The sequence below is a fragment of the Prorops nasuta genome, unplaced genomic scaffold (assembly GCF_024137725.1).
Source record: "Prorops nasuta isolate Cenicafe-Biocafe unplaced genomic scaffold, Cenicafe_Pnas_1.2 PNAS00005, whole genome shotgun sequence".
In the NCBI taxonomy this organism is placed as follows: Eukaryota; Metazoa; Arthropoda; class Insecta; order Hymenoptera; family Bethylidae; genus Prorops; species Prorops nasuta.
In genome coordinates this window covers 6,420,398-6,564,576 of record NW_027116802.1, presented here as the reverse complement: position 1 = coordinate 6,564,576, position 144,179 = coordinate 6,420,398, and the positions used below count along the sequence as shown (strand labels likewise).

General features: G+C 37.0%; 2 protein-coding genes across 6 annotated transcripts; one reads left to right on the top strand and one right to left on the bottom strand.

The window, feature by feature from the left end:
• Positions 1-45,976: 45,976 nt before the first annotated feature.
• Tip60 (Histone acetyltransferase Tip60) lies at positions 45,977-48,498 on the top strand. The gene is made up of 5 exons (XM_066726665.1): positions 45,977-46,136; positions 46,237-46,294; positions 46,662-46,730; positions 46,813-47,896; positions 47,998-48,498. The coding sequence occupies exons 1-5, from the start codon at positions 46,038-46,040 to the stop codon at positions 48,104-48,106; spliced, it is 1,419 nt and encodes a 472-aa protein (XP_066582762.1). The 5' UTR covers positions 45,977-46,037; the 3' UTR covers positions 48,107-48,498.
• A 133-nt stretch (positions 48,499-48,631) lies between these two features.
• rsh (radish) lies at positions 48,632-143,969 on the bottom strand. Of its 5 annotated transcripts, none has more exons than XM_066726659.1 (21): positions 143,958-143,969; positions 80,149-80,206; positions 78,734-78,870; positions 77,933-78,605; positions 77,343-77,805; positions 77,054-77,192; positions 76,764-76,941; positions 76,340-76,544; positions 75,420-75,531; positions 61,718-61,820; positions 60,650-60,822; positions 58,282-58,768; positions 57,444-57,840; positions 56,904-57,138; positions 56,547-56,718; positions 55,860-56,114; positions 55,591-55,746; positions 54,447-54,604; positions 54,206-54,315; positions 53,577-54,098; positions 48,632-53,158 (listed from the first exon to the last, which is right to left on the bottom strand). In XM_066726659.1, exons 2-21 carry the CDS (start codon positions 80,181-80,183, stop codon positions 53,006-53,008), a joined length of 4,863 nt encoding a protein of 1,620 aa, XP_066582756.1. In that variant the 5' UTR covers positions 80,184-80,206; positions 143,958-143,969; the 3' UTR covers positions 48,632-53,005. The 5 variants fall into 5 exon arrangements, with proteins under 5 accessions (XP_066582756.1, XP_066582757.1, XP_066582759.1 ...); XM_066726660.1 differs by having other exon boundaries at positions 54,447-54,595; XM_066726662.1 differs by having other exon boundaries at positions 55,860-56,099.
• Between the last annotated feature and the right edge of the window lie 210 nt (positions 143,970-144,179).

Here is a 144,179-nt window from a genome sequence, read left to right as displayed (position 1 = left end):
CGCAAGTGGCAGGCAGGCAGGACTCGCAGGACTCGACTCGCAAGTCGCAGGCGAGCTCGTGGCTCGTGGCTCGTACCGCTCGTTCGTCTATACGGGAGGAGGGGTCGCTGCATCGTGCGGCCTCCGCTTCCGAACGAGCCTATATGCTGCGCTATATATATATAGTCGAAACACCTAGAGCGCCTGCTTAGTCCTAGCCTAGCCCAGCGCCCAGGACCCAAAACTGTAACATCTAGCGCTTCCGTGTGCGTACGCGCGCGCGCGCGCGCGCTGTGTGTGTATGTGTGTGTGTGTGCTGGCTGCTGTGGCTAGGCGACTCAACTTATACGAGATTACGACGAGCCAATAGCGTGGCTGGCGCGCCCGTCAAAGACATATCTCAATATATGGCATGAGTCGAGTCTCTCTAAAAGGGGATTAGATCTTCTCGTATTCCAGGATACACTCGCACACCACACACAAATCCTCTCCACTTTCCTGTCTGCCAACTATATACACACACCCACCAGCAGTCTTTCCTCGCGGAAGGGAGATCCGGGATTCTCTCCTAGCACGATCAAAGACACCCACGACTCGTCGGTCCCGGGGAAAGGTATGCGTTTTCCCTCGCATAAAACCTCTTTCAACCCCTACTACCACCCCCGCTGCTGCTGCACAACCCTCTACGCATTCCTCGCACGCGGATAGCCCTCGTGCTGAAAATCCAACTTTTATTCTCTCTTCCTTTCCATCTCCGCGAGATATCCTGGCTATCATATATTTTTTCCCAGTCCCTTTCCCTATTATTTAACACGAATCGTCGAGTCGTGTATGGATATGGGTAAAACCGATGCTGAGCGTGTGCTGCGGTTAGCTTTCGAATATTTCTGCTGGTTGACGACTCGTGTTCGCGACAGCGCGCGCCAACTTTTCGAAGGTTGTCGAACGAAACTTGGCGGGGAAATGGAAGCGGGGGTGGGCTCGTGAAAGTCGACTTTCACCCTCGGCAATTATATAGCGGAAGCTTTCGATTTTTCTGCCGGCTGCACGTGTACTTTGCTGGTTTAATTTAAATAAATTTCTAAACGAAGGATTCTCTCTCTCTCTCTCTCACTCGTAGGAAGCCTATGCTCTTGCATCCTATAGATTGCGCTTACCCCTCCACTCCTTCTTTCCCTCTCCCACTCCATCCCGTTACTCATCCTTCAGACAACCTCTTTTTTCAGGTCTCGCGACGAACTGCCGTAAATCGCGAGTTCACTTTCCATACTTTTCACCTAGTTGGCGCCCCGCCAGAGCGCGACCAGCGAGAGGAAAGGTGAAAAAAAGTGGTGGAAGGAGTACCCAGTCGAGAAACTTTACTTTCCATGCCTGGAAAACTTCCCCTTTAAGGCGAACTCGTTGCCAGTCTGGAATGTCCATCCGAATATTCACAACAGATTTATATCATAAAGATCGATCTCCTACTAAAAATACCAGCAGAAAAAGGCTCTTGATAAAATGACTGTTTACGTCCGCTCGTGGAGGAATCCTCTGCGTTGATGTATTAGGAGGAACTCGGTTGAGATTGCACATTAGACGATGCTCATTCGAGCTTATTTATTGGAGAAGACAATGGCTAGGATGGAAAGGCAGAGAAGTGGAACTTGAGGAGGAAAATCATTGCAGGGGTGAGTGGATGGAGTATTATTGCAGAGAAAAGGATTAAGGAGAGTAGAATATCGGAGGGGGGAAGAGAAACGTGTTAGGGGGTGGGTCATCGAGTGTCCAGCCGAGTCAAAGCGTTACGTGTGTTGGGCGAGTGGGCCAAGAGGGGTTGCGAGAGATGGCCAGGGATAGCAGAGGGGTGTACGAGGTATAGAGGGTGGTGAGGGGTGGAGGGGACGATCGGTCTGGGATTGGAGAAACGTGGAAGGTCGGGGCGGTTCTAAGCTGGCTTAGGGGCAGTTTACACGGGGCGGTGAGACGAATGACCGAGGTCAGGTGGCCCTGCAGGGGCAAACCGCCAGGCAGCCGAGGCTTCACTCGCGACACACGAGCCATCTCCACGAATGGCCGAGCTAGCCCGGCCGCCAAACAATCGATATATGCGTTCAAAATGGCCGCCGCACCACCAACCACCCTCGCGGTTCGAACCCCCTGCTGAGCTGGGCTTCTACATCCCTCTCACGTATGCCCCCGAGAAGCTCTTTAACTTCGGCTCCCAGCCACCGACTACCAACCAGCCAATACTCCCTCCCCTCCCCTATCCACCCCTATCCCTCCATCCCTCACCTCACCCTCCCTCTCGACCCACCCTACCGCACCTTACCAATACACATTCCGCCTGCTACCTAACACGCAGCCCAGTCACGCTTCTGTCTTTTGCTCTTCGCCCGACACCCCCTCCCCCACATTCCCTACTCCCTTTACCTCTCCTACCAAAGATTCCAAATTTATCGACTGGTCTATCCGCCACTCTCCTCTCATTCTTCCACTTTTTCTTTGAACTAACAAGAGAGGAAATATCTATCCATCCCTAAGCTCAATCAACGTGTATCTTTTCCGAATTTTTCTCCCCCAAATACATCCTTTTACTATACTACTTATTTTCAGCATAGAATTTCGAAGATTGTCTCTATGCTCGATCAGTCATAGATATACTGTATTCTGCTCCCATTCTCCTTCAGTATCCTCAAATCCATCGAATTTACCTAATTTATCGAGTGCATCGTCTTATCTTAGAATATACTTCTCAATCTCATTCTTCTACTTAGTTTGTAACTTGATCTATTAAAATATGGAGAGACCATTTATTCATTACTGAAAAAGCTTAGTACGTAGGGTATAATAATAGAAATATCCGAGATTAAGAGAAGATTGTAGTAACAGTTGGAATTGTGATTTCACCAAGGTCATGGACAAATGTATAATATTTGGTACGAGTACTATTCACCAGCATAGAAAGGAGTATAAATCTCACGATTCACAGCAGAGCATTTTTGGCGCGATCGTGAAAGTGGAAGCTAATCACGATAATGGCCGCTGTAGTTGATGAAAAAAGATCAGATCTAGGCCAGTTGCCAACGTAGTCTGGTAAAGACAAGACATTCCCTCTTTTTTCCGTGGAGTCGCGGTTTTGATGGAGGGAGCAGGAGCACTGATCTGTATGCGAGAGAGATAGAGAGTGAGCGGGAAGGGAGGAGGAAAGGGGTGAAAGAGTGGAAAGGGATGCAGGCAAAAAATGAAAAAAGAGGAACCTTGGGGAAAAAGGGGTAGAGTTAGGAAGGGAGTGTATGAGAGGTACGAGGGGGTGGAAGGAAGACAGAGAGAGGGTTTATTAAAATATAATAGCGTTATCAGACGAGGCGAGAACGCGAAGGGAGAGGCGTCAGCTTTAAGAGGGAAGTTTTCTTAAGTGTTCTTAATTAGAAGAAACCTGTTGCTTCGGAAAAAACCAGGTCACGGCCGTAGACGCGCCGATGAGGCGCCCACCCCCTTCAACCCTCTCACTTCTCGCCAGGAAACTCGCTTACCACCCTAGACTCGTAAGAGTCATTATTTTCTTCTTATTCTTATTCTTCCTCCTCTTCAACTTTTCCTTTTGCAACTTTTACTCCCCCTGCCACTCGATTCTTCTTCCACCCTTCGTTACTCCGTGGTATTCTCTCTCTCTCTCTCTCTCTCTACCTCTCTCCGCTCCATGAAATATTTAGCGAGTCACACCTCGCGTTTAAAGAGCGTGCTCTAAGAACCTCAATCCAGAAGTGAACAATCCTCATAAATTGATAATACATTTAAACTTCTTACTTTGACGTTTTCCACGATATCGTCTTAACTTTTATGGATCGTTAATAAACCTTATTGCCTCCCTTCTCAATTTCTAAATCTTTAACGTAACAATGCAATTAACTTGTGTAATGAATTACTCGAAGCAAAATATTTAATTGAATAATCACCAGTGTACTTTGCTTTATCTATTAATTATTATGCTATATCGATTATTTCATTATTCGTTATAAAACAGACGATTTAAAATTGAGAAAAGTTTCTGTCCATGCAGATTGAGCTCTATAGTTCGGTTAATAACGAAGAAATTCGATTCCAGGGAAGAAAACTGTTACACGGTTGGCACAGCTGCCACCAAAACTTCCGCTCCAGATTCGTCAGGCACAATGAAAAAAAGATGCAAATTCTTTTTTCCTCCTGGAGGACCCGAGCTAACTTGACGTTTCGGCGTAACGGTTTTTTTGTCGGATCGGTAGGATGCTGTTGCGTGAAGAGCGTAAGAGAAAGAGAAGGAGAAATATAGTAAAGTGGGGAGAGGGGAGGGGGGGGGGGGAGAGGTATCCGTCAAATAAATTTGAATATCGATGCCTATTGAATCCAATCGAAGGGTTCGACAGAAGTCTTCTTTCAGAAGCAGAAGGGTTGCAATTTGAATATTCCGGGGTAACTAGGTGGTATCTCTCGGGGTGAGAGGGGTATACGGGGTCGACCCTTTGCTTTTTTTCTATTTGTATACTTCGCGAGTTGCATTGTGCTTACGAAGAAAACCCAACACCCAGCCACCAGCCCCGGGCCATTCTGCCTATTATTAAAGTAATCAGTGTTATTGTGACGGGTGTTCGGTTTTGACTAATACATTATATAACACTACTATATTCGATTGCCCGACAAATATTTCAAGAAATTCCCTTAATTCCTCAAATCCCATTCTCCTACTATCCTTACTATTCCCTCATGTGTGAAGGTACTCTTACGCAATTTCTCCAATCTTAGCACACAACGTCCTCTCAACGAGTAGGGATGCGAGAAAAACGCTAAGTTTAACATGGTCAGAAATTTTTGCTCGTTTTGAAAATAATTCTGCTTGGAATAAAATTATAAATATTGCCAATTCTTTTTTTTAGAAACGACGATTGAAAGTTTGAGAAAAAGAGAGGTTTGCGAGTGTTGTTATTGAAGCAGAGTTATATATGTATGAAATATGTAAAACGCTGGCTTGTTTGGGCAAAAATAATTGGGACGAGGGTAGGAGGAGGTGAGAATTGAGTGGGAAATGTGCATTTGAGAGCCAAAGCGAGCGTCGGCCGTCGGGTAAAAGAGTCGACTGGAAGAGCCCTTGACGCGATGCAGGCTATCTAGAAATCGCGGCCCTCATTGAGTGCTCTCCAAGATAAAAATCAAATTCCATAGAGGCAAAGGTGCGAAGCCCGGTATGCATGGCTGACCTCATTGTTGCGTATAGTGACGTCTTAACTAAGTCCTACTAGCTTGGGAAAGGGTTCCTATCCCGATTTTCCGCATCTGTCCCCAATATATGTCCATGGCCTACCAAAGTGAACGCTTCCACTTCTCAAACCCACTGATCGCTAGCACTGATATCGATACTGGTACTACTTCAATTATCTCCGGGCTCCGGTCAACGAGCTCTTCAAGTTGACTCAATGAAAAATCAGGGAAATCTTTGCTCACTTTTAAACACAGACATAAGTAACGTTTTCTATCAAATTTTATTTTATTTAATAATCCCTATGTGCAATTACATTTAATTATAATACTTTGATACTAAGACTAACCAAGGTAGGAGGGAACAAGGAGAACGTTCATCGAATATTAAACTATGCCATACTTATATACTTGTGCTATAATAAAAGTCCAATGTCGATTTTGAGCTGCATCGTAAGAGGTATGATTGATGATTAACCAATGACAGTCCTTTCAGGCTGGAAATCCTGAAATAGGCTATGGCAAATCGGATTCTTTCCACTGGATAATAAGCATGGGGTTTCAGCAATCATTAATTACGATGCATCGGTGAAAAGCGGATATAGCCATATGAAAATCACATTAAAACGCGTATACAATACACATTGCATTACTTCAGATATCGTAGCCCCCTCATCCGTGCTACTCATAGAAACTCATACTGGAAATGATACAGGGTTTTAGATAGAATTAACTAATGCCTGATTTTTTGTACGAATTTCAGATAGCTCGATACACATTGACTTCAACTTTGCTCTCATTATAACACAGATCAATTAATTCAATTATTTTTTTGACACTGTAACCAATGTTATCAGTTTTTGATTTTTTTGTTTAATTGTAAATTGTTACGTATCACTATACTGTAGTTTGATATTGGCTCTTTGATCGGTGTCCGACGAAGGCATTTTTATGTTAACGCATATAAAAGTCATATTACGATAAGTGACAATTCTCCAAGCGACTGCTTCTAGCAGGATGGTCCCCTCCACCATTGCTGAAGTGAAAAAAAGATTTCAGGTAGCGGTGTCGCACGCTCGTTTTCCATACGCGGATTCGGGGGACCCACCTGGGGCCATATACACGCACAGGCAAATAGGTTGAATAAGTGTGAGTGAATCGTTTCCTACCAGAGCACATGGGACCCCATGGAATATGCATGTGTTTTGTATTCAGGAATATGTTAACCCTTTCGTTTAGTCTTTCGATTGGCACAGTCGAGGCAACACCTCGCACAGCATCTCTGTCGGTTCGAGAATCAGGTGAGAAAAATCCTCTCACTTTCCACGACGCTCAACGTTATTTCAAATTTCTCATCGATAGTTGCTTCCTTTTCAAATGGATACTTTTATATTCTACCTACAGGTGAGTTCTTATACTATATTTCATGTATTTATATTTTAACTGGCTATATCTGTTTGATTGAAAGAATCATTGAATCAAAATTTTTACGAATACAAAATCTACATGACAAATTCATTTTTTAATCAACCGCGTAAAATTGGATTGGCATTTTTATATTATGCTCTGGTAATTCCTGCATATTCACTGTATAAACATTTTGGATACAGTCTTTTAGTTTGCCCTATAATAGAAATATTTTTCATGCCACAGTGAATTTCTTCGTACGCTTTCTGACATCTTGTAACGTGAATATTTCTCCCCTTTCTTCCATTTATTCCATTACTGTATTTTCATGCAGATTTAACACACCATTCCCGACCTGTTTAGTTATAAAGACCTTTAATAAAATTTATTTTATGGCATCTTACATTTTTGAAATTTAAGAAAAGTTATCATGAATAATTAAAGATTGCGAAAATATTTATAAAGAATCATGAAAAATAATGTAAATATATAACTGTTTTAATAATAGGAAAGGAGAAAAGCTCTTTTTCTCTGTATAAAAACAATTATTTCTAATTCTAAAATAATTAGAGAGAATAAAACCTAAATTTGTATGCTTTTTCTTATTTTTACTGGGGGAAACAATTTTTCTTCTCTAACTGCAAAATTTCATGTGTCTATCTCTATTAAAAAAAATACGAAGAAATGCATACTCGGATGCGTATTTGTATCATGTAATATGTCACTTTTGAATTTCAACACAATGGTAAAGTAATATCGAAGTCTCGAAGCTTGTGTAATAAGTGTCTTTTAAGATGTTCTTAGATGAAAATGGAAGGATAAAGCTTTGGTTGCAATTACTATGTTGAAATGCATTCGCAAACTCGTACTACAAATAGGTAAAACATTTCATTGTCACAGAAATTTGCTTCTTGCGAAAGTATTTAAAAGCGACAAATATACCATTATGGACTGAAATGAAATATATATAACGAACATAATATACGTATATGCTACACTTTTATCACATAACAACATCCATTGATTAATAACTGCAATAATTGATTAAAAAATGTTTGTTCGATGATTCAATTAAAGTGTATAATGTTTGGACTTGAACAGTTAAATTTATTCTATCACTGAACATTTTTATGGTTATTATGCCTTATTCCTTTTCATTGAGTATGGATATTGGTGGATTAATTGAAATAGTCGATTGAACCGGAGAATTTGGAAAAGGGCCATAAATCAGATTGTTGGAGCAGAGTGGGTTGTCTCTGAAGAGAGGTTGTTTGGGCTGACCCAACGACCCGGGTGTCACGGGTCAGGCTGACCTTGGGCCGAGAGTGGCCACAGGCCAAAAACCGGAAATGCTACAAAACCGGATATCCCCTGTGACCCAGGCTCTGAACCGGTGCAAACGTTGGTCACTCCTTCCGATGGCACGCGCCTAGAAGAAATGATTTATCACGGGGTCAGCCCTACTCTCTCGATTATTAATCGTTTATTTGCCTCTGCACTCGTAACACGTCGCAAATTTATGTCTTCTCGGCGGTGTTTCCTTTAAACGCGGTGCCATTATGTTTGCTCACGCAATTACTTCCATCTTTTATCGTCGTCCATTCCTCCGTACTCTGCGATTCAATTCCACTTAACGTAAAATATTCCATTTTCTCCAAATTACCATGAAAATGTTCTTGTGATTTTTCTCCATAATTGCCAGGATTTTATCTCCTCGAAAAAATAAGACAGTAAAAGAATAATATACTTGTTATATAATACATATCATAATTTGTTTTACCCTTCAAATTCTTATTTAGTTCCGAACTTGTGTATTTTTGTCGATAGAATAACTCCGACAAATATTGTTCATGATATTGATTAAAAATTCGATTTAATATAAATATTTTATTGAAAATAAGTGTAAAATAGGAGCGTAAGTTAATTATAGAAGACAAAAAAATTATCGCAATATTCATTTAATGAAATTTATCAACCTTTTTCCTATCACGAACGATCAATTTTTGGAGTAGGTGCTTATATTGTTAAAAAATTATACGACAGACGTTTGTTCGTTGCTTCCATAAAATCGATTATGTGTTGAATTTTAAATAGAATAAGATCATACGTCTCAATAAACATTTTTATGGTTATTGCGTCCTTTTCTCTGGTTGAACGTACAGCGGGATTTGTGCCAAAAACTTGTTTAAGCCCTGATTAAAATGTTCTCAGTTCCTCGCCTCCATTCTTCGCAGATCTCATTTTACTGTTGGGAATCGAATTACTTACGGTCAAGTGAGAACTGACCAGCGGTCAACTGGCTAGCAGCGGGATATCGTAGGAAAAACCTAGCTTCTTTCGGGTAATTGAACCGATTCAGTTGTATACCGAATCGCCATCTACGGGGGTGCGGAATTCATAGGGTTGGCTGGCCAGAATCAGCATGACAAAATGGCCGACGCCATTTCAACATCCCATGCAGAATGTAGCTGAAGCAGCAATTAATGTCGCCCCATGAATATAATAAGAGAAGGGGAAATATTAGAAAATTAAACATATAAATATAAAGGAATACTTTGTCTCAAGAATAAATCAATCGTTGGAATAATTAAATATTTTTTGACTTTAACGATGAATATAAAATCAATGAAAAAATATATATACTCGTGCGAAGCTTGAAGATGCTTGGTTAAGTCTAGGTGTACAGGGGATTTTCGGGTCTAAAATGTTATACAGGAACTATTCCCATAAGAACGATCCTGAAATGTTTTAAGTGTCCTCGGTGAGGCCAATTCCTCGGAACAACGCAGGGGATTTCTAAAGAGCAATGTCAAACGCAAATTGGCGCAAATTGGCGGCAGCTTCCGCGCAGGACGCAACGAGCTAGCAAACCTGCATAGGACGCTAAGCCACTGGCAAGCAATTCAAAGGCCTGGCAATGTCGAGCCAGCCAAAATCTTAAGGGAGAACGAGAGAAGACGTTGGCGGAATGGGGGATCTGGGGGTTGTGGGAGGAGGGGTTGGGAGGGGAGGAGGGTGGACGAAGGTGGAAGATGTTGGAACAAGATGGGAGGAGGGAGTTAGGGTGGTGAAGTATGGAGGAAAGGGGGGAGTTTCCATGGGGCTGAAGGAGCCAAGGGGGTGAAGTCGGGGGTAGGGGGTAAAAGATCCTTAGGCATCTTACGTCTTGCATCCTGCCAGGACGAGAAAGACCTATATAGGAGCTACCTCTCCTGTGTACTGCTTTGCTCTGCGTGTATACCTACCCTCCTCCACCCCCTCCCCTCCTTCTCTTCCTCACCATCCTCCTATCCCATGTCCTCCTACCCCGAATCACCCTTCCCCTACACCTACGCTATATGTACCGCGCGAAGATGTACGGTAGGGTGGTTTTGGCAAGCCCATCCCTCTCCAAAACCATCTCCATCCCTCCCCGACCAACCCCTGCTTAGCGAAGTCCACAAACCGCTTGCGCAATCGTTCAAGAACCTTGTTTGTTACCCGATCCTACAAATTCTTCGAAACGCTATATCGTCGTTCTATACCAACTAATTTAATTCTTGACAAGCTTCATCTAGGTCTCGATGGTGTCAACGAAGAAAAAAGGTTTTTAAAATGCAACATATATTAGAAATGCCGAAGTAGCCGAAGAAAGCTTGGTACAGTTCAGTTTTTCTCGGTTATTCACTCGTTTAAAGCCTCTACTATTGATTCAGTGTTCGAAAAGCACTTATTTCGAAGAGAAGAATATAGTGGTTATTGATTTCGGCAGCATGTATGATAAAAAAGTTGAGAGTCTCAGCTGTTGAGCGAAAAGTTTCCGTGTTGGGATGTCACGGAACATCTGATGATATTAAGATACTCATAGCAGATGAGAATTCCGTACATTTACCTCTGAATGTTGCCTGGTGTTAGGAAACTTGGAACAAGCGGAAGACTAAAAGCTACACGATCGAGTACTTTCCTAGGGATGCAGGCAACTTGGAAACTACTTCGCGCTGGGTATTCCTTATTGACTGCCAAGCCAGAAATGGTCGCCCGGCAGCAACGCTGCTGGATCTCTTAAGCAACTTGGAATTAATTTCAGACATAGGGAGAAACAATACTAGCTTAAACCGTCGGATACTCTCCCACGAGCTAAAAGCATTGTGCAATAATTATTTTCCAATACGAAACGCTGAAATATGTCCCACGGGCTATCTCGAATAACGAGGTAAACTTTAGATGTGAAACGTTTGTTAAAAGTCCTGTCCCAAAAAGCACAAAGTTACAAAATTACTTGTGGAATAATTATAAACCGATGATCGTTAAAGAAATATTTCCTGAAATTTGATTGGAGAAAATGGTTAAGAGAATTTCACTCATAAAACAGTATAATGACGGGCGTTATAAACTGATCTTGTTTGACCTAAAACAAGGGCAGTGTGGTATAATTATCAAAATGCCAGTAAAATTCCAGCCCCCGGCATGCTCCTTAAACTGGATGAACTTTTGGAGGGAACGTCTGTCAAAGATGACGCTATATCGCTGCAAAACTTTCTGGATATCTCAGAGTTGGCTGAATAATGAACGATAATAATTGGGAGAGGACTATACACACGTCAAAGTGAAAGCAGTGACAATAGAAAAAGAAAAGTTGGCTTTTATTAAATCCCAAGAGACACACCTTCCACAAATACATTGTTATTACGATAAGTATATCGCACTTGTGGATATACCCCACCCATTCGAAAGTGCTCCAAAGGATACCTACTTAATTCTAACCAATATCATCCAAAGTTAACAAATATTCGAACCTCCCTATTGACTCTCGTAAATGGCACTTGTGCGTAAATCCCTCTCGTGCTAGTCGGTAGAGCCGAAAATTCATTCGCAAATGTGGAATGGCGCGCTCGATTGGATACCTCCAACAAATATGAGAGTGAGAAGTGGGAAGAGAGAGAGGGAAAAACTTTGATGTTGAATCGAGAATCCAATAACGTTCGTATAAGGTGTCTAGGATTACTCAAAGGTGTTTGCCATCAATCGGAGCCTCAAATAAAATTTTTCAGTGAAACTGAAAGCAGCAGCAGCAGCAGGCCCGAGGTGATTCTCCAGGAGCACGAAGCCTTGGATTAATTCCACGTAGCAGGGATTTTCAAGTAATGCTTCGCTGTCCCGAAATATCCTCCCGAGGCAGCCGGATATGGGGCACAGGATTGCTACGCTATGTACACTTAATCGCTGCGACACGAGGAAACTCGCAAGATAATGGCAATGCTGCCAGATCGTATTTACATTTCGCTATTTGTGCTAAGAAGGTGAAAAAGTATTCAAGCTTGTCTGGAGCCAGGACAAAATCTGCATCTCAATGAGAAATTAGCCATGTTCTCAATTTTCATTGTCTACTGGTATCACCATGACTTATATATACCTATATCTATATATAAATACGTCATTGAATATCAAGAGATCTTCCACGTGCTAAAATAACAGCAACAATATGACTTGCATCAGTGCTGCTTAAAGAATGTCCAAAACCATCAATATTTACGGTTGAATTTGCATGCGAGTAAATCAAATAAATTTGGTGATTCGGTGTAGTTTTATCAGGATTGGCTGGGTCTGCGCGTTCTCTCTGCGAGGATCATTAAGCATGATTATGGACATTGACGGTTTGACAAACGTGAATTGGGGGGGAAGATGAAAGCGAAGGAACAGATGACTTCCGTCGACGGGGTGACCTGGAGTGGAAATCCGTGTGGGATATCCTGCAGGAGATCGTGCAGCATCAGGATCCTGGACGTCTTAGCCAGTAACACGTTAAAGCCCCTCTTGGCAAACCCAGAGGGTTACCATGGCGACCAACACGTGACGTAACCACCCACCGGCATGCCCGTTGAAACAAATGAAGGCACGTCCTCCCCTGGCCACCACTCTCGCTACCCCCCCGACCACACTACTGACAAACCTTTTCTTCCAACTCACCATATATATGGATTGTCCGCAAAACTCCCAGTGGTCTCTCTGGAGAATATCCTTTCTAGCAACACAGTTGTACAACAAATTATTATTCGAGACCCAATAAGTCGCTAAAAAGATGTATGTCGTAAAAATACAAACTATAAAGATCATCTAATACTTACTATCAGTATTCTTTAATATTTTTTTTAAATAATCTAGATAATACTTCTGCAGTAATGTGAGAATTGTCGAGACACGAATATGGCTGCTCGGGAAATATAGAAGAAGACGATTTGAAATCCTGAAGCTGGGATAAAAATTCTGAATTGTCTGGGAATAGAAAATTCAGGCTTGATTATTTCTGGAGAAGAATTAGCTACTATAAGTGTATTGGGCTAATTCTCAATGAAAATGTTGTCATCTGCAATGGAAATTTGCGAAGAAGATCTTAGCCTAATTCATTCTTCTGTTGTGCTCCCACCGAGATTATTCGAATTGATGACCTCGCACAGGACATAATCCGGAGAGAGATAATAACGAGACTAAATCAAACGTGTAAGTCATAGTGCAACGGAGCTGTTCTACTTTTCTTGATCTTGGAAAAGAATGGTATGAGAAGAAAGAGGCGAAGGTGAGTGAGCGAGTGTACGTGTGTGCGAGAGAGAAAGAGAGAGAGAGAGAGAGAGAGTTGGAATTTTCTTGATGGAAAGAGTCCTTTTGATTCGTCCTTCGCCTTATGCTCGAACGTCTTACCATCTTTTCCGTGCCCTCTAGAGGGATTCAATTCCACGCTCACGCCACCCCTCGATTCTCACGATTTCTTCCCAGCCTTTGTTACCCCGAACCCCCTCAGCCTCCTCATCCTCATCCTCATCCTCATCCTCATCCTCATCGTCCTACTCCTCTCCTAAGCGATGAAGGTCCTTTCCCTTCGACAAGAATACGTAACGAGAGAACGCGTGGACGAGAATCACAGGCCCTGAAGAGGAACTTTTGCAAAAGCTCCTCTAGAAACGACGACGCCGACGAGAGCTTTTTCTGTTTCCTTTTCTTTTCCCTTACCTTTCCTACTTCCGATTCGCCCACCTTTTATGGATTCTGTCTTTCACGTTTTCCTCTCTCCCTCTCTCTCGGAACACTCTTGTTGTGCTACATCTATAAACTCGACTCTCTTAAATATGTATTATTTTCCAATTTTTCTCGTAGTTGTCAACGAGCTCGAAATAAAAACTTGGACGTAGCAGATCATTAAAAAACAGGAGATTTGTTTTCTTATATGAATCTTAGAAGTTCTTGATTTATAAATTATCCTAGCTGCTATTAATCAAACATCTCGAGCAAATGCACGAGATTATTTCATGATTGAGAAAAACTCTGCTTTCGCGTTTAATAGTCTTTTAAGAAACCCGGAATTCCTTTTACTTTTGCTTTGTTGCTTATATCAATCTTCTTTCGTTCTCTTATTGAACAAATAAGTTTATTCGATGACGACGATAACAAGATAGTTTTCGTCAAAAGAGACTTCTCACATTTCTTGAAAAGAATACATTGCATGAGTTTATTCAACGCATCTTTAATAAGCATATAATTAAATTAGTTTCAATCCTTAATAAACTTACATTCTATAAAGCTTTTGTCAGGAGAATAATGTTAGATATAAAAGGATCATAAATTAAAAATGATAAAATAGGTTATTAATAAGGTAAATTATAAAAGAAGCGAAAGCTGAAAACTCAAATTTCTTCTATCGATACATTTCAGTTGAAGATTATCTAGCTCATTGATAAAAATTTGTATGCAATAATTTCAAAATGAACAAGAACTACTAGCTGTTGTTGAATCTTCCTGATAAAATTTTGCCCTTCGATTTCAAATCAGAAATATTACGCGTGCATGCACGCTCGATTTCGCATGATTCTCCCTGGAAATTCTTTCCCCACGAACTATAAAGCTTGCCAAGTGAGCAAACAAAGATTTCCAAAGAAATGGTTCCCCTCATTTGATATGCGGGAATTTTTACCGTTAATCTAAATACTTTTCCAAGTTACTACGAGTTCTCGTAAAATGTAGTAATAGGATCGAGTTTGCAACAATAAAAGACCAAAAGTTTAGCTCGTTATCCGAAACTTTTGTGACATTATTAATTAATTGATATGCTGTAGAGAAACATATAAAATACAGGAATAAACCAAATGAAGTGCTATGAATAACTAAAATTCTAACGTAATATTAAGCTGTAGTAGTAAATAAAATTTGAAAGAAACCACATCGATCGATCCCAATTAATCAAACAATAATTACAGGACCACCTACCGAGGCTAATAGGGTGGACAAAAAAAGCTGGGTGTTGCACAAATAACGTTTGTCCCTGTGCCACCAGTCGAACCATTATCCCTTCAGATTGGTTATTTTCCGTAAATACCGTTTTGAAAAGCCAATAATGTTGTTCCCTATTGTGCTGTTTGGCCTGAGCTTTCATCCTTTTCCAACGAACGAACGAAGTGTTTTTTTCCGCGCGTTATTAGACTTTTCGTCTCTTTCTCAACCCTGTAGTAACCCTACAAACCAACGAACGTAATCCCAAAAACGGCACAGGTGACGTTGCTTTCAGTGGGAAAAAAAATCCGAAGGGCGCCAGGTAGTACGCTGGGGTTTGCCAAGATCAGACAGTGAAAAGAAGGGGGGGAGGGGGGGTTTGGGGATAGGGAAGGAACCAATATCCAATATACGTATACCTGTGTGATGGTTTATTGGCACGTATTCGGAGAGGACGCAAACAAGTAACAAGTCGAAAGAGCACAGAAGCCAATTTTCGAGTACCATTAGCAGTCTTGAAGAGAACATCGTCACTATAAATTAATCAAGAGTATTCAATTGTTGCTTCATTAAAATTATCAAGAATAAAACATAATACAATTATATTATACGAGGTTCGTTTATACAGCAAACTATTTAACGAATCTAAAAAGTACGTAGACTTTGAAGAAGAAAGTGAAACTTGAGGCAGAGAGTTGTTGAGAGGGTAAAAAAGATGGTTAAAGTTGAGTTTGGAAAGTCACGCTAGACCCGAGTCGGTGTGACAGTTAAAGGGCTAAAAGCAGGTGGATGAGGAGGTTGGTTGGAAAAATGAAACGAGTTGAGGTAAATGAAAGGGAAGCGAGAGTAGTGGAAGGGAGGGGTGGGGGGGGGGGGGGTGCAGGTGGCGAGGCGACGCGACGCGATGGGGAGGCTATAAAGTAAAGAAAGAAAAGAGAAGAGGAAAGGTAAATGAAGGAAGAAAGATGAAGGAAAAGACTCCGAGGTAAAGCTTCCTCCAGGCGTTAGCCTTGAACTACATTTTTAATTGCAACTTTCTCGCCGGCTTCACCAGACGATAAAAACAAAAGAGAAACAGTTTTCCGGCGGCGTAGCTTTCTACCCACCCCAACCCTTCGCGGTACCGGGACCACCGACCCCTTCCACCTTCACGGAATCCGCGCCCTCTTTTCCTCGAGCAACAAGTAGCGCGTTCATTTAAGACGTGTCGTCGTTCTTTTGTTCCTTTTTAAAAGGCAAAGCACCCGCAAAGTTCCGCTTTAAGAGGGAAAAACACTGCTCCCACCCCGGAAAAGTGAAACCCAAATAAGTTTCTAATCCCTTTAAGCTAGCAATTACAGCGAAAACGTGATAAAACTTGAACAGCCTGCGCGATACCAGCCAGGAATTCATCATCGTTGTCGCATTAATCGTGAATGATTCTCAAATAATTTATTACGCATCTATACCCAGATTTAATCTAATCAAATTCAACATGTCACTTTGTCCAGCCTTTTATTATTTTCCGAAGAAATAAAACTGACTCGATTTGAGTATCAAGATGTGCCTGCCATACGATAATGCTGCTCCCCTTTTCACGGTTGAGTTTGAAAATTTGTAGAAGAGGCATGGATTTGTATGTATGGTGTGTACGACACGATACTTGGTAAATTATCGTCATTCGACCGTTGTATATTATGACTTGGGTTACTTTGCAAAAAGAAACAATGTAGTGCCCTGTATTATGAAATTTTCGAGAAAGCAGGAAACTATAAACTACTCCCATTGGAGCAACAAGTAGCGCATTTATTTCACATGTTGTATTGTTTCGTTCCTTTTAAGGCAAACTAGTGCGGTGTTAGGAGAGACCGTATATCAAACCTGGATGCAGATATCTCAAGACACTGTTAGACAGTCCTACGCAAGCTACATTCAATTCTTCTTTTTTGCTTTTTCCTCGTTTCAACAATAATTGCACACCTCTCTTTGCTAAATTTTATTTTAATCCAGCATTAATAATTAACTTTATCCATGGCGAGCTCTAAAATTTGCTCGTATCCACTGAACATTTCGCACAAGGCTGCGTTACTTTTCTCGCGTCTAGGACGGATTTCTTTATATTAAAAAATATGGCAAAAATTCGAAACGCCATTCGACTGTGCGCATTTGAAAGCGATAGATACGTGAGAGAGGGGTGTGCTCATTGTGAGGTTTACGGGGGTCGTCGATCTATGGGGTTAGCGAAATGCAAAGGATCCTAGGTTCTCGCGCGTATCGGGACATGAATTTATAATTTCCACGCATCCCGCGGAACCCTCGGTGATCGAGCTGTCGGTCGCGTCATATAAATCAAAATCAGTTGCATTGTATCGTTGCTGGAGGGGAGGCCAAAAAAGGGAAGAAAGGAAGAAAAACTCGGTCAAGCTACAACAAAACCCCCCGTGGGGTTATCCAGGTAGAAGCTGCGATATGGGGAAGTTCGGGACGAAGACGGAAGCGTGCTAGGACGAGGATGGATGGAAAGGGAGAGGGGGGGGGGGGGGGAAGTATTGGTCGGATATACATATGTATGTCGGGAGCGGGTACAATGTATTCAAATTGCGAGGAAAAGGGTTGGAAAAGGTGATGGGTAAAAAATGCGACAGACTGGTTAACGAAGCGAGATGGTCCATTGAATAAGCTGAATGGGAAGCTGAGTTCTGCGTTCCGGCAGTTTTATACGTCACGTATTTGCCTGGAGACTCGCGTGAGCGCTAACTAGGCGGATATCTATGTGTTATGCCATATGCTCCGACTCTTCCTGTATATAAAAAAGAATCTAATTCATCAACACGTAGACCTTTTCCCATTCTAGCTCTTCTAGACGTCTTCTCAAATTCCTCCAATGTCTTTTCTCAATTTTATTCCTTCGACTCAGTCATATGGATATGTAGTTACAAATATTCAAGGATCGATATTTCAGAATCCAGTTTATTCTCAATCATATTTGAATTGGGAAAAAAAGTCACGATTGGAGGATTATAAGATTATAATTGCAAATGCAAGAAATAAGTGGTTTTGATGAATATTATTAAATCGATAAAAATAAAGGGGGAGAATTTTTGGGTAAACAGAGGAGAGTACGAAAATGGCTCTAATTTTGATTGGATGGTTGGTTTATCTATGGATTTAGCGGAAAGTGGAGATAATGAGTCCTCTGGCTGCGACAAGCTGCTCTCGCTTACGGAGTTCCATCAATAACTGATATCAATAGACGTTGAAATTCTGCCTGAAGACCCCGCGAGCCTGAAGCCCTCCTGACACACATCTATTCTCGCGACCCATGCACACGTACGAATAAACAGGCACACACGCTCAAAGGCCTCTTTCGTCGATGGCTTTGCGCGTCAATCCGCCTGTCTCCCGTGTGCACACGCATATTTGCCTGCCGGGATTATATCCTCCGTCGATAGAAAATAAATCTCACACCAATCCTCAATCTCCCTGCACCTCCTACACTCTGGCACTACCAGTACACGCCTCTATCAGGAGAAACGCACACTCCAAAAATTTATCCACTATACCAGACTCTAATCTGAACATTATTACTGTATATAAAATTATAATTATTGTACGAAATAATAATATTTCATCGATAGAAAATTTCATTTCATTAACCGTTATCTTTATTTTCAGGCAGAATGGTTCACGATAGTGGAGAACGTCAATTGGAGGAAGAGAAATGGGAAAAGAGCATGGAAATTTGAGATTAAATCCGAGTATCGACTCTCGACACGTAAAATTCTTTGAGAGATACGAGAGAAGACCGTGCGACTATCTAGACCCTTCTGAAAGAGGAGACACCGTTTCTTAATAGGCCCTCCTCGCTCGATCTACCCGACATGTAAGTTCAAAACGAAAGGGTTACCCTTAATCTTTTATTATCCGAATTCTAACGTCGCGCGGGGAAGAATCAGCTTTTCCCATACCGAACTATTAAAGGTTCGTCCATGGCCTGCTAGCTCAAATACACAAACCATTATTCCCCTTTGCTTATTCGGATGGCCATATGGTTTAAATGACAATTATATAAAGAGAAAAGTTTGCAGATAATATTACTAATAAAACCACAGATCGCACGGTAGGATGCGTTGGGGATGATATACACATATGTGGAGAGTGAGTGTCTTTTGTTCGAGAAGCAATAATCGATCCCGATTGAAACGGGTTAGATCGTACATAGTGGTTGCTCGCGAGTAAAAGTGTGAGATAAGAACGTGGCCGGGTCGTAATAGCACAAGTTGCTTAAATAAGCAGCGTTATATTTCTCGCTTTTCTTCTTGGCTTTCTTATAACATCGAATGGAGCAAAGTAGTTAGGAAAATGTCTTACTTAAGGGAAAGTTCGTCGACCGTGGTAACATAGCGACCCTGGCCCAGAAACAAAAGCGAGAAGGAGCTTGTGAATAATTCAACTAGGCGAGAAATGAGGAAAGAGTTGGTTGAAAAGTTCTTCCGAGGAATTTTATGCGCTATCCCCTTTCTGCACTTGGCGTATAATCACGTTCCTGCCCTTCCTGCTGTCCTTGAACGGCGAGTTCTCGCCAAGACTTTTAATTACTTCGTTAGGTTGAAGGGAGTGGCGATTTAATTTTGAGGACCCTTATCACATCGTGCCATTTAATTAGTCTTGTCCATGCTGAATTAATTAAGGCTGACCGAAGCTCTATTGTAGAGGAGTACAAATTTCTCAATTGTTCAAACAAATGATTAATTAACTTTACCTGTGGAATAAAAGTCTAACAACGAAGAGAGTAGGTGAATAGGAAAATAGAAATATATAGTATTATTGTTTGAATTCGATACAATTCTAATTTGCACGTGAAAATCGCGTCGAGTTTCCGTTTCTATATTTATATACATGTATAAAGATTGCTGGAATATATTTGTCGGGATATGGAAAAACAAAGGTAGGTACCTATACTGTCTTAAAAGGGTCTAAAGCTGTAAATTGCTAGTGAAAGGGAAAAGGAAAAGATTTCTTTTGGCGGGTGGTATGCATGAAATTTGCGTCATCCCTCGAGGTCCTATAGTGGAAGGGGTCAGGTAACGGAAGAAATAGTGGGCAAGGGGAAGGAGAATGGCGCAGGAAGGGTAGCGGAGAGAGCAACGTATAAAACAAAAGGGAGGAAGGAGGAAGGAGAAGGGGGAGCAAATTACGAATTCAAACGGGCTGCTTTTGTGCCGGTTTGTTTATTCCTTTGTTTTTGGAGCTGCTCTCATTGTTTTTGCAGACACGTGGACCGTCGGGGGAGGTTTCAGCTTTGTGGGAAGCTGCCAGAGTCGTTGTTCTACGCTTTTTTCCCTTTTTTCTCTTCGCTATTTTCTTCCTCTCCCTTCGCGACTTTCGGTGAGCCCCGGCATCGCTGATTTCTCGCTTTGTTCTAACTTGAGGCGATTCAGCCGGTTGACAGGCACGAAACGCTGGCCGCGGGAGGTCGAACGACAACAATCTGTAGACCCCCTCCCCCCTCCCCAACGCCGCTACTACCCCCGGATGAATCACAACACACTTTCTTTAACTCTAAATACAGGCTACGTGCAAAAACATCTCTTGTTTTTTTTATACGATGCTTTTTAATCTTCCCCACTTTTCATCTAGAATCAACCTCAAAAGATTTTTTACGAATTGATTCTAATAAAAAATTTACCTTAGTTTCGGTACTTTATTCTTAGAAGCGATTCAAATGGATCATCTGCGAAATTAGAAGGAAGTATGATGCATTAGTATCTCACTGATTTTTCTACGAAGAGATAAAGAAGAGAACGATTTAATAGCTATTAGTAATAGGAACCTCGACAAATCCGACAGCAGCTTTCGAATAAAACAGCGGTAAACTATTTTCATTAAGGAGATGAGACGATAATTCTATTTGTTAGTCTAAAGGTGATGATTCTTTTAGAGAGCAGAGATAAAAGGTGGGTCGATAGAAGAACGAATGCCCAATTTAAACGTGCAAACGCGCAACTACTCGCTAAGCTGACAAGGAACGTGACGTTGTTCAAAAATTTACGAAATTCGCATTCGGAATTCTAAACAGTTTCTGTTATGGCTCTTTCCAGCCACCAAAATGTAAAACTGGAACCTTAACCGTTATTGATACAAAAACACTGGCTAATTTTAGTGAATTTTAGCTCTATCTATATTAATATAATCAAACCGTTTTATCCTAATATATTTGTAGAGCCATTTCGTGCAAGCTTTATCCAGTAACTTATTTACCTAAAAATGTATAAGTAATTTAACTTGAAAAAAAATAACATTTTAATAACAGCAAACTCTCCAGCTTCTTTTTATTTCGATATAATAAAATCAGTCGTGCAATGTAAGATGCAAATACAATTGTTGAAACGAAATTATACTCCTTACATCAAAATATAGGTTGTATGATAGTGAATCGTTGTTGATTTATCAAAAAATTGTTTTCTTCTGAAGTTTGAAATTATTCGCATATGCAGAATATTTTGAAGAGGACAAATGGTAGACTCGCATGGAAATTGTTTGGAAAAACTCGTGGAATTCAAGAAGGAATGGATTTGAAATGGGGAAGTAGCATTGCTGGAATAGAAAGAATTCCTGTAGCTGGTAAGAAAGGAATTTTGCTGGTCAGACTCGACCTTCTGGAAGCTGCTATGGGAGCTATATATATATATATATATATATAGGCTGTTGTAATCGGTCGCAGTGTGGCAAAGGGTGAGAGAGGGACGAAAGAAGAGAGAGAAAGAGCGATGAGAGAGGTAGAGGGTTGGTGGAAGGAGAGGTGGGGAAGGGTGGAGGGTGGTGCGGGGAAAATCGAGGGTGAAGGGCTGGCAGCTTAGGGTGGTAGCCGGAGGGGGTGCGACGGTCGAGGACCACGAGATCAATATGTATGTTGGGGGATATGGACCACGTGGGTTGGGGGTGGCCAGCCAGTCCTTGCAGCTGATTGGCCAGCGGCCACCCTATGGCCACGCCCACTCCCACACACGCTGTCTTAGCCCCCTTCGAACCAACCGCTACCCCCCCCCTCCCCCTTCCATCCCCGACAAACCCCAATGTGGGGTAGGACGGACTATCCCCTAACACTCTTACCGAATTCGGCGGAATCATCGAAAATTGAAAACCGCCTTGTGCGCTACCCTCTTCTTCTTCGTCGTCTTCTTCATCTTCTGCTTCTTCATTTTCATCCTCTTCTTCCTTTACTACTACTATCACTGCCTCTGTTGTTACTACATCCTTCTCCTCTGCTTCATCTTCTTCTTCTCGTATTCTCCCCCAACCATCAACTGATAATCCGATTAAATGTCGCCGTGACTTTCCCAAGAAAACTTTCCAAGTGCTTGAATATTATTCCACGATATCCCTTCGATCTATTTTCACCACAAGCATTATACGTGCTTTTGCCCTCATCGACTGCAATCCTATATACCTAAGCGTCTTTAGTTATTGTAGATTTTTGTATTTAAATAAACAGTACAATTTTGTTTAATTACAAAAACGTGTCTATATCGTCAGCTTTACACTTGCGTAGTTTAATTTTCCTCGTGAAAATAATAGTATTATTTGAATAGTATGATCAACTAGCTGTCTATCTAACCAACGAAATAAATCGATGGTTTGTTCGAAGGTTAAGAACGAACAATAATAACAATTAGGTGTATTATCTGTGAATGTATGATAAACGAAGAGATATAAACAATTAATTTTCCGGGGACATCTCCAATCTATATCTGGAGCTAATCCAACAATTTATTTAGTCATTCACATCGGGACGCGGAAGCAGGGCTAGAACGACTAATGACGTTATCCAACCCCTCGACGATTCTCGATAAACGCGAATCACTTGGTTGTGACGCTTCCCCTCTCACGGCTAAATTCAAGAACAAATCGGAAATTATGCATCCTATATATTGACGGAAAATATGGAGGCTAGAAGCTATTAGTCACGCAGAGTTCGATAACTGGTTTCCTCAATCCATTTATATGTAACAAACGCTTATTAGCCTCGAATAAAATTAAAATAAATACTTGACAAGCTATGTTAAAACGATCGCATCTAATGGAACGAAGATCTAATAAAAACAGAGTGCCCAATCCTAACCTATAATAAGTTAATTCTGATCTAGTATTTATTTTAATGGATTTTTAAATTCATCTACCTGTCAAACTTGAAAAGGTTAAATCTGAAACTTTAGAGCCTATAGCCTTAAAACTGAAAAGTTCATGCTCGGCAAATCGTAGGTACTCATTAACTTTTGACTATCACTCATATTAGGGTAGTTCGCGTGTTTACTCTGGAGATTCGTCAAATAGCTAATGGAAACAAATCCCCATAGGTACACTATAGCTAACCTGCATAATAGGAAATGGCACTCTGGTGAGTCTCGCGTGGTTAAAGACGGAAAATGATGGTCGCTTCATAATTAAGACGGGACATCAAGTGTCTTGCTGCAATATATACACCATCCCTTAAAGGCTAAACTTAAATCATATATCCCAAAGAAGATTTCATAAATTTTACAACAACTTCCTATTACATATCTTAAAAAAAAATGAAATTGCGCATTTCCATCGCGCAGATGAATTATTTTGAAAGGGGTAGAAAAGAATTTTTATGAAAATAAAGAAAGAGAGGTAAGTTGGTTGAAATAGCGAGGAGGGAAAGTTTGGGAATAGAAGAAACGCGATAAGGCATGAGTTTTGGCGCGATAAACGAATTTTGTAGGTGGGTAAGAGTGGTGGCGATGATGAGAAAAGATGTAGGGGCGGATGGTGAGTACGAGGGGGTTGAGGGGGGAGGGGGAGGAGGGGTGGATGGCGCTAGGAAAACTTAAAGTGCTACTAGCCGACTCGGCGTGTTCCTCGTTGCGAAAGAGGTGGAGGACCAAGCAGGTTGAAAATGTGGGAGAAGAAGAGGGGATTTCGGGGGGAAGGGGGGGGGGATTGTTCTCAGGGTCGCTAGTTCGGCGTTTTCATTCATAATTAGAGAAAAAACAGAGAAGGCACGGGCCTCGTGCAACGACTGCAGCCAAGGAGTAAAGTAAGACGGAGGTAGCTAGATAGCAGGCGTGATGAGAGAGCGAGAGAGCGAGCGAACGAGCGAGCGAGGAAAGTCAGAGTCAGGGAAAAAGATAGAGCGAGGGAGATGAAAACGTAGTACGCTCGCGTAGTGGAAAGAAAGAGTCAATGAAGAAAGTGCCGTCTGGTGGTGGGGGTAGTTTGCTCAATGAATAAGAGAGTAAGAGAGGTTAGGATGACTCTAGCGGGGTTGAAGGGGGTAAGGGGTCGAAAGGGGCACGGGGGTAGAGGAGACTGAAAGAGTGGAATGGGCTCCGCTGAGTTGCGGGGAATCTTAAAGACTTTCCCCATTCTGTTAATTTTCTTCTTAAAGTGGGTTAAATCATTTTATGACTTTCGTCTCTCTCTCTTTCGTATGCCGCCGTTTAATCTACTTTGCGTTTCCCGCGGCCTCCAGCTTAATGCACCCTCAACACTTTCCCCTATTTTTCACGTTTTTCCAACTTTTACTTTTCGCATACTTTCAATCCCTTTTCGCACTTTCTCTTCCAGCATTCTTTGTCTATTTATCAACTATTTTCTGCTTAGCATATTCGATGCTTCGCTTCTCCATTTTCTTTAATCAGTTATTATGGCGTGCAACAATTTATTATCCCATGGTATTTGAATTTTTACTTCATTTTTGCGATAAGAAAATATTATCGATGAATAAAATAGTGGTATATCGTTAATTTTTAATTAAGGATTAGAAATTATTTCTCTTCTCTTATCAGGCTTCCTGCTTTGTATACTATATATTTAAACAGAATGCATACTAAATCATAAAGTTTTCAAACTTCCTTTATCCATAGCGTAGCAAAAAGGATTTAACTAGTAAAAGCATGCAAAATCGTGGTCTAAAATCGTAACCCTGGTTTTAACACCTGTTTGCGTTTAAGCTGCCTGTACTCGAAGCGTTTAAAATATGTAAATGGCTTTTACTTCCTCCCTTATACCACTATAATGATTTTTATTTATTTATTTTTTTTTTTACATCAAACTATTAAACTAAGATAATTCATCGTTAGACTTCTGTAAAAAAAATATTCTTTAAGCTGATAGTGTATAAACGAAATCAGTGTTTTTCTCCCAAGCTGTATGAATTTCATTAAAACATTAATTGCAATTGGACAAACTGTAGTACGCCGAAATTTCATCACTCACAGAATTAAACGGTATAGTTGGAAAATTATGCAAACTTGAAAAGCACGTATGAAAAGAGGTTGATTGTAGAAACTGGAGAACGCATACCATCAAGGTATGAATATCAAAATTTTGTTTCGCCTCTGGTGATCTTTTCCGCACGAGGGTTAAATAATATATATATAGAAGTCGCGTGAGAAATAAAAATAATGACGAGATTGCTTGTCCGTCGATGCTAGAAAAAACCTTGGGGAGAAGTCGCTTGGACAGTTTATTAAAAAATCTTTTCACTGCGAAAAACGAGAGCGAAGAGGAATTGAAATTACGAAGGAAGAGGCTAGAATTCTAAAAGTAGAGGGAAAAGTGTGAGTAATGTAACGAATAGGTGTGAGAATTACGTTATAGCTGTACAGCACATAGCAGTACTATACACACAGGACAGTATAGATTTGGACAGTGGTACAAGCGTCGGTGGACGAAAGTAGTACAAAGATGCAGAGACACACGCTCACACGTGCACACGTAAAAAATACAGATGGCTATAGAAGAAGCAAAAGCACACATGGATAGGAGAATGTAATCGAAGTGCACACACAGGGATGGGCCAGGATCCGTGGAGGCCCCTTACCGGCCAATGGCGTTTCACCCCCGCGGCGAGGGTGCGTTGCCAGGGCAACCTTCGTCAGGACGGTTTATACATACGTGTCTCAGGAAGCGCACATGTACACGTATACACGTAGCCATAACCAAAGCAAGTTGCTCACGCGCGCTTGGATGGTACGTGCACATGGCGCTCTTTTGGGGGGTGAAAAGCGGTGGGCGGCGGAGGGTGCATGGTATGCTTGTAGCTAGAGAGGGAGTGTGTGCATGATAAAATGAGAGAGAGAGAGAGGGAAGGTGTGTAGGGGAAATGGAAGGGGGTCTCTCTCCCCCTCTTCCACCCTCCTCCATCCTCCACCCCTTGGACAAGCCCAATCGATCGAGGTGTGCTTCGGCCGGACTAAACTCACCCTTCCCCAGGCCCACACCACCCTCTACTTCCACCAACCACCGAACCAGGACTGCCTGTTATTTGAATGGGGGCTGCTGTCGGTGGTTGGGGGCTTTGAATGTGACAGAGTGCCACCCCCGAGGGCTCCCGCCCGTCGAAAGTGCGGCGAGCTGGTCCTCTCATCCCCACACCTGCCACCGAGGGTGGTCTGGGAATGGCGCACGGGGGGTGGAACGGGGCTGGCGTGGACAGAAATCAATATAAGACGGGCCTCTGTGCCTCCTGCCTTCCTTCTCCATCTTGGTCTCCCTCAGGAGCTATTCCTTGTTTCGCCCCAGACACACAGAACCTCTTACCCTTCCAGTCCATCCTTCCTTATTCTATAGCTCGAGTTCCCATCGTGCCCTCTTTCTCTCCTCCATGCGATCTCCCTCCTCGCCAGCTTTCCCTCTTCATCCCCTAACGTTTGAATCGGACTATTCTTGTCTTATCTCAACCCTCCTCCGTTACCTAGTGTATATTTCTCTCTCGCCCTCTCGCTCGGTCCTCCAGCTCCTAGTCCATTTCTCTTCAGCATCCCTCATCCTTCCAGCCTTCGTTGTGCTCTCTCGAGGGTGGACTAGCACATACACATATATATATTCTGCGCACTTGTACACCTATAGTTCTAAGTACTCGCGCGTCAGCAAACCAAGCATTTCTGTACAGGGTGTGTTTCGCCATATAACGGGTGGTTTGATCGTAACAGAAACTATTAAAATTTACATATTTATATATAATCTATAGAATTATTTATGGCTGATTGTATTCCTATATTAATAATAATCAACGACTATTGCTACCTTTGTAGAAAGAGACTTAATGGGCTACTCGTGTCTATATTTAACTGTTCACTATAATCTTTTTAATTAAAACTTAATTGTTTAAACATTTAAAAGTAGATAGCAATTACTCGACTAATAAATTCTTTCCAAAAATGAGTAACCAGGTAATTGAATCAGTTTAAATACTCTCGTTTTAAAATCAGATACAGATTCATAAGAATAGCTTATCCCAGTATGATCACAAGCTTGTTCAGCAATTTGCTTAGAGAGCTCTAAGCTGGAGAAATAGGTTAATAAATTAAGTTTGCAAATCAGAATAATCAAGATTGTTAATATCAAATATTTAATTGTCTTCGATGTTAAGATTTGTTTATTGGTAGGTACAGAATTTTTGCAAGATATTAGAACGTTAACAATATTGTAAAATAGTTGGAAAAAGCGATACTTATGAGACACCCGTTGCAGTGTGGTGTATAGGATCGATAGAGGGACAGCAAACGTGTGGGTAGAGTAGAGTTCGTATCCTGCGGATAAGGGAACGGCATCCATAAATTACGACGTAGCTCTGCAGAGTAAAAGTCCTGTACAAGGACCTCCTATGTACGGTCGAGGTCCTACCTACCCCCTCGCCCCCGTCAGTTTCCACCCCCAGGAGGGCTAAGGGTAGGCGTGCTACGGAACTATAAATTTTATCGTTAAGTTGTTTAGACTCGTGGCCCGCAAACTTCTCCCTCTTCGATTTCATTCTCTTTCTCTCTTTATCCTTCGACATTTATCTTTTACTTCTGTACATTCATTCTAAAATAAGCAAGATGACTTTTACAAGCGATTCTTGAAATTTTATCAATATTTTTACACTTTTCTAAACTTTAATTTCATCAGGAAGATTGCAAAAGCTTTCATGGTAGAGAGAAAGAGAATTTGATTTATAAATGGCAATATATGATTTTACGCTTTTCTATCCTCGCTGTTCTTCAGTTTCCGGACTTACCGGGGTTGGTCTCGAGGACTTATTTTCTACCAATTTCAGTTCGTTTCGTTTTGCCCTCTCCATCCAGCAGCTCTACATCGAAATCGTATCTCCCCTGTCATTCTATCGCAGGAAACTCCTCGCTCCACCGACGATGATCGAATTCCTTTTTGGAGAGACGAAGGTTTGTCCCTCCCTCGGCCATTGGTTCTTGCAGAATGCTTTCATCAGGGCTCCCAATTTTTCGCATGGTATTCATACCCAAATTCCGAAACTCAATCTCGCATTTATTTCAAATCCAATCATATTATTTCATTACCAACGCTTTTTAATACTAAATTTAATATTATTTTGTTTAACAGAGATTTTAAGTTATATTTCCAATAACCTCATTAATCAATATGTCTATATGCAGGAAGTATTAACGTTCTAATCATTTTATACCTCATCATTTCGTCAATATACGTATAAATCATGAAATTAATACTCGTAGCAGTCCGCGTATGAGAAATCCGATCAACTGACTCGGTATCGTCACTGATTGACTTGAACTACTCGAATAGCTCGTGCTTGACTCGAACGAACAACGAATACCTAAAAACAAAGCTATTATACGATGATAAAGGTCGACATTTTCCTTGTTATATTGTTATCATTCGTTGACCAGATCTTTCACGAAGAATTTTTGTAAATATGGAAGAGTCAAGGGTCGATGAAAAAATTCTCACTTCGTCTTCGGATTACTTAGGGAAGCTGGTTGGTATCCGACGAGCTTCAGGAAGCGCAAATATTCGAAATGGAATTCTCGGCAAAGATGCATAAAATACGTGAGGAGATGGTAACTCCATGGCGTTTTCGAGGCTGGAAATATTCCGTGTTCAGGTCGGGCAGGCAGAAAGAAACAAAGAAACTTGAGAGTCGTCGCAGGAGAGAATCGGAGAGAGTAGGGGTATGGAAAGAAAGTTGAGGGGACTACCGACGGCCGAGGAGGGTGGTTAAGGGTAAGGGTAATGTGGGGGAGGAGGGCTGGGATGAAGTGGGCGGGAAGGGAGTAAAAGGGATTCGATTCCGTGAAAAACTGTACGTTTTTCTCGCCGATAGAATGGCCGGGACGTCACCTGAATACATTATGTGTTTTCCACCCCTGGGGCTAGGATATTGAAATTTTTAATATCGAGGGAGGCTTCCGTGAAGGAGGGAGAGGAGAGGGGTGTTGGGTGACTGGATGGATGGAGAGCCGAACGTCTATGGCTTCACGATGTATCCCCCCCCCTCCCTCCCTCCCATCCAACTCTACTACCACTCTCACCATCGCCATCCACCACACCACACCACCCAACTGGATGGCGTGGCGGTACCTTATTTTGCCGTCGATATACTCGCTATTCGATATACCTACGTCTTTCTTGCAGATATTATTACGCCGCCTTTCAATTATACTCGTCTGTCTCCAAGTTGGATTCATGCTTGACAAATCTTCAATTACTAACACTGATAAATAATCGAGCCCTCTAATCTAGAATAACTTAAATTTCACAGCTTTAGGAGCACAAACGTGCCATGGTATATCGCTAAAACTTCAAATTTTATCCAACAATTGAGGGGAAAGAATTTTCTCGTTATCTCTGGCCGTTAATTTCGAATAAAATTGTCATTTCCAGTGAAACCGGAAGGTCTAAACTACAGAATTTGAATAAATCGTGCAGATTCAGATTTTTATCATTCCAGCGATGTTGAAAGCGTAAGTATAGAAGGTCGAGTGCTATCGGCTCGATTTATTCGACGAAACCAGTTCAACGAACGTGGCCAGTACCAGGTACCAGTTTGCCGAAGAGCAGCAGGCCGATGGTGACACTCGAGGGCGCTTCAGGTTTCTACAAGACTGACGAAATGGTCAAAAATGGTTCATATACCTGCAGGAAACTAACGCCCCGATAATTTAGAGCATAGGTCACGTGCTTGTTGTACCGGCTCGTGGCGAAATTTAAGGCACGATTGGTTTTGAATAAAGAACTAGATTACCGTGGCGTCCATTCACTCCCTCTCTCTTATAATTATTTATTACAAATTAATATACAACGTATATTCGAGTACAAGAAAAGCACGAGCAAAATAACTTTTACAATTTGATAAATTTTTGAAAATATTTGAAAATTTAATGAAAGTCGAGAAAGAAGAAAATTTATACGTTCCTATGGTAAATTGTAAAAGTGAAGTATGATAGTGGTGGAGAGAGAAGAGTCGAGCTTTGGTATTATAGAAGGTCGTTGAGAGAACCGGTCGAAGATGTGGCTGTATATATATATATACATATATATACCTGTAGAGAAGTGACGCTCCGATAATATGAAAGTTGGGTCGCGTGCTGGCCACGGCCGATGGCCTCATGGCCCGTGGCCGATTTCAGGGCACGACCGGGATGGCCCGGATGGGTCATCCAAGGTGACCCGGGGCGTGCGGCCCGCCTCAACCCCCTCGGTGGTCAAAACAGGCGGAAACATGGCCTGACCCTCGTAGATCAACTCTCCTTGCCCGCCACACATCTCCTTTTCCTACCACACCTTGGTCCCCGTTTCCAACGCTAACAAATTCGTTCCAGCAACCGTTCCTGCTTGTTCGTTTTATTTATTGACCCTATAACTTACTGCTAATCGGAAACCCATGTATTTTCCAGTGTTTGGCAAACCTATTCAAGTATTCACCGCTTTTTATTTCCAATCATTTTACAGTGTTAATTTGATTATCAAGTGTTAAATATGACTTACCAGAGATATAGATATTTTACCGTACAGAAAGTAATAATTAATTAGCTTCGCGGTGTATGGAACTTTTGGCAGCTGCTGTACACGCAGAATGTCGAGTCCGTCAAGCAAGCCCGTTGGAGCCCGTGTGTGGACTACGAGTTTACCGTCGTCGTTGTCGTCTTCGTCTTCGTCTTCGTCGACGAACACGACGGCCTGGAAAGTTTCGACCGAGCTCTCTCTCTCTCTCTCCTCTTTACCTATCTATCTATCTATCTATCTTCCCCCTCTCCACACTCTCCTCCTCTACCTCACTCAGCCTCTGTCGTGAATCTTGCCGCGGCTGCACGCTTGGAAAGTTTTGCCCTCACCCCCGTAGCCCCGGGGATTTTGGTTAGAATATTGAATCTCGCGGAGTGGAGCCGCTGTAACGAGCAACCCGGCCAACGTCGTTCTCGCGCGAAGCCCCAGCTGCCTACCAAATCATCCATGCAACCTCGAAAAAAACAACCCTCCTCCTCCACTTTTACTCTTTTAATGACCTTGAACGTGAAAAAATCTTCAATTTTCGTTGAAAAAAATACCATCTAGTACCTCATATACTTATGTTTTATCCTTGAACTTGGAAGATTCTGAAAATCCTCTAATACCAATTACCTTGACAATCCTTATTTATATAAGATTCCAATTCCCTGTAAAATAATTACATTAAAAATTCCTCGTTTCTTATTTTCTCTTCAAAGCAAAATGTAGAAAGATAATAGGATGCTGTGTTAATGTAGAAAATCATGTTTTCTTGGATATATATGATTTAGTAGATCGGAAGTTTGAGATATTGGTGAATGTGACAGAAACGGGTAATGAAAGTAACATTAAAAAGGGCTTAATACTATATATTATAGAGGGTATGTTGGATATTTAAATTTGAAGGAAAATTTATAGGTGATTGGTGGAAGGTTAAGTGGGTATTTGGATGATGAGTGTCGATTATTTTGGAAGGTTATTGTGAAGACTGCGAAATAAGGGAGAAGGTATAGTGCGTTATTTGGGAGCTGAAGGCGGAAACGGGTGACACGCCGTGGGTCGTCACTGTCGAGGACTAAGTCAAAGTTTAGTGCAGACTGTAAAGGCGAGCTCGTACCGTTCCCGGATGCATTTTCCTATCCGCGTGCACATGTGAGCGGATACAAGCAGCGAGCACGGAGGTGGAAAACGGAGGTGGATTGGAAGGGGTTGCCGAGGAGCGAGGGGATTCAAAGGGGGTTGAAAGGGGGTTGTCGAGGATAAGATGGGAAGCCATAGCCCGCGGTCTTTCCTTCTGTATGGAAGCTTTTATATATATAGTATGTATAACCTAGCTGTACAGTCAAAGTCACCCTTCAGCAGAAAACACCCCCTATTTTCCCCGATAAAACCTTTGCCTTCGATTGGTCCAGCGACCACCCACTCCCTCAGGCCTTTGGATAAAAGATATAAGAGGCTTGTTATACCCGTGCACTGGGCAAAAAAGTAAAATCCTCGCTGTACTGGCTTCCTCTGAAGCAGAAATATTTCTCCCGAAGATGACTTTTATCGTGGCCCCTTTGCGTTCCTTTCAGATATATACTGCGCCAAAATTCTTTCATCGATCTCCACTTACCAAGCACCCTGGAACATTAATATATAGTTAAAAGAACATTTAAATCAATTTCAAACTCTCCCTTTATCTAAATTGATCAACATTCTTTTTACCTGATTATTTTCACAATCTCCGTGATTTTTCTATTATATGGAGAAAAGCAGCCGTTTGCAAATGTAAAGAAAACTTTTTTGGTCAATCGTTAGTTAAGTTTGGTCTGTTCAAACTGAAATTAGGTTCGCAGTTCTGCATTCTTGAATACGCTTTGGCAGTAGCCCAACTAAATGCTATTCCATGATTTTTCGACATTGAATTATAGAAGAGAAATCTTTTTATTGGTTCAGTACCTACAACGAAATGAAAAGAAAAGACTAGACTAGGCCGATAAAAGATTTAATACTGCTTTTATATTTATAACTATTGAATAATTTTAAGTGATCTAACATATGGAAGAACCACGTAGTTACGTCATTATTGTATAAATCGATAGAGCATATTAGGAGATTGATATTTTCAGTTCACGAATCTAGCATTATTCTTGTCGTTAACGTACATATATATATATATATATATCATTTATTTAGTTTTTAATCAGAATATAAACATTTCTTGAACAAAGGAATTCCACACTTTTGCCAATATTTTATTCGTTCGAGAGACAATTTCTATCGACATCTAGTCCGTTTTGTTTGTAAAATAGAGATTCGAGCGGAGCAGCAATGGCAGCGATGGTAGCAACGGCAGGAGCCGGTAAGCTTGGCTTAGGTAGAGAGTGGAGATTTGAATTCGATTCTCAATTGTTGCGGATCGAGCAAGGAAAGGCATGGATGAATCGTCGCTTGGTATGTATGTACATACGTAGTTGTGCTACATAATATACTATATATATATATATATTATATAAGGGGGGGTAAGGAGATGGTAGTGTAGGGAAGGGGAGGGGTGGGGGGGCAAAAGAAAAGATGTATATAATTTGGGACCCAACTGGCAGCTGCGTGGGTCCCAATATGCAAAAAAGGGGTTGCCACTCGGAATTAGAATATCCTCGCGGTCTCATTTGAATTTCAATCTTGCAATGCGGACAATTTTCGCCCTCGGGATCCTGCCTACCTGCGATATCCTCAGGTATGCGCGTAGAAAGAAAGGGTTGGGCGCGCGCACCTCGCGCGATCCAGCCTAAAAAGCAGAGCACTGGAGGATTGCCCTATTAAAAATTGGCTACCTGGGCACGGAGACCGTGAATCCTCATTAGAGACGCGTTAAACAGCAAATCCAGTGCGGAGCTAGGGTTTAGTCGGATAACCAGGATGGATTCGTGGAGAAAGGCTTCCACCAATTTTAATCTCAATTCAATCCCAACGGTCCTTCCTCGATGATATAAGTAATAATTGTTCATTTCTTTTGGCTAGCTGCATATATATCTATTTGCCAGATCCTAGTTGGTGGATAATAAGAAATGACATCGTTGAACTATAACTGCAATTGATCCTTCTGATTCTTTTAGCCCAGACGGTTAACGAACCTTGTATACAAAAAGTCCATCAAAATGTAAGCTTTAAGCTGATTGAGTTATTTGTCATGGATAGAGCTTAAAAATGAATTTGCCAGAGGCGAAACCTAATTAATGTTATGAAGGGTAGAAATAGACGATGAAAGGATTCGAATTTTAGACAGGAATCTGTAAAGTTTCTAGTCATTCGAGGAAAAAAGTATCAAGTTGCAGTTTAAAAGATGAAGCACTTCATCAGGCGCGCGCGCTCTCTTTGAACGCATAAATCTTTTCGGTCTTTCCGACCTTGCAACGAACCGCGAAACAAAGTGTTCGCGAAGCGTGATGCGATTCAGAAATAACAGCCTGGGCTTTGAAGTATTTTCACCAAACTGTGCAAGTAAATTTAACATTTCTTGGCCTCGGCTATGCCCGTTTCAATCATTATTGACAGTCTTGTCAATTATTCATTTGGATCCACCAAGACTTCCCATTTCTCTTCTCGTCGCGTAACAAAATACCATACACTAGTTTACCTGTTTAAACATGAAAAATCCTCTAGAATGTTTACATTTTGAAGGTTCCTTGTTTCTGGTTATCTGGATTCAAGATTGACAATAGAAAATATGGTGACAGTGCTGTTGAGTTTGTTTATCTGCGTTACGTCGATGTTATGTTTAAAGGCATGTGAGAGGAAGGAAGAAAAGGGAGTAAATAAAATGGAGGGATAAAGAGAATGGGAATAGAAAAAAGATTATAAAAGAAGGGATGGGGAAATAGAGGTGAGATGAGAGGTAGAAGGAGGTGCTGGTAACGGCTACCATCGGCAAAGCCACCCTCGGGAAGGGTATTCGTTGATATATTGCCTCGCCCGTAACCCTTGGGCGCCCTAAACCATCCCTTATAGCAGCCATCTTGAAGGACTCCCACCCACGCTGCGACCTGCAGCCACCCCGTCTCCACCTCCACCTCCACCTTCACCCCCGTTTCTATCTCTATCTCCGTCTGCGTCTCCGTTCTCCATGCCCCGCAACCCTCCCTTCACCATCTCCACCATCGCCACCCCCACCCACGATCGAAAATCCCGTTAGACTTATACGGGCTTAGTCCGTCCATTTTGACGAGGGCTCTGCCATCCACCACCCCTAAACTTCCCTCGTCCACCTACTTCCTTTACCAACCCCCTCCAGACCCTCCATCACTAAATTCCACCGGGGACGTACACGCCCGCTGTTTTCCAAATACCACCGTCTCTCCTGGGCCTTTGCTTTCCGATACCTCTTCTAAGCCTCCCCTACTAGCTGATCTTTCATTCCCACTCATCAATTTTCCAGCAACACATTATCTTTCTCTCTCTCTCCCTCCCACACCATTACATTTATCAATATTTATACTTTTAATTTTACCCCTATTTAGGTAATGGCATCTATTATTCGAATTTCATCCTAATCCTTAGGATAAATCATTAAATAATACCATTTAGCTTTCGAGCCAATTTTGTAATAATACTATACGAAATTTCCATATCTTTCGAGCAGGGATTCTCTAATCCGTGGGGAATCTTTAAATTTATAAATCTGTGACTAAAATATTTTTATGAGCTTTTTACGTAAAAAAAAGTTATTGGGCAAGACACGATAAATTTTCTGCGTGCTATAAACGTGAATTTTTCAAAGTTCACGCATGCCAGTGGGCAACGGAACCCCCGCTGTTTCGCATTCTAGTGTACTGTTGGGGGATTTGATTATGCAAAGTAGTATTCCCCTGTTTCTTCCTCTATCCCCTACTCATCTCCCAACTTTCTTTCTCGCCCTCTGCACACTCTTCCACATATCTATACCGAAGCCCCTTTTCCTAACTAGGTGACGACTCTCGACGATACTCTTGGGCCCTCCACGTGTGGTTTCTTGCTTTCTTTACACTATTACGATCTACGAATTTAACTTTAAAATATATCAATTTTTTTTTCGTCTTATTATCGATATCCTCCTCTCCTCCTCTCTATCTCTTTATCTCTCCATAGCATACCCGACTACTTCCTCCAAATCGTTTTCAAAAGTATAAATGTCAAGACAAACTGATGGAAACGGACGTACGGGAAACGTTGAAAAATCAAATGGCTGGGGTGAACCGATCAAAGACAAAGAGGCCGAAGGGTAGCTGCTTTGCGATCGATGTTTCCCTTTCCATTCATACAATATTTCTCTGCTAGTAGACGCCCCCTTAAAGACTTGGAATTATTTAAACATCCACCATTTTCCTATTGCCTAAATTTGTCAAGTCCAAAGAATATACTATAATTTCTACTCACAAATTCTAGATTCTTTATCTTTTAATAGCGAAGCTCGAGCATATTCAATCTATACCAAACTCTACGTGAAACTTATTTATCTTAATTATTAAACTAAATTTGACCACCATCATTCGGAAGAGAGAAAGGTGTCTGCGAGTAAAAATTGAAAAAAAAGATGCAATAGAGGTGGAGAACGCGAGAAATTGGTGAGTGTCTTTTGTGGTTGAATTACCGCATTAGCGAGGCTCTTGAGCAAATTCCCCGGTACAAGGTACAAGAAGGGACAAGAAGAGTAGGACAAGGCTGGGCAGAGAGAGAGAGAGAGAGAGGGGGGGGGGGGGTGAAGGTGAGTGAGAAAAAAAAACCGAGAGAAAAGCCGGCGAAAGAAAAAGGATTGGAGCGAGCAGGTAAAACCAACGTAACAACATGGCTACCTCCTCTTGAGGATGGAAAACGCAGAGGGAAATATTCATCGGAGGGGAAAAGAGGGGGGAATGAAAGGTTTTGCGGTAAACATCGAGCGTGTAATTCGCTCTTTAAAGAACACTTGGGCGATAATTAAGCCAGCATGGGGTTGTAGGGGGTGCAAGAAACTGAAGAGGAAGAAGAGGCCACGCGCTGCGATGCGGAGGTAGAAACGTAGGTTGGGTGGTAGTGGGAGAAGGTGAAAAGAGGGTGGATGAGGTTATGCCAAGAGGGCTGGGCTGAAAAGATCTTTTTATATTTCGCAACCATGGCATGGAAAGACACGTGGTGCGGGTTCTAATTAGCACCGCTGCTGCACTTCCGTACCAGTCACGGATGGAGAATCTCGGGCTTAGAATTTATACTCCATTACTACCCCTACCACCACCACCTCCTTCAACAACGATCGTTCTTACTCACAGATTTTTCTCGACTTTTATCCTCTTTAATCAGATGAAAATTAATCACGTCTCGCGCTTCGAATTACGTGTCCTCTGATTGACTAATTTCTGATTCGTCTATTATTATATACTAATATTCTTGGATTTATCCATAACATTCCTAATAAGCTAAAGGAAAATGTATTAAGTAAGAATTAGACGCTAGATCTTTATGTGAAAAACACTAGTTTTTTGTTTATTAATTTATTACCTCGAAATGAACTATAAAATTCTAGCATATTCAATATTGCAATTTAACTGCATCAGCATTCATATTAATGAACCTAATTTAGAAAAATTAAAAGTTCTATATTATCCAAAAAAGATCCGGAGCCTGTATAGTAATAACGATAAATAATATTCTGGTTTGTTTTCAAGCTTATTCATCTTATGAATAATTCACATGTTTTGTTAGCTAATGTACAATATAGGTGTAGGAGATTTATATATAACTTTTCAAAGTTCTTTCTAAACTAGAGGCTTAGCAGACTTGGCAATCTTGCACGAGAAGCTGCAGCAAGGGAGAAAAAGTTCAAATATTGAACTTACCACTACCTCTGGCTTTCAATTGTCCTCCAAGTGCTTCGTTTGCTCGGTTAATTGACGTTGAAATTAAATTGCCCCAAGTGTCAGAAATCTGGTACTTTTGACCCTTTCGACCAAAGAGAAATTTATTTCTTGATAACATTTTCGTACATTTACAATTATTCTTCTTATCGATAAATATAACATCTATTCAGAAATTTCGTGTGAGTGATTAATCTATACATTTTATGTTTCAGATTTTTTCCTTCCGAGGTAAACATGTGATATGCAACATGGTGTACAGCACACACACACCGAGGCTTAAATAATCGGTGAATATATTACCGTAGCAAATGTGACGTGTCGGTGTTGATTGAATTTATAATTAATTTTGGAATATTGAAGTACTAGTAGCAGTATAACTAATTGTTAATTAATTATTAAGTGAACTTTGTACATTTGTTACAAATGTTAAAACAATAAAATATGTACGTATTACAAATAATATACAAGTCGTGTAGATAATAACAATTATAGCATTATGAGTTGGTAATTTATTTTAACAGCTTAAATAAAAAGTACTTGAGAGATGAAGGAAAGTGGAGTATTGTTGAGTGACAGGTGAAAGAAAAAGTCAAAAACTTAATGCCGTAAGAGGTCCGGATCTGGAATAGGCGTAAGGAGGTAGTGGGGTGGTCGCAGCTTAGAAAAGCGTAAAGGGTGATAAACTCGTTTATACGTGCACGCGCCATTCATTATAACGAGTTGTGAAAGCATATGCAAGTCGACTGCTAATATTCTTCCGGTTGACGTGGCGTTTATTAAGGGGCGTTCCGAGATTAGCGACACGAGAAGCCGAGATAGAAAGTTAATTAAGACAGCGAGCCTTAAATCTTTTCCACCGCAATGCGTTTAACAAATTTATCCGACTTTATTTACAAGGTAAGGAGATTATTCCATGTATTAGTAAAGATAGGTTAATTTTGTGAAAATGGTATAATTTTCAAACGGACCGTACGTTTCGTGGAATGGATCGAGGCCTTATATAATTTATAGATCAGATAATCTGTCTTATGAATCCTGAGTCAAAATCGGGTTATATTTCGATAAGAGCAAGAATGGAGGGTCCTGACGATTAGAGTATGGCGAGATAAAAGCATCGTTTTTCAGAATGATCCTGATGTGAAACTGATCGATGCTCGTTGAGATCGACGTATCATTGTTAAGGAATCGGAGAGGCAGAAGCCAATCCCCTATAGCCAGCAGAGGCAGGCAGGGTACATTAATGCAAAAGAAGCCAAGCCCTCCCCCCAATCACCGACATAAATAAATCGACCACCCTGTCTATTTTTCCCCGTCACTGTAGAATCCCCGCATTCGATCAGCCACCGAAATACGTACACTGATGTGACTAGCAGGAAACTCGCTACGACTGGCGTTTACTCCTGGGGACCAGATCTTTTTCTCCATTGGAAAATGGCCTCTATCCAACTCTAACTCCATTTTCACCACTAATACCGTGTACACTTTTCTCCACTCTAAACTCTGCAATCCTATATCGAAAAGAAATTTGCTAAAATATAGCAACATTTCGAGGAATTCAGCCTTAAGTACGAACATTAGCCATTACATCATGAGTCGCGAGCTGAATTATGAAATTTCATCAATTTCGAAGGAGTACTATCCTGCGAGATGTAACTTATGAATAGATAACAAGACTGGTTCCAGGATGGGGTAGAGCTATCGTGTAATGAACGTGGAACGAAGCATTAATCGTTATTGAATTTCAAGGAGAGACTAATATTAATTATTCGTTGACCCTGAAAATGACGTTAACTATATATATATATATATATATATGTAAGAATATATACGAGTATAAGAGGGAGTCAAAGTTGAATGGCTGCAAATAAGGGAGCAGTAATAATAAAGAGTGAATTTTCCTGCCCGAGGTGACTAATAATCTCACTTGGAGGCTCGATTATCGTTTCCTCAGCAAAATTACTTTCCGAACGATAGACGCGTCGCGTCGTCGTTGTAACGTACGGGACTATGTATCCTCTACTGGTTCCTCTCTCTCTCTCTCACTTGAGAAATAATCTGGTTGCTGGGGGCGACGCTGAATAAAGTAACAAGACGCCGGCAATGCGAGGCAACAACTATTAACTCATTAGTCGAAGTTCTTCGTATTATCGCATTCTCTTTGAGGCTGCCTGCAAGAAGATGGAACGTTGGTAGTTGGCAGGAGTTGGAGTGCACGCATATATATATATATATATATAGTATACACCAGGGGAACGGAGAAGACGAGAGGAGCGTCGGACGTGGTTGCGAAGGTGGTTTTCAGCGTGGAAAGGGAACCGGGTGATGGGTGGATGAGGGTGGTGGAGGGGGAGGAAGAGGAAGAGAGAGGAGGAGGTGGCGGCGGAGGAGTGAATGCATTGTTTCGAACAGGCATGCACACGTATATATACATCTATTTGGCACATGGAAGCGTCTTAGCCCCCGCAGTCGGAGAGCATCGTGAAGCGTCGAGGAAAGCGTAGACAAGGATAGGTCCTACGTGCATGCGTTTGTGTGTACAACACACGTTCGCCAGGACGCTGGAAAAGCTCGCGGTAGACGAGGACGGAGAAGGCGCTTGTGTGTTGTCGTGGGTGTGGTTTCGGTATGTGTGCGCGTGTGTGATTCCGGAGGGTGCGAGAGGGTGAAACGTGAGCGAGCAGCCAGCCATCTTGCCACAAACTTGACTCGACCAATCAGCGTTGAGGCTGTGGTCACCGTTGTGCACTCTAACCCCTCCTCGCACTTTCCACCCCCGCACCACCACCTGCCAACGGACCCTTTAATTCTAATCAATTTACTCTCGCGCAACCCTGCATCCTCCAGTCTCTCTCTCTCTCTCTCTCTCCCTCTCTCTCTCTCTCTCTCTCTCTCTCTCTCTCTCTCTACCCATTTCCTCCCTCTTCTCCTCCTCATCCACCCTGCCTTTACGTTTTGCTGTAATCCACCCCCTCCCTCCTTCCCTCCCCCACCATCCACATAACGCGCGAGCTTCCCTTCTGGACCAGCAAGCAAACTCCCCCCAAATAATTAGCGAGCTAGATTAATTACTGCGAGTTAAGTCGAGCGTCACGGTAACGAGCCTGTTCCGAAGCCTCACTTCTCCCCGACAGCTAGTTCCTTGACCAAAAATAAATACTCCCTCGCAACTCGTTCATTTTCATTTACGAAGAATTTTATTCTCGTCCACCGACGCACAATGCTTTTCGTTCCTGTCGTTGTTGTTCCATCGAAGCATCCGATGGAGAAAAAAAACTGACCCGCGCACTAAATTTTGCTACATAAATTTTCTCTCGATGCTGAAGAAACTTTACGACTTCCGTCATGAGCATTTAACACGCCATAATTCTTATCAGCTCGCGGTTATAGCGTTGCTGGAAAGATACACGGCGGTGGGAACGACTTTGCATAAATCGAGCAAAGAAAGGCAAAAGTGAGAGCACTTTATGTTACTAACTTGACTTTAACCCGATCAAGCTCCTCGATGAGTTTTTTTGCATGGTGATACCAATTCCGGCCTGCATTTCAACCATGAGTCGATTGGAACGATCAACGTAATTTTAATATCGGTGCATTGATTGAAATTTTTGATGGACGAAAGGAAAATTATTCGTTTGACTAATCCGAATTTTAAGCTGCAGGGCTCGGCTCGTTAAAATAGTGGGAGCTGGGGTGGAGGGGCGTGGAGAGAGAAATTGTCCGAGAATTAGGCGCAAATGTCTCGCTAGACGCTCGAGGTAAAAGGGAGAGAAAATGAGAAGGGTGAGAGAAAAAGCGGCAAAGCGCGACGCGAGAAGAAAAGTACAACCAATAATTTTATTTTCCATGATAAAGCACGGTCTCTCGTGCCGACGTGGGTTTCAAGGCTGAGAAGGGGGTCAAAGGGGGCCGGAAGTAGGAGAGCTGCAACCCGCGTATCTTTAGTAAGTAAACAGAGCGCCTTATGAATTTTAAGTAGCACGACGAGCATCTAGAATTTTTCCTATTTTCCACAATCTTTCCCTTCTTCCCGCAAAGAGTCCCCTCTCTACTCTCCTTTTCAAAATTTCCCCTCTACTCATTTCTCAAGCAAATATCTCTATTTTCTATAACATTCTACAAAACCTCATTTTCTTTCTTCAATATTTCCATTTTTTTTTGCTAAAAAAATCTCATCTTTCTGCTTCATTTACTTTAAAAGTCTTTTTCTTTCCGAAGATTTTCATGCTCTGCTTTTTCTTTTCATCGTCATATCATATCTCCCGTAGCGTTTTCGAGAATTACTTCTTACTCCTTGCGAGCACTTCTCTTTTTAACCCCTTTCTTCTTTTCTTCCTTCCTTTCCAAAACCCTTCATTCACTTTTCTAAAATTATTTTACTCCATTCTTGAAACTCTTGAAACTTGATTTTTCTTATTCTTTCTATCGTAAAATTTAGCTGCTGCTTTTTTTCGCCACAAAGGTCCTAAGTAACAGATCATAAAAAGGATGAGTGAAAAGCCGGATTCGAATAAGTGAATTAAGTATATGTATATTAGCCTGAGAAACGATGCTAGTGTGGCACATAACAAAATTATTGGATATAGAAGAAGAGCAATTGTAAGGTTGTGTGTTGAAACGAATGATAACTATAAATTCTTTTTGATAATGTGCCAGTGCAATAAAAAAGTGTTACAAGACATATATTTATTGCCTTTTTCATGGTGCATCGCTTTTTTCCATTTTATTTTGTTTTCTCTTTGGCAAAGGAGCCTCTTTACGCGCAAGCCATATTCCTAAAGAGGTCAACGTAATTTTGGAAAGTAGATGCTTCAAGATTGTGTGTAAGCGTTGTTCTTTTCTCATGGTCCATCAACCGTACCTGCTGTAAATCACTGATAAAGAGCAGAGAAAACTGTTTCACGCCACTATATTAGAATTTTCCTATATTGCTATACCCTTACAAACAAATCGACCATAACTATATAAACACTGCATATACAAAAGATTTATGGTAAAAATGCTGTAACGAATATCCTGCAATTGTGTATAAAGTGTAATAAAAAGCTGCTGATTACTGCCAATCGACATCAATTGACAATTTAGGGGAAAGGTGCCTACCATATCAGACATATGTAGTACCTCAGTATAAATAATTAAAAACAAAACAACGTGTACTACATAATGAGAGTAAAGGAAGAGAATAATAATAGTATACCTTCCTGTTGCTTTTGCTTTGCATTATTGACAAGGGCACTTATTATTGACTATAATACTAATGATCGTGTTGCATGGCATAATTTTCATCTCCTCGAATAATTACGTATATATATACACACAATAAAGAATATTAACCGTTGCTGTTTTAAGAAGTAAATTTTATTTAAACTTAAAATTATTTTCCTTTAATTTTGTAGTAATTATATGGATGCATATCTCCTACAATCGGATAAAAATATTGCAGATTTATTGAAGCATAAGAAGAGAAAGCGAATAAGGATGAGAATTAATGCTAAAAAATATTTCTCTTATCGCAAAGAAGTTCAAACGTACTAATAAATCAAAAAGTACCAAAGAAAGTATGTTTGTTAGAACTACGAACCACAAATAATGAGGCATCTTGCATAGTGTATCTAGAGACGAACGGCAAAGAGTAGATTCAGTGCTCAAATTCCAAAGGTTGGACCCATGAAGAGTTTGTTCTGATATTTCCTAGTCTTTTATTATTTATATTTGTGTAACAAATGTAATTTTATTAAGCTTGTTTAAATAAAGGAAACTTGTTTTAATGTATCCGGAACAAACTATCATAGATTATTTTTATTAAATTTTAAAATTTATCGCTGTTGTTATTAATTTATTCCAACAAGAATAATTGTTTCATATAAATGCGTTTGAAGGTTCTCTGACTAATAGTTAATAAAACAAACAAAAATTTATTTTATAATTAATTTCTGAGTTATCATGAAAAGTATTTAAGTGTGCGATGCCAGGTCACTTCCGGCAATATAAAAATTCCTTGGATGAGAGAAGTTTAAAGAGAGTTTTCCAAGATTTTCATGATTTTAGAATAAAATTGGGGAATTTCTGGGATAGCTCGAAGGGATATTGTAAGACGTTGTTTTGATATCGATCCCAGGATAGCATCTAAGCATTCTAATAGTGAAATAAAGGGAGAAGGATAGATGGTTCTAGGAATAGAAGCATAGAGATAGGAGAGATGGTGATAAGGGGTGAGAAGAGAGAAGAGAAATAGAGGATTCTGCGCGTTGCTAGGCGCACGTGTTTCTAATGATTTTAGTGTACCGAAGTACCTTGGCGATGTATAGTTATAAGCACGAACGCGTATTACATTCACGCTAGCAGGGCACAGTGTAATATGTCGGTAGAATAGAAGACGGAGGGTTGAAAGAGGAGTTGGTGGGGGGTGGAGGTTGGGAGAGAGAGAAAGAGAAAGAGAGAGAGAGAGAGAGAGAGAGAGAGAGAGAGGAGGACTGTGCATGGAGAAGGTCTTGCGGGATTCTTAATGGCAAAAGGCCTCGAAGGTAACACTATGGCTATTAAACGCAGCAAACGCAGCCCTTCCACCCCCTCCCCTGCAACCCCTCTTCATCCACCTCTCCCCAGGCCTTCACGCGGGACTCCTGCAAAATCGCTAATATTATTTACGAAAATTCCATCTGAAATTCTTCTGTTAATCCTAATCCTTCTAGCAAATCTCAAATTTTAATCTTTCAATACACAAAAGAAACACTATTATACATTTACCAAGGATTAAATATTCTATTTGCATAATTCAAGTTCCTCGTAAGAAACTCGAATAAAGGTCAGGTTTATCTCTACAAAGACTCGGAGCATCGTTTGATCGACGTTCGCGCTTGAAAAAAGTAAAATCAATGCGAATTTGCAAATTTCTTGAGGAATGGAATGAGAGATCGCGTTAATAAGCGTGCGAAGCTTCTTGGCGGGATTCCCGGAGCAGGGAAGATGTAAGCGGATAGCGGGTAATTGACAGCGATACGGGTGAAAAAAGGTATTTCCTTAGGTTGAAAAAATCCGTAAGTTTCAGCGGCGAATAAATAAGAAAAATATAAGCCAGGATCAAGTATGCTTATCCTCTTTTGGCAGTAGTGTTTGACGCGACCACTGAAATTTTTACTCCCTTCGATTTGGGCTTTGGAGAATTGCCCGCTTTCTGATTGGTGGACCCTGGCCACGCCCTGCATATAAGGATGGTTCGGTCGCCCCGTGCACTATCAACCCTTATGTATACTGGATGTGAGTACACTCTCGTGCGCTCTCTTACACATTTAATACATGCACACATACATGGGCTTCATATACCGCATACACATATATAAGTATAGCACAGTAAATCCTGCCTGTGCTATCTACCATCAGGACCCTGCTTGCACATGCTGCTTGGAACGGGCTAGTATAGAGTTGGACAGGGTGAAGCACCCCCTTACCTACCCCTGCGTATATATATATATATATGTACAAGAATGTTTTCGATACGACGCGCTTCATTTCTTCGCCCTTTTTCTTACTTTGCCAAATCATCCTTATTTCCGAACGTTCGCAGATTTCCTTTAATGTTAGATATATACCCTTATAGCGCTATAATACATATACTGTTGATAAACAATAACTAGAAACATTCCTCTAATTCTTTCTTCCATCTATAGAATTTTACCAAATATTTATATATGTGTCGTGTGAAACAGTAAAGCAGTTTCGTATAGTTATGTTTATCCTCAACTTATTCGCTCAATTGTTATCATTACGTAATTGTGGAAGAGGGGCTTAAATGCAATAATTCGAATATTCTATTTTTTAATTTCATGTAGATGTATTCAAAAAAATTATAAGTCAAATTGCTCTCGATATTGATATCGATTAGTTTTGCGAGATTTCGAGATGCGATAATCGAGCTTTTAATTGAGGTAGTTATCCATATAATCATATGATATCAAGGAATATATTATATATATATATATGTAATATATGTACGGTTGTGGGAAAGCGAGGAGAACATAACGATATTTCGGTTCAATGTGATGTTTTTTTGAGCATTTAGTGCTACGAATGCTATAAAGGAAGATTGTGCTCGGTAATAATTTTTATGTATCAATGATAGCCATGTATTTATAGCCGCTGGCCGCCACTTCAACTTAACATGTCCAGTAGAAAAACCTTCAAGTAAATGAATATGACTAATCACGGTCCTTTCTACTATTGAAGGAGATGAAGAACTCGTTAAAAAAGAGTCTAACGTATAGAACCATCTCAAACTCAATTATTAATTATGAGTCTGCCGGACATGTCCACTGCTATGCTTTATACTTCGCGGGCTTCAACTCGATAGCTCGACTCAGCAAGAAATATTTCCGCGTATGAGCCACCTAGCGGCGGCGTTAACAACGAGTTTGCTCCGCGCGTTAGCCATCTGGTGTCGATGGGTAAAAGTAGAGAGCGAGGAAAGGAGACGGGAAAATGCCGAAAGCGCCGGAGTGAGCTCGACTGAAGCGACATGAAATGAAAGTGACTAGTCACACGCAGTCACACGCTAGGGGTATTTCCGAGTATTTCGTTGTGTGCCGATTATGCCTGCCCCCTCTGCTCATGCTTAATTGTTTCTGTGGAAAAAGTAGTCATTTCTGGCATCACTGCCGAGAAATGGTCGAAGAACACGACGATCGTGAAACAATATGCGATTCGGTGGTAAGCTACTGTAAATTAATAAGATAGTTTTAGTATTACTACGCTAAAATAGCTTAAAAAGGGAGGAATACATGTTTTTATATTCTAACCTCACTTTCAGAACTCTCTAGTGGAAGGATGCCGTTTACCGGTCAAAATGCACGGGACAGATGACTGGCGTAAGTTGATAATTACTCAAATTTTTCTTTTTTATAAGTATACTCAACCTTTCACATATAAGCCTGCATGGGTGCTCTCGAATTTGATATTATTTATCAAATGGTTGATAAGTTAACCCAAGACAACAATGGACGTGACAGAAACACGTGTGAAACAATTTTGTCTCAGTGTGTTTGTTTTATTAACATTGGAGCATGTTTTTAGAGGTCTATACACCTTTGTGTAGTCAATCTTTTATTCCACATCGATTAAGGGTTGTTTCGTCATCCAACTTCTGAAGTGCTTGCTTAATATAACACTATATATATAAATAACTTGATGCAATTTATCTTAATTTATTATACACTTATCTGCTTTTATCTGCAGCATTGGCTGAGATCATCAGCGTTAAAGATGTACAGAGTGCCAAGTATTATTATGTACATTACGTAGATTGTAAGTATAAAATATTATATTATAATATATACGTATGATTCCTTATTAATTATAATTAATAAAAAAAAACACAAATTTTTAGTTAATAAGCGACTAGATGAATGGGTTACAGAGGATTCATTGGATACAAGAAAAGTTCAGTATCCACGTAAAGATGGCACTGCACCTGGAACTGGTGCTGCAACGCCAAAAAAGCAAGCACCTAGTAGACCTCCTAGTCCTAATAGTAGTATTAATAGTGAACCTGTCAATGGTTCTGCTGTATTACAAGCAGCGTTACAAAAGAAAATGTCTAGAAAAAGAAAAGGTACATTTATAGAAAATGATGATTCTCAGGATGGCCTATCGCAAACACAAGGGCCAAGACCTACTGGCTCATTAGTTGCTCATCACCACGATGATGTTGTTATGAGAATGAAAAATATAGAATTAATTGAACTTGGTCGACATCGAATAAAACCATGGTATTTTAGTCCATACCCACAAGAAATGGTTAATCTTCCATGTATATACATATGTGAATTTTGTTTAAAGTACAGAAGAAGTAGAAAATGTTTAGAAAGGCATCTAGTAAAGTGTAATTTACGTCATCCACCTGGAAATGAGATTTATAGAAAAGGCTCTATATCTTTTTTTGAGATAGATGGAAGGAAAAACAAAAATTATGCGCAAAATCTTTGCCTACTAGCAAAATTATTTCTAGATCATAAAACTCTTTATTATGACACAGATCCATTTTTATTTTATGTAATGACTGAATTTGATACACGAGGATTCCACATAGTAGGATACTTTTCCAAAGAAAAAGAATCAACAGAGGATCATAATGTTGCCTGCATTCTCACATTACCCCCATACCAAAGAAAAGGATATGGAAAGTTATTAATTGAGTTTTCTTATGAACTCTCCAAGTTTGAGGGAAAAACTGGTTCTCCAGAAAAGCCACTCTCAGATTTAGGACTACTGTCCTATAGAAGTTACTGGGCGCACACTATACTTGATATTTTGCTTAATATCAAACCACAATTGGACAATGAAAAACCACAAATAACAATAAATGAAATCAGTGAATTAACTTCGATCAAAAAAGAGGATGTGATATCAACATTGCAAAATTTGAATCTCATCAATTACTACAAAAGCCAATATATAGTAACATTAAATAGGTAATTGTTTTGTTGACTTAAGATGAAATTTTATCTAAGTTCCAGAATTATGGCTCTGTATTTGGAGTTTACTTGATAGTGATACGTATCTTTACTCACAGGGGAATAATCGAGCAGCACACAACAGCAATGAAAAAGAGATCGATTAGAATAGATCCTAAGTGTCTGCATTGGACACCAAAAGACTGGAGTGTTAGGGCAAAGTGGTGAAGAGATCCTATTGTTTAAAACCATGCTAACCAATCTTGAAGTTTTTTCAGAAATCCTCTTGAGCAACATCGTATGTATTTTACGAATGTACCTAATTGTACATAATTTTCTGACCTCTGGTCTAACGTTTTAATAAGACTGCATCTAGCTTTGCATACAAATGCAATGATTTAAAATTTACTAAATACACACGAGTTATGGTTATCGCACATTTTTAATGAACCGTGATTACTGTTTTGCATACAGATATACTCTGGCTTATTCTATAGCCAGTAGCAATGTTTTAATATAGTGACCAGAATTTTCTAAAAATATCAATCGTTTTACGATTACCAACCTGTACGAGATCTCCTCGTTCTGTAGAATTGTAAATAAATGTGATTTTATAAGAACTGTCTACTTAAAAATATTTGCTAATATGTAGCAAAACTACTACTATTGAAAGATTAGAAAAGGATAATATGAAGGTGTTCTGTATGGGGCAACATAGACAGGATTGTAGTATACACATATATATTAGTATATATATTCATATATATACACATATATGTATATATATTTTTATATTCAACAGTAACATCACAGTAGCTTCATGTACAATAAATTTTTGTTATAACTTCATCTTTTATTATATTGATTTTCACACGAGCGTCGTGCGGCGAGTTAAAAGACTCTTGTTATGTTGAATCAAGGAACAAGAGCCTAGTCATCAATGAAAATGGATTAAGAAAATTCATCAAGGTTACAGAAAAATAATTAGAGCATAACAAATATTTCAGGTACATATTGGTAGATATATACATTCATCGTTTTCAAAAACTTTATATAGTTTTTTACTGTCTATCAAAAGATGACAGGAATGATCGATAGCGAAAATTGAAAGAAGAACATGTAAGGTGCATGAGGAAAATATGTAAGATATCTTAGCATGTAATGATAGTATCCATTTCCTTAGCTCTAACCTTAAAAACGACAACGTTAGATACTGACCATAATCACGAATTTTCACGATTATTACATTATTTACGACAGTCTGCTGACTCTTTACAATAATAATGAAGGATTTATTAATGATAAACGGACGTATATAAGATATCGCGATAGTTAACAACAACAACAACAACAACAATGACGATGAAAGTTTAATGGCAGCGATAATGTGAAAAAGGACAGCGAATATTAATAGTGAGCACGAACGATAATTATGACGGCATATAAACTGTTTAGAAATATTTAAACTATATAATGTTCGTCGCTGAGTTCAACCTAATACGTAGAAATTGTCTGCACACAATGAATAAACAGATTTTGAGGTTATATTTACAAAGATTCATGGTGAACTGTCAAGTGTCAAGTCAACACTGTTGTATACATATCAATTAAGAGTTTTCGTTTCTCGCCGCACGTGGCGCATAATGTTGTTATGTTTTAATACTATTTTCAAGTCGACGTCGCTCTTTTTTATGATGCTTGTAGATTTCTTTTACATTATATTTTCCTTTATCATACATAAACATATATATATTTTCATTCATTCTGTCTCAGATAGATTTGTCAATTTTCCAGAAGAACTTGTACAATCACCGGTGTCATTTTATTGATAGAATTACTATTAATTTATATTTATCAAGCATCATCAATCATTTTCGACGGGATTATTTCGGATCGACCAGTTTCATAATTACAATATTTTTTAAATGTGAGTGAATATTTTCTTTGGTTGAACGAATCCTTAAATCATGTTTAATAATTTATATTTGAATATGCGTTTGCCGATCACTGTACAGTCGAACAAACAATAGGCGGCAATGGCTGGACCAGGGAGGAAGGATATTTTTCATCAAATAGTGTGTTTACTGTAGATACAAATTTTATCCATTCTCTTTACTGTAACAATTTTCATTTTTATGAACCAAATTCATTTTAATCATAATTTTTTAAACAAGCCACATTATAAAATGTAAATTTATAATATTATATTGAATTACTTGAAACATTTTAGCACTGTTAACTTCACATACGAAACAGTAACCAATTTCTTGATAAAACAAGCATTAATAGCGTTAGAGACTCATCATACGATATTCAAATCTGAACAACTATACTTCCATCATACATTAAACATTTATGCTTCTAACTGGTAAAGTAGAGTTTCGAGTATTTCTTATTTCAGGAAAGTTTTTCGTAAGTTTACTAAATTTATATTAAAAAATAAGAGTTTGTTTAAGACTTGGATATTTTCGATAACAAACCAAACCAATTGCAAGTGGAAAGAGACGAATTGTATAAAAGTTTTGGACGATATCGCTGCGGTTTACGCTGATTTTAAATTGGAAAATTTCGAAAATCTACTTTCGTCCAGCCGTTGGCCTGAACAATAAGACACTTAACAGTTTGGCCACTTCCTACGGAGAGTAGAAAGTGCACCGATGTATTATTCAATTTTAAATATGTGTATTATATCGCATTCTTAGTTTATGTATAACAACATAATATGTAGATTGTAGAAGGACTTGGCGTTGGAAGATATCCATGATTTCGTATTCTACAACGAACGAATAGATCTTGTAAGAAAAATATTTCTTTCTTTAGGGAGGGTGGGCGGAGAGAGGGAGGGAGAGGGACTGTAGCAAAGAAATTTTGAAAAGAAGGAATAAATTAAATTAAATTAACCATTCTTTTCTCCTCTCTCTCTACAACAGGTCTCGAGAAGAAGCTAGAGGGAACGAGCATAGCAGATAGAGCCAACTTTTTCCTAGCAGTAAACTCGGTTGGACTTATAGATATACTTTAAAGAAATTCTAGATCGGATTGAGAGTCGTTTATACCTCAAATTTGTGCTATTTTTGTCCGCACGAATTTTAAAATTACGCATAATACTCGGAATAATTTTCGGTGTTTGAATCGATCCACCCAGTAAACACAGTGTTTCCTTCAACTAATACATAAATCTCGTAATTTCTTACTCAGTCACTCGCTACAAAGAAGGATAAGTACTTTTGTTGTTTTCTTTTCTCAAAATATGTATTGGATTAAAAAGCGATAAATTGTCATTAATTTATATATATATATATATATACGCATCCAACACACACTGTGCATTTACTGGGGAAGAGTATTAGTTTTTAATAAATTTGTATCTTACAAGGTCTCCTTATTAGACTAAATATGCGATATGTTTCTTCGTTAAAGGGGGAGAAGCAATGAAAACCTGGTAAGTGTCGAGTAGGGCAATAAAATTGAGTGACAAAAAGAAAATGTGAAAGAGAGGGGGAAGATGTAAGGATTACAGGAGGGAGAGAGTGAAGAACGAGAGATAAAGGGAAAATATTCATTCTCCCGGATCTGCAATCTTTTTCTAAGGAGAAAATATGTTTTTTATGAAAACCCTTTCTTCAATCTCTCCATGTGGATTTTAGAATCTCTGTCTTAGAGTATTGAAGATACGAAATCTACAATAGAAAACAGAACAGACCTCAATGTTTTTTATCTCACGTTAAACATCGACGCTTTCCGTTGTCATAGCTATCGTTATTGTAATTTTCATTATTATTTAAATATCGATATTATTTCTTTACTATCGCGCATACATATATATTTAGTATATATGTATTATATGTACGTAGCTGCCTGCGCACACGTGCACATACACACCAGGTGTATGGATATTTATGCATGTGTACACTTACGTTATAGTAATAATTATGTTCTTTTACGTTCATGGAATAGTAAACTTTACGATATATGTATATTATTAATATAGTTTCTTCTTTATAGTACAGATTGTCATTTTCGGCATTTGCCATAGCTTTCTGGCCAAAAATTTTCTGGGGTAAATAAATGGAGAAAGTTCTCAGCGCATATTATAGTTAACGAAGTGTACGCATAGTTTGTCGAACCCCTTTTTTTTCTTTTCATTCATACTTTCTCAACACTGATAACACTTTTTTTTACCGATATGCTGTTTATTTATTCGTAGTAAATTACATTTCGCTATTTGTTGGATTTCGATATTTGCTCAACTAAACGCATTTCACTAACGAGCTGCAATGGAGCGGTTACCACCGTCCAAAACAATCTTTATATATATATATATATTTATTATTTTCCATTTAATATATAATATATATTTATACTTCAACTCCTAACTAAGGACATTATTTCGCAACTCGTTTCAACCTTTATAATATACTACAAAAATTGTGCTTTCTTTGTTGTTTAAAATTTCAATAATCATTTCATGCGCCAATCCTTTCATCGATTATTCAAACCAACTGCAATAGAGACAAGTCTCGAATTCATAGCGAATATAGAAAGGAAAAACATTATCTAATGAGTAAGAAACATAATCGGCTTTTGCTCTTCACTCTTCTTCCAGTATAAAAAGAAGCGACGCGACTTAGAGGCAAAACACTTTCTTTGTTTTATGTTTCCAAGTGTCAGTTGGTTATTCGCCAATTATCACCTAATCTCACTTCACTGAAAGCCATCGGAATATATTTCATCGATCGAGTGTAATTAACCAAACTGATCACGTGAAATCTCGTTTAGCAACAAAAACCTCGCATCTTCTATAATGAAATATTTAGAAAATTTAACAGTAGGTAATCTACGTCAGTATTACGGTACATAGAGGTAGTAAGAAAAAAGTATTGTATAGCTCTATAATAAATGTGTGAAATTAGGTGATCGATCGTGTTTCAGACCAATAGCTGTAATTACTAACTCTCTCGTTAACGTCGCAGTATCAGCTACATAGGGATTAAAGGTCTGAACGAATCCCAATGAAAAGTCACGAATCGAACTGGGAAAGTATTATCCACTTGTTTCAGGTACCTCCACTGCCCCTTGAGAAAAACTTGAGTATGTCTTTTTCTGTGGAAATGTATATATATAAGTCTATAAACCGCAGTCGAAGCTATCCTGATTCTGAATCTTTCTCTGACAGACTTCCAGGTAGCTGTCGATGTTCCTGTAGATGCCGGAATTTGCTTGGAACATCAGAGTTTCCAGGATTCTCTCATTTCTAATTGCCTTGGTCGGTAGAACAATCTGAAAATATTTAATAAATTATTGATCTCGCTTTATTCTGTATAATTGGCAATTTTTCCATCAATCTCGTAAATTCACTCTACGTATAAAGAAACACAGTGTTCACTACGTGCATTTGAATACAAATATATACAGTGAGAATGTATAGTGTAGTGCTTATGCATACACTTAGACAAATATTTATTAATATAAAGAATTTTTTTAGTTTATTATCGATGCGGTCTATATACAGCTTTATCCTTTCGATTGAACTTTTTTCGTATATCTATACAGTCATACATTCTCACTTCAATATATTTGTGGTAAAAAGCACGAAACGAACAGACGACATATATACAAGACTAGCCTTGAGATGTTTTCCCCTCTCCCTCCCTCTCTCTCTCTCTCTCTCTCTCTCTCTCTTGTTTTATCAACTTACCCTGATAAGTTCATGGGGAGGAATCCTATAAAGTTTGAGATCCCTACTGAGCCTTTCCATTATGCAATCAAACTCAACTTTCTCATCAGTTTTATTTGCCTTGCTTCTACTGCGATTATTAGCCCAACTCAGCATAGCTTCGAATTTCTTAATTTCTCCAACTTCAAGGCCACGACACATGATCATCTGAACCATCGACTCGCTCAAGGTCAAAAAGTCTGGACGCTGAAAGAGCTGGTACGCTCTGGTCTCCACGAACGCCAAGATCATGTTGACCAATTCCGATGCCGAGGTGTAGCGCCAATAATAGTTCTCCAAGGCGCACAACATCACGCAAACTATTTCAATTCGTAGGAATTGTTTGGCATGATGGAAACAGGCTTGAAGAAGCTCCGGCAGATCGTAATGTTCCGCGGCACAAATTAATCCAGGAATGTTGCTGCACGTTAACGCACAGGAGCCGGTGTGAAGATAATCCAGCAAGATCCTGAAGGTTTCCGGGTCAAACTCGATGATGTCGAACTGTCCCGAAAGAATTTTTTCATCAGTCAAACCTTTCTCCCTTGCTTTTAAATATCTCTAATATATTTACTGATAATTCTGACGAGATAAATGAGCGATAGACTTACTTCGGTTTGCGCCAATTTCGCTCGATCCACTTTTTGAGAATCCGCGCAAACGCTCAGCCTTGGAACGGCCAGGGATTGAGCCGCTTTGTCCTTATCTTTCATTTCCTTATCTGTAATCAAAGCAGCATAGTGTTGTAAATATTCCATTGAATTTGTCGTGCCAATCTCTGTCGCATTATTGATATATATATATATATATATATATATATATATATATGTATATGTATATAGCGGTCCTTACTACTGCAGTCTTGAGAACTCGACCAGCGTTTCCGGTCCTCCGTTTGAAGAGTATTTCCACCGCCGTGTTTCCGAATACTGCGACCCCAACCAGCAGTGATGGTGCCAATTCGCGAAATGGCCCTTTTTACGATTGGTGAAGACGGCACGCTTTTGGGCCTAAACAAATGAAAACCAGTATCTCACAGAAACCGCAAAGCGGCACCTTCGGGTACGGACAAACGATTCTTTTAAGGATTTTCAAGGATCTAGGATGGACCAGGTCTTTTCCACGTAAAAAACACGCAAAGAACCAAAACAGCAGTGTCGAAGATTCACCAATTTTTTTGTGTTTTTTCATAATAATCAACAGTAACATATCTCTTGATGATAAATAATCGTTGGGAAAATCTGAAATTCTTGAAAATTCAATTAGAGATGAAAACACGTGAAAAGTTGAATAATAATAATAAGACAGAGAGATATAGAGAAGAAAGAGTGTAATACTCATTCGGCGTCGTATTGTTTGGCAAAGATTTAGCAATGATTGTAATGTTGAGAACACTCGTGTAAAGACTCGATGTTTCTGAGAAATAAATACTGAGGAATTTCGAAACAATCTTTTGCAACGTGCTGATGATATTAATCGAAGAAGATATTCATGCTACATCTGACGTTACGATACACTCAATTGTAAATTTGTCCAGACTCAAGTTAATAATAAAGTAAAGAAAACAGAATTTACGAAACTAAAACATGCGGTGCTTTCAGGATAGGAGACATGGATGTGCCGTAAAAAATTACACAGTTATTATGCAGAATAGACAACAATCGACATTAAATCGCAAAAAAGATCTCACCGCAGGAGTTTGCTCCAATTAAATTATGTTTTGATTCATCCCACAATTATTATATTTACTTTGAATGTTGCGTGTACGTGTGCATGTATGTGTGTACTTGCTTGTCACAATATTTTCTTAACATTATATTCCCTGAATGCATAACTTGAATCGATTGTTTTTATCGTTAAACAATGAAAACTACGCTACTAATTGATCAGAATAGAGCAAACATTATTATTGCGTATTTACTGTATACAGTGTATAAATATTTGTAATCTGAAAAATATGCTCTGCGGTAAAGTCTATTAATGCGACGAAACGTACCTAGGACTTTCGACGTCTGGAACTTGAAGGAAATTCGAGCTTTTCGGCTTTTGCGGACTCATCAAGGTTGGGGCTGGCCTAGCCAGTAACTCCGCTACTGGAATTTGAGGACTACCGAAACCTGCCTGAATTCCATAAAGCATCTCTTGGAAGACTCTGCATGGAAGTGATAGTAAATCTTATTAACACATGTATTACATAATTTTTGAATAAATTGATTTTCTTCAAGAATTACGCTGATTTATTTGAAATTTTAGTGAATTTCTTACCTGCTTCTGACAGCCAGAATAGCTCTGACTCCGATGAATCTAACTTTTTGCTTCTGTTGTCCAGGGACTAAGAAGGAGACATCGAAAAGGCTGGCATTGAGCGAAACATTTTCTGCACTGTTGAGGAAGACCCTGGTGAAATCCTTTGCCAATTGATCGTAATCTTCAAACTGATCCCGAACAGAGTCCAGCAATGGCGACGACGGTCTCATATGTCCAATCGGTCTCCAAGATCCACGTCTATATTCATGAACACTAAATTAGCCCATCAGCATTATTTTGTAAAATTCAATACTTAATTCTATTCCGCGGTATCTATTGCTCAATTTGCCGAGAGAAACTGTCAGATTATAACAATCATCCGTTTAATGTATACTACTATTTACAAACTGAGAACAACGACTACATAACAATGAGATATATAGCTAAGCTGCTTTTGAAAAAAAGAAAGTGAGAGAATAGAGAAAGAACGAGCAAGAAAGGGGTAAATTACGTTAATTCTTCTATTTTTAATTCCTTAAGCTCACGGAAAAAAGATTAGTTAGAAATCAGTTTAAGTCTTTTGTAGAAAAGCAAGAAAGTTAAAGAATGCTTAAGAGAATACGAAAAGTTTTCAGAGAGAAGAAGGAAAGTGGCGAAAAATGTAGTAATGTTTCTTCGAGAATAAATAGATTTAATTAAGTTTACCTATACGGTTTTGGAATTTGCCCAGTTTCCGCGTGATTGGCCAGATTAGCCACGATATCTTCTAGCATTTGACTTCTGGTTCTTTCCTGCATCCTCGCGAATTTTGGTGCCGAGTAACTCGCTCGTTCCCCGTTCACTATTTTCGTTAGAATCCATTCCCGGAACATCGGACCTGCGAGTAAAAATTCAGATAACAGAGAGGCAGCACATTTTTAACAAAAATAACCTTTATAAATTGAATCATTAAATATGCCATGTTAAAGGCTGCAAAATTAGTTAATTAAGAGAATAAAGTTAAATATATATATCGACGTTGAAGCAATTGAAGGGATTATAGTCCCTATAACAATTCTTTACCTTTCTCAAAGACACTCTGTTCCCATAAGTAAGGCTTGTAAGCTCCAACTTCGTCTCTCGTAACCACAGACACCTCGTATCTTGTAATTTTCCGTTTTATCCTTGGACTTACTCGGACCAGTATAAAAGTGTGCAGGAAATGTGACTTTATACATCCTGGACTAAATTTCGTGTTATCCGCCTCCAGAAAGACTACGCAGACGATGTCGTTGCCTATATGGCGTTTCCGTTGGAGCTAAAAATATTATTTTCTTATAAGTCCACGATCAGTTATCCTATATAATAAAATCATGTAAGAAATGTAGCGTAAATCAAATACAATAAATAACGAGGATTCGTATAGAAGTAGATTGTATCTTGCTACAGTGAGTAGAAGGAATCAGGTAATACGATTAATTCATAATAGAATATAATATTTCAAGTGAAACATCAGAGAGAGAGAGAGAGAGAGAGTCATGCTTTTCTTTTCAGGTACATATTATTAACTTGTACAGAATTTGTGGCCTCTCATCAACTGCATTCGTGCGTGGATGAGATTACCTTTTGAGGATCGTGTTTCTCATAAGGCAGCAAAGTGGACACGTGGAACATGATCTCGATGTTCCTCCAGTTAGTGTAGACTGAATATAGTCCAGTAAGGTCATGAACGGTATCGAGGCCTCCTTTATACTTGTCGAAGCCCTTAAGTCTGACCTTGTCGCCAAGAATCGACAGGAATTCCTCGAAGAGCGGTGAATTATCGTTGTTATCTAGGATGTCCTCCTCCGTGTACTGGCCCTCCTGCACGTAGATCACGCCGACCTTCAGCTCCGACTTGATGAATACCTGGTCCAGCTTCAGCAATTCATCCTGAGTATCCGGCAATTGACCCAACGTCAATGGTGGATTGATGTTCACCTCCTTTCCCAAACTCCTCACTACTTCCTCGCGATTGTACCTGTAACCAGTGCAAGTAATATATGACCTTGTACATTGGCAACGATGCGACCTTGACATTTGGCCCGATCGAAGCATAATCTTGCCAATTAAATCCTTAACTTGTCCGTCGCGTGCCAAATTGCTGCTGCTGCTACTGCTGCTGCTGCTTCCAGGGGGTAATGCTTGCGGAAATGTCAATCGAGAATCGATCGTCATTGAAGAATCAAATGGGGAAAACTAACTACGCGAGCGAGCTAGGACTAATTACGCGCGCGCCAAGGACAATTTAATGATGCTATTGCTCGTTTGATTTGCACCTCCTTTCCCTCGAGTATACGTGCAGCCGTTATTGGAATTTCTTGTGTATATATGTATTTATACATGCAGCTGGATTACAGAGTTGTGCGATACAACGATTGAGAAAATCATAGAGGAATAAATACTTTGCGAAAGAATTTACCGATCGGCAAAGACACTACTGGCAGGGATCAATCCGTGGACCGTATAGCTGATCGCTCGAACGAGAATTCTGAACTGGTCCCTGCCATTGAGCGTCTCTTGCTTGATGCTGAGTATCACCGGGCCCAGGTCCTCGTCATTTGTGAAATAGTTCCAATGCTCCGTTCCAAAGTAATATTTCTCATAGGTCTCCTGCTCGACCGACGTCAGCTCGAAACCTTGATTCTTCTCCCATTGTTCCTCGATGGCCGTCTTCACCCTGGGAATGTCGTCCGTGTCCACTTCATTCTCCTCGAACAAACAATCTTCGCGTTGCTTCAAAAGCGAGGATGGCTCTGGCTGATCCTCCGCTTGCTCCGGATCAGTTCCGTCTCGGTCGCTCTCGCTCTCGTCCCAAATCGTGTTCGACGCTATTTGCGGCCTTGAACACTCTATCCAATAGCCAGGGGTAGGAATTAGATTGTGCGGGTACTCCTGGCAAAATTCATCTGGAAATTTATAGTATACGGATTAGGAAGCATTATAAAACGAGCTCATGGAGGAGATTATGTACAAGCACGAAGAAGAAAATCTTCATTGCGCGTTTGCAACAATGACAATAATTATTGTAATCTTGAAGAATATGTCAGTAAAGAAAAGCTCTGTTTTTCACAAAAACAACGATTTTTTCCTTCTTATTCCTAGTGTGTTGTCTCGTTTATTTCATCCGCTGGGATGTGAAGATTGAGAGATAAAAATCAGCACGAGATAAAACGATGTTGATGGATTTTAAAGGTTGAGAGGAAAATTCAATTTAGCGCTGTTTGTTTGGAAATTGAAGAAGAAAGATGGTAGGGTGGGATCTCTTGGGTGTCAATTGGTTTGAAATCATTAAGGGCGAATCCGATCCGTGGCTGAGTGAGTCGAGTCTGGAAAGGTTAGAGTAAGGAGGGGGGGGGGGGGTTGCGAATCGACCGTCTCCATACAAGCCCAGATATCTCGTTGCGTGTGCTTTTCCTCCGAAGCGCGAAGCTGCCTGTGTGTATGTGTGTGTGCCATCCACTTAGGCACATATTTCCGATATCACCACCTTTTTCCCCCTCCTCCTTATCTAACCTTCTCACTCAATTTCTTCCTCTCTCTTTTCTTCGATCCTCTTTCCTTTCTCGCTAAAAGATTCAACTGCTTCATTATAAAAACCATCCCTCTTCCAGCTTTATTCACTCTACAAATTTATAGAATTGCATTCGTTATTGTCAATTGTTTATGCGAGCGATATACTTTGTATACGTGTACAAATCTCGATTCTCCATTTGATTCAATTTTTAAAATATAAAACTGTAAAATCTTTTAGAGTAAACTTTGAACGACAATTACAAGTATATAATGCGATTAGCGATTTCGTTTTTTGCATTATTACGCTTTGCATATTTGGGGGCCATGTGGTACATATATATACATATAATATATATATATCACTGGGAATTCTTTTCTTCTTTCGTCGGTGGCTCGGAAGAGAAAAGTTTTCTCTACAAGCGAGCTTGCTGAAGAGACACCACAGTCGATTCACTGTAAGGTAGAACACCAAGCTGTTCATAGGCAGGGCTTGGTATTCGAACTTAGAGTGAGCCGCCCGCAGTTTTTTTTTTCTTGCTTTCCACCCTCGTCGAATTTCGTCGCGTATCAAACCGAACATATATATTCCTGCATTAAATCTCAGCAAATTATAAATAATGTCACTTTTCTAGTAATAAGTTTGAGGAAGGGAGGAGAAAGGGAGTGTGGAAAAAATCAGTAATAATATAAATGTGACTTCTTTTTATGAAGACAGAGAACGGAATAAATTCTACTTTAAATAAAAGAGACAGAGGTCCTGAGAAATATATAGCTTCATTTGCCTGGCTATATAACAGGGAAAAAATATTCAAGAAAGAAAATTCTTCCAATGTTATGCATCAGAGGACGTCGCACACAACTTTCATGTTTATCTTTCTCCAAATCGGAACTGCTCCCTTACGAGTGCAGCTGCAGTTGCAGTTTTCTCGTCAAGTGGCACATACGTATAACACGAGATTGGTTAAACCACCTGTAGCTCACTATCCAGTAGAGTCAGGACACGCAGCGACGCCCAATAAAATATCAGGATTTGTTTACTTGAGAAAGAGCGCAGATAAACAAATAAGAATTAAATGAAAAAGAAATATATAAATTGACGGACGAGAGAGAAATTTTATATAAGCTTGGAAAATCTGAAGGGAAAATTATATATGAGAGAGAGAGAGAGAGAGAGTTTCACTGGCAAGAAAAATCGATTTAACCAGTTATGAAGTATTTCGATGGCAGGCTCGATTTAAAAATTAGCGAGATTAATTTATGCACGAAGGACTTACCTGAACACGCCTGGGGTGGTAGAGGGAAAATCAGGGTGGTGGAGGACTTTCTTCTGGCAACTGCGCAGCCTAAACTTTGTGGCTTGAAGCTGCGCAACTGCTGCATGAAGTCCGAGCACTCCATCAGCGCCACGTCGGCAAAATGCAGATCGCAAAGAATCTGATTTTTGAACCTGCAAATGCGATACCTTTATTTCACTCCAATCTTCTCAAACATTGACATTTCTTTCTACAAACTTTGCAAACTCTCAATAATAATAGAACTATGACCTTTCCTTTTAGGCTTTGGCTGAATAATGGTTGCTTAATTTGTTAAAAAATTACAGGGTAGGAAAACAAAGAAAGAGGAGAAATTATTGTTATGAGCTCGGTTAATATGTTTCTTTACAAATAAATACTGTCATTCATCGAGGGAATAAATTCATCTAACAGTTCCATTTAATGCAGCGAAATGCATTTTGCAATTAAGCGTAATCTGCAATCTAGTATATTCTCAGTGAAAAAGTTTATCCTCCAAACTCGGTTAATGTAATTAGAAATATAGCGGGATTAAATGAGGTTTGGTAAATGTAACGCGAGTGCAGGGGAATAAGTGAAGGAGGAAAGAGAGTAACTCCGGCACGAATGTTTGCTAAATAAACGGAGGAAACACGCTGATTTTTAGCATGTCCAGCAAATTCTGTTTGCTTAAAAGCGTCGCTCGTTCCTGTCGCGATGGAGCCAAGTTCAATAATCGCAGATGGAGAAAGTGGAAAAAGGCGTGGACAAACAGACGATCGTGAGTCAGCGCTTGCTTATCTGTTCTTATCGACTTGGAATCAAGTTAAAGCGATGCCTACCGTTTGATAACGAAAAGAACCCTATTTCATATTTTTCCCCTTCGGAGCCAAAATTTTCTTTCACTGCATTTTCCAATTTTAATTCAGGATCTATAATTCAATATAGTTTTTTATTCGTTACACTTTTATTTATTTCAAATTCTTAACAAAGAAATTTAATCGGATTGATTATTTGTCTCTCTATACACACACATATATATATATATATAATATATATTATTATACCCACCGTCTCGCTCGCTTCTGATTGGGTCCTGTGAGATTGAGGCCGCAGCTGTTACATCTTAGGCACTCTTCGTGATAGTGGTTGTTGTCGTAGAGTGGCGACGGTTCTTGAAACAACAAACAATCCAAATAAAGTAAACGCAGTAGTATACTATAGCGTCGTACGCGACGTCGAATACCCTTTACAATCCAAACCTCATATTTGTATTGGATTTTCTTCCACAAAGAATTCCACCACACCGAGCCTCCGCGTTTCTATACATTTACTTCCCTATTAATTATATATTTTCATTTGGACCCTCCAAGCATTATCCATATAAGATACATATATATAAGAAAAGAAAGTATAGTACAGCAAATAGTGAGATTTCCCAAATTTTCTCTTACCAAAACGACGATAGCCAAATGTGGCAATGAAGCACGTATTTTTATAATCAAGAAGCTACGTTAACCTTGATATTTCAAATTTATTTTTCGCTGGAACAAAAGCGAAATGTCTGATGTATTCTTTGGCATTGCAGCCTCTCTTTTCTTGCAGATTGTTCGATGAATGGTGAAAAGGCATGGCATATACTGCACGTATACGTTTGCTGCATGACGTTATAAAGAGTTGACTTGTGAATTGTCACAAGTTGTATTGCTGGAAAAGAAGGAAAAGGAGGGTGTGGCTGCATGACTGGCTGCAGACAGCGTGGCGTCCATGGTGACATCGTTCACGGGGCCGGTCCGCCGGCAAAGAATTCCGGAGCGTGCCGATCAAGGAATTTTGATATCGAAGGGAACGCTTGGCAGGTGGCTTTGCTGGGAAAGCCAACGTCGACGTTGCGTAATTGCAAGCATGCACGCACGTCGCCGGTCCAATCCTGCTTGCTCTTATCACTCGCTCCGATAATCTCTCCCTCGCACATGTACATATATATATATATATATATATAAAACCATCCTCCAAATTCCTCGACACAGGAATCCCAAATTCTCATCCAATTCTTCATTTCTCAATTCCAACATACCCCCTTTTAACCACCTCTGCCTCGCAATAATATTCTTCCATCTTCCTGCTTTATTACTGGACCATCCTATTATTATAAAATGCATGGGAATGAATGGACGCCGTACACTATCATCAACTTGTTCATTCCAAATTCCACGAGGCAAGAATTCCACACTTTTTCAGCCTATTTTCTTTATTATTCCTCTCGTTCCTATATTACACTCGTCTTTATTTCGTCGCTGCTACACGATTTATGTCAGGAGAAGCGTCGCCAACTCGTGGGTTTTTTCAATTAAACATATTTCCTTATTTATCGATGCATCAGTTGCGTGCGTCGAGGAGCGAGCAACTTTTCGTGAGTCACCGGTGTTGTCCTCGCATAGCACGAAACCTCTAATTGCCGGGAGTCTCGTATTTTATACGCGCCGGGCTATTTCACTAATAACCTTCTCATCCAATTTTCCATCTTATTCGTGAGTTTCTCCTGCACCAATTCGTGACTCGATCGGCCGGAGAAGAGAATACCATGCAACGTTCAGATCGAATTGGGAAAACTCTGATAATCATCGGTGGGAAAGAAGTTTTCGTGCTGAGAATTTTTTGGTTCAAACTAAACGAAGCATAAAACAGCTTTAGTTTGGTCTTTGGCACGAAATAGATCGTTTAATAAAATCTTTTGCGGACAACTTGCAAATATTCCATTCCACAGTGAAATTATGAGAGAGGAGGGTTCATGAATTTTTATGCGCGCGCGGTCTAACTCGGCAACTTGGCGCCCAACAAGTTGTTCGGATCGTTCTAAATGCAAAATGTAATTGCACGCATGTACCGAGTGTGAAATGCGCGCAATGCATTCGTACAGCCATCTGTTTCACGTGTTATGCTATATTAGATCAGGCGATGTATATATATATATATATATATATATATAGGTACGTTCACAATGCACTCGCGTTTTATCAAGAAGATTCTAGTTTTACCATATTCGAGTAGTTACCACGAGCTGTGCTAAGGTCATATAATTTAAGATTATAATTCTATAGGAAATTTTACTATTCTTTAGGAGTTGGAACAGTGCTTTTAGCGACGGTGCTCTTAATTATATTCTACATAGAATAATATATATAGAGAGAGAGAGTAGATAAGAGTGTACGTAGGGGAGACAGGGGCTAGTTGTTACGGGGGTAAGAAGTTACAGATGAAAAACAGGTAAATAAACATATTGTAGAAGAGCATCAATACAAGTAAATGCTTCTTATAACGTCCGCTAATGGATTAAGTATCTTAGTCGCACTAATATTGTCGATGAAGGAAGATATAGGAGTAGCTGCTGAAAATACTAGGTTTGTAAATTTTTCTTGTAAACCTTATTTTTTATTTTTTAATATTATAAATTATTTTATCATATAGCAATTGTGTATATTTATATAAATTTGAAGTTTTTTAATGATCTCAGTATATAATAGAAAAGCCAAATCTTCTTTTACGACTTTTTTTATGCATTAAAGATGTAATTGTGTAGTCGGGGCAAAATGTTATAAATTTTCGGGGCTAGATGTTACGTGTCACAATTGACCTCAAGTTATAGATACCTAGACTCTTAAATTTCTACGCTAAAATTGGTTTATGTTTAAGTCATCGTGTTAAATTATAGATACTTTTATTTAAAACCATAAAACTATTATTATTAATTTATTTTATAGAAAATGCGAGTATATAAGAGAAAAACTGAACGTGGTACACAACCAAAAGAATTATTTGAAAAAGTTGCTCTTATTATACAGGAAGACAATACAATGAAAATTCGCAGAGTAGCGAAAGATTTTGGTTTATGTCACATGACTCTGGCAAGATATTTAAAAAAAAGAAAAATAGCCTTAGATGAAGGAAAATCCATAGATTCTGTTACAATAGGGTATCGGCCAAACAGACAGGTCTTTGATAAACAGCAAGAGAAAATCTTGACCGATTATATAATTAAATGTAGCCAAATTTATTATGGGTTAACTCCAGAAGATATTAGAAAAATTGCTTATGAATGTGCGCTTAAATATCATATTGAAATGCCACAATCATGGCGAATTAATAAAGAAGCAGGTGTAGACTGGTTTACTGCTTTTTTAAAAAGACATAATTCTATGATTTCAATAAGAATTCCTGAAGCTACCAGCTTAAGCCGTGCTACCTCATTTAATAAGACAAATATTGATAATTTTTTTACAAAATTAACTTCAATAATTGACAAATATAAGCTAACTCCTTCTCATATCTGGAACGTAGATGAAACAGGAGTTACTACTGTACAAAAACCGAGAAAAATTATAGCAACAAAAGGAGCTAAACAAGTCGGATCTGTAACTTCGGCTGAAAGAGGTTCTCTTGTTACTGTTTGTGTAGCAGTCAATGCAACTGGAAATTCCGTTCCTTGTATGTTTATATTCCCTAGAATTAGATATAGAGACTATTTTATACGCGATGGTCCACCAGGATGTATCGGTGCTGGGAATAAGTCAGGTTGGATGACTGAAATAGAATTTGAATTATTTCTAAATCATTTCATCGATCATGTAAAGCCATCTATTTCGAACCCTGTACTTTTACTGTTGGACAATCATTGTTCGCACTTAAGCATCAGTGTGGTTGAAAAAGCAAAGAATAATAATATAATATTATTATCATTTCCACCGCATTGCTCCCACAAATTGCAACCACTGGACGTAAGTGTTTATGGTCCTTTTAAAAATTATTGTTCCAATAAGCAAGATGCTTGGCTAAGAAACAATGCCGGAAAGACAATGAGTATACACAATATTCCATCCATAGTAAAAGAAGCTCTTCCGATGGCACTAAATCCGGTTAATATTATTGCTGGATTTCGCAAAACTGGAATTTTCCCATTAAATAATAGTATATTTCAGGAAAAAGATTTTCTTTCTGCCTTTGTCACTGACAGGGTATTAACAGAACAAAATAATGAACAAAGAGATCAAATTTTACCAGTTGCAGGTCCATCTAATCCAGATAAAAATTTATCGCCTGGCCCTATTAATTTTAATCCAGAAGAAATTCGACCGTATCCAAAGGCACCTCCTCGAATTAAGAATACATCACGAAAAAAACGAAAATCTGCTATTTTAACTGATTCACCAGAGATACAATTATTGAAGGAAGAAGAAGATAAAAAGTTAAATAAAAAACGAAAGGTTAAAAGCAAAAAGGAAGTGTGCGTGAAGAAAAAAAAAGTAAAATATAATAATGAAAAAAAAGATGATGAATGCTTTTGTTTAATTTGCTATAAATCGTTTAATGCAAGTAAGCCTGGTACACAGTGGGTTCAGTGTATGCAGTGTGGAAATTGGTGTCACGTTAAATGTGTGAAAGGTGATGTTTTGCATTATATTTGTTTCAATTGTAAATCTGAAGACGATTCTGATTAATTGGTGCATTATTTTTGATCTAATATGTTTAAAACTTTGTAATAATCATATCTTCATTCAAGTTAAACAAATAAATTAGTTAAAAGTTAATAAAGAAAAATATAATTCTGTTTTATTTTATTTACCTTTGCATCCAATTTTAAAGAGACAAAATTTATCACTTTTTACCCCCTATGATGTAACAACCTACCCCAAGACTGGGGCAATAAGTTGCAAGCAATATTATTTAAAAATTATTAAATTAAAGACAGCCTAATAGGTATATAAGAATTGCTTATAGCGGATAATATAGTGTTATGATGTAGAAAGAACAGCATTTGATTTTAATTTAAAATATATGATTAATTAACTAGTTATTTTAAATATAATATAAAATGTCACAACTATCCCCTGCCTCCCCTACTATATATAGGCGAAGAGGAAGCAAAATAATAAATTTACGTTTCTGCCTCCCAAGATATGGAGAAGGTGCGTTGTCACTCTCCTTGGGCTTCCAAGAGTTTTCATGGCTTTTTACGGCACCATTACCATGGATCCAGGGGGAAAAAAAAGCTCTTTGCGTGCCCATAGAAAAGCCCAAATAAAAAAGAGAGTAGATTCTACTCGGTCGCAGCTTGAAACACATGGACATTCTTAAGAGGAAAATTGGAATAAATCGTGCAAACATCCTGTGTGAAAACCGATTATCGTTACATCGAGGAAAATGTTCGTATCTATATATAGTTGGGAAAAATATTGAATAAAAATTGATTAGATTAAAGAAATAATCATTATACTGTTATGACAACATGCACGATTATAATATCGATAATTAATTTAGAAAATAACGAGTTTATCAAATTTGGAGTATTTTGATCAACGTGCTGAAGATTTTGAGCGAGGTAAATTAAATGAAAAATTTTAGTAGACATATTTCCCCCTGGCAACTAATTCAAGGCTTGTCAGCTTTCTGCATAACCACGTCCAATTTAATAGGGATAGAGAAAGTGGAAGGAAAAAAAGAGAGAGAGAGAGAGAGGGAGAGAGCAGGTATATATAATCGTTTGGTGGAGAATTTAATTGAAAAGTTGTGGAATTAAAAATAAATAGACGAGGGCAAAAAGCTAGGGGAGCAATAACGTATAATGCGCCGTTAATTGGGACAGTGGAGGTTTCCAGGACCAATGGATACACTGGATCGGACCTCTCGAAAATGATAAAACCGGCTGGATCCGATATCCAATTAAACGAGGCCGATGAACAAAGCGCTATTATGGAGACGAAACAAGTTGAATGAGGTCGGCCATTACTAGATATTCCTTCGAGAGGGATAAAAAAAATCCTTCGATCGCATATACAGATGCAAAGTCTGCGGACTAGATTGGGGCTACTAATAATGCAACGCGTTGCTGCGAGAATTAATGAGAAACGTCTCCTGCTATTTATCGGGGAACGCAGGATTTATCGAAGCTAATGAAATTCTTCAGATTTCAGACGACTCTCCCATTACCTCTGCTTCTCCTTAAATTAATTTCTGAAATTGAATGCACTGGGTTAACCAAGAAGCTGAATCACTCCCATTTTCACACCGTTGCATCCTTTTGGTACATTTGTTCTTCTAAACTGTACATTACGTAATTCGTAACAAAGGAGTCTGTACAAACGAATAAATATTATTTTTACCAATAGTTTGTTTTATTTGTGAAATTCTCACCTTATTATCTTGCTCATTGAAGAATTTTGTAAATGCGCCAACCTTTATTGCCATAAAAATGTTTAATTTTGCTAATCGATCAGTTTTAGATTTCTATGGAGTCTCGTACCTATATATGCTGAGGCACTGTAGGTAGCTGAGTCTGAGAAATGTGAAAAACTATACAATCCGTAGGTGTAAGCTCGTTCACGGTACAACACGTGTTTTACCATATATAGCCATATTTCTCTACTTCACTTATCACGTTACGTAAAAATACACGTTGCTAGAATATTTCAACTGAATAGCTGCAGTATCGCACAGGGATTTTCAAAGCTTTTGCAAACTTTGCTTGCGTAAACCATTCATTTTTATTCTTCTCATCAAAATTCATCGTTACATCAAAGATGTACCTACTATTAATTTATTCAATGTAATATTTTATACTATGGGCAATCAATGTGAAAGACAATAATTAAGCACAGCTATAATTGCGATCTAATTTTATTTCATAGATTCACTTCGCATAATTACATCGGACTCGTTATTAAGCATTCACAGCAAGTATAAATGCACTTTTCAATCTACAGGTAATTTAACTTTTCGGGTCATTTCGTCAGATGTATGATTACTCCATTAACTTTTTGAAAAGTGAGAAGGAGAGAGAAGGAAATAGTTATTATTGTGGTCCGTCGAAGCTTTACGCGTATGTGGTTTAGTTTTGATTGATTTTTAGAACAAATAAGTATGAGAGAGAGAGAGAGAGAGGGAGGTCAGAGTCGGCTTGATGAATCCATTAATTTCCTGACTAATTCACACGCGCGCGCATTTCTCTTCGTCTGCGTGCGTGTATGTGAGTGCGTGTGACGCCCTCACAACAGTCTCGCGTAACTAAGATCGATAAAAGTTATTCAAGTTTATTACGATTCCAGCCGCGTGCTTTTTCTATTCAGGGAAGGTGAATCATGGCTGACAGAAGTGTCGGATCATGGTTCATTCATTATTCTCGTGTCTGTCTATTGACGCTTTTCCTGGCTTTCCCAATGGAGAAAAGGGATCGTATAATCCTGGCTTTCCACGTCGCGTGGTCGAGTCGATTAACATTTTTTCGATTAAAACTCCATTAAGCCCGAGAGAAATTAGGGAACAAGTTAGAAAAGCCTTTTGAATTTTTATTCGGCACTTGAAAATTCTACGAAAGACCAACAGACGTTTCCTTCGAGAGAGAACGATGATCGCTTGAAAGAAGATGACCCTTTATCCTCGTTAAACGATCAATATTATTGCTTTTGGAAAATTCGAGTGGAGTATAAATTTTTGAACCAACGATCAAATCGTTTGAAACTTGACAAAAGAGATTTTTATGGTGTGTGAAATAGTTTTAACGTTGGTATAAGAGCTATGCTGTTCTTATACAGCCAAAAGAAGCATATGTTCTCTTGGAGTATAAGAGATTTCAAGTTTTCGCACATTTCAACCACCGAGTAATTCCTTTTCACGCTGTCTTTTCGAGTGTTCTTCTTTCTCCTCCAGTCGAAATGCTCGCATTATACCTTGCCTCGCGCCTGCAGAGAGAGAGAGAGAGAGAGAGAGAGAGAGAGGGTGTGTGTGTGTGCCTGAGCAAACCAAGTGTGTGCGAACCACTCTTGAACGCCATCAAAATAAAAAGTCACAGAACAACTTTAACCCAATTGGAAAAATATCCTTTACGTCGGATAGAAGCCATATCATTTATTATCGCGAGGTGCAAATAAAAATTGATTTTCTACCGTTTTCCCGAAGGTAAATTAAACAACTAAAAATTTATCGTTTTATTTCGTATCCTGTGTTCGTGCATTAAATAAATGCATCCATAATTACGAAGGGACAAAAACTCGTAGATCAACAATTAGCTAAAGTAAACAAGGAGTAATATTTAAATTTAGTAGCAGCACACAGATATAAGGTTTGCTTTTCACTGAAAAAATAAAATTCTAATTTTAATTTCAATGACGTGGGTTAATTATTCGAGTTCGAATGCGCAAGATACAATAAAGGGTTAGAGGTTTTGGAAACTGTTTTATTTCGTTACTCGCCATTTCTCCACAGAATTACCTAAAAAGAATCGAGACCGGGATTCAATTTCGAAATGGAGCCGAACACCGTACGATTCAGCAAATTACATTTACCAACGCAACCTGAATTAACAATAATTTGTCGAGAATCCGTGCTAGCGTGAAAAAGCAACTTCTGTTGAATTACAAGCGAGGACGCGATACATCATTTGCAGCCGCTACATTTTCAAAAATTATATGCATTTGCACGCTGAAATTAAAGAGAAAAAAGAAAGCCTCTCTGCCAAACCCCCGATAAATTTTTACATTAAAGTGTGAAAATTGACCAGTTGCCAGTGAGCGAAAAATAAAAGCTCCTATAGTAAAAACAAAATATATATCTGAAAAACGAGTAAAGCTGTATATATAGGATATTAATAAAAATTTAATAAAGAGAGAAAAGAAAAAACTCGAACGCGCGAAATTGCACTGCCTCTTTCATTCTTACAAAGTACAACAGTGAAATAATAAAAATAATCGATTATAAGATGAATCAATAAATTAAACAAGGTTGGATTAAAAGCAACGTAAATATTTATGTAAAAGGAGTATATCTCTAGGAACAAAGTGAACGACGCCTTATTGTGATTTAGCTTTTCATTTCTCCGATAAATAGCAAAGTCAAGGTAGTAAGAAGAAAGGGGGCACGATTCTTTTCGCGAGATTTTATCCCACTGAACATTTTCAGCTACGTCCTTGTATAATTTCCCTTTGAAGAAAAATGTCCCTGAGTAAAGTAAGAAATGTAGCATCGCGACTCAAAATTGTATTTTCTGACGATCTTTGACAAATTTTATAATTAAAGTTTCGTTACGAAACTGATAAAGTTTTTTAACTGATTTAATTGTTGACTTTCCTCGCTATGCTTCCAACGGTTTTATTTTACCGAGAAAATTTATTGGCTAGCTTGTGCTCTTGTTTAATTGTATTAAAGAAAAACACAAGAGCTTAAAAAAATTGATTTATCGGAAGCAAGCAATTTAACGCTCTCGTTATACGAACAAAAGTTTTGTCTCATCTGTAACGAAAGCTCGGTAGGATCTAAAGTCCGTAGAAGTTAATATATATATATATAGAAGTGCAGAGTATTTCAAGGTCATTTCGACGAGTTTCATCAGACGTTTTTTTTTTTTTTTAATGGACTTGTACCAGCTTATTGCTGCTTTGTTGATAGCCTCGCGGTCTTGTTGTTACGTAGGCAAAGGGAGGAGAAATGTTACCCATTAAACAAGGGAGTTCTGTAATTTCTTTTGCGGAAAGAAGCCTTTTCCGCTGAAGCTATCCGCAAAAAACATTTCCCTTGACTAATTGAATAAAAGTGGCTCATCTCCAATGAAATAACACAGTCCTTTCTTTTCTTATCTCTTTTACTGTATTTATTAACCAGGTTTACTCTGCTCGAAATGTATATTAATATCGTTGTTTCATTTCCTTCGAAAATTCACATTCGTTTGAGAGGCTGCATGTGCATTGATTATTCGCATGCAATAATAAGGTTTCCTGATATATGGTATTCCTCTGTTTATTCTTAACAATCTCTTGTGTATTATAATACAAGATTTAAAGATGAATCGTTTGAAAAACCCTGCAGATAAATTCTCTTATTGCAGCTGTGTATTATGGGTTTGCGATTCGCACAATTATTGACCTATTACTCAAAGTTATATGTCATTAGATCACGCTGCGATTGCGAAGCCCGTTCCTCGAATTTGCTAGAAATCAGTCCTCGCTTCGTGAATCGATCCCCTTATATATAGTCTATACATATAGCACAGTCATTTCCCCTATATCGCCATAAGCTAGCAAATTAAAGCTTGATTGTGCCAATTGTTTATCTTTCTGCTCAATTTGTTCAAATCGAACAAACCCTAAACTTTGTTGTTGCACGAATAAGCAAAAAAAAAATAAAACAAATTATCTGACTTTTACGCCATAAAAAGCTCACAAAGGGTTTACGAGTACTATGTGTACTTTTTAAATACGATAAAACGCGCGTTGAACGCGTAAATTGGAAAAATATAGTAAGAAGCTTTTAGCATTTTCCAAGGAATTTTCACGAAACCACGATTAAATGGACCATGAAGATTTACGTTTTAAATGAAAAGTCAATTTGCTGAAAATAGAAGAACTTTGCTCTGAGAGATTTCGATTTATTGAGAGAGTATACCTAATTTATAATAATAACAGTTGAATAATCTGTTTATCGTATAGATGTATTCAAATTAGCTGATTGAGAAACAAACGCTATAAAAAGTTTGTTTAAATTCACAATGATAATAATGGGTCAGGAATGTTTTCTACGACTGTCGTAAATTTACACACATTTTATTACAATGAATGCTTGCTATTAGAGACCATTCGAATACGATAAATTCGTCATTTAATTATTTATACAACGGAGTACGTCCTTCGTTTAATTATACAATGACGGTAGAATGATAAAACTACTGGGGAATTGGTTTTCTGGTGTACAGTAACGTTTGGTGAGATCCGACGATAAGTGGAAAAGTGATGGGAGACAAATGGTGAGAATTTAAGTGAGAAGGAAATGCGCTTACATTGCATAATGTGCGAAGCGAGGATCATATCAGCGAGCGATAACGTATGATGAAAAACATTGAAATTTGCCACGGGAGGATTAAATTCACCTCGTCCAATTAAACTGCCTGGCTAAGCACTGTTTTTCAACCTCGTCTTGCCTCGCCTCGTTGCCTCACCCTCTCACCTTCCTGTCACCCCCTCTGTGTGCTCCTTCACCTAACACACTCCTTCCACCCCTAGGGCCAACACACTAATCATGCCGCTCGTAAACGTCGCGATAAAAAATATTATGGCTGGACGCACCTATAAACCCATGAGCTAAATCAGTTCAGTCAGATATTTCCATGATAGGAACGTGCTCCAACTTAATGAAATACTCATGGAAACTCTGAATTTAGCTACTGGCAGTCATTCTCCTCCACTGCCGAATCAATGCCTTTGCACCTATTGCCTTTAACCTCCGTGGAAATTACTATTTAATTGCAGTAGTAATAATGCAAAATTCGAGCAATTTCGGTCAGGTATAACTTTATCTTTATGACTGTTTCCATTGAATCAGTTTAATAAATAGGATTAATTTCAATTGCATCGGTCATTATTATTACTGGAATTATGAAATATTTAACTTTGTTTATTGTTATACCTCTACGACTCCTGCGATATCTCAGTTATTCGACGACACTTTCTTCTCACGTATCTCCTTGTTCCCCATTCTTCTCGGCGGTTTCAATTTTTTTCGATTTAGAGTCCTTCCACCTTGGGCAGAAACAAAAGCTTTTCTTCATATTTTGCATTCCATACCGACGATGTCAGCGGTTACAGCTGCATCCAGGTGTAATTTGTTTTAATTATCATTGAAACTTTATCCTGTCAATTTACGATTCTTCATTTCAAATTAATATTACATATTCAACCATTAGCACGTTAGATGAAATTAGAGATACGAAAGAATAATTTAAAATTCACTGAGTCATTTGCAATTTTCCTCATTTTCTGCAAATCTAACTGATTTTGAAGAGTGCACGGTGAGAAAATAAAGGATTTATTAAAATCCCAGCCAGGTTTTGCCACGCTAGCACTATTTGCCATAGCAGGAACAATAGCGCCACGAGGTCTCCTCTTGACAATCACGAAGATTCGGATGATTGGTCAGCCTGACGTCGACGGGCTAATGTCACTCTTAACTACTTCCTCAGAGTTCCAATGTTCCTTTAAGTACAAATTCGTACGATTTTGTTTCTTGCAATCCAGTCGAGAATTTTAACAAGAAAATCATCTTGATAGCGACGGCCCACCAGTTATCTCCAAAAGAACACTAAGCTATCGAGTAAACGATATTGAAATTCAATTATACTAGGAATTTTTTCTCAACTTGTAGAATCTTCGTTTTTGAACAAGCAGTTCTTGAAATTCTCAAGGATAACTTTGCAGAACCACACTGGAAGTTTCGGAGGGGAAGTTACATCCGTGAGTATAAGGGTCGAATGTTTGTCAAGCAACGAGACAACTGTAAAGTTTTTAAAAGTTTCGGAAGAGGGACGAACGCGTGAAGAGTAAACACACTGGTGTAAGAGGGACAGAGAGCGAGAGTTTGACAATCAGGTTTTTCCTGACAAAGTAAGCAGGACGAAAGGTAGCAGGATTGCTGACCGGTGCGCCCAGTGCGGACAGTTGTTCTCCTTGCTGGGCACTGATGGGGCTTGTGGATGATCGTCTATAGAGTCCTGAAGGACGCCACCCATATCGCGAGGGCCCTGAGGAGTCCTTAATGAAAAATCGAAGCTTTCATTGTATACTCCTCGGCGCGCTTTCGACACTCTGCTCATCCGTCACTGCTCCTGGATCGATTCCCTTTTGATGTAAACACGACGAGTCTCGCAGACGTCCTGTTTCTCTTTTCCTCGATACCGCTGGAAAAGCACATCGTCAAATACACTCCTCATCGCCGGAAGCACCGGGCTCATACGTGCATGCCTTTCCTCCAAATAAATCCTTCGATCGCATTTATTTCTCAGAGAGATCCAGTGTCCTGGCCATCCATCCGACTAACCAATGTCCTTATAATAGCGGGATGTAGTTTTCAGCACAACACGTCTCTGATGGATAACCTTTTAAACCTCGAAAACCCTTACACGTGATTCGCCTTGATATCCCATCGTCCCTGCCTAAATTCTGCCCTCGTCAGCAGTCTCGGACGAGAATCTTCGGGTTTCGACGTGGTGAGAACTGTTCCGTCGCACGAAGCACGCTCTACCTTCCCGGAGGTGATTCGCCCGAGGCTAGAATACTGTTTTCCGGCCATCGCGACGCGCACTCGGGCGGCTGACGACGGGAACTAACGTAGGTCGTCGCGACGCAGGCGTCGCCAACTGGACACCTACCCATTCGTCCTTTTACGACGCGTATCCCGTTATCCCGCCAATTTTGAGACTCTCGTCCCATTCAACGATCTCTCCTCTTGGAATTAACCAAATACCATCTAGATTGATACTGGCTATATCCTGATGAATTTTATCATAGAGAGAGAGAGAGAGAGTTTGACGAGGATTAATTCGCAGAGACTTTTCAATTCTATTTCATATATATTTGTTCTTTTATCCTCAAGTTTCAGTAGAATTAAATTCCAGTAGAGCCAATATATAACCTGGTATACATATATAGTGTGACAGTTGTCGAAATTCGTGTCAGCTGATATCCTTCGATGTTCGTTGCGATGACGACCGTCAGGGCGTCGCGACGCCTGCGCCCTTGAAATGCGTAGAACTCAGTGGACCGTAGTTAAATGGCGGGAATTTAGCTCCAAGTTCACAGGATAGCTCGTTTTATTCTTTGTTTCTATTTTCTGCTACATTATCTCACACTCTGTTACAAAGGCATTGCATACCTGCTTTGTGCTTCAATATCTATTTCACTTCTATCGCTGATGCTATATATACTTTCTTTTTCAAATATGTGCTCTTTAAATCACTTACCAGTTTGAGTACTGCTATCAAAAAACGTACTTGATGTTTCCACTGTCATAGTAGCAAAAGTTCCATCGGTGATTTGAGCTGAACTGTCCCTTCTGCCTCGATATCTTTGAACCTGAACAAAAGGAACGTAAGGAGCGATTTATATTTAGGGAATACACCATATAACCACTTGACTATATATAGTTACATTAACATGCAATCTGCTAGTGTTTCGGAAAAACTAGAATAGTATTATTATCGTAGCTTTTGTTAATTTTAACAAGCAGTTAATAAATTAACATAGATTTTATTATATGAGCATATACAGGGTAACCTAAAAGATTCGGAGCAGCATAAAACTCGAAAATCGGGCAGTTTAGAAAAGAAAATTCAACAATATTTTGCAGTATTTTCAAAGCTTTATTAGACTGTAAAATTATTAGTTAGGCCATGAAGTCAATATTTTTTATTATAAATTCTTGCATAGCTTATCTTAAGTATTTTTCAGAACACTATGCTAAAATATGATTTCATCCAGCCGTTCACCAGATATTTCGATTTGAAATTACATGTAGATGAGCAATTAGACGTGTGTATGGCTAGTGATTGAGTATACTACTTCAACCACGTCCACACCTATATGCAATTTTAAATTGAACTATCTGGTCAAGGACTGGATGAAATCATACCGAAGAACAGTATTTTGGAAAGCTTTTGAAATAAGCTACAAGAATCCACCATAAAAAACAAGAGACTCTTTTGGAAAAACTTCCGGTGACCTTTAAATGACCTTAAAAATTCTATTCAAGGTCAAATCGATTTTACCAACTAGCAGAGTTTTCAAAATACTAAAAATTATTGCTTAAATTTATTTTTCTTCGAAACGCTTAGTTTTCGCTGTTCGGTTTTTTTGGCACCCTGTATATTGTACGTAGACTCACGGTGTCGTCGCTTTGCGAACTTTGTCTTCGAAAATTTCTACATCTGATCATTTCTTCCGTGGTGCTTTGTCTCCTAAAGCCACGAGCTATTAAAATTTCTTCAGTAGTGGATTGTCTTCTTATGATCGGTGCATGCTGGATGCTTCCTGATCCTCTGGCACATGGACTGTGGTCCCTCGAGGAACAAGACGAGCTGTCCGGTGATCTGTTGAAAGATTCGTCAAAACTCTGAATGAATACAATTAGATTTTACGTCGATTAATATAGTGCATGATTTGGAAGAGTCGGTGAGCTAAATAAATAGGATATGATTTCTGCTGTAAATAATCCGATCGGATGAGGAGGAAGGCCTTGCCGATGTAAGATAAAGTACATGAGAAGATGGATGAACGAAGGTTGGGAAAAAGCGAATTGGTGTTAATACCTGGATGGTCTCCCAGCGGTTGACCTCGATTGTTTTCTCAATCTACCTTTCCTCTGCCTAATGGGGCTGATGTCTCTTTTATCCATGTTTCTATCTGGACTGAGATGACTCTTGGAATCACGACGCCTCGGATAAGACGCCGAGTCCGGACTGAGCGAATCCCTTCGTGCCTTGCGACCTTGATAAAAAAGGTAAGCCTAGCTTATAGCCAATTGCAAAGCGACTCGGTTATCCAGCAACACACACATATATATATATAAGGGGAGCGAGATCGTCCGATCGATAAATACCTCCTTCTTCAGGATCCGGTGATAAGGTCGGCTGGCTTCCACGTCTACTCGTAGGGGGCAGTGATTCGTCTATCGCCGCTGCTTGTCGCGTTAACCTCGATAATTTGTTCGGCGATGTCTCCTTACCCTTGTAATAGCACTGCAATTAACAAACCATTCCCCGGCTATTAAAAAAATCTAAGCTTGAATTTCGTAAGGAAGGCAGGAAGGAAAAGGGTAAACACTTGAAACTGCATGAATCAAGATACACGTTATTTAAAAAGCTGCAAAATATTGTGTATGCCAATACCTGAGTCATGGAGTCTCTATGAGTAGCCAGCAAGGGATGAGTCGGCGTATTGTTGACATTGGGTGAGCCTACAGGGCTAGAGCTACCGGAAGTGGAGGTCCCTGGAAGTGGAAGGTTCGCTCCGGTAGGGGAAACACTGGGTGGCGTGATGGAAGACATCACTATGGTAGGTGGGTTGATCGAAGCTTCCAAGGTGAAAGTCTTGTTTCCATTGTAGGTGGGAGAGGCCCTGGGCTCCGGACTCAAGGAAGCCGTCGATACCGCGTTCGCGGTCACTCCGAAGCCATTGGACATTGTGTTGACCGTCAAGGTAGTTGAAGTAGCCGCAGGCTTGCCATCTATCGTCAGGGTCGACGCCGTCAGCTTGGCTTCAACGGTTAGACAATTCGGCTGGGTCTTCGAGTCGAAACTGCTGGATCTGTCGCTCTTCTCCGTGGAGCTTCGTTGGGCCTCCAGATGATCCCTGCGCGCGCACGCGATACACGAGAGAAGAAGAAGAAGAACAAATAAGATTTATAGAATCTTTCGATGCACCGCGCGAATTGAGACAATCGAGAATATAACGAGAGAGAATAATATTTAGGAAATACTTGACAGCGTTGGAGGTGGCACTGTCGGTGCTGGATGCGCTTGGTCTCTGGTCGCTTCTGTAATATTTCGTGGGTGTAACGACGGTATTGGTAGCATCGATGGACTGCTGCCTGCGCCTGTGCCTGCTGCAAGTGTGTTGTCTCCTCTCCTGAGCACCGCCGACCGAGTCCCTCCTCGACTTGGCACTCTCGCTGGAGCCTCTTCTGGAGTTCTTCGAGTCCCCGGAGTCCCTCCTGGGGGTGGGCGAGATCACGGTTGGCGAAGCTTGTTGCTGCACCGTGGAGTCTCGTCTCTTCCAGAAACTTGCCAGGTCGTTCTTCAAGTCGCTGATCGCCGAGTCCCTGCGGGATTTCGAGGAGGAGCTTCTGATCCCGGAATCCACCGACGATTCGCGTCTCTTCCGCAACGAGGCAAGATGGCTGCTTCCGTCAGCCGTGCTCGAGCGGGACCAAGGCAAGGATTTCGCGATGTCCGCGAGGGTCTCTCGCCTGTGGAGCTTCCCGCTCCTGTTCGATTTGCTCGAGGTCCCGCCGCCGCCCCATTCCCTCAGGAGATCCGTCAGCTGGGCCAGGCTCGAACGACGCCGACGCTGATTCGTCGGCGACGATTCCTGGGTCTCGTTCGGTGGTGAAATCGACGTTATTTGGGCCGAAGAGTCTCGCCTTCCTGTACCTGTCGTACATTTCATTTCTTTCGAGCGTTACATATTTACTTTTACATTGGATTTTTACGTGAATTTCATTTATATGTGCAGACATATCTGTATATATATTTATTAGTTACACGATGTATATTCTTACCAAGGCGTTGTTTCAAGGTCGACTCTTCGACCTGCTCCCGCACAAGGTCGTCCCATCCGTTCCCGCCCTGCCATATCAGGCCGACCTGGTGACTGAGGATCGGCAAGTTGCACACGAAACAGATGGCCGTCATGGTCCTGAAAACGAGAGCCGTGCACAGCTGGCTTGAGGCAAACAGCCTGGCAAAGTAAAATTGGTGCTGCTTGCTGCTACTTTATTGCGGCTATTGCAGCGATTCATTCAAGATTCGCGTATATATAGATATACAGGGTGCGATTGTCGATAAGAACAGTAATAGTGTAACAAAGCCCATGCCAACAGCGCTCAAAACTGGCAAAGCCTGCGAAGTCGTGATTTCATTAATTTTTTTCTTTCTTTCTTTCCTTCCTTTTTTATCAACGTACCACTTTAACTATTATTATAATGACTCAAGTCTGCCAATAAAAACACACACTAACTATGAAAATCTACTCTCGTTATTTATGTTTTTCCAACTGTTGACAAAATCTGTATAAACTATTGTTCTTATATAATATACGTGTATTGTGCGAACAAGACTTTTGTTCAAACTACTTTTTCAATAACTGTATTAAACAGAAACGATTCCATCGTTTCATTTATTTTAAGATTAATTTCAGCAATTTATACAGATTCGCTTATACAGGTAAAATAATGAACCAAAGGTGAAACCAAGAGATGACTAGAAGGGTCGTGTAAAATCATCTATATACAAGCTGCTCGACCCTTCCAGTCAAACTTGTCGAAACCACGCTTCGATCCAATTGGTAACAATTGAGAAACTGCATGAAAAATGTAAAGTCTGACAAACGTTGCTAAAGTAGAAACAGCATTCTGTACAATTTACAAGAGAAACAGCGCAGCGACGTGGAAGAAACTGCTGTAACGTCTTAGCTGCGATTAACATCAATCCAAAAAGCGAGGGTGCAGAAGAATAACTCGAAATGGCTCAAGTAAACAATGTATAAAGTTAAGAATACAGGTATGCAAGTATACTATATGGTGATACGAGAGAGTAGGATTTTTAGAAAATGCGATGATTCAGAGGTAATTTTAAATTACCAATTTTATTGCAAGCTTTTTCATATAATATACTATATATCCTACACACTTGAAAGTCCATCCTTTTTTCACCAATAAAGTATTTGCACACTAATAGTTCAGATAATGATTCCTGGCACTACCTATAGGAATCATTTTCCCCTTTACATGTACAAAATAATAATAATGATAAGAAGAAGAACAGTAATAATAATATGTATATATATATACATGACTATATAATATAATAGTAAGTGAGAGGATCATGAGTTTTAATTATAAAATTTAGCAAATATATATAACGAAACTCTTTATAGAAGGCAAAGTGTCTAATTTGATGGTTGGTTTTTTTCGACCTGTAATGTCGAAGTCTCGGGCTCTGCAACGACATCGCATGGCAAGGACCTCGCCGACCTGCAAAAGATACACACACATACTTTTTCGAGAGAGAGATACTATAATCGAATTGTTTGTCTTTAAGATTTTTTATTTTTTAAAGATTTCTTGTTTCAATAGAGAAGCTGCTGTAGCCTGGAAATTCGAGTATTCCGGGATTTCACATTTCTTCCGCTAGTCTCTTTTTGATTTTCCAGCGTCGAGCAGTTTTTTAAGTAGAGAGAGAAGCAAAGATATCGAGGGAGGAGAAATAGAGGGGGGATAGAAAGAGAGAGAGAGAGAGAGAGAGAGAGAGAGAGAGAAAGAAAGAGAAATTTTGTCACAATGAATAGAACAAAATGAAAGTAAGGTAATAAATAAACTTGTGTTAACTTTTACTTAAGAACCAAAATAGCTTGAAAATGTCTCAAGAAAGTTAAGAAAATTTCTAATAAACTTGTGTATTTCTGTATTCAAATTGTAGTGTAACTATATACCTACTGTGTACGATGATACTTGTCGCAAGAAAATGTACTTTTTACTACGTTTACTATACTTATCGACTGCAGATAGTTTGTCCTTCGGTTGATAATTCCGAAATTCCACCCTCATACGAGAAAAATCAATTCTCTCTTCTTCTCTTTTTACCAAGCGACGCGTGCGCTCCGATAGTTACCGACTCAAATTGTCGGCAAAGCAGAAATCAGAGGTAAGGGAAAAGAAGAATAGGTATTTCGAACCAGAAGGGTAAATTGATTTTTCCCAATTTGCACAATATATCACAAATTTGCGTCATACTATAACAGCATAACATAAAATTGTAATGAGAACGATGAAGTAAAATAATGTAACAAAAATTACACTTAAACCATCAAAAATAATAAAAAAGACATTCTTGCTTTTGAAATAGGTATGAATGAAAGGGATACATAGCTAAATTCGAGACTGAAGTATTGGTGTTTTAAAGGAACTAGAAACATATAAAATAATTTATATAAATCGTGTACTTATTTAATTAAGTGTTGCTGCAAATAAGATTATAGATCGTAGAAAGTATAATGGCATAAATTTTTAAAGTGTGAGCAAAAGGCGTTTTATATTACCCATAATAATTTTAAATGATTGACAGAAATGAGGTAATACAGAGGACGATATTTTTATTAAAGAATTTTTTAATAAGAATATAAAATCAAACAGTGACAGATTTAAGATTAGCTTAAGCTCGCAGCTTGGGCGATAGCTTCAAGCTTTAGTTAAAAATAGGCTAAAGTCCATAAGAGAAAAGAAAAAAGGTTTTTCGTTGGAAAACTGTGAAGTAAATAGGTCTCCGGGGAGCAGGGCGAATTGGCTACAGTAAAGTTGTTTGAGATTCAACATTTTAAAGATTTAAGGCAACCAACTGTGCCCGTTAGCCACTTAACTCGAATTTACGGAACTTTTAAATTTACTTGGAGAAACCAACGGTAAGAATTATAATACTTTTAAAAAGGAATAATTTTTATCTCCCATAAATAGCGTGCATAAAGATTTTCATCGTAGCTGTAAAATATGTTTGACGCGTTGTAGAATAATATACATATTTAACAGGCAAAAGCAATTATTTATGATTTTCATAGATTATTACTTAAACAGTTATTCCAGTAAAAAATCAGTGTTCCTCATATCGTTCGATCATAATTATATTTAGATAATTCAATTGGTAAAAGTATTTCATTATTTCTCAGTTCCTTTTCACTAAAGTTTAGAGCGACCTGACAGATATATTGGACACCATCGTTAAACTGTGATAATAGCTGGAGGTTTTTCTTACGAAGATTTTTCAATCGTTTAATAACGAGGAAGCGTTGTTCGTATAACGCTAGTTTTCCAATAAAACGTCTTGAAGAGAATGATGCGACTACTTATTAGACAAAGCAAAGCAATAAATCAGAGCTGAGGATCCAGGAAAATGCATAGTATTATCATTATAGACCGTTCTCTGTTGCAAAACCGCAATGAAAAGCCCTCGTTTACTATATAGCTGGTGCGAGGAGAATATATAGATTGCTTGAGAAAAAAAATAGAAAGTAATTGTTGAAACGTACGAATATCCTGTTTTCAATTATAGTAAAGCATTGATTACAAAGCTCTACTCTGTAACTTTGAAAGAAGAACATAACTAGAAATAATGCATTATTTAATTCATAACTCCGAAAATATAACAAATAATTATTTGCCATTTGTGGAAAAGGGAGGAATACATTGGTACTTAAAAAGATATATATATCCAATGGTATATCACTAGTGGGCAATATATTTACAGATTTCGTAAAAATACTGTTATAGAGATGCAAGAACAACTCAACAGCGTGATGCACTTGGCATTAAACAAAAATATAAAAAAAGAAAGAAATTTGTAGGACAATAGCAATATTTTTGTAAGTCAAGTTATAACACATATATGTATATACTAGTAAGGATATTGGAAGCTAACATTTGTTGCTGTTAAATCAACAAACCGAAAAGGGCTCCTATTTGCATTTGGAGCGAGCTTCCTGTATACTTGTCAAACGCCTTTCTAGAGCTTCCTGCTGTTTTGTTACCGCGCATTCAACACTTTTACACACACCTCACATTTCGCCTCTCGTTCATTAATTCTATCTAACATTGTTGTGAAAATTTCACTGTCAAAGCAGAATTTATTCTCTTAAAAATTCAATAAAACAATAATTGGCAATTACAAATTGTTAAAAAGTTTAATTGATTGCAGTGTATCCGGAGATGTACATGGAGATGGCAAACAATTAAATTATTATTTATTCCACCGTATGAATTTTTGTGCGCCTATAAACGAAAGTTATTGTTCGTGGCCAAGAAAATTTTTTTACACTGCTTCAATTTTTATTTAGCTTTGAAAGTGATTTTACAGTTTTGATAAGATAAATTGTGCCGGGAGAGGGGAGCAACGTAGAAGGATATTAGTCGCATTTTTAGGCGTGTATCCCTTGGAGTCCTGACGAAGCCCGCAGGTATCGCGTTATCCTAACGGTTGCTATGGGAATACCCTTCCTTCTTCACGTTACTCAACCTTCTACAATTTTCTTTCCGCCCTGACACGCTCCCCCCTCCTCTTACAACACTTTCACCTACCGGTCCCTTTTCCCTTTCACGGGAAACCTCACATGGTCGTGAGATCCCGCTAATTCCCTGCTGCATTCTACCGGTTATCATTCACCCTCCGAAACGTCTGTTTTACCCATTGGATTCCTATCATTGCTTATCAAGCCCTAACAAATTAACTGATAAAACCAAACGTCTCCTGCAGTGGAGAATAATCTCTTTCTATACACTATTATTCTTTAATTTTGTCCACTGCTTGGAAAAATTTGCCTTATTTTATTATTTCGTCTAACTCATTTTATCCTTAAATAGAATTTTAATTGGACATTTAACTAGTCTGATATGCGCTCTACAATCAACTTATTGCGTTATGGCACAAACCGTTTCGTTTTAGAAATAGTTGAAAATCCTTAACCTAGGATTGTTCTCTGACAAATCTTCATTACGTTGTCTATTATCGCGCGTAACTCGAATTTCTATCCAACCGCAGCCATGCAACTAACGTCCGAAACGAAATTGAGTCGGAGAAAAAGCGATTGAAATCATCCGACTAACGTGACCAGCGAAAATGTTCAAATACCGAACCACCGCAAAACTTAAAGTTTCTCTGCCACTCGTTTTACTATTGCTATTTTTTTTTATTTCATCTAGTCAATTTGAAGGAAATAAAATGTTCCAAAACTTAAATTAAAATAAGGAAAATTTGACTGGAACCATTCGAGATGGAGATTTTCTCATTTCTCTCAAAAATTTGTAATTTTTATATATAATAATCTTTAATTAAATCTCCCAATTCCAATTTATTTTTTAATTGTATTTTTTAATTAACTCTTTTCGAAATTCGTCCATCTCTGTGTTCAAAATTTACTTCTATCTATTTGTTTTCACTTTTTCCCATCGGGTTTTCTCGTCAGTTTTTTTCAAATTAATTGTCTCCATTGTGTGTAAGCTTTTATCTCCAGCCAATCATTAAACGTGATACTGAAATTACACATTGATAGAAAGTACATGCAACCGTATACTAAAGGTTTCATGGAAAAAACAAATACGCGAAAAAAGGTGTTGAGTTACCTACTGGTTATAGTTGGAAAAAGAAAAAACTTGTGGAATTTAGAGACAGGTTCAAATGATTGGCTCGTTCTTCTGTTGTCCCAACAACCCGACATTTTGGTTGGCCTAGAACTAAACACCGAAAAGCCACCAAGTACTAAAATATCCTGTGCGAACAGTCACAGTAGAGCGACAGTATTAGTTATATGGTGTGACCACAACTTTTTCATATTAGCTAAGGCTCTTATGCTTTTTTTATGTTTTCATGACGTTATATATTCAACTAATAAATCTTCATAAGTAACAAATCGATAATTAAAAAATTATTACGATATATGTTTCTTTCTTCATACCTGATCCAATAAAATTTTCAAGTGTTAATTGTGAATAAATATTCGATAGGAGAAAATGGCTTGGGTTAGACTCAGGGGATAAAATCACAAATCATATCACAAGGACGAAATACAAGTGTCGTGAATATAAACGACCACCTAATGCCGGTCATCCATCTTCGATTTACGAAATGAATGACCGTTCTCAATGGATACACGAAACTCGGATTTGACTCGTTCTTGCTGGAGAAAAAGAGGTATTTCAAGGAGAGTTTGAGATTTTGTTATGTAGATCATAACGGATATGGCTACTCGAAAATTTACAAGAGAATGTGCTTCCGCTCCGAGTATTCCACTTATTCACCTGAATTCTTCTTTTCCGAATTCTTCAAAGAAAATACCAAACCATACGTAATATGTATGGTACCTCGATATAATACATTATATAACAAAATAATATTAATTGGAAAATGCGGATTAAAAATTAAATTTCAAAACAAAAAACGCAAGAATCCAAATAAATAAATAATATTCAGTCTCTGTTATTCATAGTTTAGATTACATTTGAGTAATAGATCGATACTTGGGCATCGTAGTTTGGTTTTTAAAGGAGTGAAATAGGTGAGAAGAAAAAGGAACAATCTTATCAGTGATCTACGACCATGGAGCAGCTTCTAAGAGCCCCTTTCTCAGGCAGGGGACACGATTAAGCTTTACTTCGACTACTTTGCTCACGTTTTTCTAGTAATTTCAGCATAGGGAAGAAATAAATATTTAAACTACGCGAGTTAACTTGAACTTTGTCTAAAAAATAGTATATTTAACATTTGCAAACTCTAACTTCATAAATTGCAAAAAAATCTCATATCACACGAGTACACAACTTACTACGTACTAATGTTGTATAGAACTTTGCTTTTGACATTTAAAAGTAATTAGAACGCTAGATCTTTGCAGGATTTTGAGCTCTTCTCGAGTAGGTATATAGAAAAAGCTGAAGATAAAAGTAAAGCTGCTGGTTCGATTTTTTCTCGTGGTTTTCGTTTTGAAGATAGAACTACTCTCATCCGAGAGACGTGCTGATTAAGGACTAGTACTCTCTTTGAGCTTCGGAAGCAACTTGGGACGTCTCATTTCGTCTTCACCTTCCCGTTCATTTCCTATCTCTCTATTTAAGATGAAAGTATATCTTTCAGTTTATACACCTTACCTACATATTTCCATTTTCTTCTCTTTTGTTTTTTGGTTTTTATTTTTTTACTTTAGCTGACTAAAATCACACCGCAATATAGATGCCATAGAGTAACTTATTCAGAAATATTCCAAGGCATGTTGAGCTTAGGAGAGAAAAAGTATTCGGTTAATACGAATAGAATGAAAAGGTGAAGAATAAAAATGTGATATAATAGGCGACACGAATACGAGTTTAATAAAGCTAAAAAGGTGCTGGCTGAAGAATCGCGTATTTCAGGATTACCAATAGTTACGACAATTTGTCGTGACCTCTCGGAGAATCGCGACTTCGTCCCTGGAAACATGATTTCTTTGGTTTTCGTAGATATTCCTGGAGATTCCTGACACAGAAATGTCTCTCAGGGATTTCACGTATTGTACTCTGTGTAAAAGGGCGAAAGACTACAAAGAGAGATAATCCCATGATTTTTTTTTTCAAAAAGTCGCAAGAGAAATTACTATGTTTTACATTAGCATTGCTTTATTGAAGAGACACGTTAATTTTACAAAGTCAGTACTGGACAATTTTTAGAAAAGTAAAAGTGACTTGAATAATAATAAGCATGCAAACGCTGACTGCGGTTGTAGGAATAATGGTAACACAAGTATGTGTATATAAAAGTATCATAACTTATACACATCGCCTAAATGATAATCTGGTTTTATACATATAGATATGAACCTGTGACGTCATGCTCATCAGTCTAACATATTATCGATTAGACTAATCGTTCCTTGTCAAATGTGGACTTGTGAATTTTGTAATTAAAGTATAACTCTCAAATATTTTTTAAATGTAATAATCGTGCAATAATGGTATGTATATATATATATATATATATAGGTAGTTTCTCTCTCTTTCCAATTATCGGTTGTGAATTTTCTGGGAATCTTACTAAGTAGAATATTGAGGATTTTAATATCAACAAATAATGAAAACACCCCAATTTTTCTTGTAATTATTACACGTAACTATCCTCAGCTATGATGACCACAGTAATTTTTAATGAAATTTTCTTTCCATGTATAAAGAATTAACTGAAAACTAAAATTTAAAAGTTAAAATGATAACGTGGATAAGGGCTAAGCGAGACAAGTGAAAAGAATAGTTATAAACGAGGAAATTACATTATTCTAGACAGTCTTTCTCTACTTGTTAAAAATAAAAAAAATATATATTACAGAATAATTATATACTTATATGTAACAGAGAGAAACAAATGATTAAAACATTTAATCGAATCAGCAGAATATTACTACAATTAGAATAGTGTATCGCAATTTGTTGTAAAAGTTGAAAGCTTGTTAGATTTTTGTTAAAGCTTAACTTCTACGAGTTAAAAAAGATCTTCAATTTTATAAAGTTGTACAAGTTTCTAGCAAATGGCTATCGATTGTAATAGAATTGTAGTGTAAAAATAAAGTACAAATAGAGAAATTATATTATTAAGATATGGTGTGGGTGCACGAGTTTCGAAGTATTTGTATACTATTGCAGGAGATTTCAACTGATGTACAAAGTTTGCAGATCTTTACTCACGAAAGTAAAGAGAATTTCTTTTAGAGACCTGTTCGTCTTTCACCTTCCCACGCCACGTCACGCTGTCACATGGTCTACCATTTTTCCAGCCGAATTTATTTCCCTTACCCTTTTCACATAGCTTTTCTTTACTCTCTCGTCCACCCTCGCCACATACAAGATCAATCGCCTGACATTCATATTTTCAATTTCCAATCTTTCAATTCATCCAGTTTCGATATTAACCCTTAAAAGGTGTCAAGTTGAAATGTCCCGAGCAAATGGAAAACGTGGTGTCAAATCTACTAAATCTATTACACGAAAAAACGTGGAAACGTCAACTTTATGGTTTTTATGAAATATATAGCATCATTTGCTCAAATACAACATTGAAGAAACGTAAGCCCTTTACTTCATGAAAATATATTTTTTTCATTTCTGTGTGTGTTGCTTAATTACTTTTACCTTCTATTATAAGAAAGTAATCTAAATTCTTGTATGTTATTGAAACTTTTTATATTATAAAGCCCATTGTTTCTAATGTTTTCATATTTAGCGTGTAATTTCAAATTTCAATCAGCAACGATTCAGTATGATAAATACAAAAGAGTGATCCAATTAGAAATATATAATTAAATCGTATACATATAGATGAGCAAGAAGTGAAACTTGTTTATAATATCTGTATCATTTTATTTAAATTTAAAATTTTTACATAAACATTTAACCATTTCTTACATGTAATTATATATTTCTCTATTGCATATTTAGCAACATCATCAATAACTATTTATATATACACATATATATATATAGCTATTAAGTCTTCAACGCGAAATCTTAACGAGTTGTGTGACGACGATAAGAAGTTTGCACACCGCGTGGAACTTAATGTAATCATTCAGAAACTAATGGCTTTGATTATTTACGATAGGTAGCTGAGTAATTAGAATTTAACGGTGTTTCTCGAATTGGCCGCATTACAATTTACAATATTACAACTTACAGCATCAATACAATCGATCGAAAACAGTTAAAAACTCCTATCTAGTGTCTCAGCCTGAACATTGTACTACGAGAAATGGAAGATCGTGACGAGTCGAAAAATATTTTTAAAAATAATGTGAAACTAAAAATTGATTAAAATATTAATATTGATGTAAACCGTATGGATTAATTTGAATGAACAAACATGTTAAATCCAGAAACTTGACTAATAAGTTAATTGGACAAATATAGGAATTTATAACGCGATTAGTAAACTCAGTAATTAGAGAGACGTGTACCGATATAGCTTTAGCTCCCTCTACTTCATGCAACAATCAAACTTACGGATACAAGTTGAATATAATGGCTCAGAAGTTTTAGTTTTAACTAAAAGCTGCGTAGCTTCGTACAACGAAATGAATTGATTTACCAGTTGAATGAAAGAAATGTACAAATAAAGTAATTAATTAACGTTAATTAATATGATGAGAATAAAACGGATAGCATTAAGCTCTCAGAAAATGGAATCATTGATGTAATTAAAATCACTTAATGACAAATAATTGAATCATTCTATGATAATTATATGCAGTTGAGAAAGTATTGGCTGAGTGTTTTAAATCTGCACACTGTATAGTATGAAGCTGATGAAAGTGCATCTGGCAACTGACTTTTATCCATTCGGTCAGAGTTGCTAATATTGCTGGACTTTCATACTGATTGAATAATCAATGCTGATAATATACATATGGCTACAGCAAGTTTGCTAGTTTCGTCACTCTTCAATAGTCGTCCTTTGACGTTCCGAACAGTGTGTATATATACTATATATACATTCTACCCTTATTAATCGCCCTAACTTTATTTGACCAAGTTACTTTTGTCTGCTGTGAAAATGACTCTAATGCAGTTAGCCTGCAGGAGTAAATTTCACGGAAACGCAATTATTCGCCGTTTAAGCAAGTTTCGCAACCCACGGTAGAGTCCACCCCGCCCCTCTCCCCGACTTTCACTGCAGATTCTATTTAATAAAAAACTTTCGATTTGTTATACGTTTGATTGTCATAAAACCAGCAGAAAATAAATTCTCTCAATTGCTTACACAATTCAATTTGCAATCAATTCGTGTAGTAACACATGCAATCAAGCGTCTAATAAATAATAATACGCTCAATTAACGAAACATTTATTTAAACCTTTGCTGTCAATTAATCTTTCATCTTGAGAAACAAGTCTTGTCATTTTTTTTTATTTCTAGTTGAAGTCTGCACGAACTTGGTAATTTAAGCAAAAGATAATAGCAGTATATACTTAGCATTATATTATTATACTTTAATCATTGGACTTTTATTAAATTTTTCATTAGTTCATTACGAGCTTCTGAATAATTTTTACCAATTTGTACTTGTAGAGTTGATGAATTAATTGTTAAATATATACTCTATACAATCCACGTGAATAATTGTCTCTTAATTGAACAATTTGTCTGCAATTACTCTATGTAACAATCCTGTGCTTTTGTCTCAAGAAACGGCTCTTATTAATTTTATTCAGTGCGGATTACGAAACATTGATGCATGTATTTATACAATAAAGAAAGTAATGCTCGTGAGATTACAGAGAGATTTACGGAAAGAAAGCAAGAGAAGAATAAAATAAAGGGGCTTAAATATAAGTACTCCGAAAGCTGTGAAGCTGGAGCTAGGGCGCCACGGTGATAAAATAAGCAACTTGACTGCGTAAATCAGAGAGTTAAGATCTGACGACACATGAATTCCAGCGTCTATTCATACACGTGGCTTGATTAATGCGAATGCCGACTATTTGATATTAATTTAGAGCTGCTTAGTTAGCTGTGACCAGAACAAGGTTAGCGTGCAATCCCTTACTGTCAAAGGAACGTCACTAACAGCCCTTGCAATTTCAAATCTAATTGCTCACGCTACAACAGCCATTCTAAGCTTTCATTCAATTTTATCAGATGAGAAATTCGTTTAAACCTAAATTCTATTCGAATGCCAACTGAAATGGATTCCAATGACTCGAATATTTCCACACGTGCTTATTTCATTTGTGCTTGTATTTTTATTTGTAACATGTAAATAAGGATTCGCTGAGAGTTAAAACGTGTTGCTCGCGAACCTTTGGCAAATAATAATAAAAATAATAATTTCCTAACTCTTGGAAAAAAATGCGAAAAGCAGAATGGTGTAGATGCAACATGTACTTTTAATACATTGTAATATAAGCACGACTGAAGCAACTAAGCAGTAATTTTCATATTCTTTTTCCCTCGAAGTAGCCAAGTTTTCGCAAAGTTTGTAAAAGCACAGAAGTTTTCACGGTTAATTTGCAACGTGTCATAGTATATTGTACATAAGGTTAAAGCAGTGTATATGTTTGATGATTTTATTAAATTACTTTTTGATATTTGGTAAATAACTATTAGCAAAGATATACAAATAAAATTATCCGACAGATTACTAAAACGGAACTTCACTTGCCAGAGATTGAATAATTAATATTAGATTTAACGATGATTAGTGAAAAATTAATTTTGGCGAGATATACACTGCTGCTTATTTACATGATTTCTTACGAATGGAATGTTGTCTTTCTCAGTAAACGCTCTCCTGTTGTTTAAAAGGTAAGAAGCGTTAGTAAACAATGGTATTATGGAATAGTCATTCCAGGTTTCGTTTAAGCTGCAGTCGTTCACGTGGCTCGCCATTTGCATGTTCGTTCGTTTCGTGAGTTTCGAGGATTGCGCTAGGTAATCTAGCCTTTTCACGGAGACATCATTCAGCGAGGAGGATTGAGGAAACACATTGAATTTAATTAAATCCTAACGGATGCATTGTTCTTTCGGTATGCACTTTACTGCATCGACTTGAATAAAGGTGAAACTAAATAGATTAGTTCTGCGTTAGAATACGTTAAATTGATTTTTTCTTTTTTTTGTTCTTACAAACCTTTTCAGCTTACATATATAGTTCATCATTGCAGTTGCAATATGTGTTGACTTAGTTATTCAACTATATATTGGATAGTATTTATTGGGGCACGTTATGCCAAGTGTGAGACGGTACTACATTTACTACTGCCTGGAACTATAGCTGGAAGGAGAAATCAAGCATTGCTATATCTTATAGACGTAGAGCAATATTATGTCGATATGGCTTTTATTCTGTTTTGAATGTTATTGCATTTTGATTCATATGGGGATAGAATTAAGTCGCAAGTTGTTATTCATGAGTACGCGTTCCGATATTGAATTCTAAATAGAGCAACGTGTTCGAGTAGTGCAGCAATATCATAAGCAGCTTTCCATGATTATTCATATTTTCACCTGATTGACCTAACGCTACCTCTATTATAATCATTCGAATAGTGCACAGTACAGTTAACTTTCAATAAACACGGAAGAAAAGAATATTCTCTTTGTTTGCATACTGAAACAAACGCGTTGTCAAATTCAACAAAAGAGATCTACATTTCCTAATGTCTAAGATCTAAATAATACTAAAGAATGACTTACTTTGATACAAATCAAACACAAGATATTGTTTATGTACGGATATCTTCAAAAATCATGTGATTATTATTTAAAATAATTAGATTTGCTAATAACTAATAGTTCCGAGGATACACTGTCCTCGCTTCTATGGTCTGGGGTGTTTTATTAGGCGGACCGTATAAATATCATTACTTTTTTAACAAGCTAACCTAAATTACAGAGAAAATTGTACATTTTTGTTATAAATTGGAAAAAACATGGTGAATTATTTCGTTCTACGTTAACGAGGTTACGATACGTCTTGTGATCCTCTACCCTAATTCTAATATGTACCATCATCACTCTTCTATCACTTTTGTCGTCGTGACGCATTCAACGGATTTCAACGCATGATCGGCGCCAAAGCTACGACACAGTGCGAGTTGCGACACAGCGGCCACAGCGCCCGTCACTTTGAGCTTCTCTCCACTAGCCGGTGGTGGCACTGGTGCGGGCAGAGATGTTAACTTGTGGGAATTCGGTATCCCCACCACGCCGCCACTAGCTAGCACGCACACAGTGCCAGCGGTACATCGGTGAGCCAACCCCACTACTGTCGCCGCTCGCTGGTCACGCACACAGCTACATCGATACGTGCGTGTCTCGGCTTTCGCCGTTGAAGTTCGGTTAGCTCCGGTGAGGTATGAGTACGAGAGGGATGAATATACTTTTCTCGGACCTCTCTTTCGCTCTCTATTTCTCCCAAGTTTAGCCAACGACCCGCGCCAAACTCCTTTTCCACGGTATCGGCCGGCTCGATGCAATGGGAAAATAAATTTACTTTTTGACAATTATAATTCATGAAAATTGTTAAATGTTATTACAATTTAACAATTATTCTGAAAATGGCAAGAAATTATTATGAAAAAAAATAAAAGTAACAAATAAATAATATTGTCCGTGACAGTAATTGAAAGAAAAATTTTTTGTTATATTGCACAAAATGATCACACACTGAAGTGTGACATTAAAAATTCATCAAATAAAAAAAATTATACAAAAATACATTAAAGATTGATAAATATGAAAAAATAGTTAAAAATTAGATAAAAACTCGACCATTCTCTTACAATATCACTGCACCGATAGCAATTCGGATTTGTAAATATGACCAAATTTATTAATATGTACTATGAAATGCAAAAATCTGACCTAATTTCTATGATAAGAGCCTAATAACAGAAAATGTGGGGCTTCCCGGAAATTTCTTTGGTTATTTTCCAGTATGGAACACCTAAGCGATCTGAAATATTCTAAAATATATGCAAAAATAATAATAGGAAATAAAAATAGGACTTAATATATCACAATGTGAAATAATGTGAAGAAATAGCTCAAACCCACTATTTTCAAACTTTTTTTATGCAAAATTTGAGTGTAGAAGGTACTTCCGCCTTGAAACTTTTGCAAATTCATATATAATTGTTGATAACTAAATAATTATTTCTCCAGAATGTACTTAAAATAAAAGTTTATTGAAATTGAGTTCTACGCTTTGATATTGATCAATCTGACTTTATCTCTGCATTGAAAAGCAAATAACTCAATTTCTCATGCTTCTCGGATGTTTCTTCGGCTATAATCTGGTATAATATGTCCGAATGAACACAAATAGATGCTATTTATTATCAATAAATTATGTGGGAATCAAAATTGGGGATTCTAAGCTATGCTACAAAATAATGACTAGAAATGGCTAAAATTGTCCAATTTCAAATTGATCTTCTACAAAATTGGAGTATCGTAGGCGCTTTCGGTTTGAATTTTTTGCAATTTCAGTTATGTCCGAAGAATCATCCGAGAAATACGAGAAATTCAGTTATTAGCCTCTGAATATTTGCATAAAGTCAGATTTTTCAATATCATAGGGTAAAACTCAATTTCAATAAACTCACCATTTTAGAGCTTTCAGAATTTCGGGCAACTTCAGCTTTAGAAGAAGAGCGACTACCGCTAACCAACACATTTTTATATGTCATCCGTGTAAAATGATGTAGCGTTTACCAAAAACTCTAAGCAAATCAAAATCCTTTTCCTCATTTAGTTTTTAATTTTTATAAAATGCTTATATGTAGCCATTAATTAATAAGATTTGGTAATAAATACATAAAATGCGTTCTTATTATATCAAATAATAAGTTGAGGTACAATAAATTCAATGTTTTTATATTAATCTGCTAACAAATACATTTTTTGTATTTATTATTGAGTCCAATAAGTTAATGGTTATTAAAAAAAAATTCCTTGTAATGAAAAAAAATGAAAAAATTTTAAGGTTCGCCAAGACTCGAACCCGAGCCTGCCGCGTGACAACCGGCTGCCTTACCATCTGCGCTACAGTGCTCACTTGGTGTACCAAAAGCAAAACAGCCTTTTAAAGACTGGCTACAATTTTTTCATTAACTCGTCATAAACGATTAAGAAATAGCTGCCATAATAAATACACTTATTTACACAGCATTATTACACTAAATTTATTATGTTTTTAATTTGAAGCATACATTTTGCATGAAGATATGATAGTTTAACGGTAACCATGCAGTACACTAAATACAAAGCTATTCATATGCTACATTGTCGTAAATTAATTAAGTAATATTACAATATATGTTACGTGTAGTCGAATAATTTACGACAATGTAGCATATGAATAGCTTTGTATTTAGTGTACTGCATGGTTACCGTTAAACTATCATATCTTCATGCAAAATGTATGCTTCAAATTAAAAACATAATAAATTTAGTGTAATAATGCTGTGTAAATAAGTGTATTTATTATGGCAGCTATTTCTTAATCGTTTATGACGAGTTAATGAAAGAATTGTAGCCAGTCTTTAAAAGGCTGTTTTGCTTTTGGTACACCAAGTGAGCACTGTAGCGCAGATGGTAAGGCAGCCGATTGTCACGCGGCAGACTCGGGTTCGAGTCTTGGCGAAGCTTAAAATTTTTTCTTTACAAGGAATTTTTTTTTAATAACCATTAACTTATTGGACTCAATAATAAATACAAAAAATGTATTTGTTAGCAGATTAATATAAAAACATTGAATTTATTGTACCTCAACTTATTATTTAATATAATAAGAACGCATTTTATGTATTTATTACCAAATCTTATTAATTAATGGGTACATAAAAGCATTTTATAAAAATTAAAAATTAAATGAGGAAAAGGATTTTGATTTGCTTAGAGTTTTTGGTAAACGCTATATCACTTTAAACGGAAGACATATAAAAATGTGTTGGTTAGCGGTAGTCGATCTTCTTCTAAAGTTGAAGTTGCCCGAAATTCTGAAAGCTCTTAAATGGTGAGTTTATTGAAATTGAGTTTTACCCTATGATATTGAAAAATCTGACTTTATGCAAATATTCAGAGGCAAATAACTGAATTTCTCGTATTTCTCGGATGATTCTTCGGACATAACTGAAATTGCAAAAAATTCAAACCGAAAGCGCCTACGATACTCCAATTTTGTAGAAGATCAATTTGAAATTGGACAATTTTAGCCATTTCTAGTCATTATTTTGTAGCATAGCTTAGAATCCCCAATTTTGATTCCCACATAATTTATTGATATTAAATAGCATCTATTTGTGTTCATTCGGACATATTATACCAGATTATAGCCGAAGAAACATCCGAGAAGCATGAGAAATTGAGTTATTTGCTTTTCAATGCAGAGATAAAGTCAGATTGATCAATATCAAAGCGTAGAACTCAATTTCAATAAACTTTTATTTTAAGTACATTCTGGAGAAATAATTATTTAGTTATCAACAATTATATATGAATTTGCAAAAGTTTCAAGGCGGAAGTACCTTCTACACTCAAATTTTGCATAAAAAAAGTTTGAAAATAGTGGGTTTGAGCTATTTCTTCACATTATTTCACATTGTGATATATTAAGTCCTATTTTTATTTCCTATTATTATTTTTGCATATATTTTAGAATATTTCAGATCGCTTAGGTGTTCCATACTGGAAAATAACCAAAGAAATTTCCGGGAAGCCCCACATTTTCTGTTATTAGGCTCTTATCATAGAAATTAGGTCAGATTTTTGCATTTCATAGTACATATTAATAAATTTGGTCATATTTACAAATCCGAATTGCTATCGGTGCAGTGATATTGTAAGAGAATGGTCGAGTTTTTATCTAATTTTTAACTATTTTTTCATATTTATCAATCTTTAATGTATTTTTGTATAATTTTTTTTATTTGATGAATTTTTAATGTCACACTTCAGTGTGTGATCATTTTGTGCAATATAACAAAAAATTTTTCTTTCAATTACTGTCACGGACAATATTATTTATTTGTTACTTTTATTTTTTTTCATAATAATTTCTTGCCATTTTCAGAATAATTGTTAAATTGTAATAACATTTAACAATTTTCATGAATTATAATTGTCAAAAAGTAAATTTATTTTCCCATTGCATCGAGCCGGCCGATACCGTGGAAAAGGAGTTTGGCGCGGGTCGTTGGCTAAACTTGGAAGAAATAGAGAGCGAAAGAGAGGTCCGAGAAAAGTATATTCATCCCTCTCGTACTCATACCTCACCGGAGCTAACCGAACTTCAACGGCGAAAGCCGAGACACGCACGTATCGATGTAGCTGTGTGCGTGACCAGCGAGCGGCGACAGTAGTGGGGTTGGCTCACCGATGTACCGCTGGCACTGTGTGCGTGCTAGCTAGTGGCGGCGTGGTGGGGATACCGAATTCCCACAAGTTAACATCTCTGGGTGCGGGGTGCCCTCGTGGCAGTTGGCACCATTGGTCTACTGCTGCCGACTGCTGGTGCCCCCCGCCCCGCACGGGTTTACCGATAATCCTGTGAGTGTGCTATCTTGAATGACCCTCGCTCTCATCACTGCCGAAAAGCTTTCCAACTTTTCGGTGGAGCATGCGCTGAAAGTCTGAAGGGTAGAGAGATCAGCCAATCACTAAACTTGTCCCATTGGGCGATTCGTAATCCTATTTCTATTGATTGGCCTATCGATTTCCGCTACTCCGAGATCGTCCAATTATTACGCGTAGGGTACGTTATGTCGGGGGCCGGTGCTACGACTTGCGAGCGGCGATGAGAGCAAATCGAAAAAAATTCAAACGTATTCTATTTCTACGTGGAACTTCTCCTCGCCATTTATAAAACTGCAAAAGGCCCGGGTTAAATCAACTGAGGTGTTTCAGCTGCAGAACAATCAAAGTAAGTTATCGTAAGACAAAATATTGATCTATTTTAGATACTGGTTTCTGCACTTCTTACACGGCATTATTTCTACGTATTTTAAATATACGAAGAAAAATGAAAAATCATACCCAAAATATAAGAAATACAAACTAAATTGAACAAAACTATTAGAAAAATGTGGAATTATAGTATTTACGAATAAATGTTCAGTTATTTCATATAAAAACTCCCACACATTCCTAATCTATATAACTTTCCTCCTGTCTAGAATGTCCCGGGCCCCTGGAAAAACTCATCATCGCTCACAAATCCCCCCCTTAATGACCAAAAGAATCCCTACCCCTCCATCTCTTCGTCGTCATGAATCACCTGCTTCAAGTATAAATAAAAGAGGAGAACATTCAAGTTTAAATCAATCATCAAGATGTGAAATCCCAACACCTTCATTTCATTATACCTGCTGCACTTGCGAGGGCAATGCACATGCATATACTCAGTGTTCTCGAACAAATCACCGATTTTTTTGCCCCAAATGCGGTTGGATAGGAGTGATAACAACAAACTGCCTTAACTGCTGGAAGAAACATTCCGATGAGCAACAAAAGAAATCCAGTCCAGGATCCTTCAAATAATTTCGCCACGACTTTTTTACCCCCCCCCCCCCTCCCCCTAATCTCGAAGAAATCCCATTACCTCCTTCAGCCTGACATCTCAAGGAAAGTAGCAGGTAAATATAATTATTCATTTTCTCTTTTTTATCTCATTATTATTGTCCTAATATTCCAATGATATTTTTTAGAAAGCTGAATCCATGCTCTGCGATAAGGCAGTTATTATTACGTGTTGATTAATCAGCCAAAAGTTATCTTAGCTTTCCTCTGGCATTTTCTCGTGGACAAAACATTTATCCTTCTTAGTTATCTTTGTCTTAGTTTCACCGTTACAATTTATTCAAAGTTAATTGGTATCATTTCGTGATGGAGTCTTAACGCTTCGTCATAGCTAGAGAGCAAAAACAGTGTAAGTAGTAAGAAAAAGCGGAGCTATAAAATAGCAGTTTTTCTATTAATTTTCTCCACATACTTTATGTTTACCGGACTAAAGAATCATCCCAGTTCCACGTTATTTGATCATGAAATATTTCTAATAATCACTTTAATCAATAATACGGATTAATTTATTTGAGTTTAATAAGAATTTATCAGTTGTTTACTATCGAACGATCAAGAAAAATATGTTCTTTTTTTTCGTCGTTGAAGAAAACCTGGCTAATGCAATAATACTCAGAAATTTATTGCGTTGAATAAATGAAATCTGACATGTTAGGGTGATTGTAAACAAGCGTATCTAAACGGCCTGGAAAAGCCGTCATGGAGTAATGCATGTAAATACGACTGTGGTTTGGATCGAATAGTCATATAATACGTAGCTGGCATACCGCAACGTACGTTCATGTGTGTAGTAGTGTTGACGTAGATAGAAACATACATTTACGCAGCACACGTTAATTTCCATACAAGCTGAAATTCATTCAAAGCAAAATTAGCTGAAGTATTTGCTTGGACTCATAAACACACACACATACGTGCACGTAGTGTAAAACCTTGCCTGATCGTAAACATGCACAGACAGATGCGTGTTCGAATGGACACGCAGTTTCTTATCTATATGCCCTGTTTGGTCAAGACACAAATACAAACGCAACCCCTATACAGATTTCTGTATACGTGGCACACTCATTTTCATACAGAAACGTAGGCATATTGTCCGCATTAAATCACTCGAGTATTATATGCGTGCACTTACACGTTTACACGCATACCACAACAATGTCCTGAGTGCCTGACCTGCCTGTCTGTCAATGGAGCATCAATCGAGATAATGGGAATAACGTGACTATATGTATTGTGCAGACCCGCTAGACAAGCCACGATAAACCTATCTCCTTATTATAGAACAGAACAACGCAATCTCATCAGAGTAAATCACAACTCAAAGAATAATCCTTTAATTTATTTTCATGACAAATTGCCAAATAAGAAAAGCATGAATATCTGTGCTTAAATTGTGATAGATAAATTTACTCGACCCAATTGCGGTATGAATATATATAGTTCTATTAATCTCAACAAAATGAGAACCAAGCCCAGTGGTTATCAGAATTCCATTTACTTGACATCAGCTTATTTCAATCTCAAATAAGATGCTTTCATAGTTGTGTGTGTGGAGCTTCTGCTCTTGACAAGATCATGCGTTAAACCGTGTACAACAATCAAAGTAAACTTGGCTTGGCTCCACCATAAGCCATTATGTAACAATGTCGTTCACTAGTTTTTAATCGCTTGTCACTATACTGTAGAAAACATTTGTTTTTTCGTGAAATAAGAATTGTGTAAAAAGTCAGGATGATACTTTAAAATAATATTGTGTAAAACAGGGAAAACAGGAGATTTGGGTCAGAAGCTTGAGTATGTCATGCAGGAAGTGAGGCATATACCAATAGTGGCTCAGGAAATTATTTCTAGATACGCGTGTGTACAAGGGATAGTAGAGAAAAAGTATAAATATGGCAACACGAGTTCTCGGTACGCGTATTGTTTCATAAGTGAAGGAAAATTTCAAAGCACTGAATATAGTTGGAATGTATGCCAGCCAGCCTTTGGCTTAGTCCGTTTGATTCTCTGTACTCATGAGAAAAACTCCAAGAAGAGACATAATACACTTTATAGTCGTTTCCTCTTGAACCCCACATCCTTTCTCTTCCTTTATAATTTTCCGCAATGTAATGAAATTATAGCTTTTTTGCAAACAACGCACTCGCAGATAGTATCGGGAGTGATAAATTACAGCGAAAAGCTCGAATCGGAGGAGAGCAACTAAGATAACCAAGGCGAATTATTTATTGTAAATTTCGAAATGCGAGTCTTGCTCATGTCCTCATTCTTGTAAAATCGTAACTCAAATTTGACTAAAAGAAACCTGAAAGAATACAACTTATGAATATTTTATAAGACAGGCAATCTATCATCGCTCGGATGTTCGAACTGCAAGAGCAGTTACTTATAATCAATAGCCAATCGATCAAGATTGAAACGAAGCAAAGTAAAACGTGGTTGAGGGATTAAAGGAATACAGGGTATTCCGCAACACATGTAATAATAACAAGCGACTATATCTCTTAACGAAATGCTTGAAAATTTTATTTGTCCAGCTTTAATGGCACTAAATATGTCATAATATGCAATTAATTACATGCAATTTTGTGCATCAGTGCACCGTAAAAATGCAGATTTATTCACTTTTTACATTCACTCCTGTGCTTCCGCTTGGCTATAACTGCACACAAAAGTGCGTATAAGTAATTGTATAGTATGCTACATTTATTGCCATTCAACCTTGACTAATAACATTTTCATTTATATATACAACTGTTTAAGGGATACGGCCTGTTAATTTTTACCTGGGATACCCTGTGCACTGTTGTTTACACGAATAATGAGGTATAGCGTTGACAAGAAAATGACAAAAAGTATGAATGACCATTGAAAGATATTCATTATTATTAAATGTTTATAACAGAATGAAAATAATTATTTTGTCTAAAGTAAATAAAAGTAAAGTAATTGGAAAGAGAAGGCTCGAGGCTGTCTTCAGCTGGCATTAATTAAGTGCTTGATCCATTGTCCAAGAAGCAAAATGAAATTATACTGCAATTATAGGCGACTAATCGCTAATGACGCGGTTTACGAGTGATCGCTCTCTATAAAATTTATTCAGAGGTAGCAACGTGCGCACAAACACTCATGTGATCACTTACAGACTTTACTTGCAATCATCGTGTGCGTTTAGCACCAGGTCAAACGGAGCGTGTCGCGTATCAAATCGCAGATTGCAATTGCCCAGCGAGCACTGAAATTTCCGGATCACTTTACAGCTATGGAAAACGGTCTTGTTGATTTGTATTATCGTTTGTTTATATTCAAATTTCAGATCATACACCAGCCTAGATATTAATATTAATCCTTTTGTATTGGCGCGGTCACCCTCTTCAACTTCAATTTCAGCATTTATTTTCGAAAAAAGTGTGTAAGTGTGATTCGAAGATCCTATTATTGATAGTCAGATGACATTTTTAGGAATACTCCGGCTTTGTAACGGAAAATTAAGAAATTGTTCAGCGGCGGAATTATGTATTATTGGCTGGAATTAAGAATTCCCTTCACGTATTGTACGCAATCTGTACAGTCACTTTTTTCGAAAAATTATGATACTCGTGAATTGTTTAGGAGCTGATAGAAGAAATATTTTCCGACTGTTGAAAGAAAGTGCTCATAAAAATGTTTCAGAAATATATATATATATGCGTATTAATTAAAGTCAAATTATTCGCCTCTGTGGCTATATATTAATTATCAAATTAAATATTAAGAATACGTATTTCTTTAATTTTATTTTAAACTACAAAAACACAATATGTGTTAATAATACAGTAACTTGTATTTCGAAAGTGTTATTTTAAATTCTATTTACAGCTGAAATTTAATTGATGCGTCACGTTTTTTGACTTAGTTTTGAGTCCCCCTTTGAAAATCATAATTGTCTAACCGGTATAATATATTATATGTAAGCGAGATCAGACTGAAATTAAGCGAGGGACAATATATTGTCTATTATTATTTTGGATGCGTTTGATAAAGCGACGTAGGAGAGACGACAATGATTAAAGTAGCTTTGCAATGAATTGTAAAATTGTTTCTTTAAGTTAATGTTATGTTTTAATAGTCTATGTGATGTAATAAGGTTATACGCTGTATAATATGAAATAGTTATTTTGGAAAAGAAATGTTTGTTTCATGTTTGACCTAATACTTCGTCAAGTTCGTTTGTAATAATTTTTATAAATGTAACAGGCAGTATTAGCCTTCTGTAAAGGGTCTACATGTATATTCAATAAAGATTCAATCCAATATCCATTTTATTTCATATATGAATATCAAAACCAATCCATGTTGTGACTGTGATAAAAGCATTGCTGTTTGCTAGCAGCAAACAAATGAAGAACAACATTCATCGTCTAGAATGATAAAAAATTGAAAGCGACTACGGATTTTGACTCGAAATATTTCAACTTTCATTTAATCAATCGTGATGGTTTTCGCTAACAGGCGAAACCCATGAAGATTTATTCAATATGAAAAAGTTATTTTTGAAAATAATTATTTCTGTTTAATATTTGACGCAATCCTTTATAAACATAATTTTAAATAATTTTTTGTGCTAGCCAAGTTTAATTATAGCGAAATAGTGACGTTAATTTTACTCTCTGCTATCAGCGTAATGCGTAATTACCATGGTAACTAAAATTATTTGTCGCAAATTTATTATATTTCAACACTTTGTAATTAGGTAGTAACAGCATATCATTGCCAGCAAAATTCTGCATTGTAATTTAGAGAACCTAGCATAATTAATATTTAAAAAGACCATAGAAAATTACAATCCTCACTGGCTGTAAATTGTTTTCGTAAGAAATAAGAGTGCTTGTAATATTTTTAAATTGGAATGTAATTACGAGAGAAAACTAAGTAATAGAATTACTACGAGTGTTAGATTCAGTTAATTCATTAAATTCGAGAATAAAACAAAAAGGTGTATATGCTGTTGGATGGAAATATGTTAGTCGACCATACGTTCAATTATAATATCATTGAAAATTCCATTCATCCTATCGTATATTCATATTGTGCAAGGAATTTAATGAAACGAGCATAATAAGGCGGTGTGTGATGAATGCATTTAATAAATTGCTTCTGCCGAGTGACAGCTTTGGAAAAACTAATTTTTCCCTCAACCATGAAATGTAACGAAAATTATGGACCCACTTTGTACCCGCTTTAACATCGCAGCATATGTACGCCAGGATATGTGTTAATTGTATAATATTCAAATTCAAAACGCTTTTTAGTATATAAACTTTGCATTTAATACACTGTGTAATCAGATAGATTTACAGAGTAGCATGTCCCACTTTTCAACTGCGTCACAATTTTCAATAATTTTAAACAAAGTTTCGTCAATTTCCATTGGATTTACACTACTCGCTTGATTTTTAACCTTCGTTCTGCCGGATTTTTCGTTGAGTCGTACTACTAGGATGACCATTCCTCGTTACAACGTATGGCAAAAAAATATACCTACACGTTTGAAAGTACAGCGAGCAAAGAAACTATCAGGGAGCAAGAACAATCACCGCTTGGGAATTAAATTCAATTACCAATCAATTAATTTTCATGAAGCACTTCAGTAAAATAGGAAAGGGCGGGAGTTTCTTAGTACGTGACCGAAAGGGACTAAAGCTACTCAGTGGAAGCGTGATCCAGGGGCTCAGGTTGGAGTGACTGGTCGGGCTAGGAAAAAATCTGAGAGGGGTTGTAAAGGAGAAAACGGCACGTAACTGGATAGGGAAACGCGTGTTTGGCGAAAGACACGGCTAGGTGGATACTACGGAGTGGGCTCTGTGGGCTCGCTCTCGTACAGCCGAAGGATGGTGGAGCAGCAACGTGTTGGCTGCGGAGCGCACTGCTATTTGCATGGTCGCCCGGGAAAATCTAATTATTTCCCAGGCACGAAATAAAGGCGGCTCGTTAGAGAGAGATCCTTGCGGTGCATTCAGGACGTTCTGCGGGCGTTTAATAGGAGCAGGTCACGTGACACGCGTATGCGCAACAAATATTCCTCACCCTCGACATATACCTCTATATGTATATGTATACTGATGAATGTATATCACTGCTTGTGCAAATCTCACGCGAGAACCGTTTATATCAACGACTGATTCGCTGCTGCGCATGTACAAGCAACAATTTATCCCATAATGGTCAATTGGTTAACGGTCCTACGTTTCATTGAATACTTGAAACATAGAAATACCTATATATATATATATACTTCAATATCCAGGCACTATTCGAATGGAGAATGATTTTTAAGATTATACATCCAATTGTTTTGTAATAGACACGTTTTCCTACTTATGACGAAATAAATTATATATAGCTAACTGACATCAATTTTTTAAGTAGTTCAAGTCAAGGAAAAGGAAAGGAAGTAAACATTTTGTCACTTTTCTATTTTAAAAGTTAGATTGAGGCAAAAATATTAGAAAATACTACCAAGTAATTGTTCGATTCGTATTATTGATTTTATTCTAAATACTACAAATTAATCAATATTATACGTGACTTTATATTAGCTTTTCATTTAATAATATATTATACATGTTTATCAGAAAACATTTGATGCACAATTTCATGCTTATAATAGTTTTGTGTCAGCAGCAAGTTAACGTAATAAAAAATATTCTGCTTCAGCTGAAACGTAATTTGAGGCTGTAGCCAAGTACTGTGTCACACTTGAAAGACGAGATTTAACGAAGCTGCGTTATCGCGACAATTATCATCGTAAAACGGACTGGACTGTCTACAGTAAAAGCGTTTCTATTAATAATAATATAGGTATAACTGTGAGGCAATCAAAGAGTGGTATAAGCTTTAATATCTCTTTCTCTTTCAGCAGAACCGTTTTGAAATTGTTCAAATATTAAAACATCAATCAAATAAAAGATTGTGATAAAATTTAAAAATCGTGTTTGAAATGCAATATTAAACAAACTACCTCCAGCAGGAATCTAGCTGACTAAATTGAAAGGATGGTCTAAAAACGTCATTAGTAGAAAAAGCATGGTTTTAGTTTTTAAGCTTTTACGAGAATAATATAATTTTCACGAACGTCGCACAGCATAATGTTTCCTTCGGATGAGTTTATACATTTGCAAGATTCCTATATAAGTTTTCCCTGTGTATAATTATTTTCTTTGAAGTGTTTCTTTATAGCTCTTTCTATTTTATTTTTAGATTAAAAATAATAGAAGAGCTTGATAAATAAACCATATAAAGCTTTTATTGTGCCAGTAAGCCGTATTCCATTACAATTACAAATTTAGCGGATGCATGAGATTCGTTTTGCTTCATTGAAACTACGATATTCCTACCATTCGCGTGAAATTTGTGGTAAAATAATTGGAAAAATATACAATTTTTTTTATATTTCCCAGGTATTATAATAGGTCTACGTGCACGGAGTGCTGTGCTGGTAATATATTTTCAATGGAAGAGGCTTGTATTTTGCAGCAGAAACGCGAGACATCCGAAGAGAACCAAAACCAATGAACTACACTTCGTGACAAATGAAACGATTACGTATTTGTAGCGATACGAGTGTCTATGCAACAACCGTCCCTTCCATACACGTACATTAGTGTGAAAAGCAAACGAGTTATGTTTGCAAGAGTAAGCCGCAAATTCGCTTGAAATATTTGCAATACGATTATGATCCTGTCATTTAAGTGTTATTCAATTAAGCTGCGCTACACCGGTCGCTGTATAGGCTCATCTGCAGCATTTATACCTTTATCCCTTGCGGTCATAAATAATGTAGATAAGTTTGTTAAAGTCTATAAATAAATAAAATTCGTAAAGGTCATTATTTCGACATACCTAATATAATTATATTGGCAATCGACATGAATATAATTGCTATATTTTATGCACAGTTTAATTTAACGATTTGAAATTATTCACAAAAACTGAATTGCACATAGACCATGCATTTTAGCCAAGTGAAATAAATTGTCATTTTTTTTTTTTTTAATAAAAAGAAAAAACGAAGAGGGGAGAAGACCGAGGTATCTATACATATATGGGACGTACATATGGATAGATATGTGGGCTACTGGGATGAGTGTAATATCGAAGCTTGTGTTAGGCCCGCAGTAGTTGATCAAACATCGACAAATTTTTCAATTACCATTCGTGATTGTGTTAAAATCGATTTTCGATACCGACTTTGGCTTTTATCGCATGATAATCAATTTCATAGCATATTGACCGAATAGTTTCTGTAACTTCTCAACGATGACTCACACTTTACTTTTTTTAATACGTCTATCGTCCTACCATCTGTATATAGTGTCGGCTTGCAAACTTCCAAAGGATTTTCAGCGAATTTAATAAATATTTAAAAGTGCGCTATTTAATCGATTTTGTACGTAAACATCCGGTAGCGTTTCTTGTCCGGGGCTTAATTTTCAAGACATACAATATTAAAGCGGTGGTTAAACACAGAATAGAGTCAACTATCAATATTCGCTTTACTTGCACTAATTGCCTTTCTCACTACATTGCTATATATAACTATATAGATGTATGCATGTTTTTTTTGTTAAATGTCCGAAGGGGGGCCATAATCTGCAAGCACCGGATGAAGCAACTACAAAATTAAATAATACTGCAGGGAATATGCCTTTTCGGGAAATTGCAGAATTTTTTTACCTTTATATGGTAATAAAAGATTTAACTAATTGTACATAACTGAATGACTTTATTATATCTAGTAATAGAATGGTAATGTTATTAGGGATTTCAGGAAAAGCTCTGTATATAATAAAAGGAGAATTGGAATCTTAATATTGTAGTATAAGAAATTTCACTAAACTCAACTCGCTCCAATATTCCATCTGGTTTATTCAGAGGGATCTCAATAATTTCGTAGGAATTCGTAAATTTTGCGAAACATAATAATTTCCTAAAAGCTTCCCTTATACTACCCTGTCGATGTCTTTGTATTCAAAGTTAAATCCTATAATCTATGCAATACATAAATTGGAATTCCTCACTCTTTACATACATTAACCCGTCTGTTGCAAATCATCATAATTTTATTACACCACTTACATTGAAATTAAATTTCTCATCAATCGAATTCATTAAAGTCAAGCACAACTCGTTTAATTACAATTATTGACATTTACCTCGATCAAATCGCATTTGTATTGGTATTTATCCTTTCGTATATCTTTTTTAATTTTTTGGATGAGCCGGAGGTCATGTGGCAAGAAAACTTTTATCAAACTTTTCACAAAACTAATGCAATAAACTAAATTCGCGTTATCTCCTTTTCGCGTAGTCGTCAGCATAATAGATTCTGACGTTTTCATCTCATGGATATTTTACGCTATATTTTCCGGCAAGTTTTAGCGACGCCTGTGTGAAAGAAAAGCCGCGCACGGGGGGTAAAATGCGGAATGGAGATGCAGCAGCAGTGGCACGGCGTAGAAAGTTTCGTGAAAAGACAAGTACGTGATGAAATACAGGTTCGAATGGAAACGTAAACTGTCAAACTTTATACGAGATCACTAACCCTGGACGTTAACCATACGACACGATCTCTTCAACTTTTGAAAAATGATCGATTGTAAATCACTCGAACAACTCTTTAATAAAATCGCTTAAAATATACAAGTTTAATTTTATATAGGCAAAAATCGGTTATTGAAATATCGTTTAACAAAGGTACATATAACGATCTATTAATAAGGCTTTAATGAGAGATTCAACGTTTTAAAGGGGCGAGTAGTTTGAAAATACACGCATGCTGCTGGACATTCGCACCAAGGGAATATTTGCTACGTGAAATTGTGTGTTCCTGCAAGGTTATTGAAATTGATCATGGATTGCAGTTGAACACACGCGTCGTATCCTGCATCGAGGGCCTCCTGCATTTGTTACATTTTCATATTTTCTCGCTCGGCAAAGCATCCCTTGGCAATAGCTTTGTGTCTGCTAACCACAAATTGAAGTGAAAGCGTATCACACCTGCTTCCTCGCCAACGGCAAAGTCCAGAGAGAAGCGTCGCGTGGTGTCGTCGCTGCGGGAGTTTAAGTACGGTCCATCGACACTCGCCTCGGTCCAGATCAATATTGACTAAGGTATCGAATAATCTCCTACGATCATATTGCATTGGATTTTCTTTCTCCTATACATTTTTGGAGAGAACACGAATTTCGCCTCGTCTCGATAAAGGACTAAAATTGTACAGATGCATGGGATGAGCTGTATTTGAATTTGATGAGAAAGATTTAACCATTGATTGGACATAGCACTCGCATCTTCCTTTTAGCCCGAGGTCGCTTTCATTTATTGCATTTCCATTTTCTCGCTCCTTCCTGGAAAAGCCCCCCTCCACACTTAAGGGAAGAACTGTTCCTTTATAACCGTCGTTGTCCACAAACCCAAAGGAGAACGCACACTACTTGCTCGGTTTTTTCCACGAAGCTACATAAGGGCTTGGAAAACTCCTTACCAGTATAGCTACGTATAGCCATTCAATACACATTCTGTGTAAAATAAATATTGACTAAAATTTTCGATGGACTTTCAAGCAAGCCTCCAGCAATATTTTCTACAGTGCATGTTCCTATATACTTTATATATTTTTTCTGAAAATCCATACAGGTCTAGATCGCTACTCTAGCTTTACCAGCCTAACTGATACATTCATCGTTACTTTTATTTTTCTATAAATAGTTAAGAATTGAATGAAATTCAGTATAGATTTATCAGTGTATATAACCCAACTCTCCTTCTAATTTACCACTGACACTTACAAATTTCTTCAATTATTTTAATCTGTTTAAACGTACACTTTCGCAAATTCATCTGCTTAAAACGCTGCTTCAGCTATTCCTTAGCAACTCTTTCTCACCTTTTCCGAAGCTTTTACTTATATTTAATTAAATCCTATATAAGTAATACACTTAATGCGAATGAGATATTCCTGACCACGAGAATCCACTCACATTTCCTTCTCCAAGCGATATCGTCAGATGTTGGCAAAAGGTATCCCTTGGATTTTACTCGAGTTTCAAGAAGATCTCTCGAAACTGTATCGTTAAGAGAGAGTCTGGTTGGTGCTCCAAAACTGGAGCCACTCATCCGAGACGTTAAGGTGAAACATGAGACGTAAACAAGATAGCATTTTAGTTGCAGTACATATATATATACTATTAAACATTTCATCCTTAATCCTTTGACTGTAACCGTTTTCTACTTTTTTTCAAATTATTTTAATAATCCATCATCTACATTATTTTCAAAATTTAAGGATCGAGATTAGAAGGAGAAAAAAAAAGAGAAATGCTATTATTGCTTACCTCTGATCTCTAATCTTAATTTTCAGAAAGCTAAATCAATGCAGGTCAGTTATACACCAACGAATGTTTGTACAAGCTAAAGTATTTAGCAATAAATTCTGGCAATAATTTGTTTGTGGCAAGGATTCATTTTGTTCATTGCAAGGAAAATAAAATACAATATTGGTAGGTATTATACACAACTATTCTTGCTTTATCGTATGTTACTGTTGGAGAACATTAATCAAATGATAGCGACCTCGTTCCTACTGCAAAACTTGAACGGGAAATATTTCCATCTCTACTGGGTCGTAAAACTCTCGGTAAAAATACAATGTGAGATTAACTTTAAAAATTCTCGAATTCTGTACCGAAACAACGGATTAATAGTTAATAATAATCGTTAAATGTAAAATTACTAAACAGCTCTTCAACAAATTTGGCATTGAAAGGAATATTAAAATTGTGTTTAATTAAGAGTTTAGGTGAATATACATTGCTGCATATAAGTTATTTATGTATAGGATGCTAGAATTGCGATAATACCTATCGTGTCAGTTAAGCCTCAAGAATCAATAATATAAACTAGCCGTCTTCCTCCTGTCAAATAAATATATTATATTTAATCATATTCTAGTAATTTCCGAGTCAAACTATTCTTGACTGTTACATTATGCTTAGTTAACACTTAGAAGCCACGAGTGTCTAACACAAATAAATTCTGTTTTCCGAGTTGTCACTATACATATACTGCAAGTATCGATTCTTAAAAGTAAATATCCTTGTATTAATTAGCTTTTAATTAGCCGCTGTAACAAGTTTATTAATTTACCCACCCTTTTAAATGTTTCTTACACCATGCACCATCTGAAACTGACACTAATCCAACGTTAATCACCCGTCGTTAATCAATAATGCAGACTACAAATTACATTTTAACCTAGTTCACGAAAAAGCATATCATAAAATGTTTAGTTAATGTTACACGAAGACAAAATGGTGGTTTAATCGATAAATAACCGTTAAATTATAAGTCGAAATAATATAATCTATCTGGAAAACGATTCAATTGCTAAATGAATGGAATAATTCCATTGATAGTCAAATAACAATCGCGAGGATCATACACCGATGGATAACAAACGAGTTTACTAAGCCAACTCTTTTAATCGGATAAAAGAAATTTTCTTGATTACCTAATATAGTAGGCTTTATAGCTATTTTAAAATATCTCGATGGAGAATCGTATACCTATCGACTTAAAAGTGCGTGTTACTGCAGGAGATTGATTTTGATGAAGTTTATTCTTTAATTCGATTAAATTTCCATTTCATCAATGCAGGTGTTCTTCCATCAACAATGAGAGGAGCAGCAGGAACGAGAGAGAATGAAACAAGGAAAAAAATTGTTAGGATGTGCGCTTGCCAAGTGCGTGTGTAGTCGTGAGAAGAAGACGGGTGAGTGTCTCAGTGGAGCACGAAGATTGAGCGAGATATGCGTGAGAGAAATAAATGAAGACATAAATAAAGTAAGCGCACGTATAGAGCGGGGGTCATGGCGGCAGTGTTAAAAATGCATTCGATTTACCCGACGTGGAATCGATTAATATTAACGGGACCAACAGCATCCAATTAGAGATCACCATCCAAAGCAATTTCGCTTCAAAGGAAGCAAAGAGAGATGCGCAGGATATTTGCGATACTTTGTTAAGCAAACAAGTTGGTTTTACCGGTAAAAGGGAATATCAGAAACTCTTCATCGTAGTATGAAGCAACGCGATATGCCAGCCAAACTAATCCAATCAGCCTCAGCGCGAACAATTTTCCCTTCCGCTTCATTTCTTCTTTCTTCTATCATTCGCTTCTTTTTTAAAATCCCACTAGACACTGTCGTAATATATTACTTGAAGAAAATCACGTAGCATTACATCTATATGCATATATATTTATTATATACCTATATATATATATATACTCATACAATACGCGTGAGATTTATTGGAAGCTGAAAATTATCCGATGTATGATGTGATTCCCCGGCTGAAGTGAAATGGTCCGAGGCAACGAGGTGATCCGCCGGTGTATCGATTTAAATGTGGAAGAAGAGATGACTTTGAAGGAGAAAAGATGTATAATCTTATTTATGGATTTTAGCATAGAAAGCGATGACGTTGATCGTTGCTAGGATGGGGCGGAGGCCGTGGAGGTGAGTTTGCTACGTAATATGGCATTGTTGCTTAGCGTCTTAAGGCCATTTTAGGGTGATCCTTTCCCCGGAGTCGACGGGGACCCTCTTGCATCGGGTATACCTACGTATATAGAGCTAATATCGCGGCCAGAGCAACCCTCATCCGAAATCGATGGAGCTTAGTCCCTGGACAACGGCGGCCTACTCTCTCGCACACCGACTCTCCCTTTCCCTCCATGTATATACCTATAGGTATATACGTACGACTCGCACACTCCCTTCCCTAGCGCTTCTTTCAGCCCTTCTTTCCTCACCAACACCATTTCTCTGTCTCTCGGCTCCCTTTCTACTTCTGCCACGCGTTCCTTCTTCGTACCTACATGCCTTGTAGCCGCTCTGCTTTTCTTCCACCCTCCATCATTCCTCAAACCACTCGCTCCTTGCTTCCTACAGGCTTTCCTTTCAGGAAGAAAAGGATAGACGAACGCGCACCCCGAACGCAAGCAAACCCCAAAACCCTACTCACCGACGAATTTTGTTGCTGCTTTGGAATATTGATCGTTTCCTCCCTTCTTTCCCTTTCGAATCAAAAATTATTACAGGCAGAAAGAGGGAGAGAGAGAGAGAGAGAGAGAGAGAGAGAGAGAGAGAGAGAGAGAGAGTTAAAAGATTAGAAGCTCCCTCTACTTACTCTTGAGTTTTCAATAATTTTTCATATTTCCCCACAGGATTATATTTTTCATCGTAATTATAAGGGTTATATTCGACGTACGCTAAAAGTTATTTCTTTTTAACAGATTTTCAAGAATCACCCTTGCGCTAGTTTCCAATAATAATCTGTATTGGTAGAAAGCATTTTCACATTCATTATCCATATTGAGCCTCTCTATACTTTTCCTATCCTACTCATAGCTTTTGGTACGATTTTGGATTAAACAAGGGAATATAGCTGCTGTATATTAAATTAAAAATTCAGTTTGTAAAGCGAAGCTAAAAGACTATCTCTATTCTTAATAAAAGTATAATTTATGTGATCAATGAGATGAGACCAAAATTACATTTCCAGACCTATTTCTTCTGTTTATTGGAAGTTTTTAATTTTACATTTTAATTTCTTATTAGAAAGGAAACAAGTTGAAGAGAATTGGCAATATTAAAGAATTATTATTTTCGTTTCTTTCTTGTCAGACTGATTATTTTGCAATTATGCTGCGCATTTAGTAATCCTTACTTTCTCGTTCCTACTTTATTAATAATAGTACAGAAGCAGGAGGTCAATCTTATTAGATGCTTAAATCTTTATTACGCTACATACACTTATCCGCTGTCCCATTTTTGCATTATAACATCTTTCGGATTACACATGCTTTATAAGCTTCATAAATAATACGTTACGCTGGATATTTTTCATTTGAATTAAATCCGTGAAAAGCTACTGGTCCACACTTTTGAATTTTCCAATTGCAATCGATTGACTTTTCACAAGGATTAATCGAACAAAAAGCAGTAGACGGATTAGCAATTAAAAAATCGAGTAACAGAATAAAACGAATTTCAACGTACGTATGAAAAATTTAATGTAGAACACGGATGATTGGTGTTTTTCTTTTTACAAATGCTGCCCGTGCTACGCAACAGTTTTCAGTATTGTTACTGGACTTTCGAAGAAAATAATAACAATCAAACGCAGAAACAGAGGGAAAAAAAGCTACGAAAGTTGAGCTTAATTCGATAGATTATTGATAAATTCACTCATAACTAGCTAGCTTAATAGGCTAATGTACTCTAATTCGGTTCAATGACTACACTCGGCTCTAATTTGCATTATCAGTTTATCTGATTCATTTGCTCTGTCTAGAAGCTTCGCTGAATTCGTTAATTCAATTTGGCAGTAGCGACTAGTATACAAAGTTAACTGTGTTCCGTCAACTCAACGATTCACTGTCAAAATTTACGATGACCTTTTTTTTATAACAAACTCAACGAACTCAGTAATGCTATTATTTCTCGATAAACTGTTCAACGGTACATTTTAATTAAAAAATTGTATCCTTAATAGCCATGACGATGATTTTTTTTATTGTTACGTTTAAACACCGCGATGATTAAAGCTTAGCTGAAAAATAGCTCGACGAAAAACTGTTGGAGTAAATTTTGTAGACGTGCTTTATAATTGGACAAATTTAAGTGGATTCCTGGAACGTCTCCGTACCGAATTCCATGGAACAAATTGCGGTCGAGCTCCACCAGTCCTATTACGGTTCGCTGATACTTAATTCCTTCATTTTTCTCGTGTCTGCTGGATTAACTTAGCATCCCCTCAACAAAATTCTCCTTACTTCGTTATACAAAAACACATTTTCATCATCGTAATTGCATCAATAAGTATATGTAATTCCTCAAAATCGTATCATTGCGTCGGGATTAGGATGGCATGCACTATTTGAAAGCTCAACTGCAAATTTATCCAGACCAAGTAAAGGCACAACTAATTTTCTAATATATATAGTATTAAATAACATTATTCTTGTTGCAAAAGTACCAAATATTACTCAATTATTATTTGAGTGGAGAAATATGACGTTCAAACATTTTCTTAGCATTAAAATGGAAAAGACCTTAAATTTGAGAAACGGTATTAAAAGCTAAATGGATGATTGAATCTGGAATTGAAGCGCTTGCGAGGTCATTAGCGGATAAACAATCTGCTTATGAATTGAAGTACGTTAAATAAAACGATTCTGCAGATGTGTGCGTATTCTCTAATCTCCATAATGTGCATCATATATTACACAGGTATTATTTTAAAAAATCCTTTTATCCACCGTATAATGGGTATTGACAGAAAGCCAACTGAATGAACAGCTGAAAAACGTGTCTATCGCTCAAGCGCCAATTTGTGTTCTCGCAGAAAATTTTCACCTTAACTCTGCTAAATTCACATAGCAGTATTTTCATAGAGGAGGATCAGTATCGAACACGTACTGAAAAGGTCGTTGTGACAGGTAAAAAAAAAATATAATAAATATTTGCAGTGGCTGCACATTAATTTGTTGGATTTACAGCACCGATGACATAACTATATGAAATCAAAATTTCCTGAATCCACTAGCGAATAAAAAATGTGTCATTCTAAAATGACAAGACTGAGATTATACTTTCAAATATCTCCATTTGTTCGTGATAATATAATTCACGTTACTTTATTGAGCTAAGTTAAAGTATTGAATATACAATTTATCCTTAAAATTCCGTTTGAAATCGTTACATTAGCTGTAGCTCGTTCACTTCATTTATCTCCAAAAGTTTCCTTTCAGAATATGATAATGAAGTTTCTATGAATTAGCTCTGACTGGACTGCTGGAAAGTTGCTCGTAGAAGCTCGCGACATTTAACACTGCGAATTTCGATATACGTTGAAAACTTAATAAGTATCGCGGCGTCAGGAACGGAAATGGAGAAAGAGGAAGGAGGTGAAGCGATTAGAGAAACTTGGTAGAAGCATGCATATATGTATAGTGTAAGAAATGTGTGGCAGGAAGGCGGAAGAGTCGCGCTAATCGAATCGAGGAGAATTACAAGAATGTTGCTTGCTTGATTAATTTCAAAGTGTTTGCTCCTAACTGAGAACTCAGCGTATCCCTAAACATCGATTATCGTGTCTAACGAGGCCCTCGTTGGGATTAATAGCTTTCACTGTACCTACCGATAATCGATGCGTTAAGCCTCACCAGTCCACATTATACTTCCTAGCGAACTGTATAATTGAATAATAACGTCCATTAGCCAGGATATTTTCCTTTCTTCCCTAATCACGATGCTCTCGCCAGTGTAGTCGACGATAGTTCATGAAAACACCACTTTCCATGGAACCTACATATATTGATATATAATATGGAGAGTTGAAGCAATAATTTAAAGGGACTACAGAATAAATAACATGTGAAAATATCGCGAGCTTTTTTGGATTGTCCGATACTGCATAAATGCATGGAAAACGACGTCTGCAGAATTCCATATGAAAATCGCTTGACTAGCGGGGGGCTCCCGGGGTATTAAGCGTGCGGGAGTCACGGATTTTTCATAGGATCAACATGACTGCAGCGTCGGCTTGAAATGCGGCAAAAGCATATTGCAAAATCCATCGGTGGAATACAAACGGTTGCCTTGAAAAATGTCCGCTGAACTTAGTGAGATTACTATCAGCCAGATTCTGCACAGCTAAATCAATTTCGTCTCAACGTTTCCTGAATTCTTAACAGGCTAAACAGCCGTGACGAGATTTTACAAGTAAAAAAATTTATCCATTCGGAGTATATTCTAAAATTATTCAATTATTACAAGTCCATTCATTTTTTTAAACAAATAAACAAAGAATAATCGTTGTTGCAATGGGTGATGCTTTTTATTGGTTAAAAGAACGATGTGAGACGCGCGTGACGGGTGGAACTATTTCATACGTGAAGGAATTATCCTCTACTTAAGATTTACAGACTGATAATTACGAGGTCTGGTAATAAGGCTTGTGCAAAGCTCGGAAGTGCGCTTATCTACCAAGTAAATATTTAACACTTATATTGAGTTTGGATTACACGATTGGAAGCTTACCAAGACTAATCCTATATTTCGCTTAGCTAGTTCTTCAGTATAATTACCTAGTAGTAACGTTGCGAACTTTCTAAAATTATGAAATATCAGCTCTTCCACTCACCCCGAAAAACAAATCTCAATTACGTGCCTAATTGTACACGATATTTTTTTATTCTTTTGTGGGGTGGACAAACTTGTACCCATTCACTATTGCTTTGTTGCTAATGTAGTTCGTGCAGTTATATTCTGATCGTACCGGTCAGACACGCTTGAAATTTGAAGGAATTAAAATTCTACTACATGATTGAACAATTAATAATGAAATAGTCACATGTTAATACTAAATAATACAAAACAAGATATTCTACTCGTATTTTGATATTCAAAGCTATATTATTATTATGACCTATAATTTCTTTTTATCATTATTTCGCCAGTTATTCTACTACAAAATTTACATGTTTGGCTCGATTTTAATTTGTGAAATTCCATTTTATTCATAAAAATTTATTCTCCAAAGTCTCCTCCTTAATTTTCATAAATTAACTGCAGAAACCAAGTTAAAAGATCCCCTCTTTTAATGACCTAATTAAATGCTTCTTTGTAAAAAAATACAGGTTTCAAACTATAAAGGAATGTGGCCTACACATATAGGTACCCCGCCTCAAGAAGCTCATTGATTTTACACTATTGTTTAAATAATTAGTGTCAATATTTTGAATCGATTATATTAGTCTAATGTGTACGAATTCAAATTAGATACATTTTATTAGAGAAGACGGATTATATCAAAGTCTCAGGAATCAAATTATTTTGAACAATTTTCTTGCAAGGTGCAATTAATTAATTTAATATTAATGACCAGTTAATTTAAAATGTAATAAACAAATTATAATATATGATCATAATGTCAAATTTCTTTTCTATTTTTCCTCTTTTGTGGTTGATAACATTTGTACGGTCCAAATGAGTTTTATGGGTTATTATAACGTTGATCCACTTTGCCAAAAAGGCTGATCCGCTTTAGATTTACTTATGGGGCAAAACGGATCAAACACATTTTGTTATTTTTCGCATATAAAGAAATTATGATATTAAATGATAATAAATTTTGTATTGCTTTATGGTTGGATAATGTCCCTAACTGATCATACCATAAACATCACTATTATCAATCAAAGTCACACTTTTCTTGATCTGTAAACTTTAAGTGATCCGTTCTGGACCATCTTCCTCTATGTTTACCACATTTTTAGAAAATTAAGAAGGCATATTTATACAGTATATCTGTAAGATTAAAGTGGTTCTTGATACATTTAATATATATGGACTAAAAATGAAAATTTAACATTAACGCATATAGCGAATCGCAAAAAATACAGACTATATAGGTCATAAGACTACAATATACATGCTAGTAGATATCGCACACAGCCAAATGCCTCATTTTCTGTTATTTTTTAGCGATTACATAACAACTTTTTGTTTCTTTCAATTTAAATTATATCTGACCCCAGCATAATCTAAATCAACCATATGAACAACTTGAACTTTGCTTCAAGCTCGATAATAGTTTAGAGTATATCAATGTATTATGATCATTATACAAGATAATAATGATAAATTTGAAACTACAGCCAGCGAAGTATTTCTATTGTAATCCAGAGTGGCAAAACTATAGTAACACCGTATTTTATCAGAATGTATGTTATCGTTCGACTAAGGTAAGACCAGACGAAATAGCGTGCAATTCAGAGAAGCTGTGCAGCATAACTAGGAGGGTGGGAGGGGGAGGGAGCGCAGAATATGCGACAAGGTGGTATGATAAGTGGTCGGTAATATTAAATCATTGGAGCGCAATGATTTATTATTAGGCGATGATTGAGAAGGAAATATAAACGCGTGGGTAGACGAAGAGATCGATTGAAAAAGAGAAGGAAAGGACGATGAAGGATAATGGACAGATGGACCAGTAGGTGACTGGGTGGGTGGATGGATCGATGGATAGGCGGTTGGTTGAATGGATTACTAGAAGGATGAATGAAAGGGAGGTACGTAAGAAATCAGCAGATATGAAACGCTTCAGCAGTTGAAAAGTCCTTCAGGCTTTACAAACTAAATGCTCCTCGACTAGCTCATTAATTCTTTAAATTTACCAAATTAAGTTTTTCCCCTTTCGGCAAACATTCGATTACTCTACTAAATGTATATAAATATTATTGATTTCAATTCATCGGCTCTTTCTCTCCATCTTTAAATAATTATCGTCGAAATATACTGTTGAGCATATTACGTTGAAGGATCATGGTCCTCGATAATATATCTCGAATATGTTTATGGTAAACAAATATATATAGCGATGAGGGGAATGCGTCGAATAATAGTGAGCGAGCGGATTCATTCCAGCGCATACAGTAAGGTCCTCGGACCACGAAATCCGGAGTACTAACAGACATCTGGGTCAGAATCAACAGTTTGCTCTATCGATTCGTTACCAGCGAGCTTACCGCTGTAGCAAGAAGAAAACCTGTAGAAATGCCGTAAATTTCTAGCTAGTCGCCCAGGACCCACCTTGTTCACCCAATAAACTCATTTTCCTTCTCAAACATTTGTTTTCTTTAATTTGCAATCACCCATTTTTGTTTACGTTTTTCAGTCTCCTTTTCCTAAACAAATCTTATAATATTAATTTTTCCTGCAAAAAATACAATCCATCTAATTTATTTATTCTGTACATATCTTTAAGAGTATTCATAAATAGGTTAATACATAAACATATTGGAAGAAATCAAATCACACACAATATTTCCAGACTCGTGTATAGAGATAATTAGATGGTAGTTGTTATAGGTATATACGCTAAGCATCAGGTTTACGTTCTTTTATTTGTTGATCTACAGAATAGATAGATATATATATATATATATATACTGATTGTGCAATATTCGATTTTCAATATTATTTATTTTTGAATATTATATATAGTATGATATGTTCAAAATTATTCCCTCGGACTAAAATAGTCTAGTATAAGTAAATGACCTACTTTCTCAGGAATAAGGTCAACCATATTTATAATCAAGTTTTTAGGATTCTATAAAAAATTTGTTTTAGCACAATGTTCAGTTATCATATTTGTTCAGACTGTCATAAGTAATTCACAATTAATAAATCAATTCCATTAATATCATTTTATATAGAATTTCATGTTTCTATTTTAGGTTATAAGATATCACGAGAGTTTTTTACTAAAGAAATACCAGGGTATTTTGAAAAGCGGTGAGTATCTTCATCAACAAATTAATTGCTAAGTTTCTCAAAGCAGACATGATATAACATGGTTTTCAAATATGCATATATTGTGTATTTGATTCACATGGGTAATGAATGAGCGAAACCAATGCTGTGTTATATGCAATATGAATAATAATAAATTTATTTTAAAGGCCTTGCATGACTTGTGTGTGTGTGTGTGTGTGTGCGTGCATTGTAGGATCATATGCTTTATTCATTTATATGTGATATTAATTCAGGCTAAAATTAACGCCATAACTAGGTAAGTTTATTTCAAGGAACATATTGTTATAAAAAAAAATCTGCATGTTTTAATTAAAATTTGTAATTCTTTAATCTTGAAAATTATCACTGGCTATAGCCGGTAGGGTAGTTCGATTACTTGACATAGTTATGTATATCTATGGCAATCTTCTCTCGAAAAAAAGAGTTAATGTATTTGATAGGTAAGATGTAATAAAGTAAGGCTTAGCTTACTTGTTTCTGGAATTTTTTAACTTTCATTCAATTTAATACTTAAGAAGTAAATATACGGTGGTTAACGTTTGGTGGAGGATAGTAAACTATATGCATCATTTGTATTTTCTGAAAATTTGTTAATATTTGTCCGAGGTACAACCATTCAATTATGAAATTTTTGCCACAAAATAGCGTATCTCGGACAAACATTGACCTATTTTCATCAAATACAAATAATGCAATTAGTATGCTATCCTTTACAAAACGTATATTCATTTTTTTTATTTATTAATTTACTACTTGTTTTCTTCCTATTACGATATGAAAACTATTTTCATTTTCAATAATTACAATACTTTTAGCTTCTTCAGTTGTTAATCAACCTATATTTCCAAAATATTTATTAATTAAAGGAAGTAATATAAATGTGTGTGTGTGCTCTTTCTTTATGCATAGAAGTCAAAATACTTTAGTTTCGCATGTTGCCTACTTGATTTTTCGACGAAAATCGTGGCCCGATTGAAATCGAAATTGCTTCTGCGTCAAACCTTATTGAATTCAATATCCAAACGATCGCGTTCCCAATGAAATAGCAATCTACCAGTGTACAGGTACAAGCAAAAAGACGTATCTACAAAAAAGGACGAACTAAATCAGCAAAATTCTCTAAAGCATTTCTAACCCTACAAGCTATCGCTTTAAACTTCATTAACGTACTTCTTAAAGATTCAAGCAACAAAGAACTTGCATATTTGCTTTGAAAAATTTATCCTAGTTGAGTCCTTGATACAAGAAATAAATGTTAACAAATAATAAGCTGATGCTATTTTAACTTAAAATTCCAATTTTTGTTTTTCATGTTTAAAGTCAGAAATACTACTTTATTATTATCAAGTCATATAAGCAATATTTTACGAATAATTTTTTGACTATTAATAATAGACGTCTAGATTTTCCTGTATAATCGATAAATCTCTTTAAAATTACAAAAATAATGCAGAAATATTTAAATGTTAGAATTTATACGAACACCAAAATTGACAAGTTAAGAAAAGCTTGAGCACGAGTATGACACAAAAAATTTGTACAACTTTAGTCATGATTTTTAAGAATCAAATTTATTAAGAATTTTTTACATATTGTTCGAAATTTAGTCCTATCTAAAATTTAGACACAATTCATTTATATGCCTGAATAGTTTGTACTTCGATGTACCAATGCAATTCTTAAATTTGTAAAATAACCTGTATTTGCCTCACTGACCTCCAAATTTACGTATGATTTATTTTTTAGATCGTTCAATCATATCGATATAATTGGAATAATTTTGCAACCTAATAATTCGTGATTTGCAATCTGCTTTTACATAATTCTTCGATGCATATAAAATTAGAGAGCAAGTTAATCCCTTTCGTATATATTTTAAAGTTGTAAAAAACCAATAATTTAAACATTTTACTTAAATTTTGAATTGTAAATGTATTTAAAATAAAAATAATATTTTGTGCAACACACATATCCTTTTTTCAAGAAATTAATTATTTATATACTTTATATTGAAAATTTCAAAAATTGAAATGGATACTATAAAAAAGCAAGTATTATATATAAAGCATTGCAATAAAACAGCTTCGTATTTCAATCAAACGAATAATCGATACGAGCATTCGTAAAACACGATTTACGTCGTAATATTAATTTTATACGCAGAAGACAATTAAATTTAACAAGTTAAGAATTATAATAGTTGATAATAATAGAATTGCTTGGAAGGGATATGTCGTGCACTAACAAGAATATCGATTTTCACCGAAGAAGTTGCGAAGACCATAATCTTTGAGGTAAAGCAGTTTCTCAAACTGGATTCCTATAAACATTTTACGAGCAGCATAATAACGCTAGATCTCAGGAAGGAAAACTCAAGTTGTGCTAGGTATTAACAAAGTTAATCTGATATAGTTTACTAATGACTTTTTAAGCAGGTTGACTTGATTTAGTAGAAAATGTATAAATATGTTTGAAAACATCAACTTTTCTTAGTTTGATCAATAAAAGTAAACATTTGAGAATATCTAAAATCATATTCATTGGATTATACTATATAATAAAGGTGATGATATATTATTTTATTTAAAAATTGATTTGGATACATCAAACATTAATTAAATTATTTTCATGCAATAATTTGACGAAAGGTCATTTTATATATTTTTTAAAATAAATTACACCAATTAACATTCAATGCGAAGAAATCGATTTATTAATGAAATTTATTCTTTGTAGTGCATTTAAATTCAACGTATATAGTCTCTCTCTTCCACAAAATGTACAGTTCGAATACTTATTTCTCTATCTACGTTCTTCGTGTAATTAAACTTCTCAATATCTGGAATATTTCAGCGAGAGGAATTTTGTTTTAATTAATTGTGTACCGCTTCCTTTATTAGCTAATTTTGTTAATTTATTCACGCGTTCCGTATTTTTTACGCAGAATACGCTTCTGGGCTATTTCAAATAAGCCAAATTCAAATATTAATCATTAATGGTCTCTGTTTATTTGATTTGACCAAGAAGAATTATTGGTTGCATGGTCACCTAGCTTTTGTGCTCTCTGATAATTAATATGCCTTTTGAATAAAAAAATTGGTGGGAATAATTTGGTTTCGTATAACCAACTATTACGTACAATTTCCCTGAAATGGTTGTTTACAGTTAGTTATGCTCTCGTTTCCACCAATGTGGTTTCAAAATTAAATAAATTACAAACATCCGTAACCAAATATTGGTATTGTTATATTTGAGAAAATTTTAATCTTAATTGTAGAAAACAAAACGGTGGATCTATTAGACTGTTTTAAAGAGACCACACATCAGTTGAGCAAAATAAAAGTTCTTTATAGTCGCGTTTCAAGATTAATAGGAACATAGAGTCTTACTAAATTTCTCTTTCCAGCGTATAAGAAATGTCTGAAATATTCACTAACCAATTAAAAATGTTGTTTTTTTCGCGCATAGCTGAATTCTGTCGACTAGAAACAAGAACAAATAAATATTCGAGCAAGAGATCATTTTATGAAAGAGTTTGCTACAAAAGGTCGAATTCGCTTGCTAGTTTTTTTTTATCATGTACCTTCTGCCTCTAGTCAACATCTGTCACGAGCAAATATCATTCAGGATACTATAGATAACAATTTTCTACCTTCTCTTTGCCCTATTTTGTTTTTATTGCAAAATGGCACTCACTGCAAACCACACACACATATATAGGCACACTTATACACGATTGGTAACTGATACGTAGTATATGTATTATATATTTGTATATACATATTCTTAAATATAATAGCCATAATATTTTAAAGATCAACGCTATAGGGAATCTTCCGATTTTATAGAATAGTTCTATCGTTATACATATAGCGCTTGCTGGTACCTGTACGAGCGCACCATTTTTCCTCTATTGTACTGAGAGCGTTTACAGAAATATTAAAATATTCCAGTATCAGAAAATATATTCTGCTTGCACGCTGATGAAACGTCGAGTACCCATTGAGAAAAATCAATGAGCTATATAGGGACGAACTAAAAATTTTCTCTAAACAGGAGACTCTAAATATTGATTTTTTGATAGAAAAATAGTATTCTCTTTACCTTAATAACAAATATTAAACCTTTTCTGCTGCTTACTCCTTACAAACGTTAGAGAATACTATTGTTCTTGGGATGCCTGGAGGTGCTTTCAAAATATGTTACTATCATACTGCACTATAATATTTGCGATGATGAAATGCTCAACGTACATTGAATATAACCCCTTCCAACAAACAAATAAGCACTTGCTGATATTCAAAAATGATATATTTATTATTGAAGAAATAGTGAGAAATCCATAACCAACTATTTTACCGAACTTTTAATCAATAAATTTTTATGAAAAATAATAGGGTATAACTTTGCTAGACAATTTTGTCTAGTCAAAAGAACCTTTGGAAATCCATGTTAAAAGCTTTTCTGATCGAAAGTTTTAATTGTCAGGTGGCTTTATCTCTGATCAGACATATTTTACGATAACTGTGTGACCTCTATTATATTTCCTGACGTTTTAGAGTTGCTAGCCAACTCAATATTTTCGTTGCTTTAAACTTTTAATGACTTTTTCTCTTTCCACGATTATTAATATAACATAAAATTTGACAAGAGAGCTGGCTGCATCACACATTCGTCCTTGACAAAATTAACGAGACGAAGATCAGCAGGAGGACGGATGGAAAGAAACGAGAAAACTACTATGTTGCTTGATGGAGAAAATAAGCCAGTGGAAATTTTTGCAGGGGATAACAATATTTTATGTGCAACTAACTAAGCGAAATTACTAAGTGGAAGCTTGCACGAAGCTTTCGTTAGAGCTTTGTACATGACGACTAATGTCTTTGCAGCTGAGAAAATCTTGCGAGTGGCTTGTGATTATCAAGCTCGCCAGCTTTTCCAGATCCCAGAGGAAGCCGTGCGTAAACAGTTAAGCGACGAAGGATCAGTGGTAATAAGAAATTTCAGGGATACAACTGTGTCACACACACAGCATCTTTATTATACTTCCAAGTATAATTGATTCTGCTAGTAAAATATCATAAATATATGCCAAATTACACATTGCAACAGAAGAGCTTTTCAGATTGAAGAAATAGCATTAGAGTGATAAGGCGATTGATAAGTTTATAATTTTTCGACAATAAACAAGTAGTACATGGAGTTGCAGGTGTTGGATGAAGCTCATCGAAAAATTGACTCGACCTTTATTTATCGCGTATAGCTATCGTAAAGATCTCTACGAGCCGCTTGTAAACCTAAGTGCTCCCATGTAATAGTTCTTTGCTGAATGAAACGGCGTACCGACTTGTTGCTTTTCTTCTACCATCATTAAGTAGGTCAAGTACGAAAGCCTACAATCTTCCCTTTTATGCTCTCGTCAAAACTGCGAGCATTAAGTGCAAAAATTCTTCCATGCTTCTGTAATGCATGAATTACTTTAAATCAAATATACCGTGATCTCTGAAAAAACTTATTTCTCAGAGAAAAAAGATTAATCATGTGTTTTTAACCTTACCGCTGATAAATTAGAATTTCTCTTATTATTATAAAGGAAACTATAATAGAAAACAATTGTATAGCACAGTAATGCATGTGTGTCTATTTAGAAGTAGGTGTAATTAACTCAGCATTAGTAAAACCTGAAATTGTATGGCTGAGCTGGAAAACCATGCGAGGGATGTTGTAAAATGTTCCGAGTTTCAACAGAAGCTGTAGTATACTTAAACTATTTGTCACTGGGACAGAATGTCAAGCCAGAGTCAACAACGAACCCACTCTCTCTCTCTCTCTCTCTCTTCTCTTCTCTTAGATAAAATAAATTACATCCCCTTTCCTCCTACTATTCCCATACTCGCTCACAAGCAAGAAGCATCATCTGGAGTCCTTCTTGCACAAAGCATTTCATAAAAACGTCAGTTGTATAATTTTTTACCGTCAAATCGTACCACATTTTCTAGCTGGGTAGTTCTAATATTGTCACGTATCTCGAAAATTCCTTCCATATTGACGAATTTAGAACTTGACAGAAAAGCCGATTGACAATCGCTAAAACTATGCGAAGCTTTTAGCTCAAAGTGAAGATCCTTGATTCTTGATGGGGAACCAGTATGAAAAGCAATAATAAGGAGTGGGAGCAAAGACAAAAGGCTAGGAAAGATTGGAAAAAATGAGAGGTAGGAGTAAGAAAAGAGAGGGGGGAGTGGTAGGTAGGTATGCGTACAAGAATAGAATTTGAAGAGAGACTGTGAAATAAAACGAAAAGTACAGGAAGGGTGGCAAGTCGGTGAAAAAGGGACAAGGAGAGGCTCGAATAAGGGAGTCGATAGCTAGAGGGCTGGTGAAGTAAAGTGGGCGAATGCAGAAGGGATGGAAAATGGGGTTGGGGAAGGGGAAAACAATCGATCCAGTCCTAGGACGATCCTGGCTGTGTCTATTTATACGGGCCGGGGAATGAATTCAGCTACCTGTTGGCAATGCCTCTGAATACGTCACAAACACCTATGCGTCTCCCTCTCTTTCCATTAAACCCTCTATACATCCTCCGCAAATATCCCTCTTCCTTAGGAAAGAAAATTTACGCGCACGAGACCTCACTAACTAACTCTCTCACTCACTCTCAATCTAAGCACCATTACACACACACACACACAAATCGTAATTTAATACAAACTTCAACCCACTTATATATCTATATACGAAAATTCACGTGAAACATAAATGTACAATTCTTTAGAAATTTCTGAAAATAATACAAAACATTTTTGCAATATTAGAAAAAAACAACGCTTATGATAATTAAAAAGTATTCATCCGCAACAATAATGACATATTTTTATTTAGTTTTTTAATGCCAAGACTGAAATCGATTAGATAAGACGGATTAAGCTGTGGTACACTATGCACACAAAACTCGATACCCTCTATATTGAATTTTTCCATTAAGTGCGCTACACACTTTTTATTATATATATATACATATTGATTTATCTCACTTTTTGACAGATCCATTTTCTTCGGTAGTAGAATCCGTATTGTCATCGACGAATTATTCATGCCAGTTCTCTCGCTCCTATTATTCGCGATTCTACTTTATATCCAGAAAGCTTAAGTGCTTTCTTCATACACCCCTTTAATTCTTAATGAGCGCTGAGGGATTGTAAGTCTCGGTTTAAAAACTGACTGACTTTTTCAACGGCGCCCTCGCTACTTTCCCACGGACTGTTGCACAGACTAAACGAAATACGAGCTGCACGATAACTTCGTTAACTCCGCACGCTCGTTACAGTCTCGCATTTAACCTGTTGCGTTATAAAAACCGATTTTCACCTTTTTAATCAAGCTAGTTTTTCAAACAACGTATTGCTGAAAATTTATTTTTCAAATATGACGTCACAAAAGATTACATATTAAATAAAATTGCAACGGTGTCACAAAACTCAACTATCATTTTATCAACTTAAGCGGTTACGGTGAGAATTTCAATTTTCGCGTTATATCCATGAAAAGTTTCCAAAGACTTTTCTCCCGCTTTTCCGGAGAGTTCTCGTTTTCCATTGAGACGTATCCCTTGTTGAGAAATAATACCCTTCTTTCCGGTGAGAAAGAAAGTACAGGAGTCAGGAGTATGATGAGATCAAATTGATTGTTGCTGCACAGGATCGAATGTTCAGTTGTTTTAGCGCAAGGCGAGAGATGAGACATTGTCAGTCGTGCAGAATGAGCTTTAAACCCGCGCACGCGTGATTCTCACGTGTTTCGCATCGAAGCGTTAATGCACGCAGACCAGGAGGAGGGGGGGGGGGGGGAGCGGTTGTATTTATGCGCGCGCATGCGCATTGCCCAACAAACTGGGTCACCAGGTGTACGGAAGTGGGTCAGAAAATCACTCCTAGCAATATCCGGAACCCCTGCCTAGACGCCTCCAACCCCCCTCCCCATCGTCATACCACTACCCCCACTCTATACCACCCCATTCGATATATCGGTCAGTATCAACACGTGGATATACCTTCAAGCGGTTCTTCTAAGATTTTCCTCTTTCTTAAGCTTGGATACATGCTTTTACCAATCAGAACAAATACTTTTATAATATAAATATTATTATTTTTTTATTTATATTATGTACATATTTGGTATTATGTATATTCGATGCTTCGTCTACCTTTATTTACGGAAATCATAAGACTGTAAAGATTTATATTCCGTATTTTTTACCATATTAAAGTCTATTTTCAGGAATCGTTATTTCGTTCGTTCCTTTAGCATATTTACTGTTTCACACACAGATGGTACTGTTAGGAGTACCTCGTTATAGCATCGAGAACTATAGACATACACCTTTTATTAATCCCCTGCATAATATAGAGCCTCCTGCATTTACCTAGATATTGATAGATGAAATCTTCGTTTTCATCTCTATAAAACCTATATTATACTTTTTACCCACGTTTGCATATTTTTCCGTTAAAAACTACTCGTGAATTTGCATTTGAATGCAATACATTTTCCCTAAATACATAAACTTTCGCAAAATATGGGTATTCTTTTTTCTGATTCCATTGCTTTCCATTCATTCTTCCCTATAGATTCACCAACGTCACACACACATATATGGATTTGTTAATGAATGCGAGCCCCCCTTTTTTCAGTCTTTTCCTCCTACTATACGGTTTAACCAAAAGAAATTATTACGTCACATTTTTGTAGCAATAGAACATCATTACTAGCCGTATGGCTATTATATAATATATTTTTCTTTGTATTTAAAATCAGAACCTTTTTTACTTTCCTCTTTCACATTTTTCATAATACTTTATAATTACTATGACCGATCGCATGACATTATTATACGTGGATACCGTTTTCCTCCGTATTTTCCTTTTTCTCTTTCATATACCAGAAACAATTTATTGCTTGAAAAACGTTACGATCATTCTTTTTCATAAATTTGTCAAACAAAATTTTCCAACGAGCAAATTATTTATCGTATATATCTGCTTTTTATATTGAATTACGATAAATACTCTTCATTTGCAGCCCGAAAATTTATTATACCTTTGATATGTGATGCGTTTGAATGGAAGTGGTATATTATTTACTTACACAAGGCAAAGAGGATCAAACAGGTTTATGTAGTATATCTCGGCTATCAAGCTTTGCCACCCCATTATTGAAAACGTATCACATTTTACGTGAAGAATACTGTAAAAACAGCTATACCGTAGCACTGGACACGCTTTATTCAGCCGATCTGGGTCACGCTGCATCCTTCATACCTAATTTCACCAATAACGAATCGGTTCTAAAATAGAAATTAGCTGGCACTGGAACACTCAATATTTATTCCTCGTTAGCTTATCTCACATTTTCCTAAACCATACGCTGCTACATAATCTTTACATAAAACGTTTCCATTATTTCATACGCTGCCTGCGTGCGTTATTAACACATGAAACCGTAAAAGGGCAGTGGGGGGGGGGGGGGGGGGTGAATTGTGGATATAAAAAGCCCGTCTATAGACAAAAATACACTATAATCGTCTATTATATATAAGATAGATCGAATAAATAATTTTTTTCTAACTCAATGAGATCATTTCTAGTTTAAGAGGTCAGTTTAATACCGTAGCTCCGCTCTTTAGGAATAATTTAATATTCAAGGAAAATACAGTTAACAATGTACGTAGAGTGTAATAAATGAAAATGAAAAACAAACAGCTTTAATCACTCTCTCGCAATATCAAGAAGAAGCAGAGAATTTTATATTGCACTTTGTTGAGTTTTATTGTAATTTTGCTTAATGCTAATATCATTTTGTAATCTAACTTCATTGTCAATGGCTAATATATAGTTAATAGCTACCCTATTCCTATGATTTGTTAGAATTTTAAAATGTTACTTATTATCATGAATAATTACAGCTCTGTATAGTGATAAATATTGTATAATCAGAACTTTCCATTAAAGATCTTTATTTTGAGTAATAAAGTTTGTATGCTGACGTCTCTTGATAAAGGCTGCAGTCTCCCAGAAAAAATGCTTCTATGATAAAAGGAAATAAGTAGAGAAAATACAGGGATAAGCCATAACGCAACGTCAAACATAAATTTTCATCCTCCAGGTAGTATGCCCCATAAAGGGAACATCATTCGGTCCATTAATAACGACAAATATTTTGATGCCGATATCAAATTATGAAGATGAGTTTTATTATTTAATTTTTATTGTTCATCGTACCAGAACTTCCTATAAAATGAGCTTAAAAGGTAAACCGACAACTGTGTGGTAAGGCGACGTGTATAAAACTCGGCTAACATTGTAAGCTTTGTACACAGTACGTGTAAATATAGATTATAATAATCTGCGAAATAAAGAGAAAACCTAAAATATATACAGAAATGAATGAAACAAACAGATCGTACAAAGGGAATTTTTAAATACGAATGATGCAACGTTTAATTGGTAAAAAATGAATAAAAATTATTTTTGCTATAAATAAACGAAGAGAGAAAGGGAGAGACACACACATGGTAATTGAAAAATTAAAATTTAGGTGAAGCAGCGCATTTGGAGTGGCAGAGCGGAAATGACAGTCGAAAAGATGTTGACAATAATGGAGGCAGTGAAAATCTGACAAGCTGTCGATATTAGAGATGAAGAGGGCGTGGAACGCACTGTGATACCGATAGTTTCCCGTGTTGCCCGAATCAAAGTGGCCATTGCTTGGAGAAGAGCATCCACAATGCAGCCATTGTACGCGGAACTCCATTAACTGAAGATCAGCCGCACAATGCACTCCTCTATTCCAATACTTATATATTAACCAGACCAGCCTAGCCAGTAGTAAAACTAAATGCGATCGTTCAAAATTTTCAAGATCATTTTCTTATATACTATTTATTCACAACGAACATAGCCAACTATGTTGTGGATTTAACAATACATTTATATATACACATACCTATATATTTGATAGATACGAACATTCGATTAAACAGAACAACCGGTTTATTCAACTAACTGAAGAACTCCAATCTTGTGGCTTATTGGCGAATCAGATTATGGCGCACGTTATATATGTCCATCATATGCGTTGTATTGGGCTAATATAACGAGAGAATATATTGATGGTTATATTGGATATAACGTAAAAATGTTGAGATAAAGCACGTGATAAGAGAGGAACGAAGGTGGTTAAGAGGAGAACGTGACAAGGTCAAAAATATCATAATTCAAAGGAAACCACTAGATTTCCATCGACTAAGCTTCATTAATCAAGAGCTGGCAAGAATCATACGTGCCACAGCGGGATCGTTGATTGCTTTGCACTTTCCGCTCGATTCAGGAAATCTCGTTACACTCGATGAGATCACATTCCAGTAAAGCTTGCAATTCAATAGGTGAATTATCCATTACCATTCTTACTCCGAAAAACTCGTTTGCAGAAATTCACTCTTCTAAAAAAATCTACTCTATCAAATGGTTGGAATAAAATAAACGTGACAGAGTTGAATAAATGGGGAATCACGTCTAAGTAATATATATTATATATCAAGGAGAAAAAACAGGTGAGAGTAAGAAAAATAAAGATGAGAGGGAAGGAAAACGCGTGCACTGAAAATAAAGAGAAATCTAGTTCTCTGACGGTTCAAGATGATTAAATGAATGGCTGATACGTTAACAACGTCGATTACAAGAATTTTCTTTCTCATTTCCTAGCTCGATCGATCCCAATTTACTAAAAACCTGACTAACACAAAGTTTCTAAAAAAAAAACCTTATTTATATGCTAGATCTTCTTATCCGTCCTCAGCTCCATTTTTACTAGATCGCCTCTCGCTGGAAAAACAGTTAACCTTCCAGTAAATAGTTTTCGTTTATTCTTAGCAAATTTTAAATTACAACAAATTTTAAATCGTATTTAATATTGATATCTATGTAGTACCTAAGGGTAAATTTTTAAAGTGATTTCTTTAATGTACAATATGTATACACATTATTCTTTTTTGCAAATTTCCAAGCTGTATCAGAACTACACGAAGTTTCTTAAAATTACCTTCTGTTAATTATTACATAGTTTTCAAATAATTCCTAAATTTTGTAACAGTCACGAGCAAATTTAGGCATAATATGAACGTTAATTATGACTGGGTAATAGCATAAAATTTCAAGCTTTGAATAGTTAATAATAAAATTATGTGTAATTTAAATTTTAAGAGAAAATTCGCCGTATTTTAGATCCAATTAAGAAGCATATTGCAATAATAAAAAGACAATAATTAAACTCTCTAAGTTTAAAATGACAAAACCTGGTGAGCTTTGTTCGACTAGCAGTTTTTTATCATGATCAAAGGCAGAACTTGCTGTATATTCATAAATCTCGGTAACTACATAAGTCGATACTAAAGATGAGGCAATTATCATTATATATGAAATATACAATTCTGATAATAGAGCCAGAAGTACGTGAAAATTAGAAGAAAAAAACGAATAAAATTTTCTCAGTCAAATTTGGAGCTGAGTTATGAAGAATATTAAATATAAGAAGAATACGTGATGAATTTAAGGGAGACAATGAGAGAGAGAGAGAGAGAGAGAGAGAGAGAGAGAGAGAGAGAGAGTTTAAGGCCTAAAACTAAAATAATATAGAAGGACGGATTTGCAGAATGACGATAAAAGCCGAAAGCGTTTTATATATTATTGAACTCTGAGAGAGCGAGCCTGAGGTGATAATTCCTTGCCATTGCTCAAACAAGAAAAAACGAGGTTTATTGCGCATTCAGAGCCTACCAGCAGGTTGGTGGAATCTGTTTTTCACTGCATCGTTTCGACATTGATCGGCTTTCAAAGAATTCCAAGCAATTTCGTCGAATCACGATGCAGTGATTCCACACTACCGAAAGCTCTGCTGACCCGAAATTCTGCAAATTCCTCCACTTAGATGCTTCACCTGGCAACAACGCGCATTCTCAAATAAAAATGCGCTCCACTTTTCATACAGAGCTCCCCGGTTCTCGCCTCTCTAAATAAAATATTTATCCTGAAAGCTATAACTATGCTGATACCTACAAACAGAGCAGCGTTCAAACTCAATGAACAATATAGGGGAACGTTTGAAGAGATCTATAAAAGTATAATAAGAAATAAAAAAAATGGGAAAAGAAAATTGCATATGAGAGATAAAAAGAAAGTTGTTAAATGAAACATTGCAAAAAGGACAATAATGTACATGCGATATGCTTTTTGTGGTAAATTTTGTAGATATATATATATATACAGGAGAAAAAAAAGGAAAATTTAATAACACAGTAGCAGTTGATTATGGAATAATATCGGTAATTATGAAATTTGAAGGAAGTTGCAGAAGAACATATCGTGTAATCGAATAAAATGTGATTTATTTATAAAATTATGGCAAGGATTATTATGGCAAAAATAACAGCACAGTGAACTGAAGTGAAAAATTGTCCAAAAGAAAGAAAAACTAGGCTTTTGTTAAGTAGGAAAGGGGGCTATGAAAGACCACAAATAATGAATGAGTTAAATAGAAAGAAACGAATGTGCTCATCGTAACATTTTTGACATTAAAGTAGTCTATTTTGGCACTGTACAAGAAGGGAGAGAATTAAGAAGGAGTTACTGGGAGTTGAAATAAAAAAATATCAGATAAGTATTAGGTATAGATATATAGAATACACCATACGTACAGGTGTTAATAGAAAAAATTAACCGTACCTATTATTAAAAGAGAATCTGAAATCATATAGTGAAATAAAATAGATTTTATCGATACTAAATAATTAAAAATAAAAAAATGAAAAAGAATTTAGAACAATTACGACTTCGGAAGATTCTCAGAAAAAGAACAAAAGGTGGTAAAGTCAGGGTGGGAAACATATCTGTTCGATATGATAAGAGCTCAGCGGTGATGTATAGAAAAAGAAAAAGTTTTCAGCGAGAAAGTTTGAATGAAAGTAGGAGGAGCGCATGGAAAGTTTATGAGAACGGCCTTGAAGTAAAAGAAGAAATACTCTAAGATACTTACAAGGGAGAAACGAAACAGTAACTTTAAGAATAAAGTTGAATGCTAAAGTAAACTAAAGTTGATGTCTTTTGGCAATTGGAAGTATAATCGTACCTTATGGCCATAAATAGGTTCGATTTTATAATTCGTGCAGAGCATATATTGGTAAATAAAAATGTCTGAAATTTGCTATGATGTATAAAGATAAAATTCTTGGCAATGAGAGAAATTCCACAATACACTTAATTGTCACTGTAAAATTTTCATTTACCTCAAATGCTATTAAAACGTTTCAACTAACAGTGTAAGATGAAAGAAGCGTGAACGCTTGAATTCTTTCAATTAAACTTACTCAATTGGCTGGTTTATGTGATAGAGGAACGGGTAAAAACGATGGCTATTGTCAAAGGTGAAGTTAGAGGCCATTGAAAAACTGGTACTTGGATGGTTCTTATCATATTTATTCCGATGTACACGCCTGTCAGTTGCATTCGACTGACGAGAGCTCCCCTCGTACGATCGTTCAACGACCAAATTTATTTAAAATGCGCAAAGGGGTACAAGTGAACAAGTTGAATTTTTAAAGTATGGCATTCGACGATAATAAAATTTGATGGAGTTAAAACGTTGAACAAGCGATCATTGAATATTTCACGAAGAAATTGGAATTTCATGAGAGTGTCGGAGTCAAAGAGAGTCGAAAAATAAAGAAAAAACAATTGTAGGAACTGGGCTTTTATCAGTTTCCTGGAATTGATGGTTTGGAGAGGTTGAAAATTGATCGTTTACGAGTGCAATCAAGGTAATGGCAAATCAGATTAAATGGGGCTTAAACACATGATGCGATTAATATCTGTTGGAGGTGTATCAGTCCATAGAGAATCGCTCGTTGGGACATTCAGCAAATTACTCGCTAAAGCCTTCTCGACACTTTTACTTATACGCCCTTATTATTCTCACTCCAAAGAGCTATCAAAGATTGGTAATGGATAATTTTTGCTGAAACTCAAATGATGAATTAGTGTAGGCGTCGAATCAATAGGACTAAAAATGTTAAGAAGTGCAAAGGAAAGAAATGCCCAAATATCCTATATAGAAACTTATCCAATTGACATGATGAAGAAGTGAGCTTGTGTTTTAAAAGTGCGAGGATGCTTTCTGGTAGTTCTAGACGACCTTGCATGGTCTTCTACTACCACCTGTTGAGAGAGTAAGAGAAAGAGAGGCTCTCGCAAAGCAAAGCCCATGCTTCCATCCCTACTGCAATAGCGGAGCATCAGGTGCTCAACCTTGTACCAAATAATTTCTACGTAAAGCGACGCTTCACCCAAGGCTAACCGTTTCTTTGAAACTGAGAGAAGAGACCAACTTGTTTGATATAGCTTTACGTCATTTGTTCATTTTGTTAATTTAATAAATATATATATATATAGATACAGGTATTCGCTAAAAGATAAAATGTCCTGAAATTTACGAGAAATTCATACATCATACGGAAGCTTCGGAGCTGAGTAAAGACGCTTCCGGCCGAATTTCACATCTAATTTCGTAATATAATTTCACCGAGGGAGCTGAAGCAGGAAAATAGTTAAACGAGCAACCCCTCCAAGCAGATTATCTATCAAGCAATACGTGTCGTTGCCATGTGCGATAAGACCCTGCATCCCTTCGCATCCTCCACGCTTCCTTCCCCTCACTACTCTATTCTACCCTCTCTCGTAACGAGCCCCAAATTTTTTCTTCTGCCCAACTTCACCCCTCCCCCCCCCCCCCCACCCCAACACAATCTTGCATTTCGAAAAACGACCCAACATTAATCTCCAGCCACACCACTAATATTTAACCATCATCATTTTTTAATGGAAACACGCCTAATGTGTTGAAGACACCCCTAAAGAATTTTGGCAATAAAGTAAACATTAATTATTTAATTAATTCTCCTTTGTTTGAAAATACTGACAAGATAATCTTACCAAAATTCACGAAACTATGAAACAGCATACGAAGTTTGCAAGGCAACGTTATATACTGTAGTGTAAAATATACTGAAATATAATACACCTCATGGGGGGTTTCTGAATCTGTTTAAATCTCTTGTGGCTAATGAGGAATTTAATGATACCTTTTTCGGGGGTAACAGTTTATCAAGAAAATGGGAACACAATCGTCAAAGCATTAGTGCGTAAAAAGTAGAAAAAAAACAACTCTCTTTATTTAAATATAGATTTAACAGTACACTACGTTTATATAATTAAGTAACTAATTAACGATTTAACGTAACATTTCAAGTCATTAATTAACATCTCTGTGTAACAAGCAGAACAAAGCAAAATGTTTAACTGTACAGCATAATATTATGTGTAAAGGAGGATGAGCTGTAGCGCGAATCGAATTTCGAGATCTTATTACACACAGGGGAAATAACTTAGGAGACAGAATTGGTAGGTTTAACGTATACTGTTTTGAAAATCAAGCTTATAGCTGCCATATGAAGAAGGACTTTTAATAAACCGTCTCGATGAGTTTAAGCCAATACTGTCTATAGAGAAATGAAGCAATAAGTTATCGAAAGAGAAAACGTTCAATAAAACGTAATATTGTGCGTTAAAGGAGAGTTTTAGCAAGAATCGAAGAAAGAACTTTCTTCTATAGTGACAGGGGAAAGAGGTTGAAGAAGAAGTCGTTTCCGGTGAAGCTTGAGGGAAGTTCCTGGCACTTGGAAGTGTCGAGCAATTAAATGGAGCCATGCGGGAATGCTAGCATGTGCTATCGGTTTTCTGAAACCATAATGGAAACCCCGAGTGCATTCCTGGGTCGATGCAGGCTGCATTTTGGCCCACCGTTTGCTGCATGCGTTGATTAGCGCTATGCAAAGTACTGCAATAACGAATGTCACACACGAAACTAATAACGTCCCAACCAACTCTAAACCTCTAAACGCGCGCCCTTACCCCGCCCCCACTCTCGCTCTTCATTCTCCACAAAATGCCACGCATTCATTTTCTTCCGCTTTACACTATACACTCAAACATAGTCCGACACCTACGATGCTAATCGTAATAGTTACGACACGAAAAACTGTCTAAACCTGATTAACCACTGACGAACTTCCAGTGCACGAAACTGCGGCTCAACCAATTAAGCTAAATGTAATTAACTGCCAATTAATATCAAACTATAAGAGGGATATAGTGTGGAGAGGAGAAAGCAATTATGCTTATGGGTACAGTAAAGTGTACTGCATGTTCTCTATGGTACATATACAGACCGAGGCAAAGTTAGAAGCTTGAAAACTCTCAAAAATTGGGGCATTACTAGAGAAATTCCTTATTCATAGGCTTTACGAGAAACAAAATTGCTCCTGTAACGTGCACAGAGTCCACATTTTGTTCTTCAACTTTCAGCAAGCCAAATCCCACTGCTTATCCCCACTTTCCCCATCTCTTTTACATCTCATATATGCGATACATTGTATATACCAGAGTTTTTCAAGTTTATGTGTGACATATGAGAAAGAACATTTGATATACAAGATATTGTATACTTGTATAATATAAGGTTTTGCTCAGGACACGCTTGCAATTAATTTATGAGAACGTAAAAAGGGAAACCAAGTTTTTCACGTGAAACATGACGCTAATCTAGGGGGAAAGGGAAACATCGGAATGACCGACCGGAGACAAATTTGGAACAAATTGATCGATTGATCGGCCTACGTGAAATAGAAGTTCCCGAGCAGCTCCTAATATTGAGCTACTTTCTCTTATCCCACTTACCCCCACGTAATAACATGTATCTTGATTTGCTTATATCAGCCTACACTTATATCCTCCTAAACATCCCATTTACTCTTTTATCATATATACATGCAATGTAACCCTAGTTCTTCCTTTTCCTGTTCATCTATTTGATAGTTGACCCTGTCAATCGTAGTTCCAAAGATTTCTGAACCAAATGTCTGGCACTATTCGAATATATACTACTGTCGATCAACCATTCATAATATATCACTTACGTATGTAGGTTGTTGAAATAGAATTTCTATTTCTTATACTTTTTATTAATGATAAAAAATGGAATATCATAATCGATACGTTTGGCATTCTTAGAAAATTATTCATTCTTTAATTTTTAACTGCAGCGCACAAGCAGTTTAAACAGAATTTCATAACGCTTTTGTTAATTAATAACTAATTAATTGAGATATGCTGTTCAGAAGAATAGTTCATCCGAAATCAACGTTGATCGGGTTCCTAACGAGAGCAACACGTATTTCTGCAGAGAATCTACGAGAACTGTATAATTTGAAATAGTCTCTTTAAACATTCATCGATATCGAATATTTCCATATCCCTTGTACACTTTTTACGAAGGAGATATAACTGTCCAAAAATAGTCTATTTTAAGTCGGAAAGGTTTTCTCGGATATTTATCGCGATATAGACGTTTAATTCCGTCTTTATTCGATTTAACCGATATATACGTAATTAGTTCTTTATTTACCGAAAAGGAATCGAGTTTATTTAAACGTGTAATACCCGGATTAAGTTTCACAGTGATTGGTTCCTAGCTATTCCTTAAAAGGTAAAATTTGCTAATTCAATCTCAGTTTTTTTAAGTTTCGGACATTTTTATGCTACATAAGCTTCGACCAAATTTTCCAGGACAAGCTAGTCCTGAAGACCACAAGCATCATATTACTATATAAAATCGCATAAAATTGTTAAACTAATTATAGTTTAATTCTACTTGAATTTGTGTTTCATGCATTGTGTTAAACATAGCATTACAAAGGAAACATATGTTGATCGGATATTATTCAAAACCATAAATTAATCATTAAACTTTCACGAAATTAACTCCAATTAATGTTTTTAATAATCATTTATGTTTACATGGAGAAAATACTGTAGTTATAGATTTGGTGAAAAACAGGAAGTTTTAATGCATTTTACAATACCGTAGTCATATCTTTTCAATTTTGAAAATTTTAAAGCGTACACAGTGAAAATAAAGAATCTATATGCAGTATATACAACTTTTTAATTATTACAACAAGTTGTACGAAATTTTACAGTTGTTCTTAAGTAAAAGATACAGTATATTTAATTAGTTTTTTAAAATACTAAATGTGTAGCATTCGTATGGATTTAATGGAATTATTACTGTGTTTGTGCAGTAGAGAAGCTGGAAAACAATTACATTAATTAACACGACTCATTGACTTACCCAACACTCAGATACTAATTTAATACACATATGTTACATAAACGAATTGGTTGTTTTATACATCTATAAATCATTATAAATGTACCTAATTATCATGGAGAACATATACATATGAGTACAATATGGTATATCGAGAGCATCACATACTCTACACGTGGTGCGTAAAGTCAAACTTCTTTTTTCACTTAAATACACAAGATCGAAAGGTATATGGAGAGTACCGGCAAGAAATATCAAATAATATTAAAAATGTCTTAGCCACCTAGTAGCAGCTTTATGAATCCTTAGATAGTTTAATTAATAACGCAGTACTAGAAATTTTACTGTAGATAAAACAAACATTTAATATAAATGACAATATTATTATTTTCGTTCTAGTTAATCTCAATTTCTTTTATTAAAAAATACCACAACGCGTGTGGTGAAAATTAGACAACTTTTGTGGAATATTATTCATGGCACTATTTTTCCTGTGCACATTTCCGCACAAATTGAAGCTTGAAAAATATTTATTCATTTAACTCACTAAAAATTGTTGAACTTTTTATATAAAAAAATTGTTTGAAACGATATTACCAATTACTGTGTAAATATTTAAATTTCATTAAAAGTAAGTCCCTTCTTCGTCTGAGAATATAAAGATATGACCACTGTACTATATATATACAGTAAAATTTAGATCAATATTTTCTCCATATAGGTACCCTCAGTATTTTCATTGCACAATTGCGCAATAAACACCACAATGCACGATGAAAACCGAAACCACTTTGTGCTTTTGAGTATCTCAGCGTCCTTGATCCTGTTTACTATGTACACCTTTAATGAGAATGTGATAATAATAATCGAATATCCGATAAAGTACCCGTTTCTTCTCAACTATCAAACTCAATAATGAGAATTGGATGTTTGTTCTTAACAAACAATCAATAAGTCGAGAAGAAGGATGGAATGTTAATTACATGACATATTTTTCTGCTCACTGAGAGAATAAAATACGATTTTTGGTAATAAAAAATCACAGTCTATGGAAATTGTAAAACAAATTGTTGGACAATGGAATATAATATCCCACGGTAAAATTATCCTATTTCGTCTTACTTTTGCAAGTGAATAATATAAGCAGGAATTAACTAAAGCGTTTAAGTAGAAGTAACGGTAAAAAGAAGATAAAGGTTACGAAAGGGATTATCTTAAATAGGAGCCTGAAAAAGTCTTACACGCCGATGCCAGCTTAAAGTTTTTATTTATTAAAAAGACTGAAAATAAACGGAGTATACAAGAAACAAATATTAAGCACGCTAGTGTAAATATTAAGATTAAAAAATGCAATATAAATTTCTTTTGATAGGTCGTTCAAAGTCGTCCGAAGTCTTAATTAAATATTTTAAGCTCAATTATCCACGATGCAATTTGCGTAGAGCAATATATAAGCAGTTGAACACAACAAAGTCATGTTCTAATATAAGTTGTTATTATTATTAAATTTTGTATTTGCAGTACCCTACAAGAAGGAAGAGAAGTTTGCATAGTATAGCTTTTGATTTTCTAGAAATAGACTGTTGAGCGCGTTACCGATGACCATTATTACAATCTAGACGAAGACTTAACTTTGCTCTTAACCGCGCAATTTCGACGCTCCAGGTATAAAGTGCGGTTCTGGATACGTAGACGTAGCAAAATCACGTATCGAGTCGCCTACAAAAGCTTTTATGCAAAACGCCCATGGTAAAATGTCATTTTGAATTCTTGCAAAGCGACTTTCCACACACGAAATATTCTGTGAACAGCTTTATGCAAAGCATCACAATGTGCTTTCGCTGCTTTATTTTCAAACGCTTGTGTATCTCTTATTATAAATACACACATTATATTGCTAAAATCATTAACCCCAGCCATCTTCCTAATCAGTTTCTTTGTCTTTCTCTCTTACTCTCATACAAACTTTGTTATCATCTAACTTGATGAATCAGTTAGATAAAAAAGTTAAAAGTCAACATCAATTAAATTAAAAAATAAATTTTAGCTTCTGAAAGGACAAGTTGGAAAAAGTTTGGCAAATAAACTGATGGTACTTAAGAAGTTGATACATTTAATATATGGAGAATCTGAATATCGGTCAGCGCTAATATTGTTAAATTTGCTGAAATTTGAAGATAAGTTGGTAGTACCGAGTGAATTTGTGGGATAACTTGAATGATTATTATAGCTACTTTGCAAACTTAGTGTATACTCGTATATTGGAATTATTGAAGATTCCTTAGCTTATTTGGCCTTCGAAAAGTGTAAGTTGTTAATTTTTACATTGCATATAGCAGCTGCAATACTGCAGATGGCTGATTGAGACCTAAACTTCAACTAGTTAAGCCTAATACTATTGAAACTTGTGTGTGAGACCTTCGGAAGATGTTTGATGAAAATCTAACTTAAACGGACGCTGAATCTTAACCTATATAACCATAAATATGGCTTACAAAGAAAATTACGTATCTAAGGGAAAAAGAGAATAAAATTTACTAAGAATAAATTAGCAAACACTATATAAATATCGTTTAAAATATGATAGCGGTTATGTAGATATATACTGATATCTCATTCATTTGGTAGGTAAGCTATAAATTGTGTTATAAAATGCTATTAAAATAGATATTAGGTTGTGCAACGTTAAATGGAAATCATAAAAAATGATAAATAAATCAGGAATAATTTCCCATATAAGGTAAGATAAAATAAAGTTTTCATTGTAGGTATGCTTTTTAATGTTTGTATAAATTTATATTCAACTTATTCAAGGAAAAATCGACAAAACGCATCGAAGTATAAATTTAAGATAAACGATGTCTGTCCCAGTTTTGGCAGTTCGTGATCGGCATATTTATTTCGTTTAAAATGGACATACGTATCTTCCAAGAATACTAATCCTAAGAAATTGTGAAAATGCAAGCTATTCAAATATACAAACAAACCCCTATTTTCCTGCTCCACCTTTGTATTTCTATTAAATTGGTCAATACTTAGTATAATACAAGATCCACCACATCAAATGCCCCATAACATAGATGCAAGAAAACGTATATTCTTAGCTATAAATCATATTAAATTTTTACATAGGACCTCTTCGAAGTCTCTCGCTATTTGTATTCAAAGAGGTTTTATGTAAAATTTTAATATCTTTAATAGTTACAGAGAGATAACCATTTTCTTATATACGTGTATACTAAGATTTAATATATATGAAAATAAAAGTATAACTTTTTGATTAAATTGAAAGCGATATTCTTAGTTGTTTTGTATTGCAACAATGACAAAAGTTTTCTCATTATATTAATTAAAGCTTTTAAGAAATTTTTACAAATAAATTAAAGCCTTTTCACTTGATTGAGTAAACCTAATCCATTTAATTCGAAATAACATAACTTGTTTTCCTATAATGATTTTTATGTATTCTCGGTTAGCATTGAAGTGGTCACAAAGACAATTTGAAGTGAAATAATATTATTGATTTATTATAACGGATAAGTTGAATTCAATTTAAAGTATGAATTAAATTTGTTTCTCCGTTTAAAAAAAGTTTAGTATAAAAGATTATCATATTGCAATCAAGAGTATATAACACTAAGAATACCCATGACAATTTAAAGAAATGAATAAGATAAAGATAATCGAAACACGTTCTAAATGGACGAGGAAATCGTTATTTTCATCGCGACGAGATAAATCGTAGTAAACTCGATTCGTTCTAGTTTCCCATAGAATTCCGTAATATCAATGGAATCCCAAAAGCATTAATCACTAACGATAACAATCATCAGGTTAAAATGCTAAATGGATAAAGGACTCGCCAATCAAATAAAAATTAATATCAGTGAAATTTTAATTACCTTTAGAGAAAATATATTTAGAAAATTGTTTGTTTTTGTTCATACGTTGCTATGTTTTATTAGTATTATTTTCATCCAAACAAGTTCGAGTTAATTAGTCGCGTTCGATTTGTGTCGGTGAAGAATATATTTTTGTTGAAATGAGCGTATCACATTCAATGGGAAATTGGGTTAATAAGTAGCTGTATTTCCAGGTACTACGACCTAATTACAAACCTCGAACACTTACGACTAATATTGGAACCGTTATTTTCAACCAACAATGCATCCCTCAAAACTAACAGTGTCTCTTCGCGACATAGAACTGTATTCAAATCTTTAAGTTTTCGGTAATGGAGTAAACGATTGTTTCGATTAAATCTTTGGAACACCAAATTTCAAAAATTGCATAGATTTTGTAGGAAAAAATAAATCAATTGTTAAATGAAAATTGATTTCCGTTTAAACAGAAAGTTTATTAATGAAGCTTTAAATAACTGTCAATTACTCCACGCTTTACTGACCCACATTAACGAAAGAAATGGGTCAATCTGAAAACTGAAAATATACATCCAAAAATTAATAGTTTTTTTATTGTTTAACTAAGTACATAGTAATAAATTACGTTCGCTAAACGAATTGCAGCAAATAGACCTTTGAGTTCTGGATTGTAAGAAAAAAATGTTTTTTCTTACAATCGAGCACGTCGGGAAGTAGGTAATGTGTGCGTTGACATTTATAATAATTATTTAATATTACAAAAAGTAAGATATAGTGCTAGGATGACCATTATACTCAAAGGGTTGGTGACAGGAAAGATAGAGAATGGGGGTGTACCGCAGAAAATACTAATCTTGTAAGAACTATCAAGACAAAATCCGATACTATCTTTGCACTGTTTAGTGAAACCTAAAACATGTGTTAGATTGAAATAATTGTGGCAGTTAAGCAACATTAGAGTACCGAATCACGAGAGACATTTCTCTCACGGTAGGTTAGACACGTACGAAACGCTAGACTAATTCAATATAGCATGAAAATCTAATACTCCTGGTGATAATCGTGTTGGGATAATTGCCTGAGCTAAGCCGCGTGGAAACTCAGGACCAGAAAACTTTTTTATAGAACACCCTCCACATACGTGAAATTATTAATAAATCTTCAATGTTTCTTTCAAACAAGCTTCGAACAACGAATAACAAAATTTCCACTTTTTCTCATTCTTAACAAACATTTCCTTATTATTAAATAAAGCTCGGCTCTATATCCTGATTATTTTGCTAACTCGGTCAAACGAGCTCCAAAAATACTCAAAATCTATATCGAGTTATCGCAAGATTATGTATATAGGTACATATCTTCACAGTTAACAAAAAAAAATACACACACACACACACACACAAATGAGGTAATGTTTAGTGTATCGTGAAAGAAGAAGAAGAAAGTGAAAGGAGAAAAAAGAAGAAAGATAGTAGGAGGGAAGGATTGGGGTAAGAGAAGAAAGAAATAGAAAGTAATAAACGGAAAGAGAGCAATGAATATGTTTAAATTTACTCACGATTGTGTGGCGCGTTTTGGTGGTGCGGCAGGACTGAGGAAGGCAAAGCACGTCAAGACTCTTCTGCGAGAGCAGCTCACATCGCGCAGCCGTGCCCCTTTCACCCCCAGCCTCCCTCTATCGCAGAGTTATACGCTTACGTGTGTATACTCTAGTGGCAAAAGACCTGCAGCTTCCACGGGTAGTTTACTGAAGAGGAATGGAAAGAGGCAACCCTATTCT

What these genes read in the sequence shown, in the direction of transcription:
- Tip60 (XM_066726665.1), top strand. Translation starts at nt 46,038, where the DNA reads ATGCTTAATTGTTTCTGTGGAAAAAGTAGTCATTTCTGGCATCACTGC. An exon ending in GCACGGGACAGATGACTGGC is followed by an intron (nt 46,295 to 46,661) that starts GTAAGTTGATAA and finishes TTTTATCTGCAG; the next exon opens with CATTGGCTGAGATCATCAGC. An exon ending in TTATGTACATTACGTAGATT is followed by an intron (nt 46,731 to 46,812) that starts GTAAGTATAAAA and finishes ACAAATTTTTAG; the next exon opens with TTAATAAGCGACTAGATGAA.
- rsh (XM_066726659.1), bottom strand. Translation starts at nt 80,183, where the DNA reads ATGTCGTTGCAGAGCCCGAGACTTCGACATTACAG. An exon ending in CCGAGACTTCGACATTACAG is followed by an intron (nt 78,871 to 80,148) that starts GTCGAAAAAAAC and finishes TCTCGTTTTCAG; the next exon opens with GACCATGACGGCCATCTGTT. An exon ending in ACCACCCCAGGCGTGTTCAG is followed by an intron (nt 58,769 to 60,649) that starts GTAAGTCCTTCG and finishes ATAAATTTCCAG; the next exon opens with ATGAATTTTGCCAGGAGTAC.